At 45.3% G+C, this 131,031-nt stretch overlaps 16 protein-coding genes and 1 long non-coding RNA gene across 24 annotated transcripts; 12 read left to right on the top strand and 5 right to left on the bottom strand.

The window, feature by feature from the left end:
* Window positions 1-13,025: 13,025 nt before the first annotated feature.
* PDE6H (phosphodiesterase 6H) lies at window positions 13,026-15,399 on the bottom strand. The gene is made up of 3 exons (XM_052669567.1): window positions 15,222-15,399; window positions 14,900-14,940; window positions 13,026-14,020 (listed from the first exon to the last, which is right to left on the bottom strand). The coding sequence occupies exons 1-3, from the start codon at window positions 15,359-15,361 to the stop codon at window positions 13,944-13,946; spliced, it is 258 nt and encodes an 85-aa protein (XP_052525527.1). The 5' UTR covers window positions 15,362-15,399; the 3' UTR covers window positions 13,026-13,943.
* Window positions 15,400-29,896: 14,497 nt separating this feature from the next.
* ARHGDIB (Rho GDP dissociation inhibitor beta) lies at window positions 29,897-38,799 on the top strand. Of its 3 annotated transcripts, none has more exons than XM_052669529.1 (7): window positions 29,897-29,915; window positions 30,588-30,647; window positions 33,864-34,052; window positions 34,614-34,697; window positions 35,635-35,711; window positions 37,014-37,077; window positions 37,974-38,799. In XM_052669529.1, the coding sequence occupies exons 3-7, from the start codon at window positions 33,875-33,877 to the stop codon at window positions 38,171-38,173; spliced, it is 603 nt and encodes a 200-aa protein (XP_052525489.1). In that variant the 5' UTR covers window positions 29,897-29,915; window positions 30,588-30,647; window positions 33,864-33,874; the 3' UTR covers window positions 38,174-38,799. The 3 variants fall into 3 exon arrangements, with proteins under 3 accessions (XP_052525489.1, XP_052525488.1, XP_052525487.1); XM_052669528.1 differs by lacking the exon at window positions 29,897-29,915 and adding an exon at window positions 30,206-30,271; XM_052669527.1 differs by lacking the exon at window positions 29,897-29,915 and having other exon boundaries at window positions 30,526-30,647.
* A 71-nt stretch (window positions 38,800-38,870) lies between these two features.
* On the top strand, window positions 38,871-56,668 carry ERP27 (endoplasmic reticulum protein 27). The gene is made up of 6 exons (XM_052669514.1): window positions 38,871-39,382; window positions 39,561-39,661; window positions 41,878-42,015; window positions 45,910-46,023; window positions 49,768-49,893; window positions 56,453-56,668. The coding sequence occupies exons 1-6, from the start codon at window positions 39,262-39,264 to the stop codon at window positions 56,666-56,668; spliced, it is 816 nt and encodes a 271-aa protein (XP_052525474.1). The 5' UTR covers window positions 38,871-39,261.
* A 15,544-nt stretch (window positions 56,669-72,212) lies between these two features.
* On the top strand, window positions 72,213-77,446 carry MGP (matrix Gla protein). The gene is made up of 5 exons (XM_052669559.1): window positions 72,213-72,326; window positions 74,609-74,741; window positions 74,902-74,937; window positions 76,055-76,130; window positions 77,069-77,446. Exons 2-5 carry the CDS (start codon window positions 74,681-74,683, stop codon window positions 77,205-77,207), a joined length of 312 nt encoding a protein of 103 aa, XP_052525519.1. The 5' UTR covers window positions 72,213-72,326; window positions 74,609-74,680; the 3' UTR covers window positions 77,208-77,446.
* A 3,717-nt stretch (window positions 77,447-81,163) lies between these two features.
* On the top strand, window positions 81,164-87,306 carry LOC128074057 (osteocalcin-like). Its single transcript, XM_052669566.1, has 4 exons — window positions 81,164-81,304; window positions 83,304-83,339; window positions 84,403-84,472; window positions 86,224-87,306. Exons 1-4 carry the CDS (start codon window positions 81,238-81,240, stop codon window positions 86,351-86,353), a joined length of 303 nt encoding a protein of 100 aa, XP_052525526.1. The 5' UTR covers window positions 81,164-81,237; the 3' UTR covers window positions 86,354-87,306.
* A 1,408-nt stretch (window positions 87,307-88,714) lies between these two features.
* ART4 (ADP-ribosyltransferase 4 (inactive) (Dombrock blood group)) lies at window positions 88,715-93,364 on the top strand. Its single transcript, XM_052669493.1, has 4 exons — window positions 88,715-89,544; window positions 90,503-91,229; window positions 91,876-91,960; window positions 92,485-93,364. Exons 1-4 carry the CDS (start codon window positions 89,473-89,475, stop codon window positions 92,549-92,551), a joined length of 951 nt encoding a protein of 316 aa, XP_052525453.1. The 5' UTR covers window positions 88,715-89,472; the 3' UTR covers window positions 92,552-93,364.
* A 126-nt stretch (window positions 93,365-93,490) lies between these two features.
* Window positions 93,491-96,768, top strand: SMCO3 (single-pass membrane protein with coiled-coil domains 3). Of its 5 annotated transcripts, XM_052669519.1 has the most exons (3): window positions 93,491-94,299; window positions 94,792-94,840; window positions 95,207-96,768. In XM_052669519.1, exon 3 carries the CDS (start codon window positions 95,224-95,226, stop codon window positions 95,899-95,901), a length of 678 nt encoding a protein of 225 aa, XP_052525479.1. In that variant the 5' UTR covers window positions 93,491-94,299; window positions 94,792-94,840; window positions 95,207-95,223; the 3' UTR covers window positions 95,902-96,768. The 5 variants fall into 5 exon arrangements, with proteins under 5 accessions (XP_052525479.1, XP_052525478.1, XP_052525477.1 ...); XM_052669518.1 differs by lacking the exon at window positions 94,792-94,840 and having other exon boundaries at window positions 95,210-96,768; XM_052669517.1 differs by lacking the exon at window positions 94,792-94,840.
* A 1,877-nt stretch (window positions 96,769-98,645) lies between these two features.
* Window positions 98,646-108,942, top strand: WBP11 (WW domain binding protein 11). Of its 2 annotated transcripts, none has more exons than XM_052669482.1 (12): window positions 98,646-98,784; window positions 99,767-99,876; window positions 100,716-100,747; window positions 101,250-101,343; window positions 101,543-101,739; window positions 102,869-103,002; window positions 103,513-103,712; window positions 104,465-104,659; window positions 105,272-105,373; window positions 106,028-106,339; window positions 106,953-107,135; window positions 107,837-108,942. In XM_052669482.1, the coding sequence occupies exons 2-12, from the start codon at window positions 99,813-99,815 to the stop codon at window positions 108,268-108,270; spliced, it is 1,947 nt and encodes a 648-aa protein (XP_052525442.1). In that variant the 5' UTR covers window positions 98,646-98,784; window positions 99,767-99,812; the 3' UTR covers window positions 108,271-108,942. The 2 variants fall into 2 exon arrangements, with proteins under 2 accessions (XP_052525442.1, XP_052525443.1); XM_052669483.1 differs by lacking the exon at window positions 98,646-98,784 and adding an exon at window positions 98,907-99,089.
* A 1,351-nt stretch (window positions 108,943-110,293) lies between these two features.
* Window positions 110,294-110,732, top strand: LOC128074041 (histone H2A-IV). Its single transcript, XM_052669549.1, has one exon. It carries the CDS (start codon window positions 110,325-110,327, stop codon window positions 110,712-110,714), a length of 390 nt encoding a protein of 129 aa, XP_052525509.1. The 5' UTR covers window positions 110,294-110,324; the 3' UTR covers window positions 110,715-110,732.
* Window positions 110,733-112,568: 1,836 nt separating this feature from the next.
* Window positions 112,569-113,326, top strand: LOC128074020 (histone H1). The gene has a single exon (XM_052669526.1). The coding sequence runs from the start codon at window positions 112,591-112,593 to the stop codon at window positions 113,245-113,247; it is 657 nt and encodes a 218-aa protein (XP_052525486.1). The 5' UTR covers window positions 112,569-112,590; the 3' UTR covers window positions 113,248-113,326.
* Window positions 113,327-113,908: 582 nt separating this feature from the next.
* On the bottom strand, window positions 113,909-114,750 carry LOC128074047 (histone H2B 1/2/3/4/6). Its single transcript, XM_052669556.1, has one exon. It carries the CDS (start codon window positions 114,711-114,713, stop codon window positions 114,333-114,335), a length of 381 nt encoding a protein of 126 aa, XP_052525516.1. The 5' UTR covers window positions 114,714-114,750; the 3' UTR covers window positions 113,909-114,332.
* A 3,390-nt stretch (window positions 114,751-118,140) lies between these two features.
* LOC128074053 (histone H4) lies at window positions 118,141-118,670 on the top strand. Its single transcript, XM_052669561.1, has one exon. The coding sequence runs from the start codon at window positions 118,180-118,182 to the stop codon at window positions 118,489-118,491; it is 312 nt and encodes a 103-aa protein (XP_052525521.1). The 5' UTR covers window positions 118,141-118,179; the 3' UTR covers window positions 118,492-118,670.
* A 529-nt stretch (window positions 118,671-119,199) lies between these two features.
* Window positions 119,200-119,808, bottom strand: LOC128074029 (histone H3). Its single transcript, XM_052669537.1, has one exon. The coding sequence runs from the start codon at window positions 119,786-119,788 to the stop codon at window positions 119,378-119,380; it is 411 nt and encodes a 136-aa protein (XP_052525497.1). The 5' UTR covers window positions 119,789-119,808; the 3' UTR covers window positions 119,200-119,377.
* Window positions 119,809-121,172: 1,364 nt separating this feature from the next.
* LOC128074052 (histone H4) lies at window positions 121,173-122,134 on the bottom strand. The gene is made up of 2 exons (XM_052669560.1): window positions 121,673-122,134; window positions 121,173-121,459 (listed from the first exon to the last, which is right to left on the bottom strand). Exon 1 carries the CDS (start codon window positions 122,128-122,130, stop codon window positions 121,819-121,821), a length of 312 nt encoding a protein of 103 aa, XP_052525520.1. The 5' UTR covers window positions 122,131-122,134; the 3' UTR covers window positions 121,173-121,459; window positions 121,673-121,818.
* Window positions 122,135-122,300: 166 nt separating this feature from the next.
* On the top strand, window positions 122,301-127,621 carry LOC128074060 (uncharacterized). Its single transcript, XR_008202966.1, has 4 exons — window positions 122,301-122,569; window positions 124,468-124,517; window positions 125,161-125,415; window positions 126,265-127,621. It is a non-coding gene; the product is annotated as an uncharacterized LOC128074060 (long non-coding RNA).
* A 1,755-nt stretch (window positions 127,622-129,376) lies between these two features.
* On the bottom strand, window positions 129,377-130,063 carry LOC128074040 (histone H2A-IV). The gene has a single exon (XM_052669548.1). The coding sequence runs from the start codon at window positions 129,985-129,987 to the stop codon at window positions 129,598-129,600; it is 390 nt and encodes a 129-aa protein (XP_052525508.1). The 5' UTR covers window positions 129,988-130,063; the 3' UTR covers window positions 129,377-129,597.
* A 194-nt stretch (window positions 130,064-130,257) lies between these two features.
* On the top strand, window positions 130,258-130,794 carry LOC128074027 (histone H2B 8-like). The gene has a single exon (XM_052669535.1). It carries the CDS (start codon window positions 130,273-130,275, stop codon window positions 130,714-130,716), a length of 444 nt encoding a protein of 147 aa, XP_052525495.1. The 5' UTR covers window positions 130,258-130,272; the 3' UTR covers window positions 130,717-130,794.
* Window positions 130,795-131,031: the final 237 nt, after the last annotated feature.

The raw sequence follows: 131,031 nt of genomic DNA, 5'->3' as shown, positions 1-131,031 counted from the left end.
AGGCAGTGTATTCTTATTGATGTCAAGAGTGCATCAATAAATCAGATCAGGTGTCCTATATGAGTTCTTTGTTAAGGGACATGAGTCTGAATTTTCTCAGCACTCAGTGGCAGCCTAAAACTCTTCTGGAGCCATTGCAATGGTTTGCAGTCTGCTTTCCTACCAAAGCCAGTCTGAGAATGTCACCAAGTGGTCTTCTGGTGAAATGGCAAAAGCATCATTTAGCTGTGACTTCTTGTACCAGCTACACTTCTAATTTACCATCCTTAACATGGACTGTTATGTGCTGCTGCACAAGAGCATGAAAAATATTTTGTTATGCTGGTTTATCTCTTTATGCAAGCATTCTCTGGAGGTGATGTGGTGTGTATAAAATACTCTGCATCCTTTCCATGACTTCTGGGATAGCACGTAGGTGCATGTCTGTACATTGTTGCTCCTATGTCCTAGCTCCAGGAAAACTGGAATATTTGTGAAGTGCTGTGCAGAGTTAGCAGTTTGGACCTAGAAAACAGTACAGCACTTTCACAAGTGACTCCATCCCTCTGCAGAGAAAATTATCTGGCTGGACTGCTGTGCTGTGCTGGGATATTTGACTGCTTCATGATCCAGAGCTATTTTTGGTGAGCATTAGCTCTGCAAACTTTATACTGAGCTCTGATGTACAATAAAGATGTGCTCTTTACAAAAAAGATGTTGCCTGTTTCTGCACTAAACAGATCAGTGATATAACAGACAATGTGACAAATTTTAACCCAGCAGAGGTTATTTTTGTCTGTCTGTTGTTAAATAGCGGTATCAAGATTAGGACAGTGTGAAGTAGAACTGGTGATGCTTAAAAAGTCAAGAAGACCTGGAGTTGACTGAGTAAGTCAGCACAGCAGATTTATAATGCAAAAAAAAAAAAAAAAAAAAAAATGGTTCAATGGTGTTCCTACTTTTTAAGATGAAAACAAAGTCTCTTGACTCAGAGAAATGACAGTTCAGATAAAGTAGGACTAGAAGGGAGATGAAACTGCTGCACTAGCTTTAAGCTATCTGGCTTGGATGCTGAGGAAGTCTGAATGGCAAAATGCTGACAACAGGCTATATAAATTCACCATAGCTTCTTGCTTCAGGCAGCTGAAACACTTGTCCAGAAAGCAGGAATATATGAAGCAGGTTCCTGTTCTTTAGGTGGGCTTGTGGGTTTTCCTAGACCACCTCCAACCGTGGATTATCTCTTTTACTTTTCGCCAGTAAGCTTCCAGAATTTTTCTAATGGAGTTTAAATTCCTTCCCATCATGTTAAAGCATAATGACAAACATCTTGCTTGCCTTGGTTGTTTTTCATGATTCAGAACTATTTAGAAATAGTTCACGGAGTCCCTAGGGGCTATAGACCACAGGCTGAAAATCACTTAATAATTCTCTTTTTCACAGTGCCTTGCAGATCCTTGGGACACAGCATCTCTTTCAACAGAAAGACCAAGGGGATGCATCCACGAATGCGGTTACAGCTTATTTGAGGCAGAATGCGTGTTTGTAGGTCAGAACATTTGGGGATGCATGGCAAAAAGAACATGGTAGAGAACAAGAGGCCTAAGTGATATTCAGTGTATGATAATGAATTATTCATTTATTTTTTGCATTTGAAACTTGCCTTAGGAAGGCAAAGCGAGGTGAGGTGAGGTAAGTTTGGAGGGGAGCAAATACTGGTTAGATTTACTGTGCTGTGGGTAGTTTTGATTTGGTGTTAGGAACAGTCTGTGGCTGACTCTTTCTTCTTCAATTGTATTTTTAACTTTTGGCAAAGTCTTGAAGATGCTTATATTTATAGATGTCAGAAAGCAAAATAAATAAAAATAAGCTATTTGTATCTCTGTGCTTCTGTAATTCAAAGTCATAACTATGACTTCCACTGACCTAAAGAGGACCAAACAGCTCTTTTTTTTATAGCTCTGAAGAGCTCTGACAATACCTGATAGTGCTAAATATATGATACATTTCCCTCAAAGCCCCCCATTCTTGCTTTTAGTAAGAGCAAATTCTTCTTTATGAGACAGCTCTCACAAGATAGAATCTGTTCTATAAGAAGACCGGTCTTACTCAACTTAGTCTGTACCAGCAGCTGGTGTTTGCTGTAGTAGAAGTCACTGCTTCTGCTCAGTGGCAATTTATCCTGAGATACACACATGTAATTATGGATGAGTGTCCCAGACCCAGGCACCTCCTGTCCTCAGACACTGTGATGTTGCTCCCCTTGCACACTTTGGGTTGGGTTGCAGGACGTAACTGGACTGTCCTAACTCTACATCCAGATGTTGGGCATTGCCAAACCCATGACTGGCCAACCTTTTGGCTTGCCTGGGATACGCTGAGTGAAGAGGAATTTGTCTTGGGCTACATATATGTTGATATGTCCAAAAATACTCTTATTTATTTCCTTGGAAACTATAACAGATACAGTGAGCACAGTAGCACTGTGTGATAGAGCAAATTCCTAGCTACAAAGCACTATTTTTCAACAGTCATCACCATTAGATATGTGTTTTCATCAGCAATGAACAGGAGCCTGCATTCCACAGTAGTGAACATCTGCACCAGCAGATGTGACCCACCCTTACTGTCACCTTTGCTGAAACACACCACCCGCCACTGTGCTCACATCCACTGCTGGGTCTCCAGAACTGCTTGGCAAGCACCGATGAATGCCAGTTGGTGCCATTTTTTCTGCTTGGAGGAACTCACTGACACACCTTTGCTTCATCTGCACTTCCATGTCAGATGACATTTTGTCAGACTGCCCTTCTGCTGCTCTCTGTCACACGGCACCAAAATGTAATGGGGTATTGGTGGGAAGGTTCAGCCTCTATTGCCATACCACCAACATCCACCACTGATGTTGTGGGCCATCATAATGAAATAGGAGGCATTACTTTCAGAGGATGTAAAATACATAATATAGTTAACGCATATAAGTAACAAAACCATAAAACTAGTGGTATATTTGACCTTGTTTTTGTGAAGCTAACTCATCGGTCTGGTTTGATGGAAGTAGCTGCAATTCTTAGTGAGTTCTCAAAGTGTTCATCAGTGATTTTTCGTGGCAGTTTATCTTCCCTGTGCTTCATCCTTGAAAACTGTTGTTCACATACTGCCAAAAAGCGATGACATGAATAAGGCGTGATTGTGAAGAGAGGGATATTTCTCTCTGCTAAGATAGGGCTTGTAACAGTCTGGTAGAGAGGCATGATCAAATCTTTGAGTTGAATATCTGATTGCAACTCTGTACATTCATACATATGCACATTTCATGCATTTGAAAATTTGCAGATAATGTATTTTATTATATTGACTGAAAATGAAGCTGCAAATATACAAAAAAATCTTTTTTTTTTTCAATCTTGAAACCTATTCTCAAATTCCTTTATCAAAATGGAATGTACAGCTGCATATTTTTTGCTGTTCACAGGATTGTTTTTAGCCAGTGTATCAAAATGCATGAAGTTATCTGTCATCACTTCAGCTGGCATTGCACTGCGCCCCATGCCCTGGTTTCAGCCCAGGCAGTGTTAAAGCACACCAATATTTGGTTGTTGCTGAGTGATGGTTGCACACCCGGCATGGGGCACAGCCACTAATATGATGGCACGGAGCCATGATAGCGGCCCATTTTGGTCCACAGGAACCACTGTGACTCTCTTTTTCCCCACTTGCAGACAGGCAGGCAGATGGCAAAAGGCTGTGTGAAGCTGTGGAGTGTCTTCCCTTGGTACAGTCTCACTCAGAAAAAAGTTGCACCAGAGACAGAAACAAGCATGGGCTGGTGAGGCTCCGTTGGATTTTTTAAGGCTCTGTTTTTACAATCCCTTAAAGAGTACCATTATCGTAAAAGAACCTGGTATTTGTGGATTTGGAAAGTCCAATAAAATTTAAGTGGGAAAACATACCAAGTCACACTTATTTTCTATATTTATAACTCTAGTTCTGACAATATGCCACAGATACTGCAGTCTAACCATACAAGGCTGCATCCTCAGTAAGGACATCTCTGTGTTTAAGGCATTCCCCTTCAGTTTGTCATGGCCAGGAGATGAGTGCCCAGCATGTTGTGTGGGCAGGGGAGCAGTGCACAGTGAACTGTGGATGACCACTGGACAGAAGCAGTACAAGCACATGGGAGCCCCAGGAGTGGAGGACATGTTTGACAGCCACTGTCATCATCATCCAAAAAAAGCTTAAATAATTATGTTCTATACAACGGATGGGGAGCAAGAACTGGAGAAAATGCCCACTCACATTCTAGCAGCCTCACAGCCCCCAGCACTAGAGCAAAAGCCATGCTGGGTCAGTCCCAGGCTGCAATTACTGGTACTGACAGCAAATCCAAGAGGTGTGCTCACTTCTGTCGCTGGATGCAGCTCTTTTTGTTGGTTAAACTTGATTTGCTACTAATGAATTATTAGCACCTCTCCCTCTGATTCTACTGTCTCAGGTGTGGCCCATGCCTGCTGCACATCCTTATGACGTGAACCTCATGTGCTCAGTGTTTCTCCCAGGTGTGCTTTACCAGCTTCTGGCAGTAACTCCCCACCATACCCTTGCTTTGTGTAACGTGATGTGTTACATGAAAGTGGTCATCTAGTTTGCCGTAACTAGCTAAAATGTTAAAGCAACAAACTATCTTGTTTTCTGTGAAGTGTTCCTTCTTGCTCCTTACCTCATGGAGGCTAAGACCTTTGCAACTCTTTTCATACAAAGCCCCGAGCCCCATTGTTTTGGCTGTCTGATAGCAATGAGTTAGAAACTTAGCAGGGCCTATGTCAGACAGTGACATGATATAACGTACACAATAATCTCCTTTTTTGGGAAGACTTTTGGTGTGCATGTGTATGTATACATATATATGAGTATACATATATATGTATACATATATAAGAGTATATGAGTATATACATATATATGCTCATATATACATATATAAGAGTATAAAGGCATTTATTTATTAGTATTATTTGTTTAAAGGACATAAGAAAGGACTCTGTTTAGAGTCCTTTCTTATGGACTCCTGCCTGTGCACTAATGGGTGAGGATGGGAGACACATTGTCAGAACCATCTAGGATCATCCTAGTGACATCCTGTGTAGTTCTGACTTGAAAACTGCTCCAGTGATCCTGCACAAGAGCTCTAAAGTGCCATGAGCCACAGATGTTAGCCACAGCATGTCTGTCCTCCACCCTGTTATACACTCCTGGTTTGAAGACTTACAGGGTACAGATCACATAAGGAAAGTTTTTTCGGAGTTCATTATTTCCTCTGTCAGAAATAAGTGATGTTATTCTTATCTCAATTTCCAGCCACTGCATCTGATTTTACCACCACTGCTTTGAAGAACTCCTATTAGAAACTTGTTCCCGTGAAGACATTGTCAGGCCTGATCTTTTAGCCATCTCTTTAGTACACCAAATGGCTTATGGATCCATGATAGGAAGCAATGAACCCATTTCAAGTTACTGAGGATTACTCAGCAGCTGAGTTGCAGCAATGTGTTGTGCATGTGCTCTGAGCTTGCTGCAAGCAAAAAAGATGCACACAAGCATAAGACATTGTGAGCTGTTCTTTAATGGAAATTGGAACAGCCAAAGAGGTTGCAGCAAAAACTGTAACCCAGTTGATGAGCAGTAGCTTCTAAAGCTCTTGTGACCTCCACGCTTTGGGTATGTGTCTGAGCTAATTTACTCTCTCTGTGTGTACATTCAGTGCTTCATCACAAAGCTCAAGGGAATGAAGAGGCTGTGGGGACAGATTTCTCTTCTCGCTTTTCTTAGCACTGAAGTGAAGACACATGAAGGACACTGAATAGTTTTTGTACCACAGTGTAGCTCCCAGCCACAGTCCCAGGTTGATGGCAAAACAGAAGGTTTGTACTGCTGCAGCCACATGAGACCTTCATTTGGGGCTCAGAGAGACTGCAGGCAGTCCCTACAGTATGACTTTTCTCAGTCCATCAAAAGAAGTGATTTAAAATGTACTCTGTAATTAAATTATTATAACTAGCAGCAATTTCCTCCTGTTTGTAATTTAGTTCATATTAAATTTATCTCCATCATTTTTGTCTGTATAAACTTGGGAATCTGTTTTTTAATTGACTAATTTAGATTGAGAGATGAGGTTCTTCTGGGAGTAGATATCTGTAGGCTCCAAACTTTTCATCTTGAATCACCAGATCAGCCCAGGGCCAGGTTAGTGAGAGGAAGAAAGTCATTCCTTCCTGCTTGGTTTATCAAAGCATCTTGGCATTATTATTCAGGCTAAACACTGCTTGAAATTCTTGTGAATGCAAATTTTATATACAGAGATACAGAGAAGCTACAAGTGAGAAGGATATAACACTGCAGTACTTTTCCAGTCAGGTAATTCAGTGGTTTGCAGTGAGCTGGGTTGAGCTTTTTTTTTGAAGCCTGACCTGACTCAAAGCCCATAGAAGTCAGCGGTAAAACTCCCAAGAGACTTTGGCTTTAAGTCAAGGAATTAACTTATATGTCTTAGTGCCATAGGATATTATTGAACTAAAGAGCTTATTAAGATTAAAAATGGGATTAGGCATTACCATGAATGAATGCAAAGAGGTTACATGGCTGAGATAAAGCTGCAAAGCTTCATTCTGCCCTTCAGGAAAAGACCCTGGAGTGGAGCTGTGGAAAAGAAAATTACTCATCACAGCATTACAGATAATGAGGTGCATCTTTTATCTTCCTGAACTGAGAAATCTGGCACAAAAGGTAGATGTGGAACTGAAACATCACAGCTTTACTCCAAGCAGTGATTCTTTCTGATTGATGCAATGAAAATATCTCATTCATCTCGGTGCTTCTTCTTTTGAGCCTTGGATTTTTATTTTTTTTCCAATGAACTTTTCTCCCTTAGCCACTAAGATATCAGCAAAGGACCTCAGCACTGCGGGGAAGAAGTGGGCAGACATCAGAGGAAAGATGGGAAAGGAGGGAGATGTAGAGAGGGAGCAGTGAGCGCAGTGCCAGCAGCTGATGTATGAGGGCAAGGCTACATGCTCTGGCTTGATGAAACCTTGCCAAGGGCAGCTGCTTGCTGCAGGCCGAGGGCACACTTGGGGCTAGCACTGGTGTGCATCTGAGCCAACAGCAGCATTTGTTTTTTCTTTTGGAGGAGGCTCATTGAAATAATAAATTCTGACAGCAGGGAGTGGGGCTGAGAGCTCACCATTTCTCTTTGATCATATTTATGTCTTTCCATTTCTTTACTGGTCTATTTATGTCTTGTTATCAGAAGCTTACAGATGGCTGCTAAACAGCTACTATGTATTTAATTTTGATATCGTAACAACAAAATACATTTGGTTGAAGTGTGTGGCTAGAAAAGTGGCTGAAGAACGGCTGGAAAGTTGCCTACGAAGAGGACTAGGGATGCTGAACATGAACCAGAAGTGAACCCAGGTGACCAGGAAGGCCAATAGCCTGGCCTGTATCAGAAATAACGAGGCCAGCAGGTCTGGGGAAGTGTCTGCTTGTACGCATCACATGTGAGGCTTCATCTCAAGTACTGTTTTGGGTTTGGAGCCCCTCACTACAAGGACATTATGTTGCTCAGGTGGGTGCAGAGAAAAACAATAAAGCTGGTGAAGGGACTGGAAAACAAGAGTTATGAAGACCTATGGGGTTGTTTAGTCTGGAGAAGAAGAGGCTAAGGGGAAACCTCGTGGTTCTCTACAAGCACCTGAAAGGAGATTGCAGCAAGGAGAATGCCAATCTCCTTTCCCAGGTGACAAGTGATAGGATGCAAGGAAATGGTCTCAACTTGTACCGGAGGAAGTCTACGTTTGATGGTAGGAAAAAATTCTTCACAGTGATGGTGGTCAAATATTGGAATGGGATGTTCAGAGAAATGGTGGAATCCCCATTTGTGGAGGTATTGAAGAGATATATAGACATGGTACTGAGAGATATGATGTGGTAATGGAACTTAGTAGGTCACTTTAATGGTTGGATTTGATCTTGAAGGTCTCTTTCAATCTAGGTAGTTCTATAATTCTATTTCACATGAAAAAGCAAACTTACTCACTCTATACAACACTACTGTATTTCATGCAAGAAAACTGCAGTGATGATGGCCAGAGAGACTGCCCTGTCTCCTGCCAGAGTTAGATCTAATCCACACCAGATGTTCTCCGCAGGGGATTATTGGATTATTTCTACAGTCCCACTGCAAATGTCCTAAGTAATAGAGCCTTCCCACTCCCATGGAAGAAGACACCAGCTTTCCCGAGAAAGAGATTTGTTAAGACTTGATAACATCTACTTAAAATTTTGCTGTCTTGTTATGGTCAGGTAGACTTTTTCTTGTATTATCCAGGTGATATTTGTCTTCTTTTGTTATCTACCTCCAGGTGGGAATCACAACTCCACTGGGCTGTTTCAGCGACTGGATCAGATTCTCTGCTGCCTGTACAGTCCTTACAGCTGCATTTCCTCATCTTTCTATCTGTATGTTTCTTTCCTCTCCCTCCCCCTTCCATGTTTGCTTGAAATGCGTAAAAGTTTATTAGGCTCTGTCCTCAGAATGCCTGGATCTGAATGCAGCCTTCTGGATGGGATGTAGCAGTGTTAAGTTTCTTTCAGGTTTTTCATAATATAGCTCCTTGTGGTGCTATTTCTATATAAGCAGTCTTAGTCCAGAATTGCTTTGTTTGCTGACCATATTTGGTTCCAATTTCATTGCCCCTTGCCTTCCCCTTGTTCTCGTTTTGGGACTGGTGCTTACCTGATCTTCTGCCAGCTTAAGATGTGTGTTTCAATGGACTGCTCCCCAGTACTTTCATCTGTGTGATTGCCATCCTGACTATTTATGTGTGACCTGGCTGCATACTGGCTTTCCCAAGACTGTTTTCCTGCATTTCCACAGTCCCTGCTTGCTATTGAAATTCAGTATTTGTTGGCTGAAATACTATGCTGTCTTGGAGATCAGGCTTAGTACTAACCCATTAGTTTCCAGCGATGCATTTACAAAGTGCCTACCCTGGAAAGACCTCAGCGAGGATTTCAGGTAAAACTGCAATCACCAAAGCCAATCCTAACGCTATTACTGTTTCTCATGTTGTTGGCTTGGTGTTATTTTTCTTCCTTTACTCTCAGACCTGCAGACAGCCCCCTTGGTGCAGACAGATGCAGGCTTGCTATGCCTGTACCAACAGCTGCCTGGATGGTGAGGTGGCTGTCTGCTACAGGTTTGAGCTGACTAGTGTCCAACTCGCTTGTGAGATGAGCAGAAAGAGCTTGCATTCTCTTTGTGCCTAGAGAAACTAACGGGGAGGGTTTGTGAAAGCAATATTATTTTGTGCCTTAGGTCACGGAGAAGCATCCATGTACTTGAGGAACTGTAGTCCATCTGCCTACAACCTACTGTGTCCCTCCACCCTCTGTAAACATGCTTAGATCACGCAAGAGATGCTTGCTAACAGCTCACATTGGAGGGTGTGTTAACAGTCCTGGGATTTCCATCCTTTGCTCCTTCTGTTCAGTCCTCACCAGAGGTAAAGGGAAACAGAACGAAAGCATTTGAGCTTTTCTTAGTTCTTCTTACAGGTCTTCTAATAGCACAAGGCACCTGGCTGTTATTGGAGCTGATATGGACTGGCTCCACCTTGGTAACTGTCATTCACACTCTTGAGGAAATCTTTCCTTCCTTGGCATGTTTCTTGTACTCACTGCTGCCCAAATCTCTCAGGGTATCAGAATCTTTTTTTCCATTTCTAAAGCCCACCTGGCTAGAGTCACACTCTTAACAAGATTCTCAGGAATGGGAGAGACCCTCAGAAAAATGATGAGACAAGGATGCGTTTATGAATGCCTGGAGGCAGTAAGTCTTTGGAGTGAAAGCATCAGTTTCATCCAGCAGGGTCAGCAAGGGCCAACAATCCCTCCACAGTTGTCCTAAACTCCAGATAAAGAAAATAGAGTGCTGGTTAAAGGTAAGAGCTGTGAAAAATCAGGTACTGGAGACCTCAAGGTGGAAGATACTCTTTACATTACTTTTTCTGACTCCTAGAATCTCATTTGTAAGATAGAAAAATGTCCCACATAACATCCAAGAATATTGTCAGAATACATTTTTTTAGCATCTTCCATACCGTTTTGACCAGTAGAAAAATGGTAGAAAAATGCAGTAGTGGCTTAGTACTGAGGTGATGATTTTCAGACTTGTTGGATGGGAATCTTGCAGTGGACATCTCCAGATCTCCTGTAAACTCCAGCTCACACTGAATGTTTTTTCTTTATTGTGTTTCCTGAGATGGTTTAGATCATTTGTGGAAGGAAAGGCAAGACACACACTTCTTTCTTTTCCCAAGGTTCAGACTTCTTTTCTCTCACACATTTAGGTCTATTTAACTCTTCAGAGACAGAAACACACCGGAGAAGATTGGACTCATCTCAGACGGCACTGTTGGTATGATACAGAGTTTTCCAGGCATCAGCTAATCTCAGCTTTAGTTTGTACTGTTGAACAGCAGTAACCACGTTAAAAGAACTTTCACTGGCTTTCAAAGTCATGTTAGGAAAGGATCCAACTTAAAAGGAAAAAAAGATGCCTGGCTAACTGATATTTGTCTTTCACAGGAGAGACAGCACTCAAAGCCAAAAGACTTTGAATTAGGCACTCAGTGAAGAGATGCAAGAAAGAACCTCTGGAGATTGGTACAAAAGAAATCAATGAGACCTACCAGCATGTACCAGCAGGAAGTTAGTCCTCAGGAGCTTGAATCTCCTATGGATCTGTAGAAAGTTCAACAACGAGAAGCAAAGGGACACGAGTGGTGCAGCTCTCCTTTGCAGTCATAGCAATGAGAAGGAACTATGTTCTATGGAACTATGGAAATTACTATGGGTTGGAAGCACGCTGACACCCAGTTGCACAGTCCTGAAAGAAATAAAAAGCTGCCTAACAGATTTCAGCCCTGAGCAAATGGTGCACAGCACGCCTGGCAGAATGCACCAATCATCACTCAGGAGCATTGCTTCTTAGATGATATCACAGTTAAGACTTTATTGCCTATTGTTTGGAGATAAATAGCTAGTTTTCTCTCATGAGGAGGGGTGACTGGCACTCAGAGATTTCCTAAGGAAAGGATTTTAGAATGAAAAGCCGAGCCATCTGCCTTTCTCAGGACATATTTTGTAAGTAAGTCAGACTAAATTTTTAGGATTTTAAAAATGTATTTTATTATTTTTATTGTTTTTGACATGTTTTTATAGTAAAAGAACAAAGAATAACATATTTCAGTGTATATAGACTGAAGTCCTTCTAGAAACTATTTAAATATATTTGCTTTCTTGCACCACAGCCATCTCTTACTACTTGAGAAATTACAGCTTCAGGAGTTACATCGTATTAGAAAAAAACTCGGAGTCTCAGACAAAACAACCGTGAGAATGTTTTAAAACTCCTAACTCTTTGAACTCCTTACAAAGAAAGGAACAAATGTCATTCCTATTAATGCATATAAATTATTTTAAAAATAACTAACAAACTGTGGTGACTCAAAGCATCTTCTGGCAAAGCTCCTCAGCCAGGCATGGGACATGGGTATATGTGTGTTCCCATTGGAGGTGTGGTTCTGCTGGGAGCAGGGGTTATGGCAGTCTGATATGGAACTACATCAAGACCTTCCCCTTCGCTGAAACACTTCAGTCTCTGGGCTAAGGAGAGCTTTGCTTTTACCCCAGTGTTTTCTAACTGAGAATCTCACTATTTTTGTACTGCTTTCCCAAGGCCTGGGATGACAAGTGAGCAGAAGAACTAATTTGAAGGTTCTCCTCTTGGTGTACTCCGCTTAAAAAAGGAAAAGCTCCATGGAAATAGAGGCAGCCAGCTTGCAGGATGCAAATCTGGATCCAGCGGGTCTTTTCACAGACTGAAAAAATGAAATAAGAATCGCATTCTACAGGATAGCGAAATGGGAGGAAAAGCACAAGAGCGCTGACATAGGAACATTCACGTTTAACCACAAAAGGAGAAGGCTAGCACACGCTTGAAGAAAAATGAAATCTGTCTCCTGTTGTAAAAGCTAAATAAAATATCACTTACATTCAGAACACATACAGAAAGAAGAAAAGCCTTAAAAGATACGAAAGGTGCGAGAAATGAGGAGTGAGCAGAAAGGACAGACTTGCCTCTGCCCATGGAAATAGCCGTGTGCAGCAATTAGCTAAATGATACATGACTCCAGTGCTGTGATTGCACTGCTGTTCTGAGCCACTCGTTGCTTTGCTGCTGCCGCTAATGACAGGAGCACTGAATAATAAAAGCCCTACTCTGGGCTGCCAGTGAGAATTTCCTTCAGCTTCTGGTGCTGGAGCTATATTTTACATGAAAACTGCTGGCTTTTACTTCTGCCGTGACAGCAGCTGGTAACTATAGCACAGCTGTGGATTTATAGCAATGCTTTATGTGTGGGGATTGATCTTCTAGGCAGGACTTGCTTTCCTCCTCACAGCCATTCCTTGCTGCTCATGAACATTCTCAGCACAGGAAAGACAAACCAGGGAGAGGCGGTTTGTATGCACAGAGGCTTGTGAAGCTGAAAGCAGTGATAAAAAATGCTGTCTGCTCTTATGCATATCACGTAGCTACAACAATGCCTGCTCCTTGCCTCTGACCAAAATGAAAGTCCTTCCTTAGTGCAGGGCAGAAGGGAATGTGGGTGCCTTCACTCACTGCTCACCAGTGCTAAGGCTGCCAGATACCAGGAGACACAAATCGATGAGGTTAAGTGGATTTACTCTGTGCTTGCCTGCAAACCCACATCCTAACCTCCCTCTGCCTCCCACCTGCTCCACTCTTATCTCTCCCAGGGGAACATCCAGATGGGCTCTGGAGCTTTGAGCTGGCAGAGAGTGAGGAGAAGAGCCTTCCTGCAGCTGAGTGCAATAGACAGACTTGCCCATGCTAACTAATGCAATGACATCTTCTGCTAGATGAGACAGAACTACCAACACTATCTGGTGGCAAATGGCAATGATTTTTTGTCTTTGTAACCAGCAGTGTGTCCTTGGAAACAAACTCTTCATGTAAATATGTATGGGCATGGGGACAGTGCAAATGTCATTCAAGGGTCTGCTTTCTAAGGAAAGGACACACAGTGTCGTATGGAGGGTGGTTTCTTTGGCATCACAGCCACTCGGGAGCAAAAAGGAATGAAAAGCAGGATTAATTCATTTAGCTTTTGATCTCAGACACACACATTTTCATTTAACAGGATTACAACAGCCAGAGTCTTGTGACCCATAGCTGGTGGGCAGAGAGAACATTTTCCAAGCCCTTTCCCCCTTTCTTGGTGAGGTGCATCTTAGCAGCAGGTTCCTGGTGGTGAACCCCTGGGGAAGGCTCTCCCACACAAAAACAGCCCAATGTCTGGACTAGTTACTCTGATTCTGATATCTACAGATGAACTCCTGGCAACTAGTTGGTGTCCCAGATAACGTGGGAACATACCCATGGAAATCCTATATAGAAAGCTGTCAGAGAGAGAAGGAAGAAAAAAGAATGAGTTTGATATAATCAGTTCTGGGCATACATGCACACCCATGCACACACTATCTCAGCTAACCAGAAGAAAAGCTTAAATGAGGCTTCCTATTTTCTCCACACACGTGAAGGTCTACAACAGTGGGAAAAGACAGTGTATGGTGCAGGGAGGCATTAAGACATTTTCAGTAGTTTCTTCACATGGAGCATGCAATCTGTTCAGGGTCCTGAATAACTTCTTTGACAAATTAATTTGCAAAGGACTTTCTCATAACTAGCTCTTACAAAACCATCCTGCTCATGAGCAAGTGGGTATAAGGGCCAGAAATCAGTGTCAAACGTAATAAAGACCAAGCTGGCATCTGTGGAGTCACCAGGTGACACCAGTAGAGATGCTGGAGCCTTAGATGATCCCAAATTGGGCCAGCTCGTGCAGTTCCAGATGGCTGAAAGCTTCCCATGGGCAAATCACCGTGATATCTGCAAAAGAGAGAATGAGAAACGGGTTCTGGAGCAGCACTTCTTGATTTCTATTGTATGAACAGAAAGGCTGATTTACTGAGAAAACATTAAAATGTGGGACAAGAAAGAAAAGTGAGACTCCATTTGAAAATTAAATGAATCAATGAGCTCTTTAAATGTGGTACTACTACCAGTCTGAACCAGATCACTGTATTTTCTCCTATGCCATCTTTCTCTGTGAACATGACTATAGTTGCTTCAGTGGTGAGACTGGTGTGAAAATTCATTCTGGTTATGGGGTTTCTCCTGTTCTTATAAACTACCTGTAACCAAACTGTGGTATCCTTGAAGATGTGCAGTCTTAAATCAGATGCTGAATGATTTAGTGTAACATGTCCAGGACCTGTAACTCATTGATAGGTGCAGCTGTTGTTTGACTAATTATAAGTCATTTAGTGTGTATTTTTCAGTCCAAAATCAGTACATTACATTCTTAAAATTAGGATTTTGGTGATAGCACAAATACTTCTCTAGCTGAGGTTTAGTTAGTGTGATTTCTGCTATTAATAGCTTAGCACTTGGCATTTATTTGAGAACCTCATGCTGCTGAAATTCTTAGTCAGAGTATTAGCAGAAAACAAAGACAAACAAGCCCATTTGCAGCCAAGTGAAAGTATCCAAAAATTGAAGCATGACTAAACAGCCTTTCTGCCTTGTGTACGTAAGAACGAGCATGGCCATGGCAGCTTGCAGAGGGAACACTGACCTCCTCCAGTGACCCTGAGAGCTGCAAAGAGGCCGGGCAGACGAAGGCCACCCCAGACAGACCTCTACTGTGCTGAAAAGTATGCATTTATGTTCAAGAGGGGCACAACAGCAACATCCTGCAATGCCTACCTGTGCCCAGCCCCTCCATGCCTGGGATGTCATCTCCAAACCTAGGAAAGAAAAGGGCAGGTGAAGGGTGAGTTTGAGACAGCAATACCAAGGGGAGAAGCCCCACAGCCCCAGACAGGGAAGGGGCAGTGTGGGCAGCAGATGATGAGGAGCAGCTCTAGGCTCAGGTGGGCCAGCACCAGGACAAGAGAGCTGATGGCACTATGGGACAGGAGAAGCCTCCTGGTTCCTTGCCTGGGGGAAGGTGGTGCCACAGGAGCTCAGCTCAGCAGTGAGGAGCAACCCAACTTGAACAGTTTTTTTCTTTCCAAAATACCCTTACCCTTTTACTCCTTTTTTAGGAGGCTTGCTCTTGAACTGCCTTGTCTGTCTCTGCTTGAACTTGGGAGGGCCCTTCCGTGGTGTGGTGGGACCAGTGGGAGCATCTCCAGTGGTAAGGTTGGTGGTGGGGTTCTCGCTCATCGTTCGGCTACTGCCAGAAGTATGCCTGACTCAGATCCCTCTATCTGCAAGAGAGTGGCAAGGACTGACACAATATTCTGCTTATCATATCTAGGTACCAATAGTCTTGTGATAATTATGGGAAGTAGAATTGTGACAGGATTAAACATAAGGATACAAAATATAAAGAAAGACTGTTATGCATACAAAGCAAGCAGTTTAAGCATTGCCTTTCATTGCGAATGCTAGAATTAAGATAACAAACTGTGAACATTTCTAATAGGAATGAAAAGTAACTTAATCCCATAGTTCAGTGACCTGTGGAATTGTAGAGAATTATACCTTTTCTGTCTCAGACATGGCTGGATTATTGGAGACAGGTTTCTGCCGCAGTTTGCCCCATGGTTTGGGTAGGATAGGCAGGTTTAGCCACTACTGTCTTCCAGTTTGCCTTCATGAGAGTAGAGCTAGAGTTTTTACTTGCTAGTTCTAGATATGACTAGTATTAGGAGCAATAAAGGCATGCTTATGGACTTATGGCTTAGAGATTTATCTTGTTCTTTGGAATCATCATGATATACAACACTTGTTCTTGTAACTGCGCCAACGCATTGCCTTCTGCACAGTGGTGAAGATGGGATGCTGAGCTAGATGGGCCTTTAGTCCGAGTGCAGCTGCACTTAGGGCTTCAAGTTTACCAGTGCCAACCTTATGAGGAATAGCACAGAATTTCTGAAAAATTGTCATTGCAAACTGTGGTTTAGACAGACATTAATTTCTGAGGATTGAGGAGATGAAAGCCTATAACTTTCCACATTATCTGTTGTCCATTTTGATGTTTTGAAGCATTATGTTGCATACATTGACCTCATGACAAAATGGTGCACATGAGGCAAGTTCCACTTCTCAGGGGCTATAGAATTGTCAGGCAGCAGTTCTGGTGTGGGAAAAACCTTTCCTGACTGAGAGCTGCTGCACAGAAAGCCCAGAGAGGACAGCAGGAACTCTTACCAGTGTCCAAGGAAGAACCCTCAGCTTGATCAAATTCTGTGCAAATTAGTGTGCTAGAGCAGTTTGACCACTCCATTCATGGACAAAAATAATTGCCAGTTTTTCCTCTCCTCCCTGGAGTCACATTCTTCCCCATGACCATTATATAACTCCTGTCTCCAAGTTTCTATCCCTGTGCAGCCAGGCTGATGGAATAGCTGATGGAATTAACTTCAGGATTTTGGTACTAAAAGATAATCCTATTATGTCATCATAATGCTCAGGCCTAATCCCCAGTGTCACCTGCAGTGACACTCCAGACTTCTAATCTCAGAACTATAAATGCCATCAAAAATGAGTGTTCTTTTTTTTTTTTAGTTTAGAGAATAGTTTGCATCTTTGTCAGTGCCTGAAAGAGCCAGAGTGCTGAAAACAAAGCCTGAGACGGAAAGAGAAACAGCATCCAAACAATCCTTCTGTGTCACTGGCAGACAAGAGCAAGGTGAAGAGCCGTGTTTCTGTATCTGTGGCAGTCTGGGAATACTTCTCCCCTGACATCCTTCCATCTGTGATAGCAGTAGAATGGATCCTCATGAAAACACCTAGAGGCACGCTAGTTCTCCTGTTGCTTGTGGCCAGGCTCTTGTCTCAGCTGTAACATCCCGTGCGGGAGGCTGGAAAGGTTCCAGCAGCCCCAAATGGAGCAGCAGATGGTTGTGTCTGCAGCTGAAGGATGCACAGATGCTATTCCTTTGCCTGTAACACAACGATTCCCAAGCACACAGTGTGCCCACAAACACAGGGACCAGCTTAATTCAGAGAAGTTGCTGGTTTGGCTGATCTCTGAAGAACCTGAGCATTTCCAGTATTTATGGCTCTATTCTCGCAGCGTAGTAGCTGGACAGGCACATGCTGTCACCTTCATCTCTTGCAGAAAGGGACAGGAGGTGCAGTGATTGAAGTTTCTGTATCCTTGGCACCCCTTACAATGGCTGCTCCCAAAAGTACAACCAGAGAAACAAACTGGCTAGCCGATTTCCAACCCTTTGTCCTGACAGCCAAAATTTGTAAGAGGCAACTGAGCTCAGACTTAGTTCCCAACTTAAGCTGCCAACTGCTGTCTGCCAGCATGGTACCTTAATCACAAAATGGTCATTGAAGGCAATTCCCTGTAGTTCTTTGAGTCTGTACCTTCATTCCATTGAGAAAGATCAATGGGAAGATACAGTCCTTGGAATTTACTTGGTCCCAATCCAAAGTAGCTGTGTCCTCATACAGCTACTTCTATACCTAAGATTTGGGATAGAAAAGGATCTCCCGAAATCACACTTCAACCTCTTACATACATGAATTCAAGAAACAGCATTCAAGATAATGGAAAGGGACAATTCTATTACCTTCCTTACCAGTATCCCTCTACCCATTCTTCCCACACATCACCAAAAGAAAGGGCAGAGGCAGGAAGCAGCCTCAATGTCACAGAAGAGCCTCCACCTGGCAGAAGGAATCTAGCTTCCCTCCCACTATGGAGCTGGCGGGACTTGCTTGCCATCACCCACAGGCAGAGGTGCCTTGGTTCATGCTGGAGCCCACCCTTTTCCAGTTCCCACTCCTCGTTATCAGCTGCCCCTGCCTTGGGATGGCATATATCCCAGCGGTGTTTCCCAACTTCCCTGTACCTGGTTACTTGGCTGGTCCCTGGTCCCACACCAGGCAGATAGTTGATCAGTGCTGGGTGCAGATGAGTCTCCTCTGTCCCCTGTAGGTGTTACGCAGCCCCAGGGCTTCCCAGGCTGTTGGAGCTCCTCAGCTGCTGCCGGCACTGGGATGCAACTTGTGGGCAAGAGCAGCTGTGGACGTGCAGGCTGCTGGGGAACAAGATGTTCTTCCACACACTTCCTCTGCCCCCTCCTCTGACAAGGAGTTACTAATTGCCCCTGACAGTATTTCTGTTCAGTTCAGGGCTTAATCCTTGGGGTAAGAGCCTTGCTTGCGTCCAACTGCTAATTATACCTAATGCGCATTAATGTGCTTATCTCAATTGCGTCAGATATCCCACCTCTGGCTTGCTGGCCAGGTTAATCATCCTTCTTTTACTTCTCTTTGAACCTAAAGAGGCTTGAATACTACTGTCAAGTGCTGACTCTTTAATCTGCCTCCTCTTGCCCCTTAATCTCTGATCTGCTATGGAAAATTTCCCTGGCAGATAATGCAGATGCCTCACTTGACTTTCTTCAGACAGATTCAGCACAGAGTCTCTTCTTTCTTTATCAGATAACTTCAGGTACGGAATCCACCATGTGCCTGGTGTCTTCATGGTGCTGCAAGGGTGTCAGACACAGAGCCCTCCATGCAGTGATGCACTGGGAATACACAGAATCCAGGAGGAAATACCCTCAATTTTTCAATCCTTTGGGTAATTATTTCTTGACCTCATGAGAGTCACAGGCATCTTCCTTGCAGACAGGCTTTCATCGGGGCATAATTAATCCAGTATAAGATGGCTGGGGGGAGTCTTGGAGGCTGTCTTAGTCTCTTGAGTTGGCTAATCATAGACATGGAAACAGCACATGCATGTCCAGCCCTTTCTGATCCAGTGCTCTAGACAAGATCTCACAACTCTTCTTAAAGTGTTAAGACCACAAACAAATGAAAGATGGACTCCAGAAGACAGGAACACACATCAAGTTGAACTGTATTCCCACAAAAGCTTCCCAGATGGCGATTACTGGAAAGACTATCTCAGTTAGGGGGTGACATCAAAAGAGGGATTCATTCACATGGGAGATGCAGTGCTGCTTAGTACGAGCTTCCCACTGATGTGCCCTATGCCCTGATCATCCCTGGGAACTCCAGGAGTGAGCCCACAGCCAGGCACTGCCAACAAACCCCTCTGAGGACTGCCCAGCCTCAAAAATAGTGTGGTCCTGGGGGATGGTGGAGCCTGGGACACACCAGTGCTGCAGCATGTGCCCTGATGCCCCAGCAGCCAGCCCTAACAGTAGGAGGAAACAGCAACAACTGTGCAGAAACACAACTACCTCTCTCAGCTACTGGGTGCACTCACGTTTTCCAAGCATGAAAATCCAAGCTAGGAAAAGACACCAGCTTCTCTTGCACATACCCCTTCCCCTCCCCCCACACTTATTCCATCGAGCTCCTTAAAAATACTCACAGTCCTAAAGGCTCCTCTTGCAAACCATTCAACTCCTGTCCTGCAGCCTGGGTAGAAAAAAGTCTCGAGGTGTCCTGCCTCCCACAGATATACCCTGCCAGCAGGTGACATCAGGGCACCAGGCGCCAATCAGGAACAGGCCCACGTGGGGCAGTGCGTGACCTTGGTGCCCTGCAGGTACAGAAAGGAAAGAGTTGGGGCTTCAGCTCTAATTCCAGCCCAGCGAAACCCCACTGGCAGTAATACGCATTATTCTGTGCGGGGCTTCATACCTCCAGTGCATTTCTGTTGCCCGTTGTGGCTGCCTGGGAGAACTGTGCAAGAGATTTGGAGAAAAAGTGAGAGGTATCTGCAGATAGGAAGAACCAGGGTCCTACTGGAAAGTGCTAGAAGATCATTTTCATCCTCAGCTGCAGCAGCACTGTGTGGCTTTAGCCTAACCTCAGGGCAAAGTTGCAGTGCTCTGGGTGTACTGGCTCTGATGAAGGTCTGCTCACATAACCTCACTGTGCATCCAGCTAAACTAAAAGAGGGGAGATTTAGGTTAGATGTTAGGGGGGAATTCTTCACTCAGAGGACAGTGAGGCACTGGCACAGCTGCCCAGAGAGGCTGCGGGTGCCCCATCCCTGGAGTTCAAGGCTAGGTTGCATGGGGCCCTGGGCAGCTTGAGATGGTGGGTGGCAGCCCTGCCCACGGCACGGGGTGGAGTTGGGTGGGCTTTAAGGTGCCTTCCAACCTGAACTATTTTGTGATTCTATGTCAAGGACAGGAGCTGCGTAGCATGAGGGGCCCTGGCAGAAGGGTCTGGCACAGCATCAGTCTGCTGCTGAGCCAGAGCCCACAGACGAGGCCCCTGGCCTTCCAGATGGCTGAAAGTAAAGGAGATAAATTCTTACTGAGACTCTGGGGTTACATTTAGAACAATCGATAAGGTCCTACCCCTAAGAGTGGACACAGGGAGTTAAATCCTGAGTGCAGCTGAGGACCTGCCCATCAAGCATAGAGGCAGCAGAGAAAAAAAAGTTCCACGTGTTTGGGGATGATCATACAGCTTTTGGAGACTTTGCAATTCTTTCTGGGCATAGGAGGAGGAGATGGGGGCAGCAATGCTGGAGTTTAAGAAATGTCTGCATAATGCTCTCAAATATACGGACTGGTTTTTGGGGGCTGCTGTGTTGAGCCAGGAGTCGGATTAGATGATCCTTATGGGTCTCTTCCAACTCAAGATACTCTGTGATTCTGTGATCACGTTGGCGTTGCCTCTTTCCTTGCACTTGCACACAAACACACTGAGGCTGATGGTACTCAGCAGCTCCTGACAGCAAAATTGATTTCTGTGGGCAGGAACCTGCCTGTATGGATATAAACAGGTGCAGCCCGCTGGCAGCAGGCTCCATCCCATCCCTGCTGCTCATTCCCATGCCTCCATCTGCTTCAGTCAGGTTTCTGGGGCTCCCCCTCCCTCTCTGCCTTCTCCTGTGTGGGCAGAGCTGCTGGGAAAATTGGCTTTGCAGCCCCCAGTCCTTGTAGTCCTTTTGCTTGTATTCTTCTTGCCTCCTCCTCCCTGCTGTTCTGAGATCTTGCAGGCTTCCTTTTCTTAACCTTATAAATTTACATGTTTCCAGGCTGTTTGTTTTTGAAATATTCCTTTTGTTTTTCTGTTTTTCCAGGGAAAGTAGGTCCATTTCTCTTTATAAAAGCGGATATATGGGAAAAAAATTTCCAGTGCTCCTTAAGTAGTGTGGCAGAAACTCCCAGAGCAGTTCTGCTTGTTGTGTTCTCTCCTATTCTTCACCATGACCAGGTCAATCTCCCTCTCCTCTCCTTCCTTCTCCTCTCTGCTTTGCTCCTTTTGTAGAGCTGCAGGCACCAGCCCTACGACTTAACTGGACAAGGACATTTGCCCAGGAATAGGGTACTTGTTTATAGAATCATACAATTACAGAATCATGAAGATTGCAAAAGACCTCTAAGAACACCTAATCCAACTGTCAGCCCATCCCACCATGCCCACTAACCATGTCCTCAGTGCCACATCCACATGGTTCTGGAATACCTCCAGAGATGGTGACTCTGCCACCTCCCTGGGCAGCCTCAATACTCTTTCAGAGAATAAAGTTTTCCTGATATACAACTTAAACCTCCCATGGTGCAGCTTAAAGCCATTACCTCTTGTTAATGATCCCTTCCCAGCCCACAGTCCCTATCCCTACACCAGCCCAGGCTCTGGGACCACAGCAGCAGACATTGCACCCAGAGCAGATCTCCAGGAGCTGCAGGGCTGTGTGATGTCTGGTTTCCCAAAGGGAAACTATGAGCTTCATCACCTTTGGCCGGGTTTGTCCCTATTCTAAGGAATAGCTTAAAGACATCTCTGAGGTTTTTGACCCTATTTATGAGCTGTGTAGCCATGGCAACTGTAGTTATACCAGAAATAGCAGCTTGTTTGAATGACAGAGAGTGCAAGTTTACAAGACAGTGACTTTTCCAGGGCCACTGTGCTTGTGGGACTGTGGAAGGTAATCCTTGTCAGGGGTCAGGCTGAGGATGGAGTGGCTGAGGACTACAATAGCTCTTTTGAAACAAATTTCTACGATCTCATATCAGGTGCTTCTGAGATGTTGTGCTGTATTGATAGAGTGTGATTGCTTGCAATACAGGCATACCTGGCTAGGAACTGCTGGGGGATTTCCGTGGGTAAGCAGAGGTTTCCTACCTTCAGAGGCACAGCCTACCAAGTGCTTCTGCATCCCTGGCAGGAGGACAGATGTAGGACCTGAATTGGGAAAGTGATTGCCTGTTAGTTTTGTAGGTCAGTGAGGTTGTCATGTCAACAGTACTTCAGTGGGAAGCTTGGTGCACTGAGGTGTCTGCAAAAGAAATTTCACATAGAATCATAGAATGATTTGATTTGGAAAGGACCTTTAAAGATCATCTGATCCAATTCCCCTGCAATGAACAGGGACACCTACAGCTAGAACAGGGTGCTCAGAGCCCCTCCAGCCTGGCTTTGATTGTCTCCAGGGATGGGGCTTCCATCACCTCTCTGTGCAACTGTGCCAGTGCCTCACCACTCTGACTGTAAAAAACTTGCTGCAACCCTCCTTCCCCACTGTTCACCATGTCCCCAGCAGTCTGTGATGGTGAAAAAAGAAACAGATACAGAGTGTAGCTGCAAATATACATAACTGCAGATGCATGCAAACCAGCTCATCACAACTGCAGAGAAGGCGGCACCTTCATGGCATGTTGCATTGTCCTTCCTTCAGGTCATGCGCTCTGGTTTCAGGACAAAGCACCTGACAGCCTGCAGTAAGCACAGCAGTTTGCTGACTCTGGGGATCTGCGCTTCTGTTGTGCTGAGTGCCCCTGCGCTCAGCTTGCAGAGCAGCCTGCACTTGGATCTCATTTCCACTCATGCCATGGAGACTGCTTTGTTGGTAGGGTGGGGGTGGCAGAGGCCAAGATTTGCTCCTCCACCGCCAAGGCTCCAGAGGGAGATTTCCATGGGCAGTCAGGAGAAATATGTCCTTTGAGGAAATGTAAATCAAGCCTCTGGCAACACACGGATGAATTCCCAGCACAGCTGCAGCTGCTGTTTCCTCCTGGAGCCGCTCGGTGGTTCAGTGCCTCTCACAGCCCGATGCCTCATATCTGAGCAGTCTGACCATCCTGCTGTCCCAGGGCTCCCTCAGGAAAAATTAAGTCCTCGCCTTTCTCCTTCAATCAAGGTGCTCAATTCATGCATGCCAGCAGAGCATCGTAGAACCCGAGCTCTCAGGCACCAACACTTGAGGATGTGCTTGCTTTTTGTAGCAGGTGACATAAATCCTGTGTAGCTGTCATGCACTTCATTAGCTACCAGCTACATTTCCTTGCTTCTACGCAGTGAGCCTGGCCTTTCTTTACGTGGGTAACGAAGTCTTGCCACATAACGCTAACAAGGAGTACATGGCTAGGGTTTTGTTAACTCACACCAACCTTTCCATGATTGGTACTAATAAATACGGAAGCTGATGTACACAAATTGCACAGACCGGCAGACCAGAACCAGCCGCCCCAACATCTGCCATAGGAGCCATGAGCGTGGCCGTGCAGCACAAAGAGCTCCACACTGTGTAACTGCGCTGTGATTTATCACCTGGGAGCATCCCCTGCCCATTGCTGAGCTGTCCCAGGAGAAAGCAGTAACATTACTGAGCGTCCTTCCTGTGCACTGACACTGCTTAAATGTCTGCAGCCAGGCTGCTGGCAGTGCTGCAAGGGGACTGTGTTTGTTAGATCAAAAAGCTTCCTTTCTTTTCTGTTCTTGCTCTGTCAACAATTGAAAGATATTTTTTTTATTTTATTCTTTCCCCCCAAATACCATTTAGCAAACAAGTTTAAAGTCCTGAACTATGACCTGGCATTTTTTCATTTTTCTAAACAAGCACAAGGAGTTAACCTTCCTGTCTATGTGGCTGCCAGTAGGCAGAGCACGTGGTCACTCTTAAAAATGCACCTCAACAGCAGTTTTTACAGCAGCGTCTCCAGGATCTTCCTTAGAATTTTCTCCTCCCATTATTGACTCCTTCCGTATGAATTAGATGCCATACACCTGCATGCAGTGATTCAGTGATCCACTAGCACCCACTTAACATGTTCATGCCTTGAATTAAGCGTGTTTAGCTTTATTGCTAAGAAGAAAAACAGAAGAGCCAGCAAGAGGGTGTCTTTATTTAAGTCAGATAATTCCAGTGCTTTTTCAGTTTGAAATAGTGAAGCAAGTGACTCAGTGTCACTGGGCTATGAAGAAGTAACTGCACACAAGTCAGCTCCAGATGTCTCCTCTCCTGACAGCTCCCCTTCTCTTGCTCTGAAGGATCGATTCTCTCTCCTTGGCAACCAGCAGCCCAATCCAGAGAGGCTCCTCTAAAACATTTTGGTGAAATGTTTCTTTCTTCTTAAGGAGACACATCCATTACTGTGGCTTGCACACCACACTACAGACATGCTCTTCTTTCCTCCTCCTCCCAGATAAAAGCACTGCCTTGCAATCTCATTCAACTCAGCTCTTTGCCACCACCACCATAATTAGGATCGTTTTTTGAAGTAACAGCTGAGGCTCTCAAACAGAACTGATTGCTGCTGGGGAGCATCCCACATTCTCCTCGGGAACATTCAGCTAATGGGCAGAGGAGGCAGCTCTTCCAGCCCCATTAGCTGGTCTCCTGGGTGGCTGCACACCTTCCAGGCACACTGATGCTGAATGCTCCAGCTGCCACGCGATAGCTGATCCCTGGAGAAATGACTGTGGAAGGGGGAAAAGCCAAGAGATGGAAGTGTAAATCACACTGAAAAAAAAAATAAAAATTCTTCTTTTACAGCTGAGGTCTATGGCCAGGGATTAAGGCTGAGGTTCTCTCCTCAGGGTTTCATAAGTCTTTAGGTTTCACTGTTTTAAGTTTTTTATTTTTATGTGATGGTTTTGATTGGCACACCCCAGCCTTTCTATTAGTGTAGATCCTTGCTTTCATGCTTGCTTGTGAGTGGAGGTGCACCTCTCACCAACTGAGTTTGAGCCTCTTACTGTGAGGCTGCTCTGTGGCACGGGCTTGGGGCTCCAGCCACTTCTAGGTCCAGTCAAATATGATGAGCACATCACAGAATCACAGAATCATAGACTATCCCAAGTTGGAAGGATCTGGTTCCAGACAGGACTGCCCAAAACTCAAACCCTATGTCTGAGAGCACGGCTCAGAGATGAAGTGAACTGTTCAGTAGTTGTCATTGCACACCCGGCTTACTCATGTTGCACAAAGGATATAGTGGCAGGTTGACATCCACAGAGATCAATTTGCAGGGTCCATAGCTGAAGGCGTACAGTGACTGTAAAGGTTAAAGCTGGTTATAGAGGAAAATGAAAAAAAGGAAGGAAAGAGAGAGAGAAGGGAGAACGTTTCCCTGGTAACCAGCTGGGAATGGCAACAACGAGCTCCCATTGGAGCAGGGGTGCTGCAGGTGATGATGAGGAAGATGATAAAGATGGCAATTTATTGCCATGTTTTCCTTTAGCAAGACATGCTTTTGATAGGACCCTCTTAAGCTCCCTACTGATTGTCCTCGGCTATGAGGCTATGACTCTGTTAGCTCTGAGAGAATTCTAATTGCATGCAAGTTGTTGAGCTTCTGTATACATATGTTATTGGATGGCAGCTACTGAGAGTTTAAATAGCTGCTACCTACTCTGTTGAGCATAACATTTTCTCTTTTATATCCCTAAGTCTACAAAACAAGAGGCAAAGAAGGAGAGGGAGGAGGGCAATCCTCACTCCAGTGCTTTCCATGAGACCAGCACAAAACCACTGTGGGGGCTGGCAAGGGTACAGCTGTGGGATCCGCAGTGGGAACAGCACAAGTGCAGTAAAGCAGAACTGTTGCCACAGTGCCCAGAGCAGCACTGTGCTGAACACCAAGGCACGTACAGCACTGGAGAGCCAGCGGGAGCCTGGGCACAGCCTTGCTCTGAGCCGTGAATTTCAGCACCAATCCAGGCTCCCTGCTGAGATGAGTGTTCAGCACGGGCAAGGCAGGGTGCAGCTGGCAAGGAGATTTGCTAAAGCCAGCGGGGAAAAAGAGGATGCCACATCTTTCCTAATTTAGTCCCAGTTTCAGCTCTGGCTGCGTCGGAGGGAAGCCACAGCGCACGGGGCATGCTTGGATAAATACCTCCCTAACACTCTGCCCAGGGATCAGCTTAGGGCTGAGATTTGATTACACATAGTGAGATCTAACCTTACATAACCACTTCTGAGAAGCCCCCTGAGGTTGCTTCATACCCAACAACCGCTGAGAGATGTGAGATGGGCGCAGCTCTCCTCCATGCAGGCATTCAGAAGAGAGACCCCAGTCCTTGGGGAAGGAATGTTCCCACACCTATTACCTTTCTTCCTGTCTCCCTTTCAATCCTTCCACCTTCACTGCCCTCTCCTTAAGTGGGCTACAGTAACCATCCTTAGCCTATCTCAGGATGGCCTCTGGATTTCCTCCATGCTCTATTTGCCTTTGCTCCCTCAGCTCCAGCCAAGCCCTCTCCCTCTCCTTGCCCTGCTGTTCTCCCTGTGGCCAGCAAGGCATACAAGAATAACATGTGAAGATTTTGAGTGCCTTCAGGCTAGAGATGGGGGTTATGGGATTAGCACGTTAACTGGCTTGAAAGCTACTTAAGCAAGCATTACATTTCCAATCTCCTCTCCATCTTTCAAGGAAATCTCTTCTGGAGGAGGTGGAAAGACGGAGCACCCAGTCACGTGTTGTGAAGTCAGCTCCTTGGCCAGCTGACAGCCCAAAGGGTGCGCTGGAGGCACCTGTGTGTGATCTAAGGAGGAGGAAGGGCCTCCACACAGTACAGGGATACTTGGCCCGGGGACACCCGTGGCTCAAACAGATGCTGTCCTTACAGCACTCACTGACATTAGTTTGCTGCACTGTGAGGTCTTCTTGGTGCATTGCTCATAGCCTCGGTGGAAATGGCAAAAAGCTTGAGGGGGAGGCAAAGCTCAGGACAGGGACAGAATTTGGCAGTGTTGTTCATTAGAGAGCAATGCAAGTGAGCAACACTGTGCATGGAGTTCATCACAGATGAAAATGAATAGCTGCGAAGCAAAATATTTAACAAGAGTAGTGGGAAAAGACATTGCACTACAGAGCCTCTTAAAACTACAAAAATGGATTCCTTGCCCATGGAATCATAGAATTATTAAGGCTGGGAAGATCACTATGATCATCTAGTCCAATCATCAGCCCATCACCACCATACCACTAAACTATGTCACTCAGTATGAGATCTACATCTTTTCGTGATCGCTTTCAAGGATGGTGACTCCACCACATCACTGCTCCAATGCCTCACCAGACAGAACTCTGTATTCCCCTCCCTGGTGCTTCCAGCCTAGGAAATTTCAGCTCAAAAAAAAACATTTTACAAATAAAGAGTGGGTGAAAATACAAGATTATAACAGGTGATGTTTTCCTCAGTTAATCACTTCTAAAAGGCATAAAACAGTTCAGTTCCTCAAATTCAGACACCTCTTATGTGGAGCATGGAGATGACATTTAGCAGCAGTGGAACACCATGTGGAAAAAAAAAAAAGTCACCACAGAAGTGCTGGACAGCTGATGGCAGCAATCCAAACACAAAGAGAAGAATAATGCCATGCCTTATCTTTTCTTAAAGTTTTCAAGAAATCTCAAGGTGGGTTGGATCCGATAAGCTTCCACAGAAAGCATTTGACTATTAGCAGTAAAGGCTGTGTAGGTGAAGGATATACGCTTCAAATATTGAATAAGGTTTTCCTGTTCCTGGCCAAGGGGTTGGAACTAGTTATCTTTGAGGTCCCTTGCAATCCAAGCCATTCTGAGATTCTGTAATTCAGTAAGTTTGGACGCTAGTGGTTGGTCACGTGTATTAGTGTGGTCAACCAATTCTATGACTGACTGTGGTCAGAGGAGATCAAATGAATAAGAACTAGTAATAACATTTTATTTAATAACTTCAGATATTATTTTTCAACTAAAGTCACGTTTGAAATATTGCCATTCTTTTGCAATCAAGCAAGGCAGTATCAAGACATTGTCCTTGCTTCCTTCTGTCACAGGCTAAGAAGTGGCTGCAGTTTGACAAAATCTGCCAAGAGATGGTCTTCATTGCATGGCATCAGATTGTCACAGATCAAATACTTGGTGGTAGAGATTTGCTTTCAGTGATATTCTGCTGCAACATAGTTCAAAACCTGCCTTTTTTTCCCAGCAGATCAGTGACGTGGTTCCCCAGCGGGATGCCGGATATGCCAACCTGAAGGATGCTGCCTGGTTTCTAAGCTCCCATCTGCTCACCATGGTGCGTATCCAATGTCTGCAGTTCCTTCTCACCCCACTTACTAACAGGAAGATGAAGCAAAGAGCAATGACATTCATCCATGATTACATGCTGGCTAATTTCTAATCTAGGGATAAAACCTGTTTCTCTTGTGTTCTGGGCATTCGTGCCAACATAAGTTGAGTGTACATATTCAAGTGTACATCCCTGTACCTCTCTGCACATTTGTGGGTGTACTGGTCTCGATGTACACTCACATACATTGAGAAATAGTGCATATACAGCACCGGTCTCTGCACATGGCCACTAAAGCCAAGGAAACCACAAATCAGGGTGTAACCAAATGGTAACCACAACCTTGCACCTTCGCAGCAAAGGTGTTCTTGTCTCCAGTGTAAACTGGTGATTCGACTGAAATTGGACAGTGAGTCTAGACACCACAGGAGGTGAGGCTAAAGGCTGATTTACAAGAGGCATGGGCTGCAAAAGAAGACCATAGTTAGCACTTCCAGCTGTCTAAATGTTGCCCAGGCCAACATTGTTCATGCCAGGCAGTTTGAGCTGCCGTAACTTGGCATGGTCAAGGAAGGCACTTGTTTTATGCTTTCCCAATCTGCACTCCCACGCAGCCCCTTCCCTTTGCTAGCACAGGTGAACCAGGCTGGGAAACTGATCTGGGTTTAAAGCTCACTGACAGATACTTATGTGTCTGCTTACCAGGTTTTGGCAGGTATGTCTTAAACTGAGCACAGCACTGTATGCACAGAATCATAGAATGGTTTGGGTTAGAAGGGTCCTCGAAGCCCACCCAGCTCCACCAACTGCTGTGGGCAGGGCTGCCACCCATCAGCTCAGGTTGCCCAGGGCCCCATCCAAGCTGTCCTTCAATGCCTCCAGTGATGGGGCACCCACAGCTTCTCTGAGCAGCCTGTGACAGTGTTCTGTTCAGTTCTGCTGTATTGTCCCATGAGGAGGATGAGATAGGAGTGAGAAAGAACAGCAAAGCATTAAGCAGTTTCTCTTGGTCGGGAACAAATTAATGGAGGCTTAAAATGACTCTGGGGCTACAACCCTGACTCAGTGAGAATCCACTGTCAGCCAGATATGTGCCCTGTTTGTCCCCTGAAAAGCATGAGGTCAGAATCAAAGTGCCACCCACAGCTTGAGTTAAAGATAAGATAGGTTTGGAAAATCAGTCCCTCTCTTCTGAGATCTGCTTGTCCCTGGTAGACATTTCTCTGATTCAGTTGTCTGCAGCCTCTAAAAATTTGTATGTGATAAATATTTTCTATCAGACGTGAATCTGGGGCAGCGAATGTAAGCCCCTCAACAATAGATTTGCTTAGCTCGGTTTGCTTCTGCAAACACATTAAAAGAAGTGCATCAGTCATTTCAGATCCAGATTTGCTGGTTGCAGACCAATGATCTAATTTGTCCTTAAATTCCGCTCTGAGGATGATGTGCATGGAAGCGTGATGTGAGTGAAGAAGCAAGTGGGCAATCTGCAAGTGGAAGAACAGAAAACCTGCCTGCATTTCGGAGTGGAAGTGGGGTAAAATCCTTCTTGTATTTAAGCATGCCTGGGAAACGGGAGCTTATTGTTCCAGAGGCTGCTGATCTTTGGGACTGCTTGAAAATGGCTGGGAGCGGGGCACACGCGGCCGGATGGGAACGATGTGCCAGTCAGGTGTAGCAGTTACTTGGGAAAAATGAGGCTCACCTGTAACGACCCCCACTTGTATCCCCGCCTATGCGTGAAAACGCTCGACCCGATTTTCCACAGATCACCAGTATAAATCAGTACAACAATATACAGCGGCACCGGCTTTTCAGACCGATCTTAATTACAAGCAGGAAAAGAAACACAATTAAAACCGGGGATCGAACAACAAAGAGCCGAGCGCCCAGGTGCACTAGCAGCAGCCCTCACAAAGAGCCGGGAGCCTCTCGGAGCCCCCTCCCGCACCCCGCCCGGGGGCTCTGCGCTCACACAAAGCCGCGCAAGAAGAGCGCAGCGCCCGGAGGGTCGGGCAGAGAGATGCGCGGAGGAGCGCTGCAGCATGCGGTCTCGGGGCTTCCTCTTCGAGTGGGCTGGTGGAGGGAGGCTTTTTCTTTCTTTCTTTCTTTTTTTTTTTTTTTTTTTTTTTGGTAGTGTGAGTGATATTTATTTATTTAATTTTTTTTTTTTCCACCACCAACTTCCTTCCTGCTCCAACTGCCAAAGCGCAAAGCTGAGAGCTGAGAGCAGTGGAGGACCCCGCGAGCAGGCAGGCACCGCGCAGCAGTGAGTGCGAACCCGGGCGGAGGGGGAAGGTCGAGGGGGGTGAACCTGGGGAGGGGGCAACTTTTTTGTTCGGTATTCGGTTCCATCGCCCAGCCTAGCCAGTATACGGGCAGGGCCCTGTCCGCATCCGATGGGGAAGTTGGGTTCGGCGGTTGGGATGCGGACGGGATGGGGACAGAGGGAGGGTCCCTCCGGTGCCCGAAGGATTTTCGGTAGCCGGACGCTGGGCTGTCCTTCTGCCCCCGCACCTCTGGGGTGGGACGTGGGGCACCGGTGGGGCCGTGTTTCAGTGCCCCGGGGTGGGAAATTGCTTCCTCACCTCCCACAAACCCTCTTCCTGGAGATAAGCCCTAGGATGAGGGAGGGGGGCATTTGAGGGAGTGAATTGGATGTGCTGAGGGAACGTGAATAAAACGCTGACACCGTGACTGCCCTCTTTGTGCCTTGTGGTGGCATGGGGGGATGAGGAGGTGCATCCCCCTGTGTGCATCTCTGCCTCAAAATGCTGCAGATGCAGCCCCAGCACAGGCAGCGATGTGTAGGAGAGCACAGTCCCTCCATGTCTTCCCACAGCTGGCTTTATGGTGGGAAGTTCCTGATATGGCTCTAGCCCTCTCTCTGCTGCTGCGTGAAAGCTCCAAGACCTCAAAGGTGCAGGCGATGCACAACTGAGGGTCGGGGCTGCAGGAAAGTGAGAAAAATACAGCAGAGCAGGGCATAAATAAGTCACGTCTCCTTGTGTAAAGCAGCTACAGGGTTAATGCTTTTCATTTTTAATGCAGATGGTGGCCTGAGGCCCTGGGGGGTTCTGTGGAGCTGTGTGCTTGGCACAGGAAGCCAAGCACCCCAACAGGTGGGCGCTAACATGCTCACCCTGGGGATGCTGCAGTGCCTCAGCCCTGCAGCATCTCTCTGCTGGTGGAGGGCACCGGTCCCACAGGTGGAGCGAGCAGATTCAATGCCCAGAGCTGTACCCATCCCCAGCTCTCCCCACACCCCAGGGTTCTTCCTCAGCCCTGAGGAACTGCTGCCTGTGAGGTAAAGGCAGGGGTGGGGAACAGGTAAGATGTGATCACCTCCCTGCCTTGGGAACATGGCAGGAAAGTCAGGTCTACAAATAGGAGATAAATGCTGGAGTGGGGTCTGATCGCTGCCATCTTGCAAAGATGTACTTGAGCTGGCAGATGTTCAGCCCCAGCCAGGCTGTCCTCCATGGGCTCCTGCCACTGGCACAGCAGGCTACCTGTGTAACTCTTTGCAGGCTTTCAGAGCCTAAATGCATCTGCACCTCAGGTGAGCTCCCCCAAGGGCTGGCAGGGGAAATCTACAACATGAAAGATGCAAGGAGGAGGTCTGAGGAGCAACCAGATGCCTCAATTCTGGCTCTGCCTCTTCTGTGCATGGGGCTGGTAATATCTTGCTCTCCTCCTGTGATAAATCACAACCCCTGTGTAGAATGGGAACAGGTGGGCAGTTGCTTTATAGTTCTAGTGGGGGCAGACAGCTTGGTATCACGAGAAAGCTCTGGCGGGTGGAAGTGACTCAGATCTGCAGCTGGAGCCCAATAGATGGCAAGACCTGGTGCTGGGTGCTGCAGCTCATCACATCCTCTTCCTGTGGCTGCTGTGTGATAGCACTGCAGGGTCATGAGGTGCCATCATTAGATGGCTGTGCTGGGGCTGCACAGCGGTGGGACACGAGCTACAGTGCTGTTATTGGGAAGCTCCTGGTTTCCTTCCTCATGAGGACGAGCTTGCGTGCCTTTCCTATAGTACACAGGTCCTTCATGCTCCCAGAGCCAGGAAGGGGCCTTTGGCTTCTGGGACATGCTTTCCTTCGAGGCCATTAGAACTGGGATTTCCTTTTACTTCCCAGCTGCTCCCCCCTGCAATAGTTCCTGACTCACCATAGCATGTTGTAGCAAAGCAGCCTTGTATCAGAGCTGTAACACAACTGAGTGCACTCACCCTTGTGCTGCTCAGTCCTTCCCTGTCTCTGTAATGTGCCTTTGCCAATATGCCCCTCCTTGAATGTTTTCCACTGGTCTCATCCATGCTGGGATAGCACTGGGAGGTCTGTGAATTACTCATTGCTGCCTGATTCCACTTGCTGATTCATTGTGGACTGTTGCATAAATATATATATATTTATTTGCATTCTCTTTCAGTGAAACTGAAAACAATCCTGGGAGCTTCCTACTGGGAACTTCAAGGCCACAGCTGTAGAGGGGAACAAAATGCTTAGTGGGGGAATTGCAAGTAACCAGGGAAAAAGTGAATTTTTAGCCTCTGAGGAACAGCCTCAGAGGATGAGTTAATATAAGGATAAGCTGAAGTGCACTGAGTGATCTGTGTAGCAGTGCAGCTCACCTCTCCTTCCTCTTGCTTGTCTTTGTCTCCTCTTTCCCTATCATGTCCCTCTGCCTCCCTGCTCTGCCTCCCATTTGGGAGGCTGGCCAAGCTGCCTCACCACCTGCCTGGCACTCAGTGTTGTGTATCCTGGCTGAGCTGGGCTCCAGCCCTCCTGTCTCTCCTTTCTGAGAGATGAAGTACAGGTATGCAGGGCTGGATGCAGCCACCATCATGCTTCCTTCCTCAGCAGGAGGGAGACCTGATGAGTCTGGGGTGAGCAAACATTGGGAATACCAAGAGACAGATCAAAGTGAGTGCATCTCCTTGGGTGCTTTAGACAACATGCTGATGTAAGGGAGCTGCTGCCAGGTATATGATCTTTTTATGATCTCTGACTGTTGGCTTGTAAGAAGAGAGTGAGTGAAACATCTGTCCTCGGCTACATTCCCGTCTCTGTGCCCTGCTGTGTGGCTGTGGCTCTTTGTATGAGCTCTCTGGCAAGCACAGAAGCTGTGCACAGTGGCTTCTAATTGCAGGGTTGTCAGCCAGCGATCGCACTGCAGAGCGACTGTAAATCATTCTGGTATCAGCCTCCGCTCCTGCACCTCCTCCCTGCAAGGGAAGGCTGGTGGAAATCTGTGTGTGTGTGGTGTCTGTGGGTGAGCAGCGAGGGCAGAGGGGGCTGAGCTCAAGCCCAAATTTCAGCACAGCAGTGTCAGGATTGCTGATTGCTGCTGCCATTTGCCTTTGACGGTCCTACTGTGTTGTGCCTGCCCGGCTGCCTGGGAAATTGACACGCAGTGTGCCCTCAAGGGTGCTACTCCCTACAGAGCAATCCCATTGACTGCCCCTTTCTTATACCCAGACCAAGCGACCATGACTGAGAAGACCCAGGAACCTCATGTGGAGGAGGATGATGATGAGCTGGATGGGAAACTGAACTACAAACCTCCTCCTCAGAAAACACTGCAGGAGCTGCAAGAGTTGGACAAAGATGATGAGAGCCTCACTAAGTACAAGAAGTCTCTGCTGGGAGATGGACCTGTGGTGGCAGGTAGGCAGGAGCATCGTGGTAGGAAGGGACTGGGGAGATTCATTGCAAGAGTGTGTCTGAATACAGAGATGGGGCAAGGTGGCCTCAAAGAAAAAGTAACTTGGCTGACTAGACTTCTGCTGGCAGACTGGGGATGAACAGGTGGAGAGATGCAGGGAATCTGGCAAGGAGGATGCCCTGAATATTAGATGTAAAGTATCAGAGAGTGTTAGTGTTTGAAAGGGGCTTGTGGTATGGGGGGTGTGGGCCTTGGAGGGCTGCAGGGGGGTTAGGAATATGAGGGAACCAGCTTGTGCTGAAATGGGACCAAAAGAGAGATGTTGCTGTGGTAGAAAGACCTTGTCTAGGTATTGAGGTAGTGGCTGGAGGGATCCATGTTGAGTGTCTGGCATAGATACACGGTCCTGTTGTACTACAAGAAGTTTGGTCTTAATGGGTGCTTTGTGAAGTGCATCCTCTGTGTGGGAAGTTCAGAAGCATTTCTTCAGTTTCTGTCCCCCTTCCCCCTCAAACATTTAATTTCACAAGCTGACAGCTTCTCCCTCACTTTCCTACCTGCAGACCCAACAGCTCCCAACGTGGTGGTCACCCGACTCACCCTGGTGTGTGACTCTGCTCCAGGGCCAATTACTATGGACCTTACAGGTGAGTACAGACTCACTGGGCACACAGAAGAACACACAAAGGCTCTGGGATGTTTCAAACTGAAAGGGAGTTTGTCCTCGAGATATCAGTGGGCTTTAGAGGAGTCGTGAGGATATCATAGCCTTGCTTTTGATTTTAAGGTGCACTTGTATGAAAAAGAAGATGCAACAGAGGGAAGTGCGGAGGGTCTTTCTCTCATCTAGACTGCTCTGGTAGCTTCTGGTAGAAGGGTTCCTTCTGCTTTCTTTTCTTCCTTTCATTTAGAGCACAGGGGACGTGCATGCATTTGGGTAACAGGCTGTTTTGAAACTTCAGAATCAAGCAATACTGCAGTTCCGGCTCCAGAGGACATGGGGAGAGGAACAAGCTTCACCTTATATGGGCTTTTCTATATAGAGAGGAAGCCAGACTCAGAGGGGCAGAGCAGCTTCCTGTTCAACTGCAACCACACAGTGCCTGGGAGGCCTCGCTAGCTGGGCAGGGGCTGTGATACACAGCTCAGTTCACCCGGTCTGGGACTGGGCATGGCTGAAGCAGGGTATTAACAATGCGTAGTGCCTAATGATGAACCTGCACATAAATATCTCTGTGTACCAAGACCTGTGTGTATTAAGCATTGTCGACACAGAAGCATGTGGATGTGGCACTGAGGAACGTGGTTAGTGGGCATGGTGATTGATGATGGGTTGTTGGTTGGACTAGATGATCTCAGTGGCCTTTTCTAACCTTAATGCTTCTATGATGCTTTGGTGTGAAGACTAATGCATACGCACTGCTCAGGTGTTGGCATTTCTGCCAATGTCTGCTCATGGGGCAATTGCAGTGTACTCGCGTTGCAGGGATGCTCACCTTGACACCAGTCCCAGCCCTGGCCCTCTGCAGGTGTTCTCTCCTTGCTCTGACACCCCTAGTTAATGGCTTGATCCTCTTCTCACAGGTGACCTTGAAGCACTCAAGAAAGAGACCTTTGTATTAAAGGAAGGAGTGGAATACAGAGTTAAGATCCATTTCAAAGTGAGTTGCTTTACGTATTGTTCTACCCATCAAGCGACTTGGTCTTTTCAGAGAATTACTTCTGCCTGTTCATCCCTTGGAAGAAGTTGCCTTCTGTCCATCAAGGACGGTGAACAACAGGTTATTTGGAAATTTTGGCTGAGTTTGGCTGGACTTTACAGCCAAGAGAAAGTCTTTAATTCACACAGAGTGGGAATGGAAAAGAAGGAAAAGAGATGATGGCTTTTCTGCTTGCATTGCTGGGCTTGATGAATGCATAGCAAAGATTTAATACTGTAGCATTTGGCAGAAGATACCTGAATTCTCTTGAGTCATGACATATCCAAATGGGCTAGTTTCAACCCCTACTCTTCTGTTAAGCAGTGTGTCAGCCATTTCTGCTGTTTCCAGCTGAGAACAAAACTCAGTCACACTGCAGTGTGGCATCCAGCACTGAAATGATTATCTCTGCAAATGTTTGCTGCAGACAAAGCTGGGTTTGGCAGAGAAGGTAAAGAGAAGGAAGATAGTATTCCTGAAACAGGAGGGAAAATGTAAATGTGTAGGCTCTGCAGGAAAGATTTCCCTCTGTCTCTGAGGTTTACCTGCTGTCTCAGATGGCTTTGTCCTTAGACACACTTCCAGTTCTCTTTTATGCAATGAAATATTTCCAGCTGTATTTGAGCCCTGCTGACAGGAGATGCCTGGAGTTACTTAACTCCCTCCCTTAGTCTCAAAGCTGGTAGGAGCTGACACTATGTGAATTCTCCTCAAGATGTAAAAGGATCTTCCCATCTTGTTTCACCATGGAACTGTTCTGTAGAGGAGCAGTGTGTGCGGGATAGGGGCAGCAAGAGATATCCATGGGAGATTCAAAGAAAGATTACAAACAAAACTGTGCCCTCCATCTCCTGAGAAGCTCCTCTCATGAGGAGCTTTGCCAGCTCCTCACTGAGTTTAGAGGGCATCTGGGAGAGTTCAGTGAACCTTGCTCACGTATTTGTACTGAAAGCGTGACTCCAGTCACCCATCTCTGGTTTCCCTTCCTTCACTTTTCTCTGTCATTATTAGTCTGTTCTGGGAATCTGCCTCAGACACCTTCAAAGTCAACAAGGAGATGCCCTCAGACACACAGAGAATGCTGCAGGTCTCTGGCTGCCTGTTGGGAAGTGACATTAGGACTCCCCACAGCGTGTCTTTTCTCAAACCCTTGAGAGCAGCTGTGTGAGGAGCCAAAGTGGACGTCTCTCTAAGGAGAGAAAAAACAGCAGATACAGGATCAAGATTCTCCCAGTGACTCTTACTTCTGGTCACTTTGTGCAGGTAAACAGGGACATTGTGTCAGGACTAAAATACGTGCAGCACACCTACCGAACAGGAGTGAAGGGTGAGTAAGAGACCTGCATGCCCTTCACACCCATGCTCTTTCTCTTGCAACCCTCTCTGCTCAAATAAGTGTTCCTGCAGATGTGGACTAGGACAGGGCCTCCCTGTGCTGCTGCACAGGAGATGTGGCTTCTCAGCAGAGTGCATTTGCCTGCACTTTGTGTCACCCAGGCCAACTGTTTCCTGTGCCTGTGTGAACTCATTGCAAGCCAGCTCTGCTGTCTGTATGCTATACCACCAGCTGCAGCAGAAATGTCCCCAGAGATGCTGTTCAGACGGTGTTTGCCACAGGCTTCCTCTTCACCTCCCCCACCAGTCCTTGAAGTGTGGCTCAGTCCTTGTGGAGATTCTCACCCATCAAAGTTTCTTCCAGATGCACTTGGTAAAAATTCACAGCTGCTCTGCAGAGCTTTCCACTGTCTGTGGAGGATTGTGCTTGCCTGTAGCCTCATGTGTTTTTACAGTGCTGCCCTGCCTGGGCTTGGCAGAGGAAAGCCCCATTTTGCACACACATCCCACATGTGTATTTTTGCATACAACCACCACTAAGGCTCCATTGTCTCATTAAGCATGCAGGTAATGTCCTCTGACCAGAAGAGAGAAGTAACAGAGGATAAAGAGAGATCTATATCTGTGTGTTGAGGCTGCATACTTCCCACAACTGTTTGTTGTGAGAGCAGCATAGAGATGTGAGAGGGTACAGACTTAACTCCCTGCCCATCTTAGCCCACTTTCTCACTTCCTTCACTGATGGTACCCCTTGCTGGCCACGTCCCTTTCTCTCACCACTCCGCTGTTTCCTTTCTGTCAGTGATCTGTACTTGTGTTCATAGCTTTTTCTCTCCTTTATTATTCCCCTCCTGAGTGTTTCATTGCATGTGGATTGTTTTCTCCTAGTGGACAAAGCCACATTTATGGTTGGCAGCTATGGGCCACGGCCAGAGGAGTATGAATTCCTGACGCCTATTGAAGAAGCTCCTAAGGGGATGCTGGCTCGAGGCACCTACCACAACAAGTCCTTCTTCACGGATGATGACAAGCACGACCATCTCACCTGGGAGTGGAACCTGTCCATCAAGAAGGAATGGACAGAATGAGCTCACCCCATTTGCCTTCCCCCTTCCCTTCCCTTTGCCTCCTGCACCAGTCTCCAGGTGGGCCATGCCCACCACGCTGCTCCATCCTGCCACCGTGGCCGGCCACAGCCCTTGCAGCTCTCCTCATGGGTGCTGGGCTCTGTGCCAGCCTTGGTTGATGCACAGGCCTGCAGGTGGCCTTTGCTGCTTCTTCTGATACACTGAAAATAACCCGCCCATTCTCACCACCATCCCATCATGACATGCAATGGATTAAATTGGGAAGCATATCCCGCCCTTTCCCCCAGTACTTCCTCTTGTTGCCTCCGTCTCTCCTCCTGTATCAACTCTGGTCCCGGGAAGTGCCTTTTCTAGGAAACAAGATCACCTCGCCAGCTCCTTGAGTCGCCTGGCAGGGCAGACTGGTCCCTGGAAAATCCCTCTCTGAGTTACACTTGCCATGTGCCCTGACTCATTGTAAATGGCTACTTATATCTCCCATGATGGTCTCCTGGTTTGTATCTGGTGCCCCACCCCGTTGAAATCCATTATTGTGCAGGCAAAACCAGTCAGGGGGATGCAGCTAGATGCTGTAACAAGACATCATTGTCTCAAGAATAAAAATGATTTCTTTCTTCTTCTCTGCATGAGCGTCTCTTTCTTTTCTGGAGTATGGCTCCTGATACTTCAGAGTTTGGCATTGAGGCGCATGTGGCATTCGCTTCTCATGTTTAATATTTCCCACGGCAACTGTTGTCATCCACCAGAGGAAATACAGGAGCTGCATGTCCCACTGGCTGAACAAGTACATGGGAGCATCTGTGAGACCCAGCACCCAGGGAAGTGCAGGGGAACCCTCTAAACAGTGGTGTGGTTGAGATGCCCAACACTGTGTGTGAGGGCATACCAGCAACAGTGTTGGTGAGTTTGCCCAAGGCTGATGACTGTGCAGCAGGGAGGCCCGGGACTTTCTCCCAGCCAAACAGTTATCTCAGGAGCTGGAAGCTTTGCCCTGGCCAGCTGCTCCTTTCCCATCACATGGGAGTGATTGCAAGCCCCAGAAGCAGCTGACGTGTCGCTTGCCAAGGAAAGGTGTGGAGCAAGGTGGCATGGTGAAGAGAAGGCAAGCAGGCACCATGGGCACCTCTGTCTTCTCATGTCTCTTTGTTATCCTCCTAGCCGGGAGCTCCCCAGCAGGCTGTGCTGAAGATAACAGCTCTACATCCCACAGTAAGTGAGCCTTCTCAGTTCTTCTCCTCACCCAGGGTGTGCTATACAAGCTGTGCATCGAGCTGGTGGGAGAGATATGGGGGGGCATGTAAGGGGTGAGATGCTCACATGGGTATGTGTGGGAGCATCAGAGCTGCTCTTCTGTACCCTTGGTCCAATTCTAACCTTTTCTCTCCAGGCACGGAAGGAGGTACAGAGAAACTTGTCCTATTGAATGACATCGCAGATGTGGAAGCCTTCATCAGTGGTGCGGAGGTGGCAGTTGTTGGGTTCTTCCAGGTGCGTTGACAGCAACTGTCCTCTGACATGTCAGACATGTTCCATCTCAGGTGGGAGCCCTATCTCTGGTGGGACAGCAGGGTTGACGGGGCCCTTCATATACCTCCATGCAGTGCCTCCTGCCATGGAGAGATGCTGGAGTTGTGATAGACTTGAAGTCATGAAGTGAGGGGTGCGTGGAGTGGGAAATGGAGCAAGGGGGGATGTGAGGCTGTTGGTAGGAGCCTGGAGTGTGAGAAAGAAAAATGCTGCAGGAGAAGGAAAAAGGGGAATGTGGGTGGCAGAGAAACTGAGTGCTGTGGCACAAGATGAGTGGGAACATTGGCTGTTGGCTTTGGTCATTGGTGGCAAAGCAAAGCACTGCCTGCATGGCACGGCTGGGGAAGCTGGGCCCCAGGGAGCAGTGATGGTGGGGATTGTGTCTGAGAGGATTTGGGCTTAAGCTCAGTTTTCTCTTAGGGAGAACAGAGGCACGGTCCCTCTGGCTGCTTTGTTCCCCAGAGTTGATACCCTTGAGGTCTGTACCTCTCCATGACCAAATTAAATTGAAATGAGGCATCAGAGTGACTGATAGGTGCATGTGTCACTTGCCCCTTTTTCCTGCTACTTGAACTCTGGACTGCATACACTGCTCATACCAGAGAAGACTTAATCCTTCCAAAACTAACTTCCCTCTGCAAGCTCCTTCCTCCTCCTGCCTTAGTCCTGGGGCTGGAGAGCAGACTAGGGAGGGGTTATGCGAGTGGGTTAAGGCAATGACATCTTGCAGCACACTGCAGAGTGAGGACTGCTGCTTCTGTAGCAACAATTGTGTGAATGCTGGAAGCGTTTGCCCCAGGCCTTGCTTAACACCAATCACAGAGCACTAGCTGCCTGGGGCTGGGGCCTGCAGGCATACAGAGTTCCTTAGGGGCCTCTCTGGCAGCACTGTAGCCCTACAAGCCACAGAGGCTGTAGGTGTCTCCTTCTCTGGGGCAGCTGGCTGGGGTTGCAGCAGGGCTGGGACCTCCTGTGGGCAGTTTCGTGCCGCCAGAACCCCATGCCACCTCTGCCTCCCTCCCATGGCATAGTTTCATTTATCAGCATGGGTCTAGGCAGCACAAGTTGCTAGGGGAGGGAGGGCTGAGTGTGCCGTCCTGAAGTGTGGGGACAGTCCTGGCTGCCAGGAACACAGGGCAGCAGCCAGCAGCCTGGCATGTGTTCAGTGCGTGAAGCACAGCAGGGCTCTGTTTAAGCGGCAGATAAGGACCTATGAGTGCCATGAGGCCTTGTCTTGGCCCTCTGCCCAAGGGTATATTCATCCACATAATGCCTGCGTTCCCTGCTCACCATAAATCATTTCTCTGCTGCAGCCTTTCAGCTCACTGCAGCGCACAGCTCAGCAAGCTGTGCCTGTAATGAGCTGGGAACTGCATGCCACGATGGAAAAACAGCGTGCTGCCCTGTGTGCTGTGTGAGAACAGGGCCTGTTCAGCCAGATCAAACCCATCTTTCATAGGAATGCTCCAAAACAAAGCAAATTCCCACACTATGCCTTAATGCAATCACCACAGCCATGTCGACGCGCTGGCATTTCCAAAACAAGTCACAAGAACTGTTTTCCTTTCACTGAAGAAGGAATGTTGTTTTCTGTTCTCTCTGGGCTTGCAAACAGCTGAGCTGACAGTTCAAAACGAAAAGAAAAACAAAACAGCTTCCAAGCAGAGACTGTGTCTGGAGAATTTGAATCTAAAAAGTATCAAAAATACATCCCTCAGCAGAGAAGTTAGGAATGGGAATAGGAAGGCATGCGTTAATGCAGCCTCAGGCTGGAGCTAATGCTCTCACTAGATGTGGTAAGCCCGAGGTATTTAACAGTTTTAACAGCCCCCTGGACTCCAGAATCAGGAGACTCTCTTAAAAATGATCTATGTATATAATGCATATAGCATGCACGTCTGTACGTGTACGTATGTAAGGGTTACACCTGGGTTCTGACTTTCTCGCCTCCTTTCTGAGAGCTCCAGGGCTTCACATCACCGCAGGGTGCACAGGGGGCAGCTGCAGCCCCGTGGCTCCCAGCGCCGGGAGGAAGACGAAGAGGAAGGCCGCGCACCCGCAGCTGCGGGAAATGGCGGAGCGAGGCGCCCCGCGGGCGGCTCCCGGGGCGGCCGATAGGTGTCGCCCTTACGCCGTCGGGGCGCCGCTCTGACCGCCCTCTCTCCCTGTGCCCGCAGGAGCCGGAGAGCCCCGAGGTGTCGCAGCTCCGCCTGGCGGCCGCGCGGATGCCGGAGGTGCCCTTCGCGCTCAGCAGCAGCTCCGCGGTGCGGGAGCACTACGGCGTGGCGGCGGCCACCGTCACGCTGTTCCGCAGGGTGCGTGCGCGGCGGGGCGCTCGGAACGAGCTTCTTTACAATGAATGGGGGCTGTGTTCTGAGTGGCTCGCATGGAGTGCAGCGTGACTTGGATGGGGTTCCCGTGGCTTTGGAAAGGCTCCTGAGGCACATGGAAGGCATCTCCCGGCAGTGTTACAGTGAATCAACACAGCAGGAAATCACATCTTGCCAAGCTCACTTCAGGCAGGCTAAGCTGGCTCCGTGCATGCCCAATTTTTCCATCAGAGGCGGAGCAGGGCTCTGCAGCGACAGATGCCGTGCCACCAAATGAAATCCCCAACAGTAGATCCCTCATAAGTCTAACACTGTGGTTGATGTGCTATTCTTTGGGCATGGGCCCATTAATAATTGTAGAATCACAAAATCATTATGGTTGGAAAATACCACTAAGATCACCTAGTCCAACCATCAGCCCATCCCCACTGTGCCCACTGACCATGTCCCTCAATGCCACATCCACATGGCTCTTGAATACCTCCAGGGACGGTGATTCCACCACCTCCCTGGGCAGCCTGTGCCACTGCAGCACCACTCTATTAAGGGCAGTGTGCCCTTGTGGTAAAGATGACCAGTGGCTGGTAGTGATAGGACATGGAGTAATGGCCTAAAATTTGACAATAGTAAGTTCCAAAGACATGTGGAAGAACTTCTGTATAGTAAGGGTGACAGACCATTGGAATAGGTTGTCCAAAGAGATTGTGGAGTTTTCATCTATGGAGATATTAAAGATCCGTCTGGATGCCTACTTGTGTGATTTACTGTAGAGGACATCCTTTAGCAGGGGGGTTGGACTCAGTGATTTCTTGAGGTCCCTTCCAACTCCTGCAGTTCTGTGATTCTGTGATTCTAAGACATTTTTTCGAGCCTGAGCCTCCTCTGGAACAACTTGAGGTCATCACCTCTCATCCTATTGCTGTTACCCAGGAGAAAAGAGTGACTCCCATCTTGCTACACCCTCTTTTCAGATCACGTAGAGAGTAATAAGGTCTCGCCTGAACCTTGGGTACAGGGGTACAAAACTAAACACAGCACTCAAGGTACTACTTTGCAGTTTCTGAGGGATGGATGCTGTGCAAGCTCAATTAATTTTGACTCCAGCCATAGTTGTCTTGTTCTGAAATTGAAGGTATTCCTACTGAAATATAAGAAGATGATATTTTGAAGGGGTTTTTGAAGGGCCATGTACTTACTGCAAGAATACCACCAAAAGCCAAGAGCAGGCATATCAGTTTCCTAGGATTGCACTTGAAAACAGGGGAGAGAGGTGCCTCAGAGGAGAGGGGCCTTAGGAAGTGCAAGATATCCTAAAAAGCTACAAAGTGCAGTGTTACAAGAGCTCTAAGCACACTGGCTGGTTGTTCTGTGTGCTGCAGAAGCTGCATGTGGTGCTTTAGTCAAGTTCTAGATCTGAGTTTCACAAAGGTTACATAAAGCCCATTTGTTCCTGTTCTTTTTCATCTTTTGCCTGCACCATGTTTACCACCAGTATAATCCAAATAGTGCAAGGAGAATAATCTAAGAGTGAGCAGTAAGTAGACAAGTCCTTTTCTTTAACTTTCTATTTGCCATGCACAGATAGTAGAATCATAGAATCACCAAGGTTGGAAAAGACCTCCAAGATCCTCCAGTCCAACCACCCACCTACCACTGATATGTCCCCACGAAATCATGCCCCATAGTACAACATCTAAACGTTTCTTAAACACCTCCAGGAGTGGTGACTCCACCACTCTCCTGGGCAGCCCATTCCAGTGCATGACCAGTCTTCCAGGAAGAATGTTTCTTAATATCCAACTTGAATCTCCCCTGGTGCAATGCTGCAATTGCGATTTGAAGTAACACTCACCTCAGTTTTGGTTCTTAGCCATGATGATTTTCTTCCAGAAACACTGAAAAGATCCTTTGTTTTTACTCTGTGGCAGATAGTGAGGATTGAATACTGCACTGGGATGGTGTTCGATAAAAGAAAGTTTGGATTGTTGGAATTTGTGTTCTGTGGTTCACGGTTCAATTTTTACAGCTGAATTCTTATTTAATAAGGAAAAAAAATCAAGAAACAAAGACACTAGCTAGGTTCAAATGAGGTTGGCAATTCTTTTGTCTAATTTTCTTAAATTTAAGTTATTTTTCTGAAATTTAAGTTATTCAGACACATTACTTTTCCTTTTATTCTGAACACTGTGTAGGAGTAAGGAGTCAGAGCTAAGAAATAAAAGTAAAAAGAACTGAGATGGGAACTTAGAATCAAACATTCATTTGAAGAATACAAAGATGGGTGACCAGAATGACAGTGAATCAGAGGCATAAACTCATCCTTCCTTGTTTTTGCATAGCGTGAAACACACATAATGCTTAGAAATTTATAATTATGGTAGTAGGATGGTCTGCTGTCAACTGCTGAAATGTTTTTGTGTATAGTGGAGCAAAGCTAATTTATTCTATTGAAGAATCTAGCCTGACAGATCTAGAAGGACATAACTAACAGATGTAAATAAGCTAATTACAAAGAGTAATGAAGACATTTTGGGCAGAGCTTCAACTATTAGATGCAGACTATTTTCAACCTTTTTTTTTTCTTGGGATCCTGAATGCTGACAGCACATCAAGGGTATTTTTACCCCTAGATGGAAACCAGGTGTTTGCAGAAGTTCACTAAAGTTAAGAGAAAGTTTTCTGTGCTTAGATTGGGTCCCAAAGTCTCTCTGATCTCACCTGCTCAGGTGTTGCACCAACCTGATCCCATTCACTAGAGTAGAGTCACCCTTTCACTTTATGCTGGGGCAAATCTGTGAGAGAAGTCATGCTGCACTGTCTGAAAAACACCCTTTTGGGTTACCAGACCCAATGGCCCCCTACCAGATCAAAGACGTTGCTAATGACCACAGAAAAGCAAAAAATTTTGTTAGATGTCTGCACTCTGCTGGAAAAACTAACACAAGTGTTTTCAGAGGTTGTACAGATGCAGAGGATAAAATCCGGGGTGTGCATGTGGACATTTCCTCAGCTCTAAGAACCTCATTCAACACAAGTATGAAAAGTCTTCAAATCCCAAACTTTGATCCCACTGGTTGTCGCAGCCTAGCACGCCCGTGGCTCAACTCATTCATCTTTTGCAATGGTACCATAGAGCAACTATGCCCTGCTGGCTGGTTTGGCCTTTATTTGATGTTTGACTGCTCTTTTTTTTTTCCTGTTTACCAAGTCAAGCAAACCTCAATAAAATTACACTGGGGGTGAGAGGGGGTGAGTGTGGGAAGATGTGTGGCAGGATGGATTTTCCTCTAAAGCTAAAATGTGCTGTGCTTGATTTTTTATTTTTTATTTTTTTTCTGCTGTTCTGGAAAAAAATCCTCTTTTTATTGGAGAGATTTCCTGCTTGCACAATGTTTCCAGGAAATCCATACAGTCCATGCCAATGTTTATTACTTGTAGAAGAAATAGAATAAGCAGATGAAGATTTTAAAGAGGAATATAAAGCCAAAATCAATGTAAGGAATTAGGCTATGTTAATGATCGCTTCTCACAACTCCTAGATTAGTTTATTGGCTAATCTTCCCTGTCTCCAGTGCAGTAGGAGCAGATAACGATAGGACATCTTGTCCTCAGCATATCACCGAGAACGTCTTGTTCTCAGTGACATGCCATGAGTTTGCTTTGTCCTTGGGAGACTGAGGGAGGGTGGAAGATCCTTATGCCGAAGCGCATGCAGATCTCTGTAGGTCTAATGGCTCAAGAAATGGCGTTTTTATTCTGGAAAGAAGACAAAGATGGTGTCCTGGGGGGTGGGTGTCTCCGTGAGTGAGTGCCATCAGCAGCTCTGAAGGAAATAAGGGAGGGACAGCTGTGACCTGTGGTATCTTTGCATGTCTTCAGGCAGACAAAGAAAGGATAGATATGGATATGGACAAAGAAGAAATCGATGCCGATAAGATGACTCGTTTCATTCGAATGAATGAGCTCCGCCTGGTGACAGAGTACAACCCTACGGTAATTAGCAACTCCTCACTGCCCTCACCCCAGCACCTGGCCTCCTCCGTAGCTGCCTCCTCTGGCTCAAGTGTTTATGCATGAGGATGTGTGCAGGGGTTGCCACAGTGGTGTAGATGGAGTTGGGGGAAGCCGGTGCATACCTTTGCTGCTGCTGAATGACGTGGGAGCAGATCTTGCATTGGATTAGACAGGTGGGGTGGAGAGAGGATAGAAGGCACTTCCTCTGGTCTCCCAGTAGATTTGAGGCATTGGTGGGCAAAGAACTGCATTTCTTACCACTCCTGCTGCTTCTTCCCCGGGGCATTTGTCATGCAGTACCATGCCTACAGATTTTGCTCAGCCAGGATCCTCTCTCTGTGTCTGAGAAACCTCAAGAAACATGGAAATCCAGTGACCTGCTCTTTGGAGCAGGTTTTTCTTCATCACCCAGAAAAATGGGCTTAACATATGTCTGGCTATTTTAAAGCATATTCAAAAACTGGTAGGAAACTTCCCAAACAAAAATTTTCCCATCCCCTCCATCCTTTACCCCATTGTTTGTCAACTCTACAAAAAAAAAAAAAATCAGACATAGGATCATAGAATCATAGAGTCATAGAATATCTTGATCTGGAAGAGACCCATAAGGATGTGCAAGTCCAACTCTTGGCTCCAACACAGGGCAACCTGAAAATCAGACCATATGCCTGAGAGCACTGTCCAGATGCCTCTTGAACTCCGGCACTTGGGGCAGTGCCCACAGCCCTGTTCAGCCTGTTCCCCACCCACCGCCCTCTGGTGCAGACCCTGTCCCTCACCCCCAGCTGCCCTCCCCTGACGCAGCTCCATGCCGTTCCCTGGGCCCTGTCGCTGTCACACAGAGCAGAGCTCAGCGCTGCCCCTCTGCTCCCTGTGAGGAGCGGCAGCCATCAGGCCTCCCCTCAGCTCCTCTGCTCTGGGTGAGCAAACCAGAGGACTTCAGCTGCTCCTCATATGCCTTGTCCTCCAGACCCTTCATCATCTTTGTAGTCCTCCTTTGGACAATCTCTGATAGTTTCATGTTCTTTTTTACTTAATGCTTCCATGCTGGTCATCTTCTTTAGCTTACCCACCTGTCTGGAACTTGGCACATCTCCTTCTGCCTACAGAGGGTGACCACAGACTCCCCTGAAATGCTGGCAGTTCACTGGGATGCTTGCTATGGAGCAAGTAGTTTTTATAACACCAGCTGACTGCAAGGCTGAGACTGTCATTGCTAACAGTGTCTTCTGAATAGCTCTAGCAGTGCTGATCGTGCTCAGTATAATCAAAGGAGGATGGCCTGACCAGTTTCAAAGCTGTATCTTTTCAAATAGGTGCCAAACATCAACTAAGAGGGCTGGCACATTCCCCAATTCAGGTTCAGCATGCTATTTTGGGAGAGCATTTTGTTTTGGAAATGCAGCATTTTGTTTCTGAAGTGAAATACTGTAGAATCTTTTTTTCTGCTTTTTTTTTTTTTTTTTAAATAATAATTAAAACACAGATTTTTTTTTTTCCTTCTGAGAAAGGATATGAAAAACATTTCAAAATCACAGAACATTTCCTAGAACAGAAAAGCTATATCTTGCCCCACTGTCCTGACAACTCTTTGAGAGCAGCCCAGAAGTGACAGTGGGGATGTTCTTATTATCTTTATAAAAATCCTGGCCTTCTGAATCCTTGTGGCCTTCACTGCATCCCTTGGCAGTTCATCAGACTGTAGCTCTCTCTCTGTGAGTTTCTGCTCCACAGTGTCCCATTCAGCACCCAGACTGCCTTTCTGACCTGGAGATCCTTAGCTTTTCAGTCGTTCCTTCCATCCTGGCTTGCAGTACATGTGGTGTTTTATTGCTTTTTTTTTCTCTTGACACTCTGGAGCCCTACCAAGGTGCCGCAATTAACAGTGCCTCCTGCAGTCCAAGGCTTGAAACTCTTCCAGCTCTGCTAACATAACTTGTTGGTTTGTTTTTTGTTTTTTGCTTTTTTTTTTGCAAATATTTATTCCCAGTGCATATGCTGTTTGTATCTAAGAAAGCTGCAGGTCAGCAAAGGCTTGGATAACAGAGATCAAATCAAGCGCTGCCAAGAGTTTCTCTCCCTGTCCCGGGGCCCTAACTGTTTCTCCCACATACTTTTTTTATGTAACACTTAGCCTGTGTACTTCCCAGGAGAGTGTGATGCAATCCAGCCGTGATGCTAAGCTATGCAAATCTCTTGCGAAAGTCTGTGTGGACAGATATATCTTTGTGTGCCACTGTCGGGGGAACTGCAGCTCCAGCCATGCCCCCACAGCTCCATGGCTCTGGTGCTGCCTGGCTTCACTCTCATCTCCAGCTCTGTCCTTTTCCATGAGGTCTTCTGACACTCTGCATTCCTTCTGCTCTGCCCTGCCCCACCTGCATGCTACAGAGAAGTTAAGGGATACGGAAAGTCTGATAAGCATTATGCAAAGGAGAAAATCCCAGCCACCAGAAACAAGATGCTTTGTGGTGCAGACATGCACTCTCTGACCCTGTCTCTGTTACTTCTGGAGTGTGTGGAAACTTTCTCCTCCTCTGGGGAAGTGCTGGCATGGATTTCTATGGCCTGTGTGGTTTTGGCTGCGTGTGGGGATGCAGCAGGTCAGCTGGAGCACAGCCCCACTCCTGTTTGGTTTGAGGGAGAGGCGATTTGCCTGGGGAGCAGGTGGGAGGAGAGGTGGGATGAGGAGCAGTGAATACCTGGAGGTTGCACATGGGCCTTCTGGACACTGCCAGTCCCTGCTCCTCAAAAATGGCAATTGTATGCGGCCTGCTCAGCCCCTGCTCAGCCCCTGCCCAGGCACAGCCTGCTGCAGTCCTCTCCCCACTGCAGAGGTAGTCTTAACCCAAAGCATTTTGGACTGCCCAGCCCCTTGGGTTGCTGAAATGGAGCTTTGGGCTCAGCCTCATCCAAAACACAGTGCAGTGCTGAGGAAAGGAAACAAGATGACACACCAAACTCAGCATCATAAACCCTTCCCACTTGCTTGTTCTCAATTCAGCCAGGTGCTGGATCTCAGCAATTCAAGGCATCATTACCATGGAATCACACAATTAGAATCCATAAGTCTGGAAAAGACATCTTTGATCATCTAGCCCAATCATTCACCTTCCACCAACATTGTCCACTATGTTCCTCAGTTCCACAGCTACATGTTTCTTGAAAACTTCCAGGGACATTGATTCCACCACCCCCTGGACAGCTTGTTCCAGTGCCTGACCACTCTTCTGGAGAATTTTTTCCTAATATCCAAGCTGAACCCCCGCTTGTGCAACTTGAAGCCACGAGGCCGACCCCAGCTTCGTTACCATCTCCTTTCTGGTCATTGCAGAGTGTGATAAAGTCTCCTCTGAAACTCCTCTTATTATATTGTTTTCAAACCTTCCCTCTCCAATTCCTTGCCATTCCAGACATCAGCTTGTTCTGAGCAGACAGTCTCCTTGCCTGGTCACTGGCCATCCCAAGGGCAGTGAGGAGCCCTTGTGAGCTGCAGACTCTTGGCTCAGAAATAAGTGAAACCAAGAGGTTAAGTGCTTCCACAAAGAATCCAGATTAGATGCCTCCTGCTGTAAAAGAGCTTGTCCTGCTTATTGGACTGATTCTCAAAGAAGTCTCAGCTTAGGCGTAGGAGTTGATGCCCTTCTTGCAGTGCATCCGATGTGCATTGAATGTCTCTTTGTATGTTTCTCTCTCTGTTTGTGGTGGTCATGTTTTTGGCAGACAGCAGTAGGTGTGCTGCACAGTTCTCTCCAGCTCCACCTCCTCCTGTTCACAGACAAGAAGTCCCCAGAGCACCCTGAGCAAATGCGCAGATATCGTGCAGCAGCGGAGCTCTTTGAGGGTAAGGTAAGTCCAAAGAGGAGAGTTGTGGGAGAGCAAAAAAGAAAGACAGTGATTATTTCCACGGAAATAGAAGGCATCATGTCCTGTTCTGTGCTACTATTAGGGGAGCAATGACCAAATGGGAAGAAAAGATGATTATCTGGATAATTAAATGGACAAGTTGTATCTGTACACCTTTTGCCAATTTACCTCCAAGGGGGAATAACCTTTGTATCCCGCTTCCCCACTCTCTCAGTGGGACATTGTGTACTTCCTTGCTTCTAGGCCAATTTTATTCTCTTCCACTGGGAGATGACAAACAGCTGTTGCACTTCCGCCCAGCAATGGTCACATTCCACTGTTATGAGAGGTGATCTTGTACATACAGCTTGCGAGATGCCAAAGAACATTATATAAGTGACCAGATAGAAATTAGTGTTGCAGTTCTTAACACTTAGCCTTCTGGTTGGTTCCTGAGGAAATAGCTATTTTAAAGGAATTGAGGATGGGTTTTTCTGATTTCCCACAGCAAGATGGTGGGGTAGATGGGATCTTTCAGAGAAATTTCCTCCAATTCCCATTCCTGTGTGGACAGAGCTCTCCAAGCAGTAAATCTTCACATGGCCAATTCTATGCCCGCAGCTGGATTACAGGGGATTTTGGTCCAGAGAACACAGAAAGGAACTGGCAAGCAAAAAGGGATTGGAAGCAAGAGGCAGGCATTTAGGACAGGAGATCAAAGCATCAGAGAAGGCTGAGATGAGTGGCAGTGGAAGGGATCTTCCTGGGAGAAACGTGGAGTTGGAAAGAGTTGGGGTTTGAGAACAAGAACATCTGCATGATCTGTTTGCTGTACTGAAGGAGAAGATTAAAATTCAAGTATATTCTCATCTTCAGTTGGAAAGGCCTCCTCAGGACCACACACCCTCAAATGTCTCGAGATTTGTTTATGGCAGGACTTCCATGGATCTTGCCATTTCTACCGTCCATTGGCAAGAGAGCGGGCAGAAACCATGTGTGAAAGTCAGGTCTCTTAAAGGTCTCTTAAAAAGTGTTTTGTTTTGATTGATACTTGCTGATAAAAGAAAACAATCTGAAAAAGTCCAGTTGTCATGTGAGATATTTGTTACAGTGGCTCCATTATCTCTGTTCATCAGCAGCGATACTGTTAAGCATCACTGTCCTTTGCTGATGCAGCTGCAGCCCGTTTTCCACTCATATGGCATGCTTTGATCTGAGTGAAGGGGAATGATTTTCCTAGAACTACTTCACAAAGCACTGGATAAAAAAGTCATACTGCAGTCCAGATAATTAATGAATTACCAGCTATCCAAATCTAACTTTTTTTTTTTTAATTCATGCAGGCAAATTTCTCCCTGAATCAGCCTAGGGGAAGTTTGCAAAAAATAAAATACAGAGCTAAAAGGTGTAGGGGCTTGGCTAATTATTTGCACTTTACTGTGGTGGTACTGCCATCCACCTAGATGGAAGGATTGGGAATCTGGTAGGTTGTATTTCCCATGGGATGAGCGTTCTGAGAAGCAAATTATGATTCAGGCTGCCTTCTTACAAAGCAGTAAAAAAAGACTAGGACTAGGACTTATTTGTGCTGCAGTTTGAGTTTGCAATCATTAATTTGAGTTTACAATCATTGCTGTGCAGTAAGGAGGTTTTCAGGCTCCCTCTGAGCATGTACCACTGCATAGAGCTTGTAGAGTGCTGTAAGAATGGGGACATGGTGTGTGTCCCACCTGCTCTTCAGTGACAGCACAGAACACTGATGTTGTCTTGAGAAGGTTCTCAAGCAGGATTTGAGGTGCCAATTCTTTCACTCATCTCTGCTGAGGTCTGAGGGAAAAGGAGTCCTTGTCCTTGTCTTTACCACTTGGAGAAAGAATACAACCTGTTGTGTGGACTTACGGAGAGAAGAAGAGAAAATGCTGTTGACCCAAAAAGTGAAGAAAATAGATAATGAGGAGGTGATTCACCTGGCACTTCCTGAGTTATGATCCCTTCCTCTTTGTTTTATGAAATTTTCATCTCTACCTGAGACAAATCTCAGGTTTTCATCTAAAGATTCTTCTAGATTTGATAGTGCAGTCTGAGGGCTATAAAATGCTGGAGAGGAAAACACAAATGCTAGATGATGCTAAGTAACCAAGAGCTGACAATAATAATAAGATATGTGGTACTTTCTAGCAAATCTTGAGAAACAATTGCGGGTGAGTAACAATGAACAGACAGAACTCAGTGCTACAGCTGCAGGAACCCACCAGTGTCCTTAGAAGGGTCCCACAGCAATCAAATATGTACTCATTTGGAAAAGTACTGCCAAAAATCCAAGCTTTCTACTGGAAAGGAAAAGTCATAATTAGTGTTAGTGAGCCAAACTAACATAAGCATCTTCAGTTTTCTTTCTGTAATATCAGAGCACAACATGACAGTGACAGTTGGTGTAGCTCATGAGTGTTTGTAGATGTTTCATTAAGGTGATTCTGGGAATAATGAAAGCAGTTTCTGCTACGACTGATATAACATGGTTTATAATGTTAAAATGATATGTGTAGTGACGTTCACAAAGCCCCTTTTAGTTTATATGTAGGGCCAGTTAGAAATTAGTTCTGAGAAACTGCTGAAAGACCTTCAAGAGTTCTTCTATGAAAAGGAAAGGACAGTGTCCTTTTTCTTGAAGACAGTAATTTATACAGTTTTTATTTTGATTGGCAGATACGGATGTCTCCAAAGCTGAGAGAGATTATCGTTAGAGTTAGTCATAAACAGGAAAACATGCAAATATGGAATGTCTGTCACTAGACGGATATCTGAAGTTGTTTATATAGATTTCTTTTTTTTTTTAGTTTGTGACTAATATTTTCATTTTTTTTTTGCTTTGATTTACTAAGTAAACTATGAAAGAAATGACTCAGACTTCAGAAGTTGATATTTTTGCTTAGACAGCCTCCTCAAAGAATGAAGATAACAGCTCCATAAAGCTCAAGGTCAAACACAGGATACAAGGCTTGATCATCCTTGCTGTTGGTCTTCTTTGGAGAAGAAACTAAGAAACATGAAATTGGTTTCCACCATTGCAGTACTATGTTCAATTTCACTGAACTCCTTGAACAATACCATCATTCTATATCTTAGCATTTACCAGGAACTTCATGTTCTAAAAGCACCAGGCTAGGAATCAAGTTGTCAAGACACTAAGACAACACCATGTAAAAAAATCTTTGAAAGAACTCAGTGTGGATAACATTGAACAGATAATATTGCAAAGTGTACTGTTTTCTCAGAACATCATGTCTAGGTAGTTTGTTTTGGGAGTTCTCATGCATGCAATAGCTGCAATAGCTCTTTCACTGCCTCTAGTAGCAGGTCTTTAAACACACATACATACACAAGGGGATTGATACAAGTTGAAACAAATTCATAGAAAATTGTTTTTGACGGGGGAAAAAAAAACGGCTATTGCAGAGAATAGTTTAAAATAGAAAACAAACTTTCTGTTTTGGATGAAACTACCTAGTTTCTACTAGTGATATGAGAGTTGGCATTGTAAATGGAATTTATTTTCGTGAGTTATAGTTTTGGTAAGTAGTCTGAGCAAAGGCTTTAGGCTCATTTCAGCACTGGCAGTGGAGAACAATCCTTAATTCCCTTCTAAAATACATGTAATACAAGTGCCTGTCAACATTTGTTGAAGAGTTCATCCTAGATAACTGCCAGAGACCAGACCAAGATTTAGATGTCAGAAGTTAGGCAAAGTGAATTGTTTCATGGTCAGTAGGATTTTCCATGGTTACCACATTTATTCTTTATGATTACAGCTGGCTGGGAATCTCTAAGTAAAACAAATTCCTCATGAGAAAATGCCAGTTCCACCAGGTGGGATCTATCATAGACACATCCGTGCTCAAAAATCTGCTTGGTTTCTTGCTGCTTCAGAGACCAGGCTTCCAGTGCTCGTGGCCTCAGCATAAGTTCACCCTACAGACTGCCCCACAGCTGTCACTTGGAGACCAGTGCACCCAGTGCTGTATTTTGGCAGCCTGCAGCTGCGTGAGCTCCATGTGTGTCACTGGAGATATCCAATACAAGAACTGTGGATGATGTTAACAGCTGTTCTAGTTGAGTTTTCTGTTTTAAGTTTTTTTTTTTTTTTTTATGCAAGGAAGAAAACAAGAATTCTAATCCTCAAATTTTTTACTCTTTAATTTTTTACTATGTTCTTCATGCTCATGGTTTCTTAGTTTGAGGATTTTTAACAAAGGCTAAAGGGAAGAATGTTGACTTACATTTATATCAGTGTTTAAAATGCTGCTCATCTGTTTTAAACCTGGAGGAACTTTTGCATAACAAAGAAATAAAAAATTAACAAACTTAGTATTCCAAAGTCTTTATCATATTAAATTCTTGTTTAACATTTGAGTTAAGAAAATGCTGTTGTCTAGTGAATATTCCATAGAGAAAACCAAAACTTGGTGAACAAATTGGTGAAGAATATGATACCACCTCCTGTACCATCTCTCTGAAAGTGCTTCCATCCAACACTAGCCTATTCCAGTTTGTACGTTAGAAGGAGAGCCCTAAAACACAAGGCTTGCTCCAGTTCCTTCCACTCCAGCTCAGAACTTAGGGTTCAGCTCTTAGATAGATCCTTAGATCTATGACCCTTGGATTTATGATGACCAAACCAGAGAGCTCTGGTTTGATGTTTTATCCTGCAAAGGGATGAACTTAGCATTCTGAACTTAGCATTCTGAGCCACAACCTGTCTGCTCATTAGTTGTTGCCTCTGGGACACAGTTAACTCTTGGAAGAGACATTGCAAGTCCATCTGTTATATCCAGTGAAACTGTTGCTGTTTATCACAGTGATTGACTGCAGTTAGGCTTACATCAGCCTACTTATTCTTCCTATAGGCCATTGCCTAGAGAAGTTTCCATATATGTATATATTTTTGTTTGTTTGTTTTGTTTTTAAGAACATAATTTTAATTAAAAATACGAGATTATTGAATCATAGAATGGTTTGGGTTGGAAGGGACCTCAAAGATTATCAGCTCCAACCCCTGCCTTGGACAGGGCTGCCACCCACCAGCTCAGGATGCTCAGAACCCCATCCAACCTGCCCTTGAATGACTCCAGGGATGGGGCACCCACAGCTCTCTGGGCAGCCTGTGACAGCGCCTCATCGCCCTCTCAGTGAAAAACTTCCCCCAATATCTATTCTAAATCTCTCCTACTTTATTTTAAAATAGTTTCCCCATATTCTTTCACCTGTGTAAAAAGTTGTAAAAGTAAAAAGTAAAAATTTACCAAGATCGTTTTTAAAGAATCAAACAGTTTTGAACTAGCTTGAGTGTTCTTGATTGAAAAGAAGGAAAAAGATGAGTCACAGCCTGGGAACTGAGCACATCATCTTCACGTCACATTAATGTTATTTTTGTAAATGCCTCTATTTCTTGTATAAATTGAGTTGTACCCATGTCTGTAGGCACATTTAATATACTAGGCCCTATAGACTGCACAGCTCAAAGAGAAGATAAAACAACACATACTAGCTGGTTTCTTTGACTTGGATGTCACCTGCTGTAGGATTCTATTTAATCAGATCATTGATTAAATTGTTCAACTGCTGTATTTACTTTATCAGATGTATACGTAATATTTGTATTTATTATTAACAGGCAATTTAACAAAGCTTTTTTTTATATAGATGAGCACCTTATTGATAACGTTTTAGATTCTAGAATTTTAATCTTCTACCAATTCCTACTGCAACCTGTAAAATATCAGTTGCAATTTACTCTTGAAATGGGATAAATAGGCTGTCAAATCATCCTAGCAGTATTACGATCCTTGGCTTTGTCTCGATCTCCAAGACTACTTGGGAGTCCAGAAAAATGTATGCTGTTCTCACCAGGGCATCTCTCCCCAAGTCTAAACAACTCTCCGTTAAACTTGGCTGTGGGGGCAGTGGTGTAATGCCAACAGTTCTCATTTCCCAAATTACTGCATCTTCATTTCTAGTCACTCCAGCTGACCTAAATTCATCCTTTGTGTTTTGCACTCTCATGTTCTTATCCTTGACAGTTTATGCTGTCCTATTCTTCCCTCCCATGTTCTTGCAGTTGTGTTTGATCTTCCACACACCAAAATACCATTTTGCCATGCCACCCTGGCTCTTGCATAAATCTAAGCATCTTATCCTGACAGCATGCAAGTAGAGGAATCAGCTTCTTCTACATGTGCCTTTGAGTTAAAAGACATCTTTGTTCTTCATCTGTTAAGTGAACAGAATAGGAGACTGCCGTTGTAACATACTGTGGATATATTTTTAAAGAAGGGATAAGCAGACAGTTGGAGTTGTATTGTAAATATGGATTTGATAAAATACGGAAAAATGCTCTGCATGGAGCAGTTAAATAGTGACAGAGGAAAGTGTTGTTATAACAGAGCATGTTAGGTTTTCTCTAATTCAAAAAAATATTACTGTTAATCTGTCTATGATGACTGTTTGAAGATCTGTTCTCTCAGTCTCTGCTTTGCTCACATTTTGTCTCCTATTTATATCACAGATTCTCTTTGTCCTGGTAGACGTTAACTTGAAAAGCAATGAACAAGTGATGGCATACTTCAAACTGAAGAAGTCCCAGCTGCCAGCTCTGGCTATATTCCACACACCAGATGAGAAACATGATGTGTTGCCTCTGGATGAAGTTTCCATTGAACGTGTGAAGGACTTCTGTAATGCTTTCTTACAAAAAATGCAAAAGGTAAGAGAGCATTTCTGAGTAGGCTATAGGATGCTAGGGTCTCATAGAAAGATGCTGTTTCTCACAAGGCTCTTAAGGAAATAACTTCAGCTCCTTAACACATTCCCTATCTGCTACCTCCTCCTCATTTTCATTTTCACCTGAATATCAGAAAAAACATTAGATCTTGAACAGAGCAGATATGGATGTGTTTCCAGAACCTCTTTGTTCACTGACCTCTGTCGTCTCAGTCTACAGCAAGAAGAATTCATTGACTTTTGTATGAAGGTCTCAAAGGAAGCATCTATTTTCTGGGAGCAGCAGCTGGGAGGTTAGATGGAGGACGCTTTTGGACACTGAGTATGGTCATGGTGGTTGTCAGCAGTCAGGAGAGGATCAGAGAGACACTGATCAATGGCAGGGATGAAAAGAAGGCCACAGAGATGAGGTGTACAGGCAAGGACTCTGCTGGAGGTCTCTGGAAGGAGAGGGACAGTTTAATCTCCATGTTCATTCAGTGCTAGTGTTCTCTCTTTGTCAAACCTCAACTTCCTGTAACACAGAAGCTTTGTGCATCAGAAGCCTGTGTTGTACAATTGAAATAGAATAGGCAGGGCAGTGCCATGGAGAACAGAGAGAGACGTTTAAATCTGCTTGTTTCCTTTTATCACTGTGCTGAGAAACTGAGTGATGTCAAAGTTGATTTCATGCCTTTACTGTGTTTTAGGACGAAGACAAGCCAGAGGAGAAGGCCTTCAATGAGGAACTCTAACTCTTTCTCAACAAACATGATGACTGTGCCCAGAGCCATCTGCTCTTGGTGTATAAAGAGTTCACTTAGCTTCACAGCTCAGGAATTCTTGGTATAATAGGATTAAGGGACCAAGTCAGTCACGGATTCCCATCTCCATGCCATGCACATATTTGCTGCCTGTCCTCTCTAGGAATCACTTCTCTCTTCTGATTTGCTGGCTCCAGCTCTCTTTCTTATTTTTCCAGGTGCTCTGGTATTGCTGTACACAGTGTGCTTCCACATAACCTCTGATGAAGCAACGGGCAATATAACAAAATCGCAACATCAGAGATATACCTTGTAGCTCCCAGAAAGACTGACAGATCTGTTTCTCTCATAATGCCTCCCATGTTCTCTTTGCTTTTGGTGCCATGCTGGGATCCAGCAGGTTCAGTCAACCTATTGTGACACTAGGAACAGCTTGGTTGTTTAATGTCACATATGGTACTAAATAAAGCAGAAAGTGAATATCCTGAATTTTTATGGAAGCATGTGATTTCCCACTCCCCATGTTTGTCATTAAAGACAAAGCCTGTGCGTTGCTGAATGAACAGGCTTGCAACATCTAAGCAGACAGATTAGTTGCTAAGAGTCATTTCCCATGGAACTAGACACGTGACCCACAAGTCCACGAGGATAAGACATTTCTGTGAGGGTCTGGGATCAGAACAGCGCTTTTTACAGCACATGTGAGCTGGTGCAGCAAAAATGAGTAAGCCCGAGATGCAGATTAAGGAATGGAAGCTGTGGCAGAATGGCAGTAGAAAATTGCATTGCAAGGTAGGGGCTATTTCCACAGTGCATTAGAAGGAGAGGCTGTTGTCAGTTTATTGACCTCAGATGTCTGAGGTCTCACTGCTGGCACACAGAGGATGGGGACTTTGCAGGCAAGGGGTCTGAGCCATCTCTGTTCTGCTGTATTAGATGCATGCAGTGGCCTTTCCTCATAGTTGGCTCTGCATCCTTTGGCATGGAGTATGGATGCTCCTGTCAAACAGTGACTGCATTGTCTCTTGGGGCTTGAGAGACTTGGCTTGAGACAGGGAGACTAAGAGGCGTAAAGCTGAGAAACCTCAACATTTTTCAGAGATCAGCCAAAGGCAAAAAACTAGCAATAGAAAGGAGTTGTACTTGTGAATGAAGCAAACACAGATGCCCACTTCAGAGGGATAGGTAAAGAGCTGAAGGGGATGCAAAGAAACTGCTAACTACCACAGTGAAGGGCACAGCAAGAAGGATCTGTGTACAACAGAGAGGCAGGTGTTAACCCAGTGTTAGTTCTTGCCTCCTCCATGTGAATCTGGCTGATGTCTCTTATCAGCCTGAGGCTCTGTCACTTACGCAGCCAGATTTACCTGCTGTTGTCCTCTGACCTCCCTTCTTCTCCACTTACATAAAGCAAGACTGTTGCTGTAAAAGTCATTTAGGGAATCAGTATTGATGCCCATTTCCAGGGGAAAGTGAGATGACCAAAACAATATTCTGGACTGTGCCTTGTGTTGGCAAAGCTGACGAAATGTCTCCTTGCACAGTGAGCTCTCTCTTCAGAGGCAGGGAGGTGAGCAACATGGGGTGTCAGAACTCTGTAGTTGCAGAATCAACACAGAATCACAGAGTCATTAAGATTGGAAAGACTTCTAGGATAATCTCCAGTAACCAGCCCATCCCCACCATGCTCACTAACCATGTCCCTCAGTGCCACATTCACATGGTTCTTGAACACTGTCAGTGATGGTGACTCTACCACCTCCCTGGGCAGCCTGTGCCACTGCTGCACCACTCTTTTGGAGAAGAAAAGTTCTTCCCTTGTCAGTTCCCTTGTTCAGTTCTTTTCTTGTCAAAGTTGAGTGCTCCCTAACCTCTGGTTGGCATATAGCTTATGGAAACTGTTGGTATCTGGATGCAGACAGATAATTACAATGAAGGCGTCAGTGAAGAGGAGAGGTGAGTTTGGGGCATTATGTGCTGTACATTTCTTCAGGCTGGTAAAAGTGGAGGCACCTGCCCTCAGCCCTTAAAGATCTTCCACAGAGACGTGTTGAGGAGCCTTGACATTGTGGATGTTCCCAGTGTCACGCACCTATGTGGTACAAACCAAACAGTGTGTGGGTAACCAGCCTGCTGCACGGGTGTCTGAGGTTTATGTCTTGGCCCTGTATGGACATGACAACTGCAGAACCTGGGCACAGCAACGTGACTTTTCCTCAGGGCCAGAGGGAAACAAACAGGATGTGAATGGAGCCGTGGTTCTGCAAACAAGCCCTGGAGCAAAAGCAACATCCCCAGTGACCCTGTTCACTCTGTACACAGATAATTATAGGAACAGCTTTTTGGGATTTTCTCTGTGTACACGGTGAGCAGGGAGGTTCATTCCTTCTGCACCTTCCTGAGCTCAGCACAAAACCAATAATCGTGGGATCCACAACAACTGCAGGAAAAGCCTGTATTTACTAGGAGGTCTTGCAAAGTGGTGGTAATGGAGCCAGGGATCTTGGTCTGCCTTATTCCTCATGCTCTGAAGCTTCTACAGCGCAGCTTTAGTGGTGGGTTTAGTCACTGCAATGGTGCATCTGAGGAAATAAACAGAGGCAGAATCTCATGGAGGGACAATCTCTGTTTGTTGTTTTATTTTGGGTTTGGGCCCCAGCTGTATTATCTCTGACTTGAGTTTGTGACGTATGTAGGCCAGATGTTTGGAGCTGCTTGAGGATTCAAGGCCAGCTTTCAGGAGGAGGAAGAGCTAGATGCAAATCGACATAGGGCAGGACACTGTGTGAAAGCCCCTGCTTTGCAGCAATGCCTGAACCCAAAGAATCTGTGAAATATTTAAGCTAGCAGCTGAGTCTGCCCAGCAGCAAATCTGGGCTTTGTCAGCATTTGAGAGTGCCGTCTTTACCCCAGGGAATGGGGATTGGGTTGCACCATGACGCAACTTCACATTCATCCTTTCTGAGAAAGGATTTGGGCCTCCAGGAGCAGAACATTGAAAATGCCTGGAGGTTCAGTGGGGGGACTGACATTTTTGTGTTTTCTCCACCCGAACTCTTTAGTATGAAATAAATGAATGTCTCTTAGAGTTGAAGACAGGGTCCCATGAGCAATACCCACATAGCCTCCTTGGGGATAAGCCAAGTCCTCATGGTACTGCTCAGCTATCTCAGACACTTACTACAGCCCTCTCCTCAATGTGTCCTGATCTTTGGTGGGATATTTCCCCACTCACTGTAAAGCTTTCATCAGCTTGAGCAAGGATGGTAAAAGGGGAAATTCAGTATCGTATGGGGGTATTAGTCAACAGCTGGCTGTTGACTGGAGAAGAGGAAGCTCAGGGAAACCTTATCGCTCTCTACAATGACCTGAACACAGGTTTTAGCAAGGTGGGGTTCAGCCTCTTCTCTCAGGTGTAGCAATAGGACAAAAGTGGTTGACCTCAAGTTGCACCAGAGGAGGTTCAGGTTGGATATAAGGAAGAATTTCTCCTCAGAAAGAGCAGTGCAGCAGCAGCACAGGCTGCCCAGGGAGGTGGTGCAGTCACCATCCCTGGAGGTGTTCCAGAACCGTGTGGATGTGGCACTGAGGGACATGGTTAGGGGGCATGGTGGGGATGGCCTGATGGTTGGGATAAGTGATCTTAGAGATCTTTTCCAACCTTAATAATTCTGTGATTCTACGATATGCGCAGTTTCAGTTGTTAGAGTCACTGTCTCTGTTCACTCCTGTCTTTGAGCACAGAATTTGTTTCCTCCCTTTTTTTTGTAGCACAGGCCCAAACCAAAGTCTAAATATTGCTGAATGCAGGGGAATTAAATCTCTGTAGGTTTAATTCCAATCCAGGTAGAACCTAGAAGTTCAATCCAAACATGTCTGCACCTAAAGCATGTTGTAGAGTGCTGTGTCTGGTCACAAGTGGCTTTTGAGCTGCTGGGATTCTAGTCAGCAGGAGAAGGGCCAGAATAACCTGAAGGAGAGGAGATGACTCTGCCTTCTGTGCATGGGGTGGCCTGGAGATTGGAGGAGGAAGAGTGAAGATTTCAGTTACGGTAAGTACTGTTATCCTCTTTATAATAAAAGGAGGAAGGGCATAGCAGGCTGACACCTCTGCTTGTCCAAAAGAAATCTGGACCAACAAATCCAGGTAGTGACACCAGAAGAAAACCCTCCCTGGCAAGTGGACAGACCACAGGGCTTAATCACTCCGCACCTCTACACAGGACACTTCCCCTCAGCACCACTAACAGCAGCCCATGGGCTGACAAGGAGGCGGGGGCAGTTGACACTGGAGGGGGAAATATTGTCTGAAGGATGCAGCTGGGGAAGTGGTTTGCAGAAGCATGAAGGAGCAGGACAGTGAAAAGCCAGAGGTTGGTGTGGGAGGAGGAAGGGACTTGACCAGAGGGTGATGCTGTCAGGGACAGGCAAGGGTCAGTGTAGAAGGTGCTGGGTGGATACCACAGGGAGCTGATAATGATGGGGAGGAGAACATAGTAGGGTTTTTTTCTGGGGCTGTGAATCAAGCTCCTCTGTGAGCCACTTTGGCTCAGTCACTAAGAAAACTTCAGTGGAAAAACCTGCAAAGCCACAGATGTGCAATGAAGAAGAAAGTACTTGTTCTCTTCTTTGAATTTCTCTCTTCACTGCTAATATATCTAAAAATCTAGGCAGGCAGGCTGTTCCCCTGAGCTGCAGAGCAGCACATTTCTCCAGCTGAGAGGAAAGGCTCTTGAATTACTGCCTGCCTTCTTGCACCAAGCCTCTGGGTATGGAAGTGTTTGCTTGCTTTCTTACCATGGCTGCAGAGCAGCATGGTGTCCTCCTCCCCACATCCTCACCTGAGCTCAAGCCCTTAAATCTATGCTCCACAGCAGCCCTGGAGCCTCCCATGTTCCATGTGCAGGATGAAAAGCCAGGCCTATCTACCCCACAGCCTGAACTCGTGAGGTGAGCGCAGAACTAGGGAAGTCCCATGCTTCAGAGGTTCAGCAGGCTGTGCTGAAATACCTGTCCCTCCATGAAATACCATGTGAGAGAGTCTTTGGTGAATCAGGCTGTATGGTTTATATGACGTCTGCACCACCAGCATTACTTCGTCTATCACCTGAGTGATTGGTTGTATCACTTTCTGTAATTTCTTGCACTGGATTGGGATAACTAATCACTACTTCCACAGGACCAGAAGACATAGGTGCAGTTCACTTCTTGTTCCTCAGTGTGTGGGAAACTGCAGAGAAATGTCAAGTCCCTGGGTTTGCGACTCAGCTATCAAGGGAGTAGGATGGGCTCTTGCAATTTTCCTGCTGTTGTTGATATTAATGACTGGAACCAACAGAATAATCACCCCAAGAAAAAATCTTCATCTGTTTTCTTATCCATGAGTAATGCAGGGCTGTATGCCCAAAAGATTGCTTTTTAAAATATAGACATGGATATTTGCAGTATAAATCTGCTGTGCTTTAAGTATTCTTTGGCATTTTGGAATTCTGTGTGGGTGTTGACCCTAGGCTATTTCATGACTTCCCATTTTATTTTCCTTGGCCAATTACTTTTATTATTTGGCTGAAATGCAGAAGAGACAGACAATAACTTACACCAGATAACAAAGGAAGCCTGTGGGCAGAACTGGAAAGTGAACCTGCATCTGCCGGATCCAGATATCCCTAGCCAGACCTTCTCAGATATCCACATGGCCGGACCTTCTCTTCACTCTCCATCTCCCTGTGACTATCAAAGTTGAAGTGACAGTCTTTCAAAGAATATCTGTACATACAGAGAATTTTAGAAGATCTATGGAAACCTATGAATGATCCACTGCCTGGTACATTTAACTTTGGCAAGAGCTTTGGCAATGCATCAGCACAGTAGAAAGGAAGGGACTGCTCATTGCAAACAGATTCGGGGCATTTCTGATGTTATAACTGAAACAGTGATGCTTGTATCATGGCATCTTTAAAAAGTTATCACTTTCCGTATACCTGTTCTGTCATTTGGATGTCTGATGTTGCCACAGCTAATGAATCTTCCAGCTATTTCACCTTGCACTTCCCTAGCACTGAAACAGTGAATCCTTGGTGATCTGCTAATGACCACCACTGCAGGGAGATACAAAGCACTCTGGAAAGATGCTGTCCTCCCTGAGAGAAGCAAACAGTAACAGGGTACCCTGAGAAACACAGCAGGGCTGTCCTCAGTATCCAAAACCTCTCTCCTGCCTTTCTGCCTTCTCTTTTCTGTGTGGAGACTTTCATGGGTGCAAACAACTACGCAGACCCTCGCAAACTCTAAGGATGGAACAGAGTGTACCTGCACTCTCCCTTCTCACTTCTCATCTTTTTTTTTGTGAGGGGTGGCCTTTGGATTCTGGCTATGAGTTTATTTCTCTGTTTGCCTATCCCTTACACTAGAGGCATTGTTGTCCCAAGCACAACCCTGCTGGTCCTGAGGGAAGGTGCCTGCCACAATGCACGTGCTCCAGGCACTCCCTTCTAGAAATATCACAGGCAAACTGGGAATGAGAATCCACCAGACACCCTTCTTCCCAGAGGTGGTGAAGCAACATGTTGCAACACAAGGGAATGGATTTTTTGCCTCACCATGAGGACCCTGTTCACAAATACACTTCTGCTTGGTATGTGAATCCTGGAACTGGTTTAGTGAAGCTAGGTGTTGGCCAGAGAAGAAAAGTCCAAAAGTCACACCATTAGCATTGTTATGCCAGAACGCAGTGGTTCTGACCATAGCACGCCGTTACCTCCTTACCTCCCAGTGCCTTGCAAGGTGCCAAGCTCTCTGGCATCCCTGTGCCTACTTTTTGAATATCCAAGAAGGAGTGTTTGCTTTCATTTGGGCTGGGCTTAACCTGACCGTCTGTCCTTGTGCTAGGAACCCATCATGCACACAAACCCAAAGTCCTCAAATTGGCTGGCTGCTATTCATAGCTGTGACAACCAAGCTTAAAGCTTGGCACTGGTTTGTTTATTTTTGATGTATTAAATCTGTCTCTGTGAATTTCCCTTTGACAGGCAGAGACATGCCAGATTTGGGAAGCGTATGTGGGAGGGGGCTTTGTTTCCAGATGAACACTTTCCTCTGCTGGTTTTTTCCCAGCCCCACCATCCACTCACAGAATTCACAGGTGGTTGGGAAAAGAAGCAAATATTCCCAACCAACAGCACAGAGGACAGGGCTGGGAGAAAAAGAAATGCCACCTGCCCCAAAATGCTCAAAACATGGAGATGGCAGAATCCTGAGAGGGGCATCAGGGTACAGAGGCTTCAGCTGGCTTCTGTGTAGCATCCCAGCATCTGTGATATGTTACTGAAGAACAGCAACAGATTATCACTATACTGATAGCACATGGGTGGGCAGAGACATCAGTTAACATGGAAAAGAGCTCCAGGGGATGAAGAAGAAGGTGAACTGGATGTCCAAGCCTTTGGGACACCTGCATATCATCATCTGTCATCACCAAGCTCGAGGCTTGGGAGGCCAATTGGTGATAAAGGGGTCCTTGGCTGAGAAAAGTGCTCCTGCCAGACAGGCATCTCCTGTGGAGGATCAAGGACAGGCACGTAACTAACAACACATCGCTCCCTTCTTGGGCTTGTACAGAACTCAGCACAAACAAGATTTTACTGTTCATTAAGCCCTGGGGGGATTGTCTGGGAGAAACTCATTTGACTGCAGACCTTACTGGAGTTAGCTGTTCATTTCAGGTGTGTGCTTAGGTCTCAAAACGGACAAAGGTCTTTGTAAGAGCTAGAGAGTATTTTTTTATTGATTGGGTGATCCAGCAGGTTCTCCAGTGAAATGATTATTGAGAAGGACAGTTGCCTCCCTCAAAGAGTTAAAGTGACAGGTAGATCATAGAATGATAGAATCATTTGAGTTGGAAGGGACCTTTTACAGTCATTAGTCCACTTCCCCTGCAATGAACAAGGACACTATAGGGTGCTAAGAGTACCCCCAGCCTGACCTTGGGTGTCTCTGGGGATGGGGCATCTATTGCCTCTCTGGGCAGCCAGTGCCTCACCACCTTAACGATAAAAAACTTTTTCCTTACATCCAATCTAAATCTCCCCTCTATTAATTTTAAACCACTTCCCCTTGTCCTGTCCAACAGGCCCTGCTGAAGAGTCTGTCCCCTTCCTTTTTACAGCTCCCCATTAGGCACCGAAAGGCTCTCTCAGATCTCCGTGGAGCCTTCTTTTTTCCATGCTGAACAGCCCCAGCTCCCTTGGCCTGTCCTCATAGGAAGGTGTTCCATCCATTGGATCATTTCTATGGCCCTTCTCTGGATGTGCTTTATCAGGTCCATGTCTCTCCCATACTGAGGATTCCACTTTTTGAACACTGTACTCAGGTGAGGACTCACGAGTGCAGAGCAGAGGGGCAGGGTCACCTCTCTTGCTGTGCTGACCTTGCTCCTTTGGTTGCAGCCCAGGGTATGGGTGGCTTTCTGGGCTGCAAGGGCACACAGCTGGCTCATGTCCAGCTGCCATCCGCCAGTACCCCCACGTCCTTTTTGGCAGGACTCTGCTCTGTTCTTTCATCCCCCAGCTTGTACTGGTAGTGGGGGATGCCACAACCCAGGTGCAAGACCTTGCACTTGGGTTAACTGAACCTCATGACTGGACAAGTAATATGGGAAAAGGCTCATTCTACAGATGTCTACGGATGTTTGGTAAATAATATATACACAACAGAGGCTCTCATGCAATATCTGCTTTAGGAAAATTAAATAATATCCTCACTAATCTTAGGCTTAGCCAGCCATCAGTGTTGTAAATGCTTGTGTACTGAACATATGACTCATCCAGTATATCTTACTGGTAAACACAGAACATCACATTCCAGTGTAAATGTGGCTGTAAGAAGGAGTCTGTAAAGGTAGAAATCTCAATAGTATACAGCTTATTGGGAGCTAGGAAGTATCGCCTATGGAACTCATTGGTAGAACAAAGGGGAAAAATCTGTTTAGTTAAAGGCCCAGGAAGGACAAATTCTCTTTTTGGTGAAAGTCTTTAATGAAAAGTCCTACTAAGGAAAAACCTCTAGTGATTTTGGTTCTGCTACTGAATTTTAAAATGCCATCCTTTATCGCATACAGTGAGAAAAATGGGTGATTAATGTCAGCACAGTGGACCCCAAACAACGTTGACCAAGACAAGTGAGGGAGGAGGCTGAGTCCAAGAATGTCACCTTATACCTGCAGCACTGATGCTCTTTTTGTGTATTTGATCTGGATTTGCCCATGGCATCTGTTTAGAAAGAGGGAAGAGCTCTGAGTCAAAGAGAGAAGAGCTCTGAGGAAAGTTTCTTATCACATAGACCACTGCCAAAGCTACACAATGGCATGAGATGCTTTTGGCAGAAGACTTTTTCATACTGAAGATATCATAAAATGTCAGTATGGTACATTTTGGTACCTCAATTTGTACTGAATGAAGTTGCAGTAGTGGAGTAACAGAAATCAGTGTGAGACACTGTAAGAAGGGAAGGCTTTGTTTCAAACCACATTGATTTCGCTCATTCAGACAAATATTCATAACCTCATAGTCACAAACAGCAGGACATATTTGTCATAATGTTTGGTTTCCTTGCAGTGACATAGAATGCAGGGTTCTACAGTCTTCATTATGTCACCCTGGGTTTTTCATAGCTTGATTACTACATGCTCATTTTAGACGCATTTTCAACATCCTTCAGGAACTGACAATATTTGTGGTCTTTTGTCTCTACACCTTTTCCCACCTCTGAGTATCATTACATCTTACTGTTTTTTGTCTCCTCATCTACGTATGTTATGGTTCATTCTCATTCTTTTTCATAGCACTGTCATCTCTAATTATTTGATGTTGTGCTGGGAACGTAACAATCTCCTAATCAATGGTGCCATCACTATGTGCTGTTCCTGTAGCCCTTCTTCTGCCTTTCTTCCAAGTGCTTCCACATCCAGATCTCTTGTTCCATTTATACCAATCCCATTGCTTCTTTTACAGTGTAAAGGAAGTTATGGCTTCTAGTGATAAAGTCATTATCCCCGGTAAAGCAATGAATTCTGGATCCAGTGCCATTTCATGAAGAAGAGAAAACAAATTCAAAAGCAATAAAAATTGATCTATCTTTTGTTCTCCTTTCAAAATTATTTCCTGCTTTATGAGAACAATGTTTCTTTGTAAAAATAATAGGAAGATTTAATAAACAATAAATATATCTCCAAAGAGAGTATAATTAGTGCATGAAATTCATTATTATCGAAGGTCATCTAGTCTTGGCAAGTATGTGATGTTAGGAACATTAACATCACTTGTAGTTATGTACCAGAAGATAAGAAGAATCAGACTTAATTCTTCAAGAGATAAGAAAGTCTTTCTTCTCACCACAAACATTATTTCACAATTAGCTGGGTATCACACATTTCCCTCCAGTCCTCCAATCTTCCTTTGAAGCCTATCAGCTCCTGAAGACAAACAGAGCCCAGGATCAGGGCTTGGTATGCCACAGAAAATGTTATTTACTTACTAAAGACAAAATTTATGATGCTATACATGTACTGAACCGAAAACAGAGCAAAGAAACAGTAGTGCTTGTAAATATTTCAGTGGTCTCCTGCATTCAAGACAGCACAGAAATGTTTCAGTCTGATCTGGACTTCACAAGGACTGGCAGATTTTGGATCTAAGTTCACTATCTAAGTTCACTGTCACACTATCTAAGTTCAGTGGTTAAAAAAGTCACAATATTTTTCTTTTTTATTTACCAGATGGATGAGCAAAGTGAAACAGCAGCTGCTTTCTTATCGCTCTGCATGTCTGTACAGGAAATACGGTGGGCAAATCTCATCTGATCCCAAGGAATGAATCACGTCAGTACATTTTTGTGTTCATGTGGTGAAGTGAAAGGGTTGGGAGTGGACAAGGAGGAGTGATTTCTGCACCCCTTTCCCACAAGAGTGCGACCCAGAAGTATGCTCTGTTTTTACAGTCAGATTTCAAATTTTTTCTTTGCTTGGTTTTTAATGGGATACTGGGAGTATAAGCAATGTTAGTTACTTGTATTGTTTAATCCCCGCAAAGGAGCCTCTGCCAATGTTTTCAACATCCAAATATTAACAATATCCTTTCTCTTCCTTCCTTCCCAGACAGTAGAAGAAATAGGCTTGGTCTATGTGGATGTGTGTGGGTGGGTGGAGGTGAAGCCAAAGGAAGCAATAGAGTTAGCTTTTAGCCCTGAACGCTTTGGTTACCTTTTTTTTCCCAATGAATTAAATATCCTTGGTCTGGCTTCTGTGAAATTCTGCTCTTCTGTGCTATGAATTTCCCGTTACCAGTAATATTTTTCTCAATGTTTCAGGCAAATACAGCTGTTCTGGGAAGTCCTGGCCAAACATGAAGAGTTGGTATTTGAGCTAAATAAATGATATTTCATGGAGAGTGCTATGTATTGGAGTTGAAGGCTTGAGCAGCAAGCAAAAGTGGAAAGTAATGACTTCGCATTGAACTGTGCTGCTGACCTCAAACATTCCTGTTTTTATATCCGGCTTGAGATTTTTCCAGGACACTGGGCTTCATTTTTAGGTCTGATGGATTACAAGAAGTGACTTCGAGGATCACAACTCCATAGACAATGGCTGTGAATTTATACCTGGTCTGAATCACAACAGATTGAAAATTAGTCGCCAACAGCAGACAGCAGCTAAAAAATTAGTCGCATACAGCAGCTAAAAAACCCAATCTGTCAATCAACTAACCAACTAACCAACAACCAAAGAAGCCTTACAGCTCACAAATTGGAAACCTCTTTTTATGAAAGTGGCTGATGGGGATACAAGCCCAGGTTCTGTAGAACACAGCAAGTGAAGGAAGATGATCATTTTACCTCTGGATTTGATCAGAGAGGAAAGTTCTGGGCCTTTTCATGGCATTTAACTTCAGTCCTAGTCCTTGACACTGGTCTACTGAGCAACCAGTCAGTTTGAATATGAGAATGTGTTCCACGTATGTTGCTGGGCAAACTCACTGAAAGTCATCATGTAGCACGGAAAAGGGAATTTCTAAAGTGATCTTGGTCTAAAACTTCGGAGGAAACATGAAAGAAAATAACTATGAGCTGGCATGGGGATCTTTGTCCTTCTCCATAGAAGACTGACACTACTTATAAACTTCAGGTGTTAGTTTCTAAAATACTCCTAAGACTGTGCATGGCGTATTTGCTTTGTTAGAATGAATGTCAATTAGAACCAGTAGGTATTTTCCCACTATAATCTTCTTTTTGCACAAAGCTGTAAAGCTGGTGACAAAATTCTTGTCAGGGAAAAGGTAGAAACTGATTTCAAAGATATGTATTCAAGTATTTTAAGCAAAAGAAAAACAAAGCTTACTTCTTATGAAATTACTCATTAATCCCTACGACTGAAATGGAAATTAATCATGTTGATTATTTTGAAATACTTTTTTTGTTTGTTTTCTATGAAACTAGATTTCTCTGGTTTATATGTACACCATTTCTTTTAATTTTTGAGAATTTTTAAATCTCGTTTTGAAATGTCTAAATTTGTGTTTTTCCCAGGTTGAACAACGGATTTTTGAACTAGCTGTAGGGTTAATATCGGGTAGTGGAGTGAGTTTGTTGCCAAAACTAGCACACACTCAGATACGGATATCAAGTTCTTTAAATGTCTGAAATGTGTTCCATTTATTTTTATTTCATACTCTTCTGACTAGCTTCTGTGTTTAAAAATCATCCCTCTTTCTAAAGCTCAGTGTCAGTATGCTAGTTTTCAGCACGATTTATTTCATGAGGTTGTTGACTTTAATTATATTGTGGATACTCAGACACTGTTACTTAGTGGCTGAATTATACTTGCTCCTTGGATCTATTCCTAGGCATTACTTAGGACTAAATGAAAAAGTAAAAATAAAGTCTTGTTTTCTCATGTGCTGTAGAACTAGTTGTTCCAAAAAGCACTTGTTTATCATGTTGAGAAATCACTAAGCCGTAGCCCATGTGGTGGCTGACTAACTTACATCCTGAAACATGGGAGTGAGCTTGGAAAGGGCTGCCCAGATCAGTGTGTTCAGTTCTTGGTACTCTGGGCATCCTGGGTTTGGAACTCACATTTGAAATGCCATGAATGCAATGGAGCTGGTGGAGTTTATTTCCCTGATGTAGTGCTCAGCAAGTGCCAAAGCCTTCCTAGAGGCAATCAGAGTGGCTTAAATAATTCTACCTTCCTAGTGCTTACTGCAGCACACTCATAGAAAACAAAGTCTATCTTTTCATTGAGCTCAATGAGCTGTTCCTTTACTTTCCTTCTCTATTTTCAAAACAGCCCTTTTTTCCTCTCCTTCTCTAGGAACTCTCAATCATCCCTTCCACTGATGTTCCCTTATCACTTTGTGTCATCAGCTAACCTCCTCAGCAAGTATTCCCTTTCTGAGCAGTCATTAATGAAAATATTCAGTTAAGACAATTCAAAGATGTACTCAAATGGCAGTTTCTCAACGTTTCTCCTTTCCACTGTTCAAACTTCTGTCCCATTTGTCTGCTTCCTTATCATCTCACAGTTTTGACTTAAATGCCTATCTTGTCTGATTTAACTAATAGAGTGCCAGATGGTACTGTGGCCAAAGCTATTCAGTATAGTTGAGAACAATCAGACCTTCTATGCCTCAGTTTCCCTCAGGGTGCTGTGTAGCACAGGGCTGAATATTCAGCAGTACCTGAGAGGCAGTAGAGGGAGCACAAAAGATGTTCTGCTCTTTCTACTGCTTTTCAGAGGTAGTTTGTGACAATGACTCCAATACCCTCAGGATATACAGGGAACATTTTACTCCTTCTCCCTTGTACTGGCAAGAATTAAATAAGAAGACAGAGCTCCAGCTCTCCTGACATTTCAGAGATCAGGGCAGAGCTTTCCTTCCTGCATCACCCTAATGCTTTGCAAGCTGTCTGTAGCAGTAATGGCATGATTCCAAACCAGGAATTTCCATGTCAGGTTTCTGTTCTCAGTCTCCGTCAGTCTCTTGCTTGTGCAAGGACACACATAATGTGGTATCATTGTGCCACAGACAGGTCTGAACTTTCCACAGTCAAAACTGGAGCCAGCAGTGTGCCCTCACAGCCCAGAAAGTCAACCGTGGATTGGGCTGCATCAAAAGTAGCATAGCCAGCAGGGTGAGGGTGGTGATCCTGCCCCTCTGCTCTGTGCTGGTAAGACCTCTCCTGAGCACAGTGTCCAGACACGGAGTCCTCAGCACAGGAGAGATATGGAGCTTGGCTGAGCTGGAGCACTGCTGGCATGGGTTCATGCATAGGCTTGGCATCCTGGTGTGGTGCACATGGGCACCTGACCTGAGTATCTTGGGTGTGTTTACAGAGCCAGGAACCCAGGACTCCAGTATCCCAACCCAGCCAGCACCCGTCGTGGGTTTTCCAATGGCTAGTCTAGTTCTGTTGTGGGTCTGGAGGAGGGGGCACCAGTTGCAAAAAGAGCATGAAAGGAAATGGGAGAAGGCCTCCTGCTCCCTACAGATCAACAAGTGCCCTAGCCAGCACCATGGTTTTGCTCAGGGTGGGCACAGAAAAGAGGGAGACTGAGCTTGTCCTTGGACCGCTGTTTATGGGTGCAGAAAGGCAGCCTGGGCTGTGCCTCCCTCACCCTCAGTGCCTGCTCTGGTTCCCTCCTCTTGCTATTGGCTTGAAGTTTTTATTTCCTGGCTGAGGGCTGAAGGTGTTTTGACTGAGAAGGTGGAAGCTTGAGGGTGGATCGAGAGTGGGAAACAGAAGGGGGAGGAGTCACTCATCAATGCTAATAAATAAAAGGCCCTTCTTTTTCCGTGCAGGGCCCAGGACGCTGGAAGAGCTGCCCCTTGGACGAGCTGCAGGCTGGCTGGAAAGAACGGCTCTGTGAGTATGCAGGGACTGCCTCGCTTTGCCTGGATGGCTGCTTGCTATAATGCCTTTCTGAGGCTTCACAGCTGCAAACTGCTAGGAGTGGTTGCTGTGTCTTGTGTAAAACTGTGGTTCTCCATTTCAGCAGGAAACGGGACAGAGGGCTGCTTTTCTGAATATCCTTTTTTGGGGGAACTGTGGAAATCCCTCAGGCATTTGCTGGCGGTTCATCTCACCTTCTCTTTCTGTAGTTCTAACCAGTGGATGCTACTAGAAAGAAAGGAGATTTGGCTCACTGTGCCACACCATGTACTACATGTGGGGCAGCTCAGTGATGCTGGGGAGGGGTGGTGTGTGCTGGAAAATCCAGGGTGCAGGCAGAGTGAACAGGAGATCATTCTTTCCAGGGTAAAATGCTCCCTGAAGTCAAGTTTTTGGTATAGAGCCAGAATGTTCATTGATCCCTTGGAAAATGCATTGCTTTTATGGAGAAAAATTAAACATTTGAGTTAAAGGATGTTTGCAGCATTTCTCCTGCGGAGATTGCATGAGATACTCCAGGGATCTGTGAGATTCTGAAATTGTAGTGGAGTATTCCAGAGAGTAGAGGGCTCTGCCCTGAGTGAAGATAGGTAAATAAAGACAGTTTGGCTGAAAAGTCTGTTGGAGTTTCCCAGTGTGTAGCATCACTTTCATTCCGAAGTACTCTCAGTACCTTCTTCCCTGTGCCCCACAGTTCTCCTGCTAGGTTCTGTCCCTCAAGCCTACATTTCTTGGCAGTTCGCAGAGCTGACAGGCTGTACAGAACATTCAGGAAACCTACAAAATCCACATTCAGCACTAACTCAAAAACTCCGGGCTCCAAGGAATGCAAACAATCCTAGAGCAGAGAATTCCCTTAAAGAGACCAGAGTGGCGGGGCACAGGGACAGAAGACAAGTCTCAGTTCTCCTAGAGTGGATTTCTTTTGGGCACAGCCTGGTTTTCACCCTGATTTTAGGCTGAGCACCGAATGGACATGATGTGGATAATATAGAAGGTGCTGATGGTGGGGGACTGAGCTGCACTTTGCAGCTTGCATAGTCCCGGCCCCACCGCTGCCATGGGAATGCTGGCAGTCACTGAGTATCCACTTGTCCTCACTGCCTTGCCTCTGGTAACCACTCCCCTTTTCTTTTCATCCAACAGCCATCTCTGTAAAAACTACCCTCCCCACCCCTTCCCATTTAATTCCCTCTTATTGTACCACAGAGCTGGAAAGTCAAATTGCCACCTTATGTCCATCACTGCTGCCCATAACATTGGTCCCAGACATGCTCCTTTGGTGCTAGCAGGTGAAGTAATGCTCCCAGAGACTGCTGGCCTGGGAGACAAGTCCTGCCTGAAAAGCATTCCACTGGCCACCCAGAGGGGTGATGGATGCCCTATCCCTGGAGACATTCAAGGTCAGGCTGGAGGGGCACTGAGCACCTGGATTTAGCTAGTGTCCCTGTTCATTGCAGGGGGAGTTGGACCGGATGGCTTTTAAAAGTCCCTTCTAACTTAATCAATCCTATGATTCTATGACTTCTGAATTTGTTATCCAGTGGGACAAAGGCTGCTCTGCTGGTGACAGCAGTCCTGAAACACATCTCCTTTCAGAAAGATGTTGACCCTTGGGCTAGAAGAGCAGTGCAGGATCACGGTGAAGAGCGCTGAGACAGCACTTTAGGTGCTGCTGTTGTCTCAAATATCACGGTCCTTTCAGCAGAAGGAATCCTTCTGTATCATTGCTTGCAGTGCTGACTTCTTGCTCCAGCATCCTTCAGGCTGGGAGGGCATTTGGACCTGGAGGAACGGGCAGCTCAATGTAGGGGAAGTGCCTGGTGCCTTATTCCCTACATCTCCCCCAGCAGAGCTGCCAGGACAGTCTGGGCCCTATTTATCCAGACAGAGGATGGCGAGGGCAAAGAGAGTGGATCAAAAGTAAAATATGAAAGACAAACATGTACATTTGGGATCAGCACACACCTCTCCCTGAGGGCCCCTGGCAGCCCCTGGAATTCCTTCCACTTGCGGCTGGTTCCTGAGTGTGGAGTGCTGGGACATGCTTGCCTGTGAATTATGGCATCTGTCCCTAAACCAAGAGAGGAAGAGGTATGCTCCCTCCTTACTGAAGCCTGACTCAATCTGCTAATAGAAGCTGTGTTGTAATGGCTCCATATAGCATGCGTACCAACCAGCAGTTGCCTTCCTCAGGTTCTTTCATCCCTCCTGGATCTGTTTTCATAATAAACATTCCACTGTTAATTTTGCAGGAAGACTCTATCTGCCTTCAGTGGGAAGAGAGTGAGGCACAGCAAGAGACAGAGTGAGAGAGTCCTTGCACAATGCGTGCTCTCGTCGTCCTTGTGCTCCTGGCCGTCTTGGTCATGGCTGCTACTTGCTATGGTAGGTAAGCTTCTTTTACTGGGTGGAGAAATGACTCCAAACATCTTTGGTTCTGTTCTGATGTGTTACATTCACCTTTAACCCTGCAGATGTGTTCTTCTGGTCTAAAAAACTGTGAATTTCATGTGACTTACACATGTTGTACTCTTTCTTTCCCCAGAGTCCCATGAGAGCATGGAATCCCATGAGTATCTCAGTAAGACTGCTTTACTATTTTCTTGAATTCAAAGTGCACCACAGACATCTCCAAGGCCATTTCCTTGTACTTTACTGTAGGGATTAAATAGACAGAACCTCTCAGTCCAGGGATACTAAATTTAATGGGTTACAGAGTGTCAGGATAAACAGGAAGAAGATTAAAATGGAGTTCACATGTTTGGGCACAATTGCAACTGCTGTGCTTTGCAATGAATATAATAAAAACTGGAAAACACAGAGACATGAGTTTAGATCCCTGTTGCACGTACTTAAATCAGGTTGAATGGTACCAGAAAAGGATATTGCTCAAAAAGCTCAGGAGGGTAATGCAGAAGCCAGTAATATGGGTTGATCCTATGCAAGGATGGGAAGAACACAACTCTCTGCACCTTGGAAGAAGCAGGTGGGATGTGTGGGCAGGAGGGATCCTTGTTCTGGAAGAAGGAGTTAGTGTCACAGGAGAAGCATGTGAGGGTGGAGAGTCACTTAGGAACGAGCAGAGAGTTCAAAGCTAAAAAGAAACTGAACCATCTGGGAGAATGACTTCACAAAGCAGCTAGTCAGAAACACAAGTGGGAGCCAAAGCCTAAGACTCCTCCATGCTACAATAGGACTGTGCTGTTCCTCAGCAAGGACAGAAGGCACTTTCAGGCCCCTCACTTCAAAATTTCCGCAGAGACCTTTGCACTGTGATTGCCTAACCTTGGAGGCAGATAAACTTGTTCAGGCCCTTCCTGTTTTCCATCATAGCTTCACAATCCTGCTAATTCTGCTGTGTGTGCCCAGACCTCCCCTTGGTCTGTGCCACTTGGCACCTATCTCTTGTCCCAGCTCCACCCAGTCAGAGGGGGCTATGGCAGCAGCTTTCCCCAGGGTGGCTTGAGTAACAAGAGAACAAAAGCAGCGTGTGTGCTTCCATAGAGATTGCATTTGCAGAGGGAGAGCTTGTCAATGAGCCAGCAGGGCAGGCAGGAGAGAATATTAGAAGGTCCATGGTCTCACTGTGTGTGGGAGGGCAGACAAGGAGACGGTCACAAATGCAGGAGAGGCCTTTGTGAAAATCAGGTCTTGCTAAAAGTATTTATCTACTCTGAACCACCTCTCGCCTTCTCCAGACCCCTTCCTTAACAGGCAAAGGGCCAATGGCTTCATACGAGATGACACAGGACTAAGAGCTGTTCTTCAGGAGAGGTACGTTATGGCATCAGAACACTGAGGGTGGGAGCATGGAGAGATACCTCTTTGCCAGTGATAGGCTAGTACCAGAGGAGAAGCCACAGTGACTCCTCAGAAGCCTTAGTCCCCCTTTCTGCTTGAGCCAACCCTGGGAGAATGAACCATAGAATCATTAAGGTTGTAAAAGATCACTGGGGTAATCTAGGCCAACCATCAGCCCATCCCCAACATGCCCACTAACCATGTCCCTCAGTACTACATCTGTATTGTTCCTGAACACCTCTCAGAAAGCAGAGTGGGTCCGTGCATTCAAGGGCATGTTCTGCACTGAAGGAGTTCTTTTTAAATTTGTCTGAAGGAAGGAGTAGCAAAAGGAGAAGGAATCAGTGTGGGCCAGCCAGAAGGGAAGCTCAGTTTGAGATCTTGTTCCAGTCCTCAAGACTTGTGCATTATTTGCATAAATTCTTCTAAGTTGCAAAGCCTTTGGTGAGCTTCTTTTCCTCATCTGTAGAACGCAGATACAGGCTGTTTTACATCTTATGCAGGGCTTGTGAAAATAAGGGCTGAGGCACAGAAGGGAAACCCTATCATCAGTCTCAGATAGCCCTTAGCAGGAAGCTTCTTGCTCTCCTCTTTTCATGTGTGGGGTTAGGGAAGAGCAGAGAAGAGCTGGAGGGGTCAGACTGGGAGTCTACTCCTGCAGCAATGGGCCGAGACAGGAGCCAGCCTCTTATCCCCACTACCCTGCTTAGCCATGAAGTGAAAGGTTACCTAGGGAGGCAACCAAACCTGCTGTAGTCAAGCTGACACCCTGAGTACGGTGAACACTGTAATGCCATGGTCTTGGTGGTAGAGGCTGGGATGGACCCTTAGACCGGGTAAGGCAGAAAAGGGCCATAGACAGATATTTAAGATAACACCCCTAATTTTTTTTTTTTTTTTTTTTTTTGCAGGATCAGGGAACGTAATAAGGCACCTCAGGAACGTCAGAGGGAGATCTGTGAGGACTTCTACCTGTGTGAACAGTATGCTCTTAACCATGGCTATCCTGCTGCTTACAGGCACTATTTTGGGAGGAGGAGGAATAAGTAAAGATGATCTGTCCCCACCCTGGGGCTTGGACCTCAGGGTAACCTCCTAGGAAAAGCAATAGCTCTGAAACATATTCAGTTGCTTGTGTCCCTGTATGTTATCCTGCCTGCTGCTTCTCTCCCATGTAGCCATGGATTCCTACATTGTGTTAATTAGCGCTGAGCTGATGTAGTAGAGATCAGAGAGAGTTCAGGATGTGGGTGTTTGCTGCACAATAAACTGCTGGTTTGACACTATCATCTCATGACTCACAGTATTTTAGGGGATGACTTTTCATGAAGAAGCTGAGTTTCTTTATCATAGAACCTGGTGCAGATAATGGAAACAAGTCCTTATCACACAATCACATGAGGTTTAAAAGAATGTACAATTGTTTTGCTCCGGGGCCTACAGCTGACTTATTTTAGACATCACTGGCAAATTTCAGTTCCCAGCCTTAGGACATTTTAAAATGGTCTGGTGTTCAGAAGGCATGGTGAGCTGCACTTTTTGAAAACAAAATCTCTTCGAGATTTCCTCACTTGGATAAACAACATCCAAGTGTCTGATTAATCCTAAAGACAAAGTTGGTATGAAAACTAGTGACAGAAAAATACCTGCCAATGGCACCTTGTTCTCCCAGACACCCTTCGATCCTGGTGTATGGTGCTTCTGCAGAAAGGAGCACGTGGCCCAGATTTTATTCATATTTTCATTAGGAGTGCTGTTTTATCTCCTTTCTTCCAGAAAACTTTAGCGTTAGCCTTTTACTTTGAAATATTATATGGAAATTATTATTTTTTATTTCTTCAGATAAAACCAAGAATGCAGACATAAATTCTCCTTGTTGACACAGAAAATCAGTTTGAATTGTAGAATCATTAGGGTTGGAAAGACCAGGATTATTGAGTCCAATTATCAACCCATGCCTGTGACTGCACTAGACCATTTCTCTCAGTGTGACATCTGCACTGTTCTTGAACACCTTCAGAAACAGTTGTTTCAACACCTCCCAGGGCAGCCTGTTCCAGTGCATCACCGCTCTTTCGAGGAAGTTTTTACTGATATCCAATCTGAACCTCCCCTGGTGCAGCTTAAGGCCATTCCCTCTTGTCCTATTGCTGTTACCTGGGAGAAGAGGCCAACACCACCTCTCTACCACCTCCCTTCAGATTGTTGTAGAGAGTGATAAGGCCTTTCCTGAGCCTCCTCTTCTCCAGACTGAATAACCCCAGTTCCCTTAGCCACTCTTCATAAGACTTGTGCTCCAGATTCTTAGCAGCTTCATTGCCGTACTCTGGACATTCTCCACTGCCTTGATATATTTCTTGTAGAAAGGGGCCCAAAATTGAACACTGTATTCCCTTGTACTTTTTGTTTCCTCTTGTGTCTCTCTGAACCCATGAGGGCGAGGATAGCTGGGAGTCAAATCATTCTGTGAAAAGGCAAGGGACAAACGAGAGATTCAGATCTGAGGAGCAAGGAGCAAGTCCTGTCCTGTGTGGTGAGGAGGTCATACGATGGGCCTCTGGGAGTTGCAAGTGACTGAAGGAGGCAGTGGGTCTCCTTCTTGGTAGTCACTCTCTCTGTCACCCAGTGGCACCAGGGACAACAGCCAGAACAACAGACAGCAACAGACAACAGCTCCCACCCATCTGTTCTGCTCACTCTGTGTGGGAGGCAGCAGGATGCAGCCACAGCTCTTTGGATACCCATCAGTGTGGGGTGTGCAGGTGTAAAATCCTCAATCTCAGCTCAGCACAGCTTGTTTCATTTTGCACATCTTCAGGTTTCCCCAGTGACCTGCAAATTAGAGAAATGGGAAATATTACAGCACACTGTCAAAGTCTATAAGGTATGAAGTATCAAATTGTTGAATATTCTATGAAATTAAATGTAGAGCCAAATCTACCTTCCAGAGTGGAAACATACATCTTTTTAGAAATATGCTTTGTGGTTTCGCCAACTTGGCAGATGAATCTTTGGGAAGAAAACAGATTTATTTATTGAAAACACTTCTGATAGGAAACTCCACCCTGACAGTTGCTGAGGTTTTGTCCAAAGGAAAAAGTGAGAGAGAAATGAGTGTTGTGAAAAAACACCGTTCAGATTAGGTATATTTGCACTCTCATTTGTTCTGCATGTTCCTAAGGAGCTGAGTATTAAGATCACCAAAGTCAACAAGTCTGTAGTGTTTGGGTTTGTCTTGACACCGTGACACCACCAAAACAGAATGCATGGGGCTATTGCTGTCTGGGTCTGCGTCCAAAAATATCTAGCACTTCCAACCTCCAGTTTACCTGAATAAATAATGAATAATATCAGTTTTCAGAGGGTTTTCATTAATGTAAATGATAATCAAACATGCTTGAGAGACTAAATACAGGTTAAAAAGCTTCGAAAAAGCTAGGAAGAAAGGTTAGGCTGTTTGCATGATTACAATTGTGTATTTATACTCTTTCAAGCTTTCTTTTGCTTATCCTTTCCTAAGATACCTATTGCTGTTGATATTTATTTATTTTTAAACTGTTGCTCTGCAAGACACTTCTTCTGGATGTCGTTAGTATATATATATTCAGTCTGTCCTGGACTGCAGAAAAGCTACACATAATTTTTAATCCTGAAATTTCTCTGATTTCTATGTAAGATGAAAGACTGTTTATAATGATCAGCAGAATCTCCAGTGGAGGTGACTGCCCTTGGGAGCCTTTTAGTTATGTAACTCTGTGTGCGGGGCTGTGGAGGACCAGACACGAGGTGAAGGAAGATGTGATCCATGTGCTGTGTGGGATGTAGCTTTGGGAACTTGGCTGGCATAGTAGAATATGGGAATATGGGTTATTGGTAGAAAAAAAGCATCTCAGTAGAGGAGGAAGAGGAGGTTTTGATATATTGTGTGTGTGCAGGAGCACTGTCTGTTGTCTGACTTTGAATAAATGTCATTCAGCCATAAGCTGAAATGTCACCATAGTGCAGGCCATACCTGATGACAATTCAGCATTTAATACAGAGCTACGATACTCACTAAAATTCTGCTGAACTGGAGAGACAAAAAAACAGCCTGAGGTTATTTCAAATACATGGTTGGTTGGTTGATGGATTGTATTGTTGGTTGGCTATCAGTACTACAAGCAGTGCAGGCTCTGGATGCTCCTCAATGGATCTGAGCAGGTACAGCAGGGATACTTCCACACACACGGGGCTTTGCAAACAACATCACTGCTTGGGGAACATGCTGACATGAGCTGTCAGGAGCACAGTCCTTGCTTTGGGTCAGCGCCTGGCAAGTGCCTGTTCCCAGCACGCGCCTCTTGATGTACCAAGTAACCATAGTCACCCAAGTTCTGAAGAGTAAAACACCTCTGGAGTCTTGAGGCTTATTTGATGTTGAGACAAGAGAAGCCAAGGCATTCGCCACCAAATTGGGAAGGTTTCCAGGAAGAAAAAAGAAAGGTTCCACCTCACTACCTATCAAAGATCCCAATACTATAAACATCTCAAATCTCTTCAAAGGTTTGTTGAAACTGTCTGAAGTGAAAACCTACTGTATATTTGCCCTATGAAAAACATTTTATGGGTACCTTTTCCTTTAGAGGTATGAGTGTGGTTGGGGAAAAAGGTCACCGTCAGGTTCAGACTCATTTTCCACATGGGAGAGTCCCATCACACCAAAGCATCTGCTTCACTTCTGGATGTGCTGGTCTCTCTTCTGGCTTTCCTTCAGGAAGCTGAATCACTTCTATGTTTACAATAAAAGTGATTTTTTATCCAGTTGTTTTTCTTCAACAAACCTATTCAAAATATCAGATAAAATCTTCTGGAAAAGCCATGAGTCCCAAGATGGATGTCCAAATGGCTGCCAGGACCCAATGTTTTGTGGCCCGAAGGACAGGCTTTGTTTTGGAGCTCAGACTCAGGAACACAAGCCAGAGCCCTGATCTCTCCAGGCAATTACAGGATATAAAACGATGCTCAAAAGCAGACTCCAGAGTGCCTCAGTAGCCTCCAAGAACACTCTGAGTGTAGGGAGAGCAGCAAAGGCAAAGCAGACATGAGGAAGCTACTGACACCAATGATCTTGACTCTGGCCCTGGCAGTGCACTGCTGCTGTGAGAAAGGTAAGGAAAGCGGACATCTTCCTTGAAAACACTGGGAGGCTGTACCATAGTAGTAAATCAGAGGGATTTGGGGATAGACAGCCTTATCTGCTACTGGGTTCTTTCTTCCGTTGGTCAAAAACATAAGCATTTCCATCTCTGAACTGCAGCAGAGAATTCCAACATTTTGACATACTGAAGCATGAAACCAATTTGGCAATTAGGTGAACTGACAAAGGCATGCTGGGTCTTCAATTTTGGGTCATCAGGGTGAGTTGCAGGGCAGAGCTGTGTCGAGAACAGGAGACTTTATTCCTGCCAGCACTGAAGTGTTGTAAAATAGCAGAGATATGCTCTGAGTCAAGTCTTCACCTGCTGAAAAATGTGGAATGGGGAGAACTCTGGAGGGGAAAAAAAACACCTATTGATATTTAGAAAAAGAATGGGAGTAGTCCCATTGAATAAGAGCACATCACATTTGAAGAGGATTTAGGCATGGTGACATTGTGATCAAGAGAGATCAATGCAGTGTTTAGCACAAGAGTTCATGGAGAGGGAAGGGTGGGAAGATGAGAAACAGCAAGTGTTTCTGCTGCAGGAAAAGAGAAGCCAAGTAGGAAGGGGCCCTGTCTGCCTGTATTATCTCATTCAGTGTTGAGTTTCTGCATCAGACGTGTCATGATTCAGTACTGGCAAATATATTTTGTTTGATCTGTGTTTTTCTTCTGTCAGTCTCTTGCTCACTTTCTCACTGCTGAGTGTATCTCTGCTTTTTTTGTTAGTTGTTACTACGTTCCAGATTGTTTAACAGCCTTGGAGTAACTTCTAATTTTTATTTTTATTTTTGAAATCCAAGGAATGTATGCATTGCTTAAAAATAGAACTACAAACAACTCTTCTCACACAAAGTCTTTGTTTAAGTACAGTTTTGTTTAGCTTGTTGGTTGTTTCTTGTTGTTGTTGTTTTTTGGTGGTTTTTTTTTGGTCTCCACAGCTCTTTCTCTGCCTGTAAGCACACTCATGCCAAATACCTGATGAAATAGTGGGATAAAAAACTTGTGAACTTGTCCTGTGTGGGAAAACCAAGATGAAAAGGAGACCTACTATGTGTGTTAGAAGAAAATTTGTTTGGATGCTTGCAGGGGATATTAAGGATTAGGATTACAATTAGGACTGAAAACAGAAATACAGTGTGTGAAGAGTGTAGCAAAGTGTAGAGTTTATCCTAATTTTTGGCCCTAATTCTCTTTGTTGTCAATATCTTGCGATTTCTGTCAGGGAAATCTCTATCTCCAAAGATAGAAGAGACGGTCAGCTATCTAAAGGGGGGCTGTGAGAAAGAAGGGAACAGATTCATTAGCAGGGTCTGTTGTGACTGGACAAGGGGAAATTGTTTCAAATTAAAAGAGGGGAGATTTAGATTGAATATAAGGAAGAAATTTTTTACAATAAGGATAATGAGGCACTGGCACAGATTGCCCAGAGAGGTGGTGGATGTCTCATCTTTGGAGACACCCAAGGTCAGCCTGGGAGGGCTCTGAGTACCCTGATCGAGCTGTGGATGTCCCTGTTCATTGCAGAGGAATTGGACCAAATGGCCTTTCAGGATCCCTTCCAACTCAAATAATAATATGATTCTATGATCTTCTGGTCCTGTCCAAATCTAGGGTTTTGCTGAAATGCTCCCTTCCCTCCTGCTGTCCTTGCTCTTAGCAAGAATGAGGAGGGAGGAAAAGGAAGGTCTGCCTCAAGTTTCCACTGTGCTGTATGGTTACTGTGTCATTTTTATCTTGTTATAAGAAAGATGAAATTAAATGCATCCGATCATAATAGGTGAATTTGGTGGGGATAATTCTTTCCCTACATTCTGGGTGTTGATAAAACCTTTTTTTGGGAGGGACTGAACTTTTGGAAAAGGGAGAGAGCTGGATTTATTCAGTAAGCAGAGCAATTCACTTAGAGAGAGAAGCAGAAGAGCGGACAGCACAAGCAAGTTCCTGTCTATCTGTCTGTCTTGCAGATCCCAAAGAGCCCTCAGGATCTCCCAGTGCTGCCAGTGAGTATATTGCTGTGACTGACACTTAGCTCCATTCTCCTGTATCTTCTTCCTTTCTTCCCTTTGATGGGTTCAAGGGATGAACAAGAATCATATTGCATCTCCCTTTCATGAAACAGTGTGACGTAGGAGGAGCAATGTGTCCAGCCTCTGTGCTCCTCTGAGCTGGCCTCAGAAACCTCTCTGAAGAGGCTGCTATGCCCTCAGCCTCTTACAAGAGCAGAACCTGACTCAGGGCCCCAAACATTGGCCTTTGGATCTGTTGGTCAGACAGCCTAGTGCATAGGACAACAGAGAAGAAAGTATTGTATCTGAAAGCAAGTACCTTCCTTGGCAGCTGCTGGGGGTTGCAGTCCCTCTTCTATTAGGTTGCCCATGCTGCAGGGAACTGCATACCTCGGAGTGTCCATAGGTATCATAGCAAGCTGATCCTGACAGAAATCTGCATGGAAAATCTCCCTTGTTCTTCCTTGTGTCTCCTTTTTCACACTTTGCAGGATGACATTCCTGCTGGTGAGCATGAAAGTTGTTTCTCCAGTGAGCCAATACAAACATGAACTGGGAAAGAGAAAAAAAAAACCCAAAGCGTTCAGGGAAAGGCGGTGATTTCTGACAGGTTGTTATTTGGCCATTTCTGTGCAGTCAGTATCCTGTACAAGGGAACCTGGATAAACCTAGGAGAGAGAAAGCAAGCCAAGACTCTGAAACTAACTGAGCTAGAGACACAGAGTGCCGTTCCCTTCATTTTCTCCTTATTCATATTTTATTCTGTCATGACTTTGTCTACTGAGCATTTGCTGTGCACTAATATCATGACAGGGGAATCGAATTTATGAGAGTCCTTTCTTCACATAAATGTGCAGGTTGGGGTGAGGGGGGAACCAAACTGTATGGCTTTGAGTGGAAAGTTGAGTGAGGAAAAATGGACTGGCAGTTGGGATGAGCTGCAACAGTCATCTGCTTGAGAAGAGAGAGAAAAATCACTTTTCAGAGGCTACGCTGGTTTCTGATTTGTACAGACCATGGCCCTGCATCTCTAATCTGCTGTGTTCTCTCTTGGTAGGCATCACAGTTAAAAAGGAAGTTGCCAGTGCCTTTGTGAAGAGGCAGAAGAGATTCGACATGTATGAATGGTAAAATCACGTGAGCCAGGATGAGAACCAGGATGAGACTCCAGATGACTTTTTGGAAGAGAGGGTGGGATGTGGCAAAGCAATTCTTTGCTGTACATCTAAATATCATACCTAGAATTAAAAAGGCAGTAAGAACCTGCCATTGATAGATCAATTGTTCTTTTTTCCACAAATGCTCCTTCAGGAGTTCATTGCTGATCTTTGTTATGCCCTCCCATGGAGAAAGACAGCACTAGCTGGGGTCAGCAGGGTACAAGTTAGAAGCTGCACAAACCTGTGGAAACATTAGATCCAAATTCCAGCATAGTGAGTATCACAGATCCCTGACCATTGCCTCAACCTCCATACAAAGGAGCTACAGCCCAGTTGCAGTGCAGTGGTGAGGCTAAATCTAAACCTGCACCCATTTGTGCATTATATCCATTTGTTTGAGGGTGGTGAGGGTCTGGAACAGATTTCCCAGAGAAGACATGGATGCCCCATTCCTGGAGGTGTACAAGGCCAGCTTGGATGGGGCTCAGGCAGACTGATATGGTGGGTGGCAGCCCTGCCTGAGGCACAGGGGTTAGAGCTCAACAATCTTAAGGTCCCTTCCAACCTAAGCCATTCTACAATCTAGGCAGAGAGATTTGGAGAAATCCTAGATAAAAACATTTGGAGAAATTTAAGCAAGAATGCTCTTCATATATTTTCTAGAAGGCATTGTTAAGCCGCAGTCTCATGTAGGCCTGTGTCAAGAATAATTATTATTCAATACGTCTTTGGATTGGAAGGGTGATGGTTTTGTTTGGATGACAGAAAACAGGGAGTTCCCATCTACAGAGAAGAAGATCATAGTGGGGTAGCAGAGGTCACTCTGCTTGAAACCTGGAATGATTAAAAACAAAATGAAATTCAGATGAGAAACTGTACTGACTGCCTCCGTACAGGTGGGTCACCATAAAAGTAGTTTCTGCAACAAAAATAAATGAGGAAGGACTTAGGTAGAGAGAGCTTGCTGTATTATTCAATCACAAGGTAAGGTTAGTCTGGAAATACAGATGCAACAAATAGAACTCAAGGGTGCTGCAGGGAATTTCCAATACAGAAATAAAGTAATAGCTTGTGACACTTTCAAGCCTTTTTCTGTAGCAGTGTGTGCAGGAAAGATTAAGTGAGTCTGCAACAGGAGATGAGGAGGGGATCCAGTGTGTGTAGCTGAGGCTAAAAGATCTGGGTGTGCTCAGCATGGCAAAACAAAGCTGTGAAAAGGAAAGGATTGCTGTCTACAGCAGAAGTGAGGGTGATGAGAGGAAACCATGAAAACTGAAGGGGAACAGGAAAATGAGCAGAAACTGAGCACAGATTAAGATAAGCAAGAAATACTAAAAATAAAATAATTATAAAATAAATAATATATGTATATTTTAAAAGACTGCCACATAGCTGGGGTTGGGGACAAAGACAAAACAAAACAAAAAAACAACCCAACAAATCAAGCAAAAAACTAACTCTACAGAAATCATATGTACTTCTGTGGTCTCCTTTGCTGGTGAAACTTCAAAGACAGTTGATTCAACTGGGTTCAGTTCCAACTTCTCCCAGCACTGACAAGGAGATCTATCCCCATGTAGGCAGATATTTAACCCGCCGTGAGATGTCCCCTGCAGGAGCACTCTGGGGAGTCACTCCTCTCAATGTTTGAGTGTGAAACCTCTCCAACCCCACTGACTGAATGTGCAGAACAGCATTTTTCTCTTTGTTCACTCCAGGTATTCCGAGTATTACAAAAGCCCAATGGAGCAGATGCGTGAGCGCTGTGAAAGCTACCCTCCCTGTGACTATCTGTCTGACCAAATAGGATTTCCCATGGCCTACAACCGTTTCTTTGGGAGATACTAAGGCTGGGATTATTATTTTGATCATCTGACCATTCCGAAAACCCCCAGCAGAAAGAATCTGGTGGATAAGAAGAAGGGAAGAAGAACATCTACACCAAGACCATCTTCCACTGTCTCCCTCACCAGCTGAAACACAAAGGCTATTCCACTTGTCTGGATTGCATCAGCTTTCTTGCTCTCATCAAAAATGTTGATTTTCTGTTATCTTCAGTGGTATTTTCAGTGCCACCAGGAATGGTTGAGAAGACTCTGTGTTACCTGCTTCCTTTGTAAATACTATTACATAGCTAGAAATCATGTCCCAGTATACTCTTCTTATTATTCTACCACAAAATTTGCCTGTATAATATCAACATTTAAATCCCCAGAAGTGTGTTTGAAGACCTTTTAGACGAGCCCTTCCATCTGTGTGCTTTCAGTTCACATTCAGTGACTGTGAAAAATGAATTGGAAATCTCTTATTGTTTTTATTACAATTGATTTCTGGTGAAACTGAACAAAAAAAGTCAATCTTTCCCTGATGCTTTAGCTTTTGTGCTTGAAATTAAACAGTCAGATTTTCTCCCCAAAACAAACAAAAATAAAGCGATGAACTTTATGAAATAAAAATAAAGCTGTTCAGTAGTGGATTGAAGATAGGACAGCATTTTTTTCATTCAGGGTGACTTGCCTTTTTATTAATAGATATATATATAATACATACACACATATCTTCTTCCCTCTGCACTACTTCATTCTGTCTCCCTGTATGAACCTTATGCATGAGCAACTTTCAGCAGTCTCCCTTGACACAGTCTATCAAAATGTATCCCTGAGAGGTAGACGGCAAATCTGTCTCCAACAGTAGACTCTGCTGGGCCTCAAGGAACTGAGAAACACCAAATCTCTTTTTCGTGTAAGCTGGTGCAGCCATTCCCATATGCTGATAGCAATAAATACTTATTGTGTAATATAGTTGGTGTGCTGCTTTTCTTTATTCCTCTGTACAGCCTGTTTCTGCTGTTAAGGAGATGTCTGGAAGGTAGAGCGGGATCCAGACTGATGAGATTTTCTTCCCCCCTCTTCTGCTCCATTGCAAATCAGAAATCATAGAATCATAGAATCACAGAATTGTTTGAGTTGGAAGAGACCCTTAGAGGCCATCTGGTCCAACTCCCCTGCAATGAACAGAGATGCCTACAGCTTGATCAGGGTGTTCAGAGCCACTCCAGCCTGACCTTGGGTATCTCCATGGACGGGCATCCACGACCTCTCTGGGCAACTTGTGCCAGTGCCTCACTAAATGACTACATCAAGATTCAGGAAATGACTATTATATGCCATTAGAGTGGTGGTGAGGATAGCTAGATTTTTAATGATTTGCTGCCTACTGAATTCAGCATTTCTCTGGAAGACTCTACACTGAAGTAAGGATATGAGATAAGTCTACACAGATGGCTGCTGGGTGTGCAGCCCTTCTTTGGCAAGCTGTTATGGCTTGCTCTGGATATACTGACCTTGGCCAAGGAGAAAATGTTAAGTAGCTCTGCTTGTCTTGGTCAAATATCTGAGTGGTTCCTCTATTGGTATAAAGTGATGCTCACAGAAAAACTCGTCTTTGAAAGCCATCTAGTAAAATGAACAACTTTCTCATAGAAAGCAGTGAAAATGTTGCCAGGAAAATAGCAAAGAGATTAGTGAGCTCTCAGTGTCTGCTGCCTGAATGTGAGGGTTTGTTGTTTTTCCTTCCTTCCTTCCTTCCTTCCTTCCTTCCTTCCTTCCTTCCTTCCTTCCTTCCTTCCTTCCTTCCTTCCTTCCTTCCTTCCTTCCTTCCTTCCTTCCTTCCTTCCTTCCTTCCTTCCTTCCTTCCTTCCTTCCTTCCTTCCTTCCTTCCTTCCTTCCTTCCTTCCTTCCTTCCTTCCTTCCTTCCTTCCTTCCTTCCTTCCTTCCTTCCTTCCTTCCTTCCTTTTCTCTGTGAATGTTTATATATTTCTGTTAGTTTTATATTTGTCTCCTCCTTTTGATAAATATTTCTTTTCTGGGAAGGTGAACATTAAGGCCTTGATCTTGCGATCTGCACTGTGTCGCCAGACCTTTATATGGCCTTTGGAGAGCTGAGCGCACAAATCAGATCACAAATGCAATGCTGGACTGCAGCAGCTCGATTTTCACCTGCTCAAGGTACTCTTCAATACATTACTCATCCTCTGCTGCCATCGTATGGCCATTGCATTTATCGCCATGGCTGTACATGCCCACCTCAAAACCTCTCTGACCAACTTATTATTAATAGGCGATGAGAAGTAGGCTTCGATTATCTGTGTCACAGTCAGGACGAAACTCTGGTCATCTTTACTCTTTTTTTTTGTTGCTGTTTTAACAGAAATATTGCCGGAGGTCATGGGTCTTTGCACGTGAGTAACTCATTGCCCTTTAATTGGAAGGGTGACTGCAAAGCAGCTAGCAGGGAGAGATTGTTCTCGATGTGGAATCTGCATTTATGCATTCATTCTGAGTGCAACCATGTAATCAGGTCAACAAGATGACACTCTGCAGTGGTGTAGGTGGAAGATTGGCAGCACGCTATTAGGAACTGGGAGAAGCTAAAGAGGAGAGACACATTTATGTTATCTCTGCCTCCAGATGGGATCCCAACCTACTGTGCATTTCTGGGTAGTCTTTATCAGAGCTCTGCACATCACGAAAATGACTTTTAAAACTCTCAGCCAGAGAGTACTCTCCACCCCAACTTGACTTATACTTCTCAGGAGATAACTGTCTTAGACCTCTCCAAGTCAGTTTTCTTCTTTTTGCAAGAGTAAGAGTGCAACATACCTTGGAATAAAGAGAATTATCAAGGCAAAGTGCAGCTGCACTGGCTGAAGTTGGAGTGAAGAAACAACTCATAAAGTCTCAGTGCATCCAGACCCTTGTTTGTGGATTGTGTACGCACTTCTACCAGTAAGCTGACTGTTGGGCTTGATCAGGGACATCTGAATTGCTTGAAGACTCCAGTGGGTGATCTTTGGTTGAAGAACTGTCACCAAAATTGGGGAGTAGAATACAAACTCCAGAACGCAAGAAAAAAACGAGAAAGAAACAAATGCAAGGGTTCTCTGCTTGAGCTCAGTGTTTTTTACAATGTCTTGGGAGGACTCCAGGACGTCAGTACTTCTGCTGGCCAGCATTCTGTTGCTGATCTTGCAAAGATTGGTAAGAGGAGTAAATACTGTGTTTTATTTGACATGATGAAATCATTTATCCTACTGAAAAAAAAAAAAAAATTAAATACAATCTTTTAGGAGCTTTGGATTAATTCTCGTGGAATTGTTCCTCTCCTTTTCCAGCCTGTCTCGGTTGAAATTCTGCCAACAGCAGTGTGCTGTTGTATGGGACCATACTGCTCTACTTACAACTTGTGAATTTTAGCTTCCCCTCAAAGAAATCACAGTATCATTGAGAAATAATTGGAATTCTCATCTGGTTTGTGGACCAGACTGACTTCGGAGGCTAGGAAGGGTATTGGATAATTAGTGTGTCCTTTCACAAATAAAATATATTAGAGATTATATTCTTTTTATAGCACTGGGTTATGTAAAACCTTACTCATGTTTTTAATGTTTATTTACATGACAAGTCTATTTGGCCTCACTGAGACAGAATGGACAAATAAAAGTTTTGGCCCAGAGCTGCTGTTTTCTCCTTACTGAACATCCTGCTTTGGAGCCAGAATATGTCCATGGGACATAAGACAGAAAGAAGAGATTCACCTGTGAGATGTGTCCAGGCTGCACTGACATAATGTTCTTCTTATTCTTTCTTTCTTCAAAATCTCTCACAAACCATTAACAGAATATTGAACTTCATGCACTGTAGGTCTGTCCTAAGGGCCCCATCCCCTTGATCTTTGAAGGGAAACTGTCCATAAGTCTTCAGTGCCATTGATCTCCATAAAATAAGAACTATAGCATTCTGGTTGTTATTTGCTGAAATGGAGCTTGAACCAAAGGTTGCTCATAAAGGGCTTGTCAAAGATGCCTTCTTTCTATGCCTTTTCTGTCAATAATGAAAAACTGAAGGGAGAAGGTAGGGGAAAGCCTGGCTTCCATTTACAGAGATATAGAAAAAATCACACCTATGATGTTAACTATCATTTGCTTTTGCAATACAGGCAGCGTCCCACCTTATGATGGATATGGCTCTACATTCCTTTGATGACCAGTACCTGGGTTGCAGAGAGCAGATGATGGAAGAACTGGAGAGGGGAGACTACTTCCAGAAGGAAATAGCTGCTAGTAAGAACTATTTGAACCTCTGGAAGAAGGCTCAGGAAGCTTTGCTGAAGAGCCCTGTAGGTCTCCTGAGGGAGATGCATGATAGTCACGCCACCGTCCTCATGGCTTACACCATGAATTCTTCCCTGCACTCTCAGCTGAACTGGGCCACATCCACAGCAGGAAGGTCTCCAGAGCATTACAGACATAACTTCAGCTACAAATATTTTCACTTTTACCTAACGACAGCTATCCAGATAATGAAGCAGTGGCAGAGCAGCAAGGACGGCGTGGGGAAACGTCACTGCTACCGGGTGCACAGGGGTGTGAAGGACTTATATATTGAGGCTACAGTTGGCAGCATGGTGAGGTTTGGCCGTTTCACCTCCACCTCTCGCCTCTGGAATGAAGCCCAGAAATTTGGGAATGAAACTTTGTTTACGGTGACAACCTGCCTGGGAGCAGCTATGCAAGGCTTTTCTTACTACACATCTGAGAAGGAAGTCCTCATTCCCCCTTATGAGATATTCCTTGTCAAAAACTTCTTTCGGACACAGCATGGTAACCGGCTCCACCTGCATTCTGTGGGGAACTACAGCAAGTACCGCTGCCAGCTCTTGGAAGGTACTGTATATACCCCTTTGAGCAGGTGGGATGCAGGCAGCCTGGTCTCCAGTAGCTCCACCAGCTCACACCAGATGTATCTACAGGGGGCCACCTGCTGCACAGCAGGCCTCAGGGCACTTTGCAGCCTCTGCTTATGTTATCTGCTATTGCAAGGATGCTGCGGGACACATGCATTGTGTCCCCAGCCTCCCTTAATGCAAGGGCAGATGAGATTTGCTGGCAACTTGAGTTCAGACACATCAGGCCTCAGGACTACAAAGGACTTTAGTGCAGTACTACTCTGCCAAGCTCAAATAAATGTAAACAAAACTACCCTGCTTCATTCCTGTTCTCCTTCCTATGGCAGAAGACAGGAGAGGTATTGACTGGCAAAACACACAGTATCAGTTTCCTGGCTAAAGAGATAACTCTTCTGTTGTATGACCTCAGTGGGTTTGTTCCACAGCCCTGTCCTAACAGTGCACCACTAATATGGGATCCTGCTTTTGTCCCTTTGGAATGAGAATTTTTGCTCAGCAGTAAGCCAGAATAGTAGGTAGACTTGAGGAAATGCTTTTTTAGGGCAAAGGTGCTTTTAGAAAGGGCAGGAAGTCCTAGGCAGTCAAAGGAGACTTAAATGACTGCTCTCTCAACTTTCTTTCAGCTTCAAGAATCAAGAACAGTGGATCTACTGCCTCTGCCTCCGTCATTCTTTTTATTGTAGTTGGCATTTTATTGTGCTGGGCCAGGTAATGACTGACTCTCTGGCTACATCCAGAAATATACACTTGAATAACAGACAAGAAAAAACAGTTGGGTGAACTGCTTGGCTTTCTGAGCATCTCCATGAAAGTTTGATGCTGCCATTCCATTGGAAATCCTGTGTCAATAAACGCAGAACCTTTGAAACCTGAGAAATGCTAGCATTAGAAATGAGAGCACTTAGGGAATGTGAGTGTCTTTGTTTTTTGGGAGGACTGAAATGAGTTGCCGGATACTCGGTATTTCTGACATCTGATATAGACACACGCAATGGCAGAGATCATCATGTAATTATTTAAATGTAGTAGCATGCCTTAGCAAACTGAACAGCTGCTGCTACAGAAATCCTGAAACATGTTTGCCTGCACAGTTTGAACAGATTTTATGATTATTATTTTACGATTAGCTTGTTCTGTATGTATATTTCACACCATATTTTTGTTTCCTTTGCTTTACCATTCATTGCAAATAATTGATTGACAGAACTTTATTATTATTCCTAATTGCTCAGAGACACTAAGTACACATTTCAAAAAGGACTGGGAAGATTAGAAACAGCTGTCACAGGTACGTCTTGAATGCGTGCAGTCAAGCTTGCTCGAACTCCTTCCTATGTGAAAGTTAATGGAATCAAGGTGGACAAGGTTGGCACATTCGTGCCTCTTGCAACTTTTCTGTTATTGCTGGGATGCAGTTTTCAATCATTTTAACAAAGATTTGGAATGCTTCACACGGCGGCCTCAGCACCCTGAAAGCCTCCTCTAAGCAGTCAGCTGCTACTTTCAGGCTTTTCTTTATGGACCTATGTCCTCGGAGGAGGGTCTGTATGAAAGCAAAAAGCGAAGAGTTGGAGGATACAGAACGAAGCTTGAGCTGTTGTGATGTTTCACCTGAGGAGGAGCTGTCTTCTGTAGTACTTGGTGTCCCATTCTGTTGCAGCATCTTAATGACATCAGCATAGTCCATGAGAAGTTCTGATACATGGAGGGATAAAGCAGGCGAACTCAGTAACTGCTCCATAGCAGACTCGACTGTGCCAGGGAAATTATCATGTTTTAACAACACTGCAACCAGTGCGCCCAAGATACTTCCTATAATCTCCTTATAATGATCATAGATATCTTTTACTGCAGCCATTTTTTCCTGTAGAGAGATGATGCGACCGGTAATTTTAGCACACAGTCTTTGCTTCATGCTTTCCTGTACATCTCTGTCTCTTGTTTCCATTGTGGCTTGCATCTCTTTTAAAGCACTGACCAGCAACTGCAGGTTCTCTTTAATGCTGAAGTTTTCTTTTACTGTCATGGTGGGGAAGTTGGTACCAAGCTGGTGATTGAGGATCTGGAATATTGTATTAGTTGAAGAGACATAAATGTACACTAATTCATACAGATTCTGGCAGGCCTTCAGCAGCCTTTCTTTGTCACCGCTAAAACCAAGGTGGGCTAACATTTCTGAAGGAGGTGTCCGGCTCTGAAAAGCAAACAGAGGAAATCCAGATGACAAAGAGGGAGAAATACAAATATTTTCAGCTAGAATGTCACATTTTTGAAATCAATATTACAAATTATCAAACCACCTTACTCTCCCCACAAGACCTCAGTGTTAGAAAAAAAAAAAAACAGAAAAAGCTCTTAGTCAACCTTACCAAAATGGACAGCAAAATACGGTTTCAGAAGCTGCAGGTGTGGTTATTCTTATGGATGCAGGAGTTCTGAACCTGACCCTCAGCATGTCATCTGAAAAGCAATAGTAGAGGAGATGAAATAGCAGATGAATTATTTTCACCTTTGATATCTATTGGTAAAGTTGTCTAAAGTTGTCTAAGTCCTCTCAAACAATCTACATTACATCATTCCTAGAACTATAATCCTTCAGTTTGCATATAGTAGTGGGTATACACAAAATTAAACATATTACAGGAGTCTTTACATGTCCTACACTTCGGGCTTTTTTCTGTTGTTCTGAGAACAGTGAGTTATACCATCCCCTTACAGCAATGGTTGTAAATTCTTCTGCCATAGGCAGATGGATTCAGCCTTTGTTAGGAGGACCTAACAATTGTGAACTAGTGTGAAATAAATTGTAATGTGTTAAAATTAAAAGGAAAGGAAAATGAGGAAGAAAATGAGGAGAACTCAGATAAACATCACATAATAAAATTAATGGCAAACAGGCAGGCAGCAGGACCCAGCTGAAGCCTGGGCTCTGGATCCCTGACTCATCACATGCCGCTGGAAACCACCAGAGAAACACAGTGGAAACAGGATGAGATCACTGCCCTGTACACATTCAGCTGTTTGAAAGAGCACTTGGGCACAACCAGGTAGGCAGTCTGAATGTTTAACTCAAAAAGTCTCTGGGAAAAAATATACCTGGAGTTGGAGAAATAGACAGAAATATGGAAATGTGTGTGGCCTGTCTAACTCTACAAAGTGAATGTGAATAAAGCGTCAATGTGAAGAATAAGAGATAAGTTATGTTTAATGGACATAAAATCAAAAGAAATCATTGGAATCTGAAAGAATCATGCTTAAAAATAGATGCTATCAGTATTCTCCATAGCTTTCTAGTAGGTAAAATGTTCATTGAAACGTTCTTTCTCTTAGAACATTTTGTCTTTGCAGCTTGTACAAATGGGGATTAACAAATGATCTTTCAACCTAGCATCAGCAAAGTTGAAGGTATTAATATCACACTGAGCCAGAGTACAAGCCAGCAGCATCCCAGAAGCATAAGGAATCGTACCTTGAGCTGGCAGGACTTTTGTTTCCCTAAGTCAAAACCTTTTACTGTATGTAACCTTTGCTTCCTCTAGCCTTAAGAAAGATAAGTTAAAGAGTTTATTCTCTTAGCAGAGCTACAAGGTAAGTGTCTGAAACAACAATGTACTGTGCAAAATACTGTGGGAAAAATCACGAGAGAACTGGCTTGTAGTTCAACACTAACATCATTTTACCAATCTACTATTGCATATGCATAATTGCATATTGTTAGCTGGCTTTGTTGCTCTGAGCATGTTCATAAGTCTCATAAAGTCCTTTTTGAATAATTTGGTTAAGGATACATAACAGTGTTTAAGATTTATGGATGTACAAGCTATGTCTTGGGATTTGATTTGCCAAGCATAAGAACTAGTGAGGCAGAGACAAAGCAGTCTACATTTCACTGCTTATTAAGGGATAGGATTATGGGTATCAAACAGAGCAAGAACCTTCTTTTCTCTCTTGAAGTAGTTTGTTCCTGAAGAATGGCACTGAGTGACCTCCTTTACCCAGAAAATCCCAGGAGACGACAAGAACTGATCCATCTGCACCGGGAATTGCTTGACTGCATGTCCATGAATTTCCATGCAACAAATGAGTTGGCTGGAGTTCTGAATGCACACCTGGGGTGTACTATCACCCACATCAAGATGAGAGAGAGCAGCACTGTCAAAGAAAACTGTGATATTATCATTCAAGCGATGCGTGAGATTCAGTGTCAAGTACAGAAGATTGATAGTGACATGAGGGAGAAGCTGGAGCCTGTGCTGTACCAGAAGCTGTACGATATCAAAGAGCCTGAGTTGGAGAAAATTGCAATAGCCCATAAAGTTTTTTCCATTGTTCTTGGAGAAGTGACTTCAACTGCTGGGATGGTAGCTGTCAAACTGCTTAGCTCCAACCTTATCACTATCACGGTCTGCAAACTCATCAGCCTCCTTGCGCAGATCGGGGCGTCTGTTCTTGGAGGAATCAGCATTACCATCCTTGGGCTCGGCATGGAAATGATTCTCCATGCCATTCTGGGAGCTGTAGAGAGGAATCAGCTGCTGGCAGCTGTGAGGAGCTATGAGGAGCACCTGGCTGAGTTTAAAGAAGCATCAGAAAAATACCAGTGTGCCATACGTGAAGTGACTTCTTTGGTCAGACATCAAGTTCAGTGAATGGAAAGGCAACACTTTAAATACATGTCACTTTTTCTTCACCTGTTTTCCAGAATGGATTGTAGATGAAATGCTATTGGTACTACTGACAGTAATAAGCACTGCTGGAGCAGAAGTGGTGAGAAAGTACAGTTTTTCTCTTCCAGAGTTTCTCCATCAAAATGACATCATAACAGAAGAAAATGATTTCAGCAAAACAACCATATAATCACCTGAAGAATTTACCAGGATGGCTGTTACCATGATATCTTGGTGTGGATTTGTGCTAAATCTGACAGGCTGAATTCCCCGTTCATAGAAGCACTTACAAGGACTAGCTAAAGCACACGTAACTCCTATTTCCTGTGCCTTCTTGCCTGAGAAGCCAGCCAGAGATCTTTATATAAACTCTAATGCCAGCAGATTAACAGATAGAAAAATCATGGGCCTACAGGCCCAAAAGTTGAGAGAACCCAGCTGTAGTGCTCCTGATGTATCTAGCTGTGAAAAACATCATGTTATCAGTACTGTCCTGCTCCTGCCCACTCACAGGTAGATGCTTCTGTGCACACTTGCTACTTTGTTGATCAAATGGCATTATATGCTTACACAAGGATTTGTAAGATTACAGCCCTATTAATGCGCTAAATTTACAAGAGCTTCACGAGTCACCAGTGTGGGACTGCCAAAAATACTCTAATTCTACATTTCACAACTTGCCACCAAATGGCCTTATTTTGCAGCCTTTCAGAACAAAGCTAGAAGCAAGAGCATGATTTGCTGTCAATCTCTGATTTGCTGTGGTTTGCTTTTTTTCTTTGAAAAAAAAAAGAATATATATATATAGAATTAGGAATTAATAAAAAGATATCTAAATATTCTCAGTGCTCTCTTTCCTGCACTTGATTTTTTTTTTAATTATCATAAGAAATAAATCTCAAACCAAATCAGGAAAAAAAAATTGAAATCCTTCATTATGGATGCAGATTATAAATTCTTCATACATGCTTGTTAACACTCAGCATCAAATGTTGGTTAGATAGTGCATGCAAAAATGAAGAGACGGGTGAGATTACATCAAGGAAGCTGTCCACTGTCATCTTCCAATCTGTTTTGGTGTTGTGTATATATATATGCATATATATATATATATATATATACAACTTTTTTTTTTTTTTTTTTCCTACTATTCCCACTTTATTATTTCTTTTTTCCTCTTTTGTTTTCACTAACGTGGTAGCCACTAGATGGCAATGCAGCTGCTGGCTCTCAAGAGACAAAGTTCAAACGCCAGAGAGGCCACTGCTGAATTGATAAAACTGGGACCAGCACAAGCCACAGGCTGGGCAGTGTGACCCAGGAGAGGCAACTTAGAGGAAGCAAAAAAAACCTGCCTTACCAAGACATAAGCTTTTGTGTTGGCTTGGTGACCCAAAGCATCTTGTTTAATGTGTGATGTAGCCTCACTCCTGACCTGTACAGCTGTCAGTTTAGGGGCAGCTGTTCAGAGGCAAGAGGCTGTACAAACTGTCCAGCTGCAGAAGCAGTGCCATTTTGAGCGTTGCAGAGGTAGGAGTTCCTCATTCCTGCTGTTTTCTGTGTGCAAATCTACACTCTAATTTAGGGAGAAAAAGAGTGAGCTCACTACATATCTCTGTGAGATTGTCAGCCACTGCTGTAGTAGAAAAGTGGAGTCAAACAGAAGCAAATCTGTTGTACTTTTCAGAGAGCTTACCCACATTTTCTTGAAAGCAAATTCTAAGCAGTGCCAGTGGAAGCAGGACACACAGTGAAGAACCTAAAAATACAGTTTCTATTCACCTTTTGATTGATCCTGGATCCTGCTGGGCTTAGTGGAAGGATGACTTCCTTGAAAAAGCAGGTGCCTGAGATGTCCTCATGTCCATAAGATGCTGAAGGTGCTGGAGCCCAGCAGGAGGGAACCTTTCCCACAGCGTATGGGGCACAAGGCCGTGAGCCCACAGAAGCCTGGCCAGAACCCCAGGGAGCTGACCTCATAGTGGGGTACAGCACCTCCCACCCCCACAAGGGAGCCCTGAGGTTAAAAAAAGCCACATGCTCTTTTCCCCTAGTCCAGCAAAAAAAGAATCTATGGGACTTGCTGATATCGCTGGCAGTTGTGTAGTATATTTTTCTACTAGTCAGTAGACATCCCTGGGAGAAAGCAGTTGTGGTCGTCATGGTAACGCTTTGCCCGAGCCGAATATTGCCACAGTGAGAGACCCAGCCTCTGTGTGGAGAGGGCAACCTGCAAAAGCTCAGCAAGCTCTCTCTCTCCAGTGACAAGGCGCTCGTCAAGGATGCTCATGGTGGAGGTGTTCCCACCACATCCCTCGTGTATTCCCTCCCTGCTCTGCGTGTGGACGCAGAATGAAGAATTAAATCTGCATAGTGCAGACGTGTTCTATATAAGCACAACCCCAATGAAGAAGGCAGCCAAAACGAGGCACTGCTAAGCAACCAACTGCCTCATGTGGCTGCTGAAGGTGTCAGTAAACATCACCTGCTTCCTTCTATCACAAACCAAAGACGGGGACAAGATTTAAATTATTTCCATTTATTTCTCACAGCATCTATTAAACAGTGAAAAAGTCTCAGCAATTCAGGTTGTTCAGAGTTTTATTTCCCAACCCTCCCCCGGACCGCCGCCGTCCCGGCAACCCCCGCGCGTGCCAGAAAGGCAGCGAGATCATAGAGTTGGCGCCGTGCTGCGCTTGTGCTTTTACGACAGTCGTGCTTTACGGCGGTCGTGCTTTACCGCCGCGCGCCACTCCGTCCCCGTTCAAGATGGCGGCGCAGCAGCGGCGAGCAGCGCGGTGGTGGTAGAGGCCGCGGCGGCGGGAGGGAGCTGAGCTGCCTCGCCTTACCCCGCCGGGCCGAGTGGTGAGAGACAAGGGATGGAACTGGGATGGGGAAAGGGAAAGGGAAACGGAAAGGGAAGGGGAAAGGGAAAGGGAAAGGGAAAGGGAAAGGAAGCGGGGGGATGAAGGCGGTTGGCGCTGCCGCCTTCTTCCTTTCCCCCAACATCCCTCGAGGTGGGGAGGCCTTCGTGTGCTTCATTGGAGGCTTTATGCCTCGCTCCCCAGTGCTCACGAAGCATACGTTGGGTCGGTTGATTTTTTCCCTCCTCCTTCACCGGTTATCTTGTGCGGACCCTGCTTTTTGCCCTAAAAGGATTTGGGATCAAGGTTTGAGAACGTTTTTCTCTTTGAGAAAGGCAATGCCTCTGACTGTAGTTCAGCCATTACAGTTGACTGTAAGTTAAAGAAGTGCCCAAAGATGGGAAAGAACTCTTTATTAGACTAGTCTTTCCTTTCTGGTCATTGTGATGCAGTTTAAAACAGATGCAGATTGAGATGGCATAAGGGTAGTGGTCTGTGAGAAGAAAAAGAATGTGTACAGAGTGCTTCTTGATGGATGTGGTGGTTGATGATTGGTAGGGGAGAAGTCAAGGGCAACCTAGAAGTCTGGGAGGAAAAAGGATATATATGGGAAACATTTGAAGTAGAGGTATCTTAGGCGATTAAATGGAAAGCTAGAAAGGCTCTAACATGCTTATGTTATGGAAGGATACAATAAGATACAAATTTATTTTTTTAAAAGCAAGAAGCTTCCCAGTTCAAGTCATGAGATGAAGAACAAACTGACTTGTTTAAAGTCTGCACTTAAAGTAGTTGTAAGTAAGTAGTTAAGTGGTACTTAATTAAAATAGGATGGTTTTGATGTGAATGCCTGAACTTGTATAGGATTTGATGATCTTACTTGAGGTTTTCTTTGGTTTGTCAACCTACTAATACAAAGAGGACGAATAAGCACACGTGTCCTACTTATGCATAGGACCTGAAATTATGGTTATCTTTTCCAGGTCTTTTTCAGTTGTTTTATTTTGAAGCAGAAGAAAAAAAGCCAAAATGGGGCGGAGATCTACATCATCCACCAAGAGTGGGAAATTCATGAATCCCACAGATCAGGCTCGTAAGTACCCTTAAAAACTAAGCAAAAGGGAATGGGGAGTCCCAGGCAAGCAGATAAAGACCTTTCTCAGAGGATAAGATCATCCCTTCTGTCTGGGAACTGAGTTTCCCAAGCTCAAAAAGTACTGTTTCCATTTTGGCTGTAAAAATTTCCAAGAAGGCTACTAGCTTGCATGCTGTTGCTGTTCTGCACTATCTTTCCCTTAATTTTTACTGTAATTATCAGTGTTTTGTAGTTTTTATACTTAACTATTGGCTGAGCTGCTCCTTGAGGTGGAGGTAATCTATCTGAGGCTAGAATTTATGGAATGTCACATTTTGCAAAGGCTCAGTTTACAGGAGGGGGTTGTCTAATCTTTTCCTTTTTTGTAACATACTGCATTTTCAGTGCTACATAGAAACAGAAAAACCAGGCTTCCACTGTGAGCATTCTTTGTTTCAGATGCATGTTCAAAGCCTGCATATTTTTAAAAGGCATTGTTTCTTGTTGACGCTACATTTCAGCAGCAATCTTTTACAACTGCATGCATCACTGTGCCTTTTTTTTGTCTGTTATTCTTTTCAGTATAAAAACATTGCTGCTTCTAGAGGCCTGAAGACTGCTATGTTGCATTTTCTTTCTATATGACACATACGACTTAGATTTCTATTTCATATTGTGTTTATCTATCAGTGGGAAGATGAGCTTTAAAATTTCCTTTTATTTAATGAAAAATTCAAAATGAATGAACTGTTGAGAAGTAGTGCTTGTCCTGAAGAAGGAAAGGTTGTTTGCGGATTTGAGCCACTCTTTCAAGTTTTTTTTTTCTTTCTTTCTTTCTTTTTCTTCCCTCTCTCTAGGAAAGGAAGCTCGGAAGAGGGAACTAAAAAAGGTACATAAAGAGATCTGGAACATTTACTTGGCATTCCCTGTGCTTTGCATGATGTTTGTGATTATAAAGGGCCATGAATGGTGAATAGACTACAGTGTTTCAGTTGATCTTGTAAAATTTAGTTAGGAATATACTGTCCAAACAGTTAAGAAAACACAGGCAGAAATCTGGATTTGAGTTAAAACAAAACAAAAAACCTTTATGTATTTGTTGGCATCATTCATTTTATTGTTTTTGTCAGTTGATTTATTTTACTGATTGTGTCTTCATTGGAATGTATGAGTTATAGAACCATCTGTAAATAGTGAGATAGTGGAATTACAACTCCTAGAAGTTTTGAATATCTCTCCTGCTGATTTGTGCTGTGGCTAATATTTGCAAGGCATTTTGAGGTGCCTTTTTCTTTTTCTATTAGATTGGGAGTGTTGACAGAGGGTTATTTAGCAAAAAGCTTTTCTTTCTCCTGTGTCACTTTTCTGATCTCCTCGATTTCTGATCTTAGAACAAAAAGCAACGAATGATGGTACGAGCAGCTGTACTGAAGATGAAAGACCCAAAGCAGATCATCCGGGACATGGAAAAATTGGATGAGATGGGTGAGCAGGGGAGGTACTGGGTGCTGAAGATAGCTGTCAAACACTGAGTACTGAGTATGTAAGTGACTTATAATTGGTCTTGATGGAGAAGACTTCCTGAAAATAGGAACTGAAAGTGGTTTGAAGTTGTTTCATTAATCGTGGTTGTGGAGTAGAGTAACTTCTGAATCTTTGGCTTGCTTTTGCTGTCTTTGATTAGAGTTTAACCCAGTGCAGCAGCCACAGCTTAATGAAAAAGTGCTAAAGGATAAACGCAAGAAGCTCCGTGAGACTTTTGAGCGTATCTTACGGCTCTATGAGAAGGAGAATCCTGACATCTATAAAGAACTCCGCAAGTTGGAAGTGGAGTATGAGCAAAAGAGAGCACAACTCAGCCAGTATTTTGATGCTGTCAAGGTAATGCTTTTAATGTTGAGGCTTGTAACTGTGTACTGTATAATCTTCTTTTTCTCTTTAGGTGCAACAGTTTAAAAAGGAGTCTTTATAAGAGACCAGTATATATTTAGTTAATATTAAGCACATGTACTAGGTTTCTTAGTAACTCCAGTTAGAGTATTTCAGTGAAGACAGCGTGGGGGATGACTAGTCCATATTTCTCCCTCTTATATTGATTTAATTTAATAATAGATTAGATTAAAGGAAAACTTACATTGCAGATCGATATTGGGATCTATTTTCTGTATTAAGGAGAGAGAGAGAGCATATGAGTGTGTGCAGTTGGTATTTCTGTTAAATCTTGTATGGGGACTGCTAAATCATGGCCTGAACCTCTGATTGACCACCTGAGATGAGCAATGAGTCAGCCCTGGGAGCACAGGTGAAGGCAATTCACCTGTGCAACTGGAAGGGGTGGAACCTGGCTCCACCTGTCCTAGACTCTATTTAAGAGCTGACTACCACTGGGGAAGGATCTCTTTTGGAGATTGCTCCCCCTGGAGTCTTCTCAGTGAGCCCAGGACAAGGGTAAGCTTTCCATCCTTGCTTCTTTAGTGTGATAACCTTTTTGGTCTAACTTTCCTGTATATTTCTTAACTATAACATCCGTATACTCGTTGACTACACAAATCTGGATCTGCAAATGGGATTTGTCATTCATTAAGGAACTTTCTGTGAAATTTTTCCCAGTTGTACAGAAAAATTAATGTTGCACATGTGCAAGTACTTTAAATTTTCTTTTTCTAGGGTATGCCGAGCCTATGATTGAAGTTTTTTGGATGCTCAGGAGGTGTAGGCATACTTGCCTGCATTTTTTTTTTTGTTTTGTTTTGGGGATAGAAGGTTTAAAGCTGATGAAGATGTGGTTGGGTTTGACTAAAAGACAAAAGCTTTTCATGTGTGCTCTGCGTGTGTGATTTGTTTTGTACTGAAAGCATTTACTGCAGCATTGACTGCTGTAAGGCAGCATGCCTGTGTAACAGACTTTTGGCAAGTGATGGCAGGTCCCATGTGCTGAGTGTTCTTAAAGGTAATAAGGCTGTACAGTAGCTTCTGTGGAACTCAATTGTTATTTTTTTTCTTCCCCCAGAATGCTCAGCATGTTGAAGTGGAAAGTATCCCTTTACCTGACATGCCTCATGCTCCCTCCAACATTCTTATACAAGACATTCCCCTTCCTGGGGCCCAGCCACCTTCTATCCTCAAGAAGACATCAGCCTATGGGTAAGAGGAAAAAGATGCTTGGAAGGGGAAAAAAAACAGGAATGCTTTCTCTTACTAGGAAAGAGCTGGGGTTGGAAATGGGAGTAATACTGAGAAGCAGAAATTGGAAATTCTGTGGGAGTTAATTGTTTTTGGTTTTTTTTTTTGTTCTGTTTTGACTGGAAAACCTCAATCTTTCCTTCCTATTAGATTTTCTGTTTAAACTGATTTGGGTGGTATTTTGTACCTTTTTGTCTTTCTGTTTACTGGTCAAACTTAAAGCCCTCATTGTTTGAACGTAAATATCCCTTGATCTGTCATGCAGTTGTTTGTGTTGTTTTTTTTTTTTGTCTTGCTAGTATTTCAGTTTAAACTCCTAGTTTATTTGTGTATCTTTCTCTCAAGATAGTACTAGTTCTTCCTATGCATATATATATATATTTTTGAATAGTCTGATTTCACAACTTGTTGCATAAGCAATTTGTTTCTTGTTGTGATTTTTCTGGTTTTCATTTTCTGTCTTATTTCCAGACCACCAGTTCGTTCTATTTCTATGCTTCCTCCTCCTGGGCTCGGTGTTCCACGTTTACCTCCTGGCAGGAAGCCCCCAGGACCTCCTCCAGGACCACCCCCACCACAGGTCCTACAGATGTATGGTCGTAAAGTGGGTTTTGCTTTGGAGGTGGCTCCTCGAAGGCGAGAGGAAGACGTTTCTTACGGTTCTGAACCAGGCAAGGACTTTCCTGTCTCTTTCTGGGTTCTTGACCTCTTTGTTTTGCTGTGAATAGTACTGCTGTGAACATGGTGCACTCTAGATAAGGTGTTGTCTGGATAATACGAGTGTTTGTACTACTTGAAGAACTCTTTGAGTGATTTGCAATCCTGAGGTGATTCCAATATATTTCATAACATTTGCAGTTTTGTTGTTGAATGTATTTCTAAATGCTGTATTTTTTAATTTTAGCTTGCAGATACTTTTTCGTTATGTTGGGTAAACTGAGTTTTCCCATGTAGTCTTAGCGAGGCTGAAATGTGTTTTACTCTATTTTTAAGGAGATAGTATGTGTATTTGCAGAGCAGTAATCTTCCCCCTGCCCGCCACCTTGCGGGCAAGAAAACAGACAAAAACTGTAACACCAAATCTGAGGAAGCATTTTCAAACAGTTACTGTATTTTCTATAGAAACTTCTACAAATGGGAATGTCAGCTCACTGCATACCAAAAAGGACTGAAATATTTCTAAGGGGGAAGTTGTGTAATTCAGTTCCCTTCACTTACTTACTGTGCCAGTTAATTAACTGTTAATAGGAAATCTTACCAATGTGCTCCCCAGAATACATTAAGAATGTGTTAAATAGCAAATTTTGACAATACATTCACTCTGCTGCTAGGAAGATTTTTCTTACTGTGAACTTAAAATATTCTGCCTTTCACACCAGTGTGCTTGGAGTTCATGTCTTTCTTAATACTTTGCTTTTCACAGGGCAGCGAGGGCATGATGATGATATGTCCAGTACAAGTGAGGATGAAGGCTATCCTGAGGATATGGATCAAGACAAGCATGATGAGAGTAGTGATGATAGTGACAGTGATAGGTCAGATGCAGACAGTGAAGGTGAGGACTTCCCACATCGTGATAATGACAAGGAGAGGGAAGGTGGAGAAGAAAAGAAATCAGGTATGATGGGAATTTACGGACTGGGTTTTTGAGTTTTCAGGAGAAAAGTACTACTAAACAGTGTTTTGTCTGTTCTCCTTACTGTGGGGTAGGGGAAAAAAGTAGTCTGTTTAGCCAATGAACTCTGTTGTAGGTCACTTAAATTCCACCTGAACAATTTTATTAATGAATGGAAACTACCAAGAAGTTCACTATCTGAATGTGCAACATTTTTCACCTGAAGCATTGAAATAGCAAAGAACCCCATGAAAAATTGTTACTGTAAAATATACTCACTCTTTGGTGACTTGAATAGTACTTCTGTGATGGCTGCACTATTAATACTTTTGGATGATTTCTCTTGATTGTTGAAAAGGATTCCAATTGACGGAAAATCCTAGGTTACCAAATCTTGAGAAGATTGGGAAGAAGATGGCTCTTAACTCTTATTTAGGAGTATCATTATGTCATAATGATGTATTTTCTGTATCAAGTGGAGGACTTTAATGTATTTCATACACACATTCATTTTTGTGTTTTAATATACGTGTATTTTATTTTTATATTTACTGATTTATTCTGTTCCCTCTGCCTTTTTTTTTTTTTTTTTTGTCTGTGCTTTGCTTCCCCCAGGTCACAGCGTGCGGTTTGCAGACATGCCTGGGAAATCACGGAAGAAGAAGAAGAACATGAAAGAACTGACTCCGCTCCAGGCCATGATGTTACGAATGGCAGGTGGGTGATATGCCTCCTCTCAACGTATCCCTACCATTACATTTGCAGATCAGGTTTCCTGGTGAACTTAATTCACACAATTCTGTTTTATAGAGGTAAAAGCATTACTGCCATACTGTAAAATCTACTAAGAATGTAAAATGTGGTTGGTTTTAATTTATATTATTATTTTTAGCCTAGTGTGCTCAGCCTGTAATCTGCAAGGTTTAATACTTCGTAAAAATATCCTTTTGAAGAAAGGTATTAACCCACAGAGTCCAGATTTTTCATTTTAAATAGACACAAAGACACTCATGTATTTTTTTCGTGGGGGGGGAAGGAGAGGAAAGGAAGCTGGGAGAAGATGGGTTTCTTAGAAGTGGTGATTATGTCTAGTTTGGGGGCTAAATATTAAAAAAAAAAAAAAAAAAAAAAAAGCTTTATCTCCCACAAACTCAAATAACTGGTGTTCAGATTTATTAATAGAAGTTTCAGTGCCCCCAGGAAAGCAGAACTATCTAGTACTTCTTTGCATTTTGTGTGTATTAATATCGTCAGTTTTCTTTCCTTTGAGGTGAACTTCTCCTTTTTTTTTCCTTTTCATTCTTATTTAGTGTTTTATGTTGACAAAGTTGATACTTGTGGACTGATATTTATAAATGTGTCTGCTTTCAGGTCAGGAAATCCCAGAAGAAGGGAGAGAAGTGGAGGAATACTCAGAAGAAGAAGAAGAGGAGGAAGATGACTCAGAGTCTGAAGACACATCACAACAGCAGCAGCAACAACAGCAACACAGTGAGGAAGCTCTTGCAGAGACTGGGTCATCTACTGCAGCCTCAAGTCAGCAGCAGCAGTCTTCACAGGCTGTTGCTTCGGGTCAAATACAGGCACCTCCTATGCCTGGGCCACCTCCTCTAGGACCACCTCCAGCCCCTCCACTGAGACCCCCAGGGCCACCCACTGGCCTTCCTCCTGGCCCTCCACCTGGTGAATATTTGATTTGTTTTGTTTTGAAGAATGCAGGCTCTTAGTATTACAGATGGTTTATTGGTATCGGGGTTATGAAGCTGCAGGGTGTGTTACACATTAAGTACAGAAGCCCAGTGTGGTGTTTGCTGAGACCTGTGAGGTTTCTTCCATGGCCAGTCTGTGGTTTTCTTAACTCTTCTCCCAGTTTTGTTTCTGACATCCCCTAGAAGGGGAACCTCAAACCTCAAAGCAGCTATTTTCAATAGAGTGAAATTACTTTGTACTTCTCAGGCCAGAATCACAGCCTGAAGAGACTAAAATGCTTTCATTTCTAGCTGTTTAAGTTCAGATAACCATACTTTATTAGCTGTTCTCAATTGTTGCTTCAATACATGGGGAAAAGCCTTTCTCAAAGATGGAGAGAATATTTGTACTTGTAGAGCCAAGAAAGCTTCTTGGTTATATTCAACTGTTGCCTTTTCCTGAGACAACTTAGAAGATCTGGTTTAATCAGGCAGCTGGCTAGTATGGGAACACCTCTGAAGTTCCTGTTGAGAATCTTCAGTATTAGCAGGTGGGATTGTTCTTGTATCCACGAACCTAAGTTCTTCTCCTACGTGTATGCTTTCAGGAGCTCCTCCTTTCCTGAGACCTCCTGGTTTACCAGGACTGCGTGGGCCTTTACCTCGACTTCTACCACCAGGTCCCCCGCCTGGGCGACCCCCAGGCCCTCCCCCCGGTCCCCCACCCGGTCTTCCCCCAGGCCCTCCTCCACGTGGACCCCCTCCTCGCCTGCCACCTCCTGCCCCACCAGGTAAAGTACTGTGCTTTGGAGCCAGCTTTTTCCCTACTTTGTCTTCCCAGTTCTCTATGATCTTTGTTTTGGTGATCAAGGCAGTATATCTAATTGGAGTATCAGATATTCCTTTAGACCTTAAATAGTTCCCTACTACCAGTCTGCCTTTGTTCTTGTATGTGCAGCTAAAGGTATGCCCTTAGGTTCTTTCTGGTTTGCTCCTTGATGCCATTTCTTTATAATAACAAATAATTCCATACTGCTATGCATATTTTAGTAGTGAGAGATCTGGCACTTACAATAAAAAGTTTGTGTTTAAACGTGTGCTGCATTGTTTCTGTATAGGAGATAGTGTGTTGTGATTTTTTTTTTTTGTTTGTTTTGCTGGCTAGTGCTTCTGATTTTGAAATTCCAGTGGGATAAATCATTAAGGAAGCTTTTCAGATTTTAACTTTGAAAATTGAAAGGGAGCAATACACAGGCTCTTGTGGCTTCCCAAGTCTGCTGAGCAGTTTTCTTGTCTTAATTCAACTTCCTTCCACCTTCTTGTTGGGAGCTACCAAGTGGTGCAATACTTGTCCCTGTTTCCCCTTCTCTAAAGCCAGCGGCTCTGCACTTTGTTGACATTCTTTGGCTTTGTGAGCCTGTGCATTATTTTTGTCCAGAGATTTTAGGAATCCCAGGTAGAGTCAGCTCACCTTTTCTCCTCTTCTTTACAGGTATCCCTCCTCCTCGCCCAGGCATGCTGCGGCCACCTCTGGTGCCTCCATTAGGACCTGCCCCGCCTGGGCTTTACCCACCAGCTCCTCTTCCAAACCCTGGTGTTCTGAGTGCCCCACCCAGCTTGATTCAGCGTCCCAAGGCGGATGACACCAGTGCAGCCACCATTGAGAAGAAGGCCACGGCTACTATCAGTGCCAAGCCACAGATCACTAACCCCAAGGCTGAAATCACTCGCTTTGTGCCCACTGCCTTGCGAGTGCGCAGGGAGAATAAAGGGGCTTTGGCTGCCTCTCAGAGAAAACAGGATGATGAGCCTGCTCTCCCGTTAACCAAAGCTGCCCCTAAGGCTGGATCGTCTGCCCCTATCTCTGTACAGACGAAGGATGATGTGTATGAAGCCTTCATGAAGGAAATGGAAGGTCTTCTCTGACCTGTCCCAATCAGCTTTCCTGCCCTCTGAGCACAGATCAGGCCACCACAGAGGAAGAAGGAGAGGTCTTTCTGCAAGCAATGAAAGGGCTCGCATGACAGGGAAAGGTTCCCTACTACCCATGGGTTAACTTGCCAGTATGCTCTGAGTAGAGACTGCTGCAGGTGAGGTGCAGCCAAGTATTTCCTTTCAGAGCCAGCGTGTCCACTTGGAGCAAGGGAATTACAGTCAGTAAGGCAACTCTGCTTCCCTTGAGTCCTCCCAGTTCCTTGGAGGAGGTGATGGTGCTCTGTGGAGGGGGCATAGGAGTTGGGGCTGACTTTGCTCTTCCTTAATCCTTTCACATCCTGAATGCTCTGGTGAGGGTAGTGGAGCCAATTTTTAAGGAGCCAGAAAAGCGTTAGCAGAATTTCATACACACGTGGTTGTCCAGTTTTTATTTTCTGTACTGTTCCTTTCTGTAAATATTTTATAATCCTGTTTTGTTTTATTTTTAGTTGCAGTGAGATCAATCATCTTTCTTCCGGGGTAGTCAGGGCGGTCATTTGTTGCGTATACTGTACACTGGAATTTTGCACCCTGTCCCCTTAACCGTCATCTTGATGGCTTTTCATTGGCAGGGGAACCTTCATTTTGTCTTGTGAAAGACAATAAATATTCAGTGTATCAAAATATTGGCTTCTTGTGGTATTTGTAAATCTAGCGTGTAGGTGGAAAAGGAGGTGGTTCTTATTTTCTAGTATTGAAAGATGTTTTACTTGAAATACTGCTTTAGTTCCATAAACTATACTGACAGAGTCAATATTCCAGAAATCATTGCAAGAAACAAATACTTGCAGTCTGCATCAAATGGGAACAAAACTTACTGGGTTCTTGTAGACAAAACCATTGTTAGACCTGGGGGATGAGCTGTGTAGGCAGTAAGACTTTTCCAAATGCTTCCTCAGAGAGGGAACTGCATTTTCAAAATACTCAAGTTCTGTCAGAAGCACTGAATTTGAGCACAAGATTAGGAATTGGTTATTTATGAGAGTGCCTTTATCTTGTTCTTTAAAAAGGCAACAAAATGGGTACTGTTACGAGAGCATAGAAGAGCGTGGGAGAGCTTTGTCCCTGTTCAAGGGCTTACACTGAATGACTTCTAGTGAATGATTTCTATCCAGGCTGGTGGCTGAATATATAGGACGTAAATGCTCCTGTTCTTAGTCAGCCAGACTGGTGAGTACCTCAAGCAATACCTTTAGTTGGCTGTAAGCCTCAGGCTGAGTATTGATGACTCAGCCTTACCCTTTGATTTTGTTTTCCTGGATTCTGGAAGCAAGCAGAAGAGCTGGATTTCTCTATGCAAATCCTCTAGGAAATACTCCATTCGTTTTCTGCAAAGGGTCTGAAGCCAGGCAGGGCACTGCTGCATCCTCTGTGATGCTGTCCTACAGGACTTCTCTTTTGGATGAACTGCAAAGGTACTGTATGTGGAAACCAGATGCACGTAGGGCTGACGCTTTAGCGGAAAGACCCGGTCTCTGATTCGCCTTAAGCTAAATCAGTGTGGGGGGGGGGCTTCTCTTCTTTGCCTTTAGTGCAGATCTAAGTGAAAAGAGCATGAAGAGGTGACTTCTTCCCATTGCTTTTACCAAAGCAGCGGGAGCTGGGGCTGCTCGTGCTTCAGTCTATTCATTCACGTCCTCGCCTGGCTCCTCAGCATCGTGCAAGCGGTGGCCGATGGCACGGAGGTCAAATCCAGCGCCGAGCGCTGCTGCCAACCCCGATATCAAACCGCTCAGAAACGACAGCGAAACCAATTGCCGGGGACGCCACGCCCACCGCCGCGGAGCGCTGATGAAATGGGGGTGCGCGGAGCCGGGCAGCCGCCCGCCGCCCATTGGGTGGATTTGGATCCGCGGCGCCATTGGTCAGAGCGAGAGAGAGAGCGGGCCAGCCAATCGGAAAGCGAGCCGGGCTGCTTCGGGAGGCTATAAAAGGGGAAGGGGAGGGAGCGTAGCGACACGTGAGTCGCGTCAGCGGGGCGGTGGTTGGTGGTGCTGTTAGGAGCGATGTCGGGCCGTGGGAAGCAGGGCGGGAAGGCGCGCGCCAAGGCCAAGTCGCGCTCGTCGCGGGCCGGGCTGCAGTTCCCCGTGGGCCGCGTGCACCGGCTGCTGCGCAAGGGCAACTACGCGGAGCGGGTGGGCGCCGGCGCCCCGGTGTACCTGGCGGCCGTGCTGGAGTACCTGACGGCCGAGATCCTGGAGCTGGCGGGCAACGCGGCCCGCGACAACAAGAAGACGCGCATCATCCCCCGCCACCTGCAGCTGGCCATCCGCAACGACGAGGAGCTCAACAAGCTGCTGGGCAAGGTCACCATCGCGCAGGGTGGGGTGCTGCCCAACATCCAGGCCGTGCTGCTGCCCAAGAAGACCGACAGCCACAAGGCTAAGGCCAAGTAAAAGCTGAGGAGTGATCCTATCTCTAAGGAACCCAAAGGCTCTTTTCAGAGCCACCCACTTCCTCGTAAAGGAGCTGCAGATCCCAAAAATATCTGTTGGCTTTGCTACTAAAAGTCAGGTGTTAGCATGAAGATAGCATATTAGGGTAAACACTAGACGTGATCAAATAATTTACTAAAAGCTGAATGTGTGCTAGAAGATCACAAAGTTAGATTTTGTGTTAAAGGAATCTGTTTGGTAGGGGTGAGAAAGGCAAAATGTTGAGTATTGCTGCAAGAGCCAGCGGCAAGGTTTTTCCAGTCTATATCAAGCTGTGAGCTCACTGGTCCCCCTGGGGAGCTTGGCCTGCCCCAGCAGTGCCTGGAGGCTCAGTCATTCCTTCTCTGGGCACTCCAAGATAATTTTTAATGCAGTTTTGCCATGGCTTCGTCCAAGCTGTGCCTCTACTGCATTACACCTGGATGAGAGCTGTGTGAGCTAAGGAGAAATGCTGCCAGCTTTGGCTGCACTTCATCCACACCAATGAACACTGTAATAGAGATGTTGAGACAGAAACAGACATCACCATTCATAGGTCAGAGAGCACATTTTAATAAAACAAGAAATTACAGGAAGCAAAATGATGTTACGTTGTAGTGCCACAAGTGGTTACAGGTGGCTGTGGGAAAAACAAGGGTTGCAGACAGCAATAGAAACAGCGCAGAGAAAAAGAATGAACATTTTCTGATATGGGAAAAAAAAAAACAGAATTGGAATGAGCACTTCTTGATATGAGAAATTAAATGCGTCCATGGCCTCGATGATGTCTGCCAGAGGCTCTCCCCCTCCTGCTGGCAGAGTAACAGGGCCTGCAGAGCTGCAGATGCTTCTAACACTGCTTCCAGGGTGGGAGTTGGGCTCTGCATGGTAACTGTGGGGTATGCAGGGTGCACTCTGCAGGGAGAGCCCCGATGACAGTGCAGGGGAATGGGAAACCACCTGCAGCAGCATCTGCCTTGGTCACGCTGACTCAGATGTCCACCAAACCAGACCAAAATAAAAACACATCTGAGGGATGGAATTTGGAGTACTGACCGCAGTGATCAGTGAGATCTGCTCCCGTGTCAGCCCCTTGGCTGAGCTGCTCATTGCCTCTGTGGAACAGCAGCAGGGATGGATCCCTGCATGCAGGTGCACCAGCAGTGCAGTGCAGTGCTCTGAGGCCATCTCCTCCTGGGGCAAGAGAAGTCCTTCAGGGGATGTCAGGCTGCTCCTCACCTTGCAGCATCAGGCACTCATTTAATTGATTTTTATTATTTTTAATGGGTCAAAGGACTGGGGACAAAGGAGCTAATTTCTAATCCATATTCAGTGCTCTGTATGAGCCTGTGTTACTTCCTCCTCTTGGAAATCAATTTGCGATGAAAATAACGACTCCAGCTCCTGGGTTTTGGCTCAGATTAAGAGAAGACCCTTTAAAGAACAATAATTCATTGCTCTGGGGGTGCAACTTCCCACGGTGCGGATTTTATTTAGAAGGAAAAACAAAAGTTTCTGTCTCCCGAGGTCTGCCCAGGTCCAGGACTCGGGGTTTATCGGCTCTTTTTTAACTCACCCTTCGCCTCTCCGGAGAGAAACTCCGCCCGTGGCAGCAGCAGCCTTTGCCCTCCGCGCCGCTGTAAGTTGGGGCGAATAGGTGGCGGAAATTGTAGAAAAAACGCGCTTTTTCGCCTCTTAAGAAACACAAAATGAGCGGGGAGAAGGGAGCTCTGCGCCGTGCGGCGGGGCGGGCTCTGCAAAGCACCAATCACCGCGCGGCTCCGCTCTATAAATACGAGGCCGCCGACTTGCTCCAGGCCCAGTGGTTCCCCCCGATCTGTGGACGACGGCCGTCACCATGTCGGAGACCGCGCCCGTTGCCGCGCCTGCGGTGTCTGCGCCCGGCGCCAAGGCGGCCGCCAAGAAGCCGAAGAAGGCGGCGGGCGGCGCCAAACCCCGCAAGCCCGCGGGCCCCAGCGTCACCGAGCTGATCACCAAGGCCGTGTCCGCCTCCAAGGAGCGCAAGGGGCTCTCCCTCGCCGCGCTCAAGAAGGCGCTGGCCGCCGGCGGCTACGACGTGGAGAAGAACAACAGCCGCATCAAGCTGGGGCTCAAGAGCCTCGTCAGCAAGGGCACCCTGGTGCAGACCAAGGGCACCGGCGCCTCCGGTTCTTTCAAGCTGAATAAAAAGCCGGGCGAGACCAAAGAGAAAGCGACTAAGAAGAAGCCCGCGGCCAAGCCCAAGAAGGCACCGGCCAAGAAACCCGCGGCTGCTGCCAAGAAGCCCAAGAAGGCGGCGGCAGTGAAGAAGAGCCCCAAGAAAGCTAAGAAGCCGGCGGCTGCTGCCACCAAGAAGGCAACGAAGAGCCCCAAGAAGGCTGCCAAGGCTGGTCGCCCCAAGAAGGCTGCCAAGAGCCCAGCCAAGGCAAAGGCGGTGAAACCCAAAGCTGCCAAGCCTAAGGCGGCCAAACCGAAGGCAGCCAAGGCAAAGAAGGCAGCAACCAAAAAGAAGTAAGATGACAGAAGAAATTCGAGTCTGCTCGTTTAAATAAACCCAAAGGCTCTTTTAAGAGCCACCCACTTACTCTCAAAAAGAGCTGGAATGCTGCGGGAACCGCGGTAGCACAACTAATCATCTCAGTTGCGGAGATTCAGATTTGGGCGCGCTAGTAGCAACTCGCGGGAGATAAGAGCCCCTTTATGGGCTACGTGCAGTTCGGGAGCGAGGCGCCAGCAGAGGCGCTTCCCAGCCGGGCGGGGCGGTGCCAACCTCAGGCTCCTACTTGGGGAGGGGTTTAAAGAACCCGCGCTGGGCTGTCATTGGTCCGCTTCAGCACCAACCCCCTCCCGGCACCGCCCCCGCTCCCGTCCCTTACGTCTACGGAGCCGCTCACGCTGCTCCCCCTCGTCCCCGCCTCATCCCGCCCCCGGGTCCCGGTGCGGGAACCGCCGCCTGCGCGGCTCTACGGCTGCTTTTGCCTAGGGGAGAAACAGCGTGCGGTCCTTCCCCGTCCGGTGATGGAGTGCGCGACAGGGGAAAGAGAAAAGAAAACGCTGCTGGATCGAAACAGCGATTCCTCGGGGACTGTTTTTCATCCGTTTATTAATGAATTAAATAGGGAGAAGTAAGATTACTCTTTAAGGGTGGTCTGCTACAATGTATGTAACGCGAACTTACAGCAACGCCGATTTTCTATTAGGAATGCATTTCTAGAGTAAGATAAAATATTCTTGGTATAGCTTTTATCACAAGAATCAAAAGCAAAACGAAGCACTCACCTTCCCGACGGGGTTCTGACAGCAGAGAGCAGCAGTGGCTGCTGCTGGAATACCGTGTACCCTGCTGCAGCAATAGCACAGTTACCGAGCAACCCCGTTAACTCCATGAGTTGCTACTGCTCAATTAATTAGGAACTGAGACCTCCAAAATACTCAATTAAGCGATTATTTTTTTTGTTATTTATACCTCAAGCACTCGCATTCGTTTCACTCTGTTAAAAACCTACGCTACACCCCTCAGAAGTAACACAGCCCTTTTACTAGAATAAATGGTGGCTCTGAAAAGAGCCTTTGGGTTAAAATCGAGTAATCCGCATCACTCTACTTGGAGCTGGTGTACTTGGTGACCGCCTTGGTGCCCTCGGAGACCGCGTGCTTGGCCAGCTCGCCGGGCAGCAGCAGCCGCACGGCCGTCTGGATCTCCCGCGACGTGATGGTCGAGCGCTTGTTGTAGTGCGCCAGGCGCGACGCCTCGCCGGCGATGCGCTCGAAGATGTCGTTGACGAACGAGTTCATGATGCCCATGGCCTTGGACGAGATGCCCGTGTCGGGGTGCACCTGCTTCAGCACCTTGTACACGTAGATCGAGTAGCTCTCCTTGCGGCTCTTCTTGCGCTTCTTGTCGCCCTTCTTCTGGGTCTTGGTGACCGCCTTCTTGGAGCCCTTCTTGGGGGCGGGCGCGGACTTGGCCGGCTCAGGCATCGCTACTCCTCGACAATCCCTTCGGCGCAGTGGAGTGCCGGCTGCTGGCACTGCTCACCTCTTTATAGGGGCTGTATGCAAATCTACGGCCTTCGCTATCTGCGTTCTGATTGGATAACGGAGCCCGTGACGTATCGCTCCGTACGAGCAGCTCTCTAATTGGTCCATCGCAAATCCCACTGCTACTGGCTGACAATTCAAATCCCATCAACCAATCACAGTGAGCTCTTTCAATCTCAGCTCAGCGGCGAAGCTCGGCCTCCATCCGCGGCTGGTTGTGGGCGCAGCCGGGGCCGCGCTGTGCCTCCCGCTGCCTGGGCGGGGGTAGTAGGTAGAGACAGCAGTCTCCGAGGGGAAAACAAAACAAAACGCCGGGATAAAGCTGAGAGTTTTCTCCACCTTTTTTGTTTTCCCCTCATCAAAATGAAATATACCTGAATACTTATGGAATAGCCTACACTCACAGCAGCTACAAATACATCCTGAAAAAGTATACTGGCTCTGGCATGGTCATCTTTGTTATGTGTTTTAAATAAGATCTTCTGACCTATATGGCTTGGTTTCCAGAACATTAAATGGGATGAAAGCTCTGATTTAATCAGCAAATTGAAAGAACATTGACTTTTTTTTTTTTCTTTTAAACTGTAACAAATATTGGATTCATTTCTTTCAAAGACAAAAAATAATCTTAGTAATGAAACTAAATCTGGACTTATAACTGAGTTTTGAATTCAGCATGAATCAGAAAATCAAGCCCTATTCTTGCTGAAGTTATTTCACTACCCATGAGGAAAATACAATTGTTTAAACCAGTTGAAGTGATTTTGTGGTGTGTAGAATTCTGATGTGCTTATATACACACACACGATGACAGAGAAAGTGTTATGCACTATAGTTGTAGCCTGTATTTTCAGAAAAATCACACTTACATTTTTTCTTTAAATTGTTTTGTACAAATATAAATTTTAACTATAGACTGATCTTTGGTAGAGTTATAATAAATTTTCAAAATAATTTATTTCTGATTGGAGCTAGGACTACAACACAGTTCATATCATTGCTATAATAATGCCTTTTTCTTTTGCTACCTCTGAGTCCATTCAAAGCCTGGAATTTCTGGGTATCACATGAGACAGTTGGCATAGGCCTACAGAAGAAACCCACTTGGCATACCTAAATGGAGATAAAGAGGATTAAACTGTGAAAATCACAACTAAACTTTATTCTTTAGGATTTCTAAAGTTTTCTAAAAAATTCTGATGAAAACAACACAACTGTTACCTTTTCACACTATGGCCCATTTGAATACCTACCTCCTCACATGTATGCCTTTCTTTTGGCATAAAAATAATGCAGGAAAGCACTGAGATCAGCTCTGCCAAGCTGTGGCTGCTCTCTGAGCACCTATGAACTCCTCTATGGTGTAAATGTGGCTGCGCCTTCACAGACCAGTATACATTGGGACTGCTAAGGGTGGAATAGCAGGAGAGAACTTTGCACAAATGCTGCTGGACAATACTCTTATTCTGTGGTCTCAAGTCAGAAATACAGTTCTGTCAGTGTCTATTGCCTATACACCTGAGCATCATCTTGGAATTCAAGTTTACCTTCCCAAGGCCAAGAGCTCCAGAAAAAAACAAAGAAACAATCAGAGTCCATTAATTTACAAGTAGAGACAAAAAGACTGAAGTGCAATGACAATTGTTGGAGATATATCATAGAATGGCTTAGCTTGAAGGAGAACTCAAAGTCCACCCAGTGCCATTGGCAGGGTGACCCCACCAGCTCAGGCTGCCCAGGACCCCATCCAACCTGGCTTTGAACCTCCAGGGATGGGGCACCCACAGTTTCTCTGGGCAGTCTGTGCCAATGCCTCACTGCCCTCTGAGCAAGTTATTCCCCAACAGCCAATCTAAATCTCCCCTCTTTTAGTTTAAAGCCACCCCTCCCTTGTTCTATCTCCATCTACCCATGTAATACTGATCTACTTTCTGCTTATAAGCTCCTTTAAAGTTTAGGAAGACTGCAATATGGTCACCCTGGAACCTTCTCTGGGCAGAACTAGCCAAGCCTCATCAACCTGACTTTGTTTCTGAACTTCATTTCATTTAGTTGAGTGTATTTTCATCTTGAAATACAAAGATAACAACCAAGATGTTCTGGAAACTGTTACAGAATAAGTAGATATTGAAGAGGAATACCTAGTTACTAGCACATAGCATCAGAAGTTATTAAAATATTGGAGACAAAGCACACCTTAGAATCACATTTTAAAAGCCTACTTATAAAGTTAACGGTAGCAACTATACTTCAGGAGCTTCTGACTGAAATACGAAGCATAGCTCCATTACTCTGTACATACGGCCATTTACAGGGGCAGATTCTCTATCTTGATAAGATGCCATAGCTCACATTTCCGCGTCATGAAAAAACTGTTGCAGACAGATGGATAGAAGAAAAAGATGAAAGAATAAAGGGGCAGCGGGAATTTTTCAATCATTTTCAACGTTAAGAAATGTTTACTCACTTTAGATTTCAAAAACCGAATAAGGTGATAAAATTCATTAAAGTGGTGTTTTTTAAAAATGCAGAATAAAAACTATAGAAATAAAATCACAAAAGGGATAATTTGGGAGGCTGTGGATCAACAGAACGCAGCTACTTGAAAAGAGAAAACATAAAAGTAACCAATATCACATTCTCAAAAGGACATGCAACAACCCATTCATTTTAATGGATGCATATAATGAGCCCCAAACCTCTGCCTTCATCAGCACATCAGTCTTGTAAACAAAGCCCCAGTATCTTTCCGTGAGACATAGACAAGGCAGACAATAGATTTAACCCCATCTCTCCTCCCAAAAAGAGCGGGCACCACAAACCAAAAAAAGGAAAAAACAAACAAACAAAAAACCCCAAAAGATGAGGACATAATGCTGCTGTGCCTTCCTTAACAACGACGGATTTGCACCGCCGCAACCCCCCAACTGTACAAGCGCCGCGAAATGGCGGCGGAGCTCCGAGAAGATGGGAGCGGCGCTCTGGCCCAACCGCCGCCGCCGCCGCCGCCACCGCCATTGGTTGGCATTCGCTGCAGAGCCGCGGCCGGCGGCGGCCCGCTCTCACGCCGACACCGAGTGCCGCAACAACAGCGATGGGAAGCCAGGCAGCAAAAGAAAGCAAAGAAAGGCAGGCGAGCAGCAGCGAGGCCGGACCGTAAAATCGACTCCGCAACGCACAGAGACGGCCGGAAGCGATAACTGGGCCGGCCGGAGACGCGGAGCAACACCCGCCCTCCGCCCAAAACCGGGGGAAAGACCGGAGAAGGCCCCGCCCCCAGCCCGCCCCACCCCTCTCCCCCGTCCCCTCCCCGGCGCAGTCCTCAATCAGGTCGGACCGCCGGCAATATAGAGGCGCGCCGTCGGCCGTTCCCGCCACAGCTGCTGAGGAAGATCAGTGTGTGATCATGTCTGGCAGAGGCAAGGGCGGGAAGGGGCTCGGCAAGGGGGGCGCCAAGCGCCACCGCAAGGTGCTGCGCGACAACATCCAGGGCATCACCAAGCCGGCCATCCGCCGCCTGGCGCGGCGCGGCGGCGTCAAGCGCATCTCGGGGCTCATCTACGAGGAGACGCGCGGCGTGCTCAAGGTCTTCCTGGAGAACGTCATCCGCGACGCCGTCACCTACACCGAGCACGCCAAGAGGAAGACGGTCACGGCCATGGACGTGGTCTACGCGCTCAAGCGCCAGGGACGCACCCTCTACGGCTTCGGCGGCTAAAGTAATCTGACGTTAGACTGCGCTTTTAAAACACCCCAAAGGCTCTTTTCAGAGCCACCCACGCTGTCAATAGGAGAGCCCTTATCACTGTTGTTGAGTTATGATAGTTGAGCTTGGGGGCTTCGTTGTTTTCATCGTATTCCCTGTGTGTAATAAGTTGTTCAAAGGTGAAGTGATTTCATTACACTGGAAAAAGCATTAGGGAACAGCTGTAGAGTATACTGTGAAGCTGTTCATTGGGGGGGTCGTGGGAGAAATAGGCGGCTCCGGTCCCGTCCAACATCCTCCCCAGCCAATGGCCGCTGGTAGGTCCGAGAACGTTGTGCAGTCACGTGATAAACCAGGGCATTGGCGACAGATGCTCTCTGTTCCGAGAATCATGTCAGAGCCAGCGGCTGCGGCGTACAGCCTCTGGCGGGAGACTCAAAAAGGCAGCACTTCTATCAGCGCTGTTCCGAGCGCGGGAAGAAACGCCCTTAAGCGCTTCATAGCACCTCAAATGAAGGGAAGAGGAAGGGCCCATTCGAACTGACTACCCTCCCCCCCACATTCCTTCAGGCTACAACTCCGCACAGTTCTCCGTCCCCGCCCTTATCCCCCCTACTACGCCGCTTCTGGCACGAGACAGTAACTGAAACCAATCTTCCACACACAGGAATTGCAAACGGGAAAAAAACGCAACACAGAACTCGAGACATTCCTTAACTTCCATTTCTCAATAATTGGCTCTGTTAAAAGCACCAAAAGGAGCACTGGGCACAGTGCTCTGGCACTGTACTGATCTCTATCTGGTAGTGCACTATCGCACAGTGATACAGCGCTCCCCAGTGATAATGTGGTGGCTCTTAAAAGAGCCTTTGGGTTTGGCAGAGAAAGGACAGCGGCCTCAGGCGCGCTCCCCGCGGATGCGCCGGGCGAGCTGGATGTCCTTGGGCATGATGGTGACGCGCTTGGCGTGGATGGCGCACAGGTTGGTGTCCTCGAAGAGCCCCACCAGGTAAGCCTCGCTCGCCTCCTGCAGCGCCATGACGGCCGAGCTCTGGAAGCGCAGGTCGGTCTTGAAGTCCTGCGCGATCTCGCGCACCAGGCGCTGGAAGGGCAGCTTGCGGATCAGCAGCTCCGTGGACTTCTGGTAGCGGCGGATCTCGCGCAGCGCCACCGTGCCGGGCCGGTAGCGGTGCGGCTTCTTCACGCCGCCCGTGGCCGGCGCGCTCTTGCGGGCCGCCTTGGTGGCCAGCTGCTTGCGGGGCGCCTTGCCGCCCGTCGACTTACGCGCCGTCTGCTTCGTGCGCGCCATCACACAACTTTCCCTTGCTGTTGCACGCAGAGAAGCCGCCAAGAACCTGAGCTGCTGCGTGTCCCAGACTCGCTTTTATATCTATCGCTGCATTGCCATTGGCTGAAGAAAGAACAAGTATCATTGGTCAATTTGAAAATCCCGCGTTAAACCCCTGCTGTTCTGAATGCCACTCTTCAGTAGTTAAAACCCAGCATTTCACTTTTCGGCTTCCAGTGGTTCATAAAACTTTTTCTATCTTAGCTGTCTTTCCTCGTTGCCACCTTCAGCAATAAACAGCATTCTTATACCCCTCATTTAACCTGCAGAAGAAGCAGGATATTAGCATGCAGTGAAAACAAGCCTACAGGATTGTCTTTTGTTTCGTTTTTAGTCATCAATCAAGCAGAAAGTCATAAGCCTTGTTGTATTTGAAAGATTGCTTTTTCTGCTTTCTTTTTTACTCCGAGACTACCAAATGTCTTACTCTGTGATGTTATATTCAGTTTTAGGGAAAGGTTTACTAAAAAGTCATAGGTTTTGTTTCCACTTCAACCTTAAAACTGTCATACAAGTCCGTGTTTCTAGAAGCAAATATCCTACATTATGGCGCCACAACTAACCAGAAAAGGTTATGGTGAGGAAAAAAAAATCGAAAATACTTAATGCTAAAAAGCTTACAAGCTTCTTTGCAGCCTGGTACTTGCGGAAGGCTTAGAGTTAGCCAATAAAATTCATTGCTTTTGTTAACCAATCAGAGACGAATGGGCGGGGTTTCATCTACTATAAATAAGAGCCGTGCGGGCGTGGCGTGTTTCTCTGGTCCTAAGGCAGCTGTTAAAGATGGCGCGCACGAAGCAGACGGCGCGTAAGTCGACGGGCGGCAAGGCGCCCCGCAAGCAGCTGGCCACCAAGGCGGCCCGCAAGAGCGCGCCGGCCACGGGCGGCGTGAAGAAGCCGCACCGCTACCGGCCCGGCACGGTGGCGCTGCGCGAGATCCGCCGCTACCAGAAGTCCACGGAGCTGCTGATCCGCAAGCTGCCCTTCCAGCGCCTGGTGCGCGAGATCGCGCAGGACTTCAAGACCGACCTGCGCTTCCAGAGCTCGGCCGTCATGGCGCTGCAGGAGGCGAGCGAGGCTTACCTGGTGGGGCTCTTCGAGGACACCAACCTGTGCGCCATCCACGCCAAGCGCGTCACCATCATGCCCAAGGACATCCAGCTCGCCCGGCGCATCCGCGGGGAGCGCGCCTGAGGCCGCTGTCCTTTCTCTGCCAAACCCAAAGGCTCTTTTAAGAGCCACCACATTATCACTGAGGAGCGCTGTATCACTGTGCTGGTGGTGAATGCACACTCTGTGCCCAGTGCTCCTTTTGGTGCTTTTAGCAGAACCGATTGTTGAGAAATGGAAATTGAGGAAACTCAAGTTCTAAGCTTCATCTTTTTAGAGTCCCCTGCTCTTCTAAAGGCAGTTTTCGCGAGGTTCACGATCTTAGGGATCCAAGACAGGGAAGGGGGTGAGTTCAGGGTTGGACAACGCCAGTAAAGGTTTCATCCTCAGCATCGGGAGGGAGGGGTAACCTAAACAGATTGTTCAGGGACCTGCCCCTCTCTAGTTTCCCTGGGGTGCTACGTGCACTGACGGTCGTTTTCCACTCACTTCTCCCTCTTTTTCCCCGAGCACAAAACGGACCTAAAGGATGGGAGAAAAAAATGGCACTTCATGAGCCTCCTGCCTGAGGTTGCCCTAGTTGAGACGCTGTTCATGCCAGTAGCACCTTTTACCAGGGTCCTGATCTCCCGGATCTGTTCCCTACATCCTCCAAAAAGGCTGTTAAATTCGTTACTACTAGCCCTTGCTACTCTTCCCAAGTATTCCATTACTGAGAAACTTAATGGATATTACCTGGACATAAAAGTAGACAGAGCTGTACACGAATTCAAGTGAGAACATTATTATAACAGTGATAAGGGCTCTCCTATTGACAGCGTGGGTGGCTCTGAAAAGAGCCTTTGGGGTGTTTTAAAAGCGCAGTCTAACGTCAGATTACTTCAGCCGCCGAAGCCGTAGAGGGTGCGTCCCTGGCGCTTGAGCGCGTAGACCACGTCCATGGCCGTGACCGTCTTCCTCTTGGCGTGCTCGGTGTAGGTGACGGCGTCGCGGATGACGTTCTCCAGGAAGACCTTGAGCACGCCGCGCGTCTCCTCGTAGATGAGCCCCGAGATGCGCTTGACGCCGCCGCGCCGCGCCAGGCGGCGGATGGCCGGCTTGGTGATGCCCTGGATGTTGTCGCGCAGCACCTTGCGGTGGCGCTTGGCTCCCCCCTTGCCGAGCCCCTTCCCGCCCTTGCCTCTGCCAGACATGATCACCCACTGATCTTCCTCAGCAGCTGTGGCGGGAACGGCCGACGGCGCGCCTCTATATTGCCGGCGGTCCGACCTGATTGAGGACTGCGCCGGGGAGGGGACGGGGGAGAGGGGTGGGGCGGGCTGGGGGCGGGGCCTTCTCCGGTCTTTCCCCCGGTTTTGGGCGGAGGGCGGGTGTTGCTCCGCGTCTCCGGCCGGCCCAGTTATCGCTTCCGGCCGTCTCTGTGCGTTGCGGAGTCGATTTTACGGTCCGGCCTCGCTGCTGCTCGCCTGCCTTTCTTTGCTTTCTTTTGCTGCCTGGCTTCCCATCGCTGTTGTTGCGGCACTCGTTGTCGGCGTGAGAGCGGGCCGCTGCCGGCCGCGACTCTGCAGCAAATGCCGCTCCCATCTTCTCCCCGGAGTTCCGCTGCCGCCATTTCGCGGCGCTTGTACAAAGGTGCCCAATCCCCCCCCCCTTTTTTTTTTTTTCTCTCGTGGGTCCCTACTGCTATACTACTACTTCATCTTTAACATTTTTCCGAAGTAATTTTTCGGTGCTTTTCCATTGATTTATCGTATTTACATTTCATTCTTTGTTATTTTTCTTCCCCTTCTTTTGAACTCAACTGTATCTCGGATACTGTGAGACTTCTTGCTTCTTCCCACGTTTTCAAATTGCTCTGCAAGAATGTTCTGAAAAGCCATTAAATCGTGTCTACTTTGTTATGTTGCATGAGACTGCATATTTTTCTTACATCCTATAGGTTTTTTGAAGTCTTTGGGATTTCCATTAAGTTTGGAAAGTTACATACATATTATGTAATTTACCTATTAGTAGATTTAGTCTTGCTTAATAAATTGATTTATAAAATTTGAGAATAAAAGTATTGATTGATACATATTTTTCCCCTCGCTTGCTGTTTACAGAATAAATGCAGTAGAACAGAAAGCTTCATAATGTTTCTGTGTTGAGTGTATTGTTCCCCACCTATCATTCCTCTCACTATTTCATATGCTATACTTTTCCCTGCATGTGGTCAGCGTGTTTCTCCCTACACTTGTGCACGCACAAAATAAATCTTTTGTTCTTCTTGGCTGCTGAAAATATTTCTTTTTCCTATCTCACGTGGTATAACTCTTTTCAATCATGACTGACTTGTTTGTTTCTCGTTGCACATCTTTTTTTTTTTTTTTTTTATAGCTTTGCTTTCATTAACCTAATAACCTTGAACGATTTAGATGTTATTCGTACTCTAGGTATGCATGTCTCCAGGCAAACATTTTCCTGCACCTGTTTTGAGTTAATGGGAACACGTGTCTGCACCACAACCCACCTTACCCACTTTTCATACCCAATGTGGCTGAATGCTTCTTGGCCAAATGGTTGAAATCTCTTTTAGCATCAGTTTCTTACTTCTGTTTGATTCATAAGAATCCTTTTCTCTCCTCTCTCTTCTGAACATTTATTTTGTGTATTATTTTCTTTTTTTCAGGAAGTTTAGCCTTTTCTTAATTTTGTATTCTTTTTCTCAGTATCAAATTTCCCTAAGGAAATTGCCAACTTCTTATCCTTGTCCACATTTTGATTGTGACAACCAAACTGCTAACAACAGAATTCATGCCTGACCTACAATAACCAATTAAACAAAACAAAACACAATAGTTCAACTACTAATGCATGGATTTTTGTTACAATCAGTTTTAAACAATCTGTGCAGATATGATAGTACTGTGGAGGGAGGTACAACAGATTGCTGCATTATGCTGTTGAATAACTTGAGAAGTATGTTTTGTCTTTCTTATTTGGGAAATTCAAGTTTTGTTCACCCAATTGTATCCACACACTGTGACATGGAGTTTCTGTTTTTACTTCAGTATGATGTATGTGCACTGTGTCTTTCTTTCACTGCCAGCTGTAGTTGCAGAATATAAATGAATACTACTGATGTGTTAGGACACTGCTCACCATAGCTAAAGTCAAACCAAAGGGTAGGGCACACTCCCTACTTACAGGAGGTCCAGTGTCTCAGTGTTCTGAAAAGCAGAATGCATTGCTGAGAAACCTGCATTTATTACATTTTGAAGTATCACTTCACCTTGTCTTTGTTTTATCCTACAGCCTGTGCTTATCCTTTTCTCCTGGTCGCTCGTTTGTGTGGATTTTGATACTCATAAAACCAACAAATTTCTATTAAGCTTATTGATTACTTTTACAATTAATCTTTTCCTATTAGCTGAGACAGAGTGGAAGGATGATGAGTGCTGTTCTTTTCCTCCTAATCTTCCCATGTGACAACCAACATTTCAAGGAGACTTAAAATGAGGTGAAATTAAAAACTTGTTTTCTTTCCACAGATCTACTTTGAGGTTCTGAGGAAACTTGTTTAGGTGTTGCCTTCAAGGAGGTAAGGATCTGCTAGGAGATTTGTTCTCATATGTCTTTTCAATTTGTTTGGAGAATTAAAATCAACTTACACAGTCTTTGTAGCGAGTTCCTGTTTTTAATCAGCTGAGAAAACTGTTATAGAAGAGTTGCAGTCTGGAGATGATGGATTTGCCTTGCACTAAGGTAGAAGCTTGTGATAAATGTGCTACAGTGTTTTCCTGATAAATCTGCCAAGGAAAGAAATAAAGGCTGCAGCAGCTTCCCAGGGAAATGTGAATGTTCTCAAAGTATAATCACATTAAATGTGGAGGGCCAAGTAAACACGGAGATGAACTTTTGCCTGAAGTAACAATAACTGTGATGAAAAACACAGCAAAATACCTTAATGCATGCAAACAAACAACAACTATGTCAATTAAAGCAGCACACAAAAAAATTACTGCTCTGTGAATCTCAGTGGAGAACCAAAGATGTCAGTCTCCCTGTAGACCATCAACTTCCACCTGTGCACAGGTCATCTTCCATGGAACAGATCTGCAGGCAAGGGTGGTGGTTACCCCTCAATATAAAAGAGAATCCTATATGTTGAACCTCAGTCATCTCCTAGATTTCTGCTAGAATGAGTTTTGGTCAGCTCAGCCCTTGTTTCTGCTCTCGTTCAGGTGCAGAATCCTGATGGACCTGGTGCATGGACTGACTTCTCCTTATGGGTCTGTTTGTCTGTATGGGTGCACAACAGCATTTCTTCTCAGCTGAAAATTTACCTTTGGCCTCTACCTGAAGCTGCGTGCTGAAGACCTTCACTGCTACCTTCACTGCTATATTCTAATTAATTTCTCTTCAGGTGAAAAATGCAAATTCTTATGCCATGTGGATCATGTCAGCTTCTACCACAAGGACTATGCAATCCATCTCTGGTAAGTACTTACAAGCCTCACTAAAATCTCTCTGTGCTGGTCTGTCTTAATAGTTCTTTAGGGACTGCATGATGATCTCAGGGGTCTTTTCCAAACTTTATGATTCTTAGATTCAAAATGTGCTTAAATCTAATATGACAATTGCTGTTGGAATTCTCCCCATTTTAAAAAGCTTAGGAACTTCTCCAATGTAGCTGTAAAGTCCTTCAGCATTTGGCAGCCTTAACAAAAACAGCAGGTGTCTGGAACCAGTGAGTTGTGTGAACTTCATTGCCCACACAGACTGAAGGACACAGTTCATAGAAGCACTGGGTTGGAAGGGACTCTTAAAGGTCATCTGATCCAACTCCCCAGCAATGAACAGGCTCACTACCACTAGGTCAGATGCTCATAGCCCTCCCAGGCTGACCTTGGGTGTCTCCATGGATGGGACATTCACCACCTCTCTGGGCAACCTTGTCAGTGCCTCACCATCCTGACTGTAAAAAAAAAGACAAACAACCCTCTTCTATCCAATCCAAATCTTTCCTCTGTTAGTTTGGAACCATTTCCCCTTGCAAACCCTGCAGAAGAGTCTGTTCCCTTGTTTTTCTGCATGACCTTTACAGCATTCGTATCTTGGGCTCTCCAAACTTGAGGTGCTTTGGCGGTTACTATACACAAAAATGTTCAGCTTCTTTAGACCATAGCTTTCAGTTTCGCTGTCTGTCCTCCCACCCTGTCCCTGATCCTTCAGATGCATAATGCTGCTATCTTTCACCTTCACTGCAACCTACAGGTTGATCATAATGAAAGCATCCTGTCACACATGCAAACCATAGATGGTGATCTGTTTCTTCAATGCTCCAGAACCACTGCAAGGAAACTCACTGTCAACGATCAGCAGAAGAGGAACAGAACGCTCAACATAGGATACTGTATCTCTGTGCCATGGCAGCGCTGTGTAAAATAGTTACAGTGTGAGTGCTGTGCCTGTTGGATGGAATTTTGTCTCCACTGACTTCTTCCAAACGAAGTGCTGAAGGTGATGAGCGAAAAGGTGAGGTTGGCTCCATCTCTCCCCTCTACAGAAATGACTCCTGAAGAATGCGTCCGCTTGCATAATGGTGACCACTTCCTATTGCTGAGGTTAAAGAATTATCGTAACTTTCAAACTTCCAGGTTGGTCTCTGGTGCTGTCACCTGCCATCCTATGTACATTCTTGAAGGTTTAGTGTGCAGTCAGGCATTGAGTTTTCTTGTACAGAAAGAACAAGGGAGAAATGCTTTGATGAGAGCAGGCTCTTTGCAGAAGTGGTTTATCAGGCAGCTTGCACTGCTATTCATTCCCAGCTGTAGAGGCCACGGTAAGAAAACAATATTTGGTAACAGGGAAAAGTGATAACCCTGATTGCCCCTTGGCTGTTTATCCCATACAGTAGCCACAACGTAGAGAAACTGTAGATTAAGTAACACCGACAGCCAGTCCCAGCAGCACTGGAACTATTCAGAGAGAATTTTTGAAGATACAAGGAGTAAAGAAAGAGGCACAATGAATCAGCTGCATTTTACATCACTCAGCATTTTTGTTGCCATTGCATATGTTTTTAATCAGCCGAGATAACTGTTACAGAAGCAGAGCTTTTTTATTTTCCATATCAATGCAGTTTCTGCTGCTCTTGTACAGCTGTAAAGTAACTGGCTCTGAGACACCAATCTCTCCATTCATATTTCATGAATGTGGGCATCTCAGCCTCTGAAGTTGTGTGGAGTCGTGATTTTCTTTCATGTTTCCCTATGTCTAACTTGATCGTGCACTACGTACCTGAGAGTAATCAACAGCAATGTCAGTGACTTGTTTTTGTCTCTTTTGGTGCCTAAGCAGTTGGTTTTCAAAGGAACTTGAGCAGGAATGTACTGATGATATCATCCAGGAAGTTTCTCCACATTACACCAGATTTGAAAATATTTCTAATTGATTATATTTTTACTTACAGAAAGGTAATACAGGAAAAGGAAATCAATATTTATGTGAAGGGGCTTGAGAGTAGCCTATGAAAAGTTTGATGAGCATTTATCCATTGTATAAAATGTCACAGTCACAGAGTCAAATAAGTTTTACTCAGTTTAATAGAATTACCCTCAACAACAGAGAATTCATTCTCTCTCTCTCTCTCTCTCTCTCTCTCTCTCTCTCTCTCTCTCTCTCTCTCTCTCTCTCTCTCTCTCTCTCTCTCTCTCTCTCTCTTTATCTATGCATACACATATTTGAATTAGGCAAATGATCTCACTTACATACTTGGTAAATACCACAACCCAAAGGAACTTTTCCTCCTGAAAGGCAGTAGAAAAAAAAAATCATACCTGCATTTAAGACCATGAAGGATGGCTTAGTAGCACAGAAATTTGGAAAATATCTTTATGCTCTCCAGAGGGGTCCTATTACAGAGTAATCAAGCAACTTTTTCAATAAAAGTGTGCATCTTTCTGAAGGAAAAGACTAGTCATATATATAGTCTATACACTATTGTTATTATACACTATTTGTGATACTTAACAAAAATGTGAATATTCCATTATTACTCCACTGTTGTTTTTTTGTTTTTTTGTTTGTTTGTTTTTCTACATTCTAGGTAATGTTTATGTAACTGTAGTTTCTTTTTCTTTTTCTTTTTCTTTTTCTTTTTTTTTTTTGATATAATTTCAATTATTTTCTTTATGAAAAAACAAAAATCTATGAAGAAAGTACAGGGACTGATGCAACAACAGGTTGAATAACATTCTCTGAAGCCAGTCTATCTGAGAGAAAGCATCACCCAGGTGAGTACATTTGAACAGAAGTTTATATTTTGTGTGGACTCAAAGGTCTAAAGACTCGGTGTGTTTGTGACATGACATGCTTTTGTTGTTCCATGACTACCAACACCTGTGATGCACTCTTCTTAAACCAAAATGTTCCTCTTGTATGTAGAAAAATGTTTGATATGTAGCAATATGTTTTGACCCAGGCACACTCCCATCATTCAGCAACCAAAACACTGGTGTGCAATTAACACTGTTTTGGCTGAAACTGGGATGTTTTAATAAATAGTATTTTTTAAAATGCCATGAAAATCTTATATCTGTGGCACGGAAAGCAAGAACAGCTGGAAGGAAGCCAGGCTCTTTGCCAGGCAGAAAGATGGCTGTAAGGCAGAGAACAACACATCAGTTGGTGAATAACCCTGACCAAGCAGAAATAGCATTTAGTGAAGATGACAGAGATTACGTTAAGAAATCACAGCACAGAGCTTCTGCTGGGGGAGACGTGCAGCGGCCGCTTTGCTTTCTTTCCTTGCCCTATTCCTCGGGAGGTGCCTTCTGAGAACAGAGATCCCGAGCAGCAGTCTCCAGATGGCCCCTCCTACGGGCACAGGATGGCTGTGAGGCTCGAAGTGGCCAAGTAGAAATGTAATGATCTGGAGGGCAGAAGACTTGCAGAAAAACCCAGCGGAGCGTGTAACAGCCACCCATAGTATAAGAAAAGACAGCCAGTAGCGTCCAGTTCAGAGCGGTGTATGAAAAGCCCGTGAAGTGCATAGAAAATTACGCAGTGAGGGAAAGTGCAGCACATTTGTTATGAACTCGTGATCCACCGTCACCCTAATGTTTCTGTGCCCATTACCACCCGAGCAGCCCATGCTGTACTTGGTAAACACACTTGCGCAAGAGGTGGAAGGGCAAGAAAACACCACCCCGCCCACAGGGCACCGGGAACCGCTTTCCGCGCGGACCCAAACGAGATGCGCGCCACCTCCGAGGCGGTTCAAAAAACGCGCGCTCCGCTCCGATTGGCCGCCACAAGAGAGGGGCGGGACTTTGACCCTTGTGAGTCGCGCGGTGAGGGCGCGCCGCCTGCCCCGCTGCTTCCAAGCGTGGGGCAGCGGAAGGAGAAGCGGGGGGGCAGATACTGGCTGTACTTCATCGGTATCTTTACTACTTTTATTGATTTTCAGCAAAAATTAACTGTAGCTTCCAAGCAGAATAGACTTATGTTATCAATAATGAGAAGTTGGCACTTGGTGATCGCTATAAATACGATTCTAGTTAGAGTCAGTTTCCAAAGAAACAGAAAGCTGGTATTTACACTGACGTGTTCCTGCTCTTTTTAGGAAAGTGTAGGTGGCTCTGAAAAGAGCCTTTGGGTTGTTTACTTTTACAGCTTCACTTGGCCTTAGCCTTGTGGCTGTCGGTCTTCTTGGGCAGCAGCACGGCCTGGATGTTGGGCAGCACCCCACCCTGCGCGATGGTGACCTTGCCCAGCAGCTTGTTGAGCTCCTCGTCGTTGCGGATGGCCAGCTGCAGGTGGCGGGGGATGATGCGCGTCTTCTTGTTGTCGCGGGCCGCGTTGCCCGCCAGCTCCAGGATCTCGGCCGTCAGGTACTCCAGCACGGCCGCCAGGTACACCGGGGCGCCGGCGCCCACCCGCTCCGCGTAGTTGCCCTTGCGCAGCAGCCGGTGCACGCGGCCCACGGGGAACTGCAGCCCGGCCCGCGACGAGCGCGACTTGGCCTTGGCGCGCGCCTTCCCGCCCTGCTTCCCGCGGCCAGACATATCGCAGTCTGCAAGTCAGCCAAAAAGTAATCGACAACGCAAACAGAACGCCAGGAGAGTCGAAAGAATTCAGGAGCAGCTGAGTACCGTCCTTTTATCCCTTCCTGCTGGGGTCGTGCGGAACTTTTGATTGGAGGAGACGGCGATTGTGGAGTTAGCCAATGGGAACAGCGATAGAAAACCGACCAATTGAACACCGCGAGTGATTTTGACGTCACGGTCCAAAGATGTCCAATGGGAAGGAACGACCTCTAATCCCCTAATTTGCATACCGCCTCTATAAGTATGGGCTGCGGCGCCATTGTACCTGCGTCGATCCTGCGGTACAGGCAGCGGCGGGCGTGTGCGATGCCGGAACCAGCGAAGTCGGCTCCTGCCCCTAAAAAGGGCTCCAAGAAGGCTGTCACCAAGACCCAAAAGAAGGGCGACAAGAAGCGTAGAAAGACAAGGAAAGAGAGCTACTCGATCTACGTGTACAAGGTGCTGAAGCAGGTGCACCCCGACACGGGCATCTCGTCCAAGGCCATGGGCATCATGAACTCGTTCGTCAACGACATCTTCGAGCGCATCGCCGGCGAGGCGTCGCGCCTGGCGCACTACAACAAGCGCTCGACCATCACGTCGCGGGAGATCCAGACGGCCGTGCGGCTGCTGCTGCCCGGCGAGCTGGCCAAGCACGCGGTCTCCGAGGGCACCAAGGCGGTCACCAAGTACACCAGCTCCAAGTAGAGTGGTGCGGATTACTCGATTTTAACCCAAAGGCTCTTTTCAGAGCCACCCATGCTTTCAGTAAAAGAGTGGTTCACAGATACGTGGTGGTGAGTGGTGCTGCTATTTCATATTGTTTTTGGTAGTCAGTGTGGGCTGATCTGATTAATGATGGGAAAAAAAAAATGCTTACTGCTTATGCTTCACATGTTAAAATCTGAATGTGGTGGTTTTTTACATGACATAAAGGAACTGAGTAAGAGAAATATGTACAGATTTTATGATATTCAAATCAATTTATTCACCTAATAAGCATTCCTCTGACAATCATTTCCA

The sequence above is a fragment of the Tympanuchus pallidicinctus genome, unplaced genomic scaffold (assembly GCF_026119805.1).
Source record: "Tympanuchus pallidicinctus isolate F22 unplaced genomic scaffold, pur_lepc_1.0 scaffold8, whole genome shotgun sequence".
In the NCBI taxonomy this organism is placed as follows: Eukaryota; Metazoa; Chordata; class Aves; order Galliformes; family Phasianidae; genus Tympanuchus; species Tympanuchus pallidicinctus.
The sequence above is the reverse complement of the archived record's forward strand: the minus strand, read 5'-3'. Positions and strand labels throughout refer to the sequence as shown.

Coding starts and splice junctions, on each gene's coding strand:
- PDE6H (XM_052669567.1), bottom strand. CDS start 15,361: ATGAGCGAGAACCCCACCACCAACCTTACCACTGGAGATGCTCCCACT. Junction 14,941..15,221: donor CCTAAAAAAGGAGTAAAAGG/GTAAGGGTATTT, acceptor TTTCTTTCCTAG/GTTTGGAGATGACATCCCAG. Junction 14,021..14,899: donor CATGGAGGGGCTGGGCACAG/GTAGGCATTGCA, acceptor TCTCTTTTGCAG/ATATCACGGTGATTTGCCCA.
- ARHGDIB (XM_052669529.1), top strand. CDS start 33,875: ATGACTGAGAAGACCCAGGAACCTCATGTGGAGGAGGATGATGATGAG. Junction 34,698..35,634: donor AATTACTATGGACCTTACAG/GTGAGTACAGAC, acceptor CTCTTCTCACAG/GTGACCTTGAAGCACTCAAG. Junction 35,712..37,013: donor GAGTTAAGATCCATTTCAAA/GTGAGTTGCTTT, acceptor CACTTTGTGCAG/GTAAACAGGGACATTGTGTC.
- ERP27 (XM_052669514.1), top strand. CDS start 39,262: ATGGTGAAGAGAAGGCAAGCAGGCACCATGGGCACCTCTGTCTTCTCA. Junction 39,662..41,877: donor CAGTTGTTGGGTTCTTCCAG/GTGCGTTGACAG, acceptor CTGTGCCCGCAG/GAGCCGGAGAGCCCCGAGGT. Junction 42,016..45,909: donor CCGTCACGCTGTTCCGCAGG/GTGCGTGCGCGG, acceptor GCATGTCTTCAG/GCAGACAAAGAAAGGATAGA.
- MGP (XM_052669559.1), top strand. CDS start 74,681: ATGCGTGCTCTCGTCGTCCTTGTGCTCCTGGCCGTCTTGGTCATGGCT. Junction 74,742..74,901: donor CATGGCTGCTACTTGCTATG/GTAGGTAAGCTT, acceptor TTCTTTCCCCAG/AGTCCCATGAGAGCATGGAA. Junction 76,131..77,068: donor AGAGCTGTTCTTCAGGAGAG/GTACGTTATGGC, acceptor TTTTTTTTGCAG/GATCAGGGAACGTAATAAGG.
- LOC128074057 (XM_052669566.1), top strand. CDS start 81,238: ATGAGGAAGCTACTGACACCAATGATCTTGACTCTGGCCCTGGCAGTG. Junction 81,305..83,303: donor GCACTGCTGCTGTGAGAAAG/GTAAGGAAAGCG, acceptor TCTGTCTTGCAG/ATCCCAAAGAGCCCTCAGGA. Junction 84,473..86,223: donor AGATTCGACATGTATGAATG/GTAAAATCACGT, acceptor TGTTCACTCCAG/GTATTCCGAGTATTACAAAA.
- ART4 (XM_052669493.1), top strand. CDS start 89,473: ATGTCTTGGGAGGACTCCAGGACGTCAGTACTTCTGCTGGCCAGCATT. Junction 89,545..90,502: donor TGCTGATCTTGCAAAGATTG/GTAAGAGGAGTA, acceptor TTTGCAATACAG/GCAGCGTCCCACCTTATGAT. Junction 91,961..92,484: donor ATTTTATTGTGCTGGGCCAG/GTAATGACTGAC, acceptor CTAATTGCTCAG/AGACACTAAGTACACATTTC.
- SMCO3 (XM_052669518.1), top strand. CDS start 95,224: ATGGCACTGAGTGACCTCCTTTACCCAGAAAATCCCAGGAGACGACAA.
- WBP11 (XM_052669482.1), top strand. CDS start 99,813: ATGGGGCGGAGATCTACATCATCCACCAAGAGTGGGAAATTCATGAAT. Junction 99,877..100,715: donor GAATCCCACAGATCAGGCTC/GTAAGTACCCTT, acceptor CCCTCTCTCTAG/GAAAGGAAGCTCGGAAGAGG. Junction 103,713..104,464: donor TTCTTACGGTTCTGAACCAG/GCAAGGACTTTC, acceptor TGCTTTTCACAG/GGCAGCGAGGGCATGATGAT.
- LOC128074041 (XM_052669549.1), top strand. CDS start 110,325: ATGTCGGGCCGTGGGAAGCAGGGCGGGAAGGCGCGCGCCAAGGCCAAG.
- LOC128074020 (XM_052669526.1), top strand. CDS start 112,591: ATGTCGGAGACCGCGCCCGTTGCCGCGCCTGCGGTGTCTGCGCCCGGC.
- LOC128074047 (XM_052669556.1), bottom strand. CDS start 114,713: ATGCCTGAGCCGGCCAAGTCCGCGCCCGCCCCCAAGAAGGGCTCCAAG.
- LOC128074053 (XM_052669561.1), top strand. CDS start 118,180: ATGTCTGGCAGAGGCAAGGGCGGGAAGGGGCTCGGCAAGGGGGGCGCC.
- LOC128074029 (XM_052669537.1), bottom strand. CDS start 119,788: ATGGCGCGCACGAAGCAGACGGCGCGTAAGTCGACGGGCGGCAAGGCG.
- LOC128074052 (XM_052669560.1), bottom strand. CDS start 122,130: ATGTCTGGCAGAGGCAAGGGCGGGAAGGGGCTCGGCAAGGGGGGAGCC.
- LOC128074040 (XM_052669548.1), bottom strand. CDS start 129,987: ATGTCTGGCCGCGGGAAGCAGGGCGGGAAGGCGCGCGCCAAGGCCAAG.
- LOC128074027 (XM_052669535.1), top strand. CDS start 130,273: ATGGGCTGCGGCGCCATTGTACCTGCGTCGATCCTGCGGTACAGGCAG.